Genomic DNA, 135170 nt, shown 5'->3' with positions numbered 1-135170 from the left:
GAGTTCACTCATAGTTTGGCTCTCTGTTTGTCTGTTATTGGTGTATAGGAATGCTTGTGATTTTTGCACATTGATTTTGTATCCTGAAACTTTGCTGAAGTTGCTTATCAGCTTAAGGGGATTTGGGGCTGAGATGATGGGGTTTTCTAAATATACAATCATGTCATCTGCAAACAGAGACAATTTGACTTCCTCTTTTCCTAACTGAATACCTTTATTTCTTTCTCTTGCCTGATTGCCCTGGCCAGAACTTCCTATGTTTAATAGGAGTGGTGAGAGAGGGCATCCTTGTCTTGTGCTGATTTTCAAAGGGAATGCTTCCAGTTTTTGCAAATTCAGTATATTATTGGCTGTGGGTTTGTCATAAATAGCACTTATTATTTTAAGATATGTTCCATCAACACCTAGTTTATTGAGAGCTTTTAGCATGAAGGGCTGTTGAATTTTGTCAAAGGTCTTTTCTGCATCTATTGAGATAATCGTGTAGTTTTTGTCATTGGTTCCATTTATGTGATGGATTACATTTATTGATTTGCATATGTTGAACCAGCCTTGCATCCCAGGGATGAAGCCAACTTTATCATGGTGGACAAGCTTTTTGATGTGCTGCTGGATTCAGTTTGCCAGTATTTTATTCAGGATTTCTGCATCGATGTTCATCAGGATATTGGCCTAAAATTTTCTTTTTTCATTGTGTCCCTGCCAGGTTTTTGTATCAAGATGATGCTGGCCTCATAAAGTGAGTTAGGGAGCATGCTCTCTTTTTCTATTGTTTGGAATAGTTTCAGAAGGAATGGTACTAGCTCCTTTTTGTACCCCTGGTAGAATTCGGCTGTGAATCTGTCTGGTCCTGGACTTTTTTTGGTTGGTAGGCTGTTAATTAATGCCTCAATTTCAGAACTTGTTATTGGTCTATTCAGGAATTTGACTTATTCCTGGTTTAGTCTTGGGAGGGTATATGTGTCCAGGAATTTATCCATTTCTTCTAGATTTTCTAGTTTATTTGCATAGAGGTGTTTATAGTATTGTCTGATGGTAATTTCTATTTCTGCGGGATTGGTGGTGATATCCCCTTTATCATTTTTTATTGCATCTATTTGATTCTTCTCTCTTTTCTTCTTTATTAGTCTGACTAGTGGTCTATTTTGTTGATCTTTTCAAAAAACCAGCTCCTGGATTCACTGATTTTTTGAAGGGTTTTTTGTGTCTCTATCTCCTTCAGTTCTGCTCTGATTTTATTTATGTCTTGTCTTCTGCTAGCTTTTGAATTGATTTGCTCTTGCTTCTCTAGTTCTTTTAATTGTGGTGTTAAGGTGTCAATTTTAGATATTTGCTGCTTTCTCTTGTGGGCATTTAGTGCTATAAATTTCCCTCTACACACTGCTTTAAATGTGTCCCAGAGATTCTGGTACGTTGTGTCTTTGTTCTCATTGGTTTCAAAGAACATCTTTATTTCTGCCTTCATTTTGTTATGTACCCAGTAGTGATTCAGGAGCAGTTTGCTCAGTTTCCATGTAGTTGTGCTGGTTTGAGTGAGTTTCTTAATCCTGAGTTCTAATTTGATTGCACTGTGGTCTGAGAGACTGTTTGTTATGATTTCCATTCTTTTGCATTTGCTGAGGAGTGTTTTACTTCCAATTATATGGTCAATTTTAGAATAAGTGCAATGTGGAGCTGAGAAGGCATATTCTGTTGATTTGGGGTGGACAGTTCTGTAGAAGTCTATTAGGTCCACTTGTTCCAGAGCTGAGTTCAAGTCCTGGATATTCTTGTTAATTTTCTGTCTCATTGATCTGTCTAATATTGACAGTGGAGTGTTAAAGTGTCCCACTATTATTGCATGGGAGTCTAAGTCTCTTTGTATGTGTTTAAGAACTTGCTTTATGAATCTGGGTGCTCCTGTATTGGGTGCATATATGTCTAGGATAGTTAGTTCTTCTTGTTGAATTGATCTCTTTACCATTATGTAATGCCCTTCTTTGTCTCTTTTGATCTTTGATGGCTTAAAGTCTGTTTTATCAGAGACTAGGATTGCAACCCCTGCCTTTTGTTGCTTTCTGCTTGCTTAGTAAATCTTCCTCCATTCCTTTATTTTGAGCCTGTGTGTATGAGATGTGTCTCCTGAATACAGCACACTGATGGGTCTTGACTCTTTATCCAATTTGCCAGTCTGTGTCTTTTAATTGGGGGCATTTAGCCCATTTACATTTAAGGTTAATATTGTTACGTGTGAATTTGATCCTGTCATTATGATACTAGCTGGTTATTTTGCTTGTTTGTTGATGCAGTTTTTTCATAGTGTCAATGGTCTTTACAATTTGGTGTGTTTTTGCAGTGGCTGGTACCAGTTGTTCCTTTCCATGTTTAGTGCTTCCTTCAGGAGCTCTTGTAAGGCAGGCCTGGTGGTGAAAAAATCTCTCAGCATTTGCTTGTCTGTAAAGGATTTTATTTCTCCTTTGCTTATGAAGCTTAGTTTGGCTGGATATGAAATTCTGGCTTGAAAATTCTTTTCTTTAGGAATGTTGAATATTGGCCCCCACTCTCTTCTGGCTTGTAGAGTTTCTGCCAAGAGATCCGGTGTTAGTCTGATGGGCTTCCTTTTGTGGGTAACTCAACCTTTCTCTCTGGCTGCCCTTAACATTTTTCCCTTCATTTCAACCTTGGTGAATCTGATGATTATGTGTCTTGGGGTTGCTCTTCTCAAGGAATACCTTTGTGGTGTTCTCTGTATTTCCTGAATTTGAATGTTGGCCTGTCTTTCTAGGTTGGGGAAGTTCTCCTGGATAATATCCTGCAGAGTGTTTTCCAACTTGGTTCCATTCTCCCCGTCACTTTCAGGTACACCAATCAAACATAGATTCAGTCTTTTCATGTATTCCTCTATTTCTTGGAGGCTTTGTTCATTTCTTTTCACTCTTTTTTCTCTAATCTTGTCTTCTTGCTTTATTTCATTGAGTTGATCTTCAATCTCTGATATCCTTTCTTCTGCTTGATTGATTTGGCTATTGATACTTGTGTATGCTTCATGAAGTTCTCGTGCTGTGTTTTTCAGCTCCATCAGGTCATTTATGTTCTTCTCTAAACTGGTTATTCTATTTAGCAATTCATCTAACCTTTTTTTCCAGGTTCTTAGCTTCCTTGCATTGGGTTAGAACATGCTCCTTTAGCTCAGAGGAGTTTGTTATTACCTGCCTTCTGAAGTCTACTTCTGTCAATTCGTCAAACTCATTCTCTGTCCAGTTTTGTTCCCTTGCTGGGGAGGAGTTATGATCCTTTGGAAGAGAAGAGGCATTTTGGCTTTGGGAGTTTTCAGCCTTTTTGCACTGGTTTCTCCCCATCTTTGTGGATTTATCTACCTTTGGTCTTTGATGTTGGTAATGTTGATACTATTCCTTTCTGTTTGTTAGTTTTCCTTCTAACAGTCAGGTCCCTCTGCTGCAGGTCTGCTGGAGTTTGCTGGAGGTCCACTCCAGACCCTGTTTTCCTGTGTATCACCAGTGGAGGCTCAGTTGGAAATGCATGAACCACCTGCCTTCTGTGTTGATCTCACTGGGTGCTGCAGGCCGGAGCTGTTCCTATTTGGACATCTTGCCAGCTTTCCTGTAATACTTTTATGAATGGGCATAGCCCTCTCTTCTCAAGGTCCCCAAATATCTTGAGGTTCCTGGTCCCATCAGAAAGTGACATTCTTTACTTCTTACCTCAAGGACAGCAACCTTGTAAAGGACCCTTGTAGACAAGACACTAGGCCAGTTGTTCTAAGGGGCTTTGTATTGGTGCTATAAAGTCAACCTCAATTCCTTAAAGTGATCTGGTTGTATCTGCCATTCGAGTTAAAGCCTTGGTAAAATAAAGTGTCTCCAATTGAATCCTGTTACCAAAAACAGATTCTTATTGAACTTATGCAAATAATTATATTGCCATAATTTAAGAATGCAATTCTGGCTTCTGAATTCTGGAGAAATCAGTTAGAGAGACAGATAAATGGCTCAAATTTTTGTTCACAATATAGTTTATCTAACGTATTGTAAGTTAAAAATAGCTGAAAAGAAAAAAATTCTCTTGACTTTGGAAAACAAAACATAAAGAGAATCAACAATGTTTCCAATGAAAGGGCCATGAATAAAATCTTTTCCATCTTTTATAAGGTCAGTCCCATGTAACTAAATCTTGTTCTGCTTGATTTCAAATAGCAATTCTCATTCAGCTTTTTGTGTTTTGCTGGATTTCAATCAGAAATTCTCACTCAGCTGTTTAGAGTCCTGGAAGATTTTCCTAGTCCAATGGTATGATCCAAAGTTATCAGAAACCATATTTAGGAGAACTTGTCAGAGTCCTTTGCATTAAAAGTAATTTAGATGATAGCTGATTGTAAAGGCTTTTTTTTTTTTTTTTTTTTGAGACATGGTCTGGCTCTGTCACTCAGGATGGAGTGCAGTGGCATGATCTTGGCTCAGGGCAATCTCTCCCTCCCAAACTCAAGCCATCCTCCTACCTCAGCCTCCCAAGTAGCTGGGACCATAGGCATGCACCACCATGCCTGGCTAATTTTTGTATTTTTGTAGAAACAGGGTTTTACCATGTTGCCCAGGCTGCTCTCAAACTTTTGAGTTCAAGCAATTCACCCACGTTGGCCTTGAAAAGTGCTGGGATTTTTACAAGCATGAGCCACCGTGCCCTGCACTACGTCCAGCACCGCACCCTCCACCAGGCCCAGCACCGTACCCTGCACGGCACCCAGCACCGCGCCCTGCACCGCATCCAGCACCGCGCCCTGCACGGCACCCAGCACTGCGCCCAGCACCGCGTCCTGCACGGCACCCAGCACCGCACCCTCCACCAGGCCCAGCACCACGCCCTGCACCACGTCCAGCACCACACCCTCCACCAGGCCCAGCACTGCACCCTGCACCATGTCCGGCACCACGCCCGGCCTATAAAGGGTTTTAGAGAAGAACTTTAAGCAATCACCATGGATGACAAAAACTTAGAATAGCCTTTGGTTAAAATCCAGTGGAAGTTCTCAACTGGCAACAAAATTTAGTTATTTCTATTATATGTAGCATTTTAAAATAACAGCCCAAATCATGACTGACGGCAACACATCAGATTCATCAGACTTCCACAAATTTTATATAATCTTTAGAATATTTATATTAATAATATATCTATACACATACAACTTTAGAAAAGATTTAACATCATCAAAATTATCACTGATACCATATTAGATTTTTATAAATTTATATAATGTTTAAAACATTTATATTAATAACATATCTATAAATGTAACCAAAAGAAGATTTAGGCCAGGCACAGTGGCTCACACCTGTAATCCCAGCACTTTGGGAGGCCACGTTGGACAGATCACCTGAGGTCAGGAGTTTGACACCAGCCTGGCCAACATGGTGAAACCTTGTCTCTAATAAAAATACAAAATTAGCCAGGCATGGTGGCACACGTCTGTAGTCCCAGCTACTTGGGAGGTTGAGGCAGGAGAATTGCTTGAACCTTGGGGCAGAGGTTGCAGTGAATTGAGATCACACCACTGCACTCCAGCCTGGGTGACAAAGCAAGATTCTGTCTCAGAGAAAAAAAAAAGAAGAAGTTGTTTTAGCATTACTTATTTTTTGGCAATGCTTCCCATACAATGTTATCAACTAAGTTTTAGCAAAGATGTCAAAAAATTAAAAACATTTGACCAAAACAGAATGACAGTTTATTTTTTTTATTTTATTATTTTTTGAGACAGGGTCTCACCCTGTTGCCCAGGCTGGAGTGCAGTGGTGCAATCATGGCTCACTGCAGCCTCAACCTCCCAGGCTCAGGTGATCCTCCACCTTAACCTCCCAAGTAGCCAGGACTACAGGCACATGCCACCACACCTACACACCTAGCTAGCTTTTGTACTTTTAGTAGAGATGGAGTTTTACCATTTTGCCCAGGCTGGACTTGAACTCCTGGGCTCAAGTGATCCACCCACCTTGGCCTCCCAAAGTGCTGGAATTACAGGCGTGAGCCGCTGCACACAGCCACATGTCATTTTTAAATGACAGTCATTCATTTAATTAGCATGACAACCAAAAGACATCAAAAGCAACATAGAAGGTTACATGGATGTGAAAACTGAAAACCCTCAGTTTTCCCAAGTAATTAAAAAACAATAAAGGCAACACATGGATTATCTTGATAAAACCTAAAATCTTTATTACAGGTCAGTCATTTAAAGGGTAAAAGCTCCTGTGGCATAATTGTGTCTTCTTATGGGAAGCCAATTTAAATCACTTGGAAGTCAAACCTGATGACAAGGGGACTTGAATTTAATTAGACATAGAAAGAGTGTGTCCAGGGTCAAGAGTGAGCATAATATTACAGAGGAATGTAAACAGGAAAACCAGAGCATAGAGCAGTGGGGATCCATAGCTCACAGTGATAGCATGGAAGTTTCCTTGTTACATGAAGTAATTCAGACATATTTAAAAGCCAAGAGTACAAAATTAGACCTGATGAAAAAGCGGAAGGAGTTATCATCCCAGCCAAACAGAAAAGCCAAGCCTTCTCTTCCTTCTCAAGAAGGAACAGAAGACAATGATGTAATCTGTGAGTCATGTGTAATATGAAAGTACAGGAAAAGTTGAACTTCTGATATACAAATCTGAAAAGTTTTTATAGTAACAGATTTCAGGATTAAAAGTCAATATTTATTACCTCATTAAGAGCGAATAAATACTTTAAGAAAACCTTGTTGTTTTAACCAAAATTTTTAGTTTTGTATCACTGTTTTTAATATTACAGCTAATTTAAATAAACTTTATAAACAATCTATCTGATCTCAATCAGTTTTGACCTCAAGGTAAGATTTATGTAAACTTTTAATAACCTTGTATAATTTTTTCCATCTTTTCCAACTTTTTATACACCTTTAGTTTTATCTATCTTTTTTATTCCTTCAATTTAAAATAATCCTTAAAAATCTCTAAGCGAATTTACTTTCTCTGAAACAAAAACCGGTATACATTTTGCATACAGAATTGTTTCTCTTGTATCTAGTAGTCTTAATCTCATATATCTACCACAATATTAATACTTAGTAACCCTTATTTTAATAAAAAACCTAGGAAGCAAGAAATCTTGAATTGTCATATAGCAGTATCTTACAGATGAGAATAATTTCATAATTTAGAAACATGTGTTCCTAAAACATTTTTTTTTAAGACAGAGTTTCACTCTTGTTTCCCAGGCTGGAGTGCAATGGTGCAATCTCGGCTCACTGCAACCTCCACCCCCCAGGTTCAAGCAATTCTCCTGCCTCAGCCTCCCAAGTAGCTGGGATTACAGGCACCTGCCACCACACCTGGCTAATTTTTTGTGTTTTTTAGTAGAGATGGAGTTTCTCCATGTTGGTCAGGCTGGTCTTGAACTCCTGGCCTTGGGTGATCCACCTGCCTCGGTCTCCCAAAGTGCTGGGATTACAGGCATGAGCCACCATGCCTGGGCTAAAACATAAGTTTTTACATTGGAAATAACCCAGATATTTAATGAGTATCTATTATTTAATTTAACATAACTAAAATTTCAAAAATAGGCTGGGCATGGTGGCTCACACCTGTAATCCCAACACTTTAGGAGGCCAAGGCAGGAGTATCATGAGACCAGCCTGAGCAAAATTGTGAGATGCTGACTCTACAAAAAAAAATAAAAATTAGCTGAGCACGGTGGTGCATGCCTGTAATTACAGCTACTTGGGAGGCTGAGGTAGGAGGATCCCTTGAGTGCAGGAGGTCAAAGTTGCAGTGAGCTGTGATCATACCACTGCACTTCAGCCTGGGTGACAGACAGAGACACCATCTCAAAAAAATTTCAAAAATACATTAAGATGTCTTGTATAGACATTTATCCATTTACATTTACTTATTTTTAACAGTTTATCTAGAGTATTTGTGAGAACTGAGGTATTAGACAAAGCTAGTCATCATTTCTAGGTTATTTTCTTGTTAACCATGTTATAGCCTGTGAATATCAGGTGTTCACGTAAGTGAGGACTTCAAAGTTAAATACATGGGTATTTTATCAATAACTCAGAAAATTCCATTATTTTTGTTCAACAAACCGTATTAAATTGGTCTTATGTATTTAAAAAATCACGAAAACAAATATTCTTTTTTCCTGTGTTTATAGCTTTATAACCTTCATGCCTAACCCTAGCACCTTAAAATATCTAGCAAATGTAAATATAAAACACAGTCAAAAATGTATGCTGACAATTCTGAAGACATTTCTATTTTTATTTTATCAATACTTTTTAAATTATTTGTATTTATAAAAGAACTCTTTCGTCTGGGCACAGTGGTTCATGCCTATATCCCAGCACTTTGAGAGGCTGAGGCAAAAGAATCACTTGAGCTAAGGAGTTTGAGACCAACCTGGGCAACACAGTGTGACCCAATCTCTACTAAGAATAACATAAAAAATCACCACGCATGGTGGTGCATGTCTATTGTCCCAGCTACTGGAGAGGATGAGGCAGGAGGATTGCTTGAGCCTGGGAGGTTGAGGTAACAGTGAGCTATGATCCCACTACTGCACTCCAGCCTGGGGAACAGAGTGAGACCTTAGAGAGAGACCTTGTCTCAAAAAGAGAAAAAAATAAAGAATTATTTCATTCTTTTGTTTTTCTTCAGCCAAGTAACCTTGAATTGGTAACACCACAGACAGTAAGTTTCATCTCAACATGAGTAGACAAGTCAGCAGATTCAAAGTAGGCAGGGAAAAAAAAATAGATAGGCAAAAGAACTGAGACTTGTTCATTTTAGGGTTTTTAAAAATAGAAACTATTTCAGTTCTGAATTTTCTTTCATGTAATTTGGCCATCAGGTTTAAAGTGTGCACTAGAGGCCAGGTGCAGTGGCTCATGCCTGTAATCCCAACACTTTGGGAGGCTGAGGCAGGTGGATCACTTGAGGCCAGGAGTTCAAGACCAGCCTGGCCAACATGACAAAAACCTGTCTCTACTGAAAATACAAAAATTAACTGGGTGTGGTGGTGTGCACCTTTAGTCCCAGCTACTCAGGAGTCTGAGGCAGGAGAATTGCTCAAACCTGGGAGGTGGAGGTTGTAGTGAGCTGAGATTGTACCACCGTACTCCAGCCTGGGCAACAGAGCAAGACTCTGTGTCAAAAAGAAAAAAATATATATATAAATATATATATAGGCTGGGCGCAGTGGCTCATGCCTGTAATCCCAGCAGTTTGTGAGGCCGAGGTGGGTGGATCACTTGAGGTCAGGAGTTCAAGACCAGCCTGGCCAACATGGTGAAACCTCATCTCTACTAAAACCACAAAAATTAGCCAGGCATGGTGGCACACACCTGTAATTGCAGCTACTCAGGAGGCTGAAACAGGAGAATCACTAGAACCTGGGAAGTGGAGGTTGCAGTCAGCCAAGATCACACCACTGCACTCCAGCCTGGACAACAGAGCAAGACTCTGTCTCAAAAAAATGTGTGTGTGTGTGTGTGTGTGTGTGTGTGTGTGTGTGTCTGTGTGACTAGAACGGTCTATAATATATAGCCAGCTCGAGTCCCAGAAAACCTAGCAAGCTTAAGTTTAGAGCTTCTCATTTTGGCCTTTTCAACATTAAATCCCCTTTAGTAAGCCCTTCCCCTCTAGGGAAGTACTTGCCGGAGCACTGCCTAAAGTTGGTTTTCTGATGCCCTGTTGTTTCTGTTCTGAATGGTTTATTTCTCATTATAAGAGCTCAGCAAAGCAGGCAGAGTTAAAAAGCAGACATGAAAACTTTTTAAAATCGTGGACTTCACTCCTACACTGAAATCAGGTCCCCAGAAAGACAGAAACACCATGGGACCACAGCAAAGGCAGGAGGAGGAGGGAGGGAGGGAGGTGGGCAGAACAACAAACAGGAGTTGGCTCTCAATTTTTCACATGTGCCATTTTCTTTAGGTTTTTCTAGTTTATGGAGTCTCTTTGTTCCAGTTGAGCACACAGATAAACTAGAGATCTCAAAAGGCTTTTGCTGAGACCATCAAAGCCTTTAGCCTCTGTTGGGCCAAATATTTTAGACCAAAAATACAGATAGACACACAAAAAGCCAGAACGAGACCAGATTGAGTATCTCAGTGGCTGCAGCCTTTATTCCCTTTATTCTTTAGGATTCGAACTCAAACCAGATTCAGGGTTCTAACCCAACCAGGATTCCCCCTGGGGTGAAACTGAAACCCACAGTCTAGACAAGGTTGGGGGTCTTTTTTTATCTTTTTTTTTTTTTTTTTTTGAGGTGGAGTTTCACTCTTGTTGCCCAGGCTGGAGTGCAATGGTGCAATATCACCTCACTGCAACCTCCACCTCTTGGGTTTAAGCACTCATCCTGCCTCAGCCTCCCAAGTAGCTGGGATCACAGGCACGTGCCACCACGCCCAGTTAATTTTGTATTTTTAGTAGAGACAGGGTTTCTCCATGTTGGTCAGGCTGGTCTCTAACTACCAACCTCAGGTGATCTGCCCGCCTAAGCCTCCCAAAGTGTTGGGATTATAGGCGTGAGCCACCGCGCCCAGCCTGCTTGTTCTTTTCATTTCATCCTGATGTCCAAACACAAGAGAGTAGCTGAGTTGGTGTTCACTAACAAGCACAGAAGCTTTGTTACATTTACAGTGTCATTCTTGGCAAAACCTGAAGTTTTGCCTCCTGGGTTCATGCCATTCTCCTGCCTCCGCCTCCCGAGTAGCTGGGACTATAGGCACCCGCCACCTTGCCCAGCTAATTTTTTGTATTTTTAGTAGAGATGGGGTTTCACTGTGTTAGCCAGGATGGTCTCGATCTCCTGACCTTGTGATCCACCCACCTTGGCCTCCCAGAGTGCTGGGATTACAGGCTTGAGCCACCGCACCCAGCCAGAAGCTCTGTAATTTCAATGATGATTGTGCTTTTAATCTCTTTCTCAGCATCTGGCTCATGATAAAGTTTCAAGTGTCTTGATGGTATCTAAATCAGCTGTTGATTTGGTCCTGGAGAAACACAAGCATAACCTCTATGCCAAGTTATTCTTTTACCTATTTCCCAACTTTTTGTTATTGGATCTCTCCACCAAACCAGTTGTTCTGCTTCTGTCTTTGCAGCTGGTTTCTGTAGATGCTGTTCAGCTGCTGATAACATCTGGCCTTTGGGCAGGCTCGAAAAATTGAAAGTTAATAATGCTAGATTCAATTGTGTCTGGGCTGTCCCATAATCCCTGTTTCCCTGCTTTTTTGTTTTTATTATCAGTTGTTCATCTGTATGAAATCATAACTGAGCATTTTCAATTAACTGTGTGGAATGAACCACATATGAAGAATCAGAAATCACATTAATAGGCATATCAAAAGCAGTCGATACCTCAATTACAGCTACAAGCTCCACTTTTTGAGCTGAAGTATAGGGCACCTGGAAAACTTTACCTTTTGATCCAGAATAAGAAGCTTTATCATTACTAGACCCATCTGTGAAACAATGAAAACACTTAGCAGGCTGCAGGTTGTTTACTTCAGGAATTGTAAATGCAAACCGTTCACAGTCTTGCTCAGCTAAAAGGGTAGTAAAGAAATAGTCTTTTAAATCTATGACTATTAAAGGCCAATTTTTTGGAATTATAGCAGGAGAAGGCAATCCTATGCTCCCATAGGTTGTGTAACTGAATTGATGGCTCTTAAGTCAGTTAACATTCTCCATTTACCTGATTTTTTCTTAATTATGAAAACTGGAGAATTCCAAGGGGAAAATATTGGAGTTACATGCCCATTTTCTAATCGTTCATTAACTAATTTCTCTAAAGCATCCAGTTTCTCTTTGCTTAGCAGCCACTATTCTATCCATATTGGCTTATCTGTTAACCATTGTAAAGGTATAGGTTCTGGAGGCTTAACAATGGCCACCATCAAAAGTGATATCCTAATCTTTGGCAGGAACTTTGTCTTTCCACTTGAAGCAGTTCTTTCAAACCTAGCAAATATTTTCCTAGTCCCATACCAGGGACATGCCCCCTTTCATGAATTATATGTCGACTTTGAGGGCTATATAATTATTCTGCAATTAGAACTTGTGCTCCCCATTGTTGTAATAAATCTCTCCCCCATAAATTTATAGGTACAGAAGTTATGATTGGTTGAATAGTCCCAGGTTGTCCATTGGGCCCTTCACAATGCAAAATATAACTACTTTGATATACTTCAGGGGCTTTACCAACTCCAACTATGTTAAATTGAGTGGGTTGAATTGGCCATGCAGACAGCCACTGCTGTAGAGAAATTATTGAAATGTCCTCCTATATCTACCAAACCTTTAAAGTTCTTTCCCTGAATAGTTATTTCACAGGTAGGACATTTATCAGTAATTTGATTTACCCAACAAGCCACTTTGCCTTGTTTATTTGTGCTTCCAAATCCTCCTGTTCATTTAATTTCACTTTTCCCCATTCCCACATATGGCACAATCAGGAGCTGTGCTATACGATCTCCTGGCTCTGCTTTCCAGGGAACAGAAGTAGATACAACAGTTTGAATTTCCCCATTGTGATCTGAATCAATGACTCCTGTATGTATTTGCACCCCTTTTAAACTTAAACTAGAACTTCCTAAAAGTAATCCTATCGTCCCTGCTGGCAAGGGTCCACAGACTCCTATTGGGACCTTTTGCAGGGGTTCCCCAGGCAGAAGGCTCACAGCTTTTGTGCAGCATAAATCTACTGCAGCACTACCAGCTGTGGCGGGGGACAGACATTGTACAGGTATGAGGGAATGGCCTGAGCTGGAAATGCCCCGGTTTGGAATGGGGCCCAGGACGGGCCCCTCATGGCATTTCCCGAAATCGGGTTCCCTTCTTTTTATCAAACTTAGAGTGACATTGGTTAGCCCAATGTTTTCCTTTTTTACATTTTGGACATATTTCAGGCTCATCAGTTTTCTTTTTTCCCCTATCTGGCAGCCTGACTCGCTGATTTTTTTCTACATTCTTTTTTAATATGAATAGTTTGTTTAAATTATTTGAGTAATTTAAAAGGAAAAGGTTCAAATGTAGCTATAATATTTCCCTGTTGATCTGGGGGGTGTGTATTCTAACAGGGAACTGCCAAGCCTCTAAATCACCCTCTCTTCTAGCTTGCTGAATTCTTGCCTGAATAGAACTAAGAGCGGTCGCTTGAGGCGCTGCTCGAACAGTCACTGGGGCAACTACTTTTCGCCCACCATCCTCTGGAAGAGAAAGATCTGGAGGGTCATTTTCTTCTAAATAATAATGAGGGGGTGCAGAAGGGTAGGGATGAACCTCTCCCTCCTTTGCCGCTTTAGCTTTAGCTGGCAAACAAACCTGGTCTCTAATCTCTTCTGTTACTTCACTATACTCTCCTTCCTCCTCCTCATCAGTGTGAAAAGGTTCCAAGGTGAAATGAACCAGACCCCACAGCTGTCCCATTGTTACCCTGATGCTTCTGAGCTCCCCTTCTTACTCACCACGGGGATGGCTTTAAGAGTACTCGGGTGTCCTCCAGCTAGTTCCACATTCTCCAACCATTGCCCCGGTGACCCTTTGACCTGGATTTGAGCCCCCACGATGGACGCCACTTGCAGAGACCAGCTTGGTCAGAAAGACCCTAACCCAGCGGCACTAGAGGAATTAAAGACACACACACAGAAATATAGAGGTGTGAAGTGGGAAATCAGGGGTCTCACAACCTTCAGAGCTGACAGCCCTGAACAGAGATTTACCCACATATTTATTAACAGCAAACCAGTCATTAGCATTGTTTCTATAGATATTCGATTAACTAAAAGTATCCCTTATGGGAAACAAAGGGATGGGCCGGAATAAAGAGGTGGGTCTGGCTAGTTATCTGCAGCAGGAGCATGCCCTTAAGGCACAGATTGCTCATGCTATTGTTTGTGGTTTGAGAATGTCTTTAAGCGGTTTTCCACCCTGGGCGGGCCAGGTGTTCCTTGAGCTCATTCCAGTAAACCCACAACCTCCCATAACGCGTGGGCATTATGGCCATTATGAACATGTCACAGTGCTGCAGAGATTTTGTTTATGGCCAGTTTTGGGGCCAGTTTATGGCCAGATTTTGGGGGGCCTGTTCCCAACAGTAACCAATATTAAGTCATTCTCATTTCAACATTTAAACTCTTCCAACTGAATGCATTAAAAAACAAAAGTCACACACCACTGTTCCCCTTATATGTACACAGCGGTCGACAAACATGTGACAGGTGGAGGTCCTGAGGCACCGCTGGGGGCTTGTGAGTGGATGGGCGTCTTCCAGAACGCACTCTGCCAGCACTCAGCAACATGAAGTGTTCATGTCCTGTGATGCAGCCTGCTCCAGGCCACTTCCAGGACTGTGAGGGAACAGCTGTAGGCACGCTCATTTCAGCTTTGCTTGAGATCCTGGGAGTTGGGGGCACCTTCCTTTTTTTTTTTTTTTTTTTTGAGATAGAGTCTCGCTCTGTCGCCCAAGCTGGAATGCAGTGGCTCAATCTCAGCTCACTGCAAGCTCCGCCTCCCAGGTTCATGCCATTCTCCTGCCTCAGCCTCCTGAGTAGCTGGGACTACAGGCATCCACCACCACGTCCGGCTAATTTTTTGTATTTTTAGTACAGATGGGGTTTCACCATGTTAGCCAGGATGGTCTCAATCTCCTGACCGCGCGATTCGCCCATCTCGGCCTCCCATGAAGTGCTGGATTACAGGCATGAGCCACCACACCCGGCTGGGGGCACCTTCTGGCCCACGATGAGGGAATAAGCAAACCAGAATGGGGGGTGCCTGCACGGAATACTCCTAAGTGCTCAGACATGGCGTCCACAGATGGATCCAAATCAGTGCTGGATGACGGGCACTCACCCCAGGTCTGCAGTCCAATAACACGGGCCTGAGCGGAAAGCACGTGGCATGGAGCCCCGTGGCAGATATGGGGACCAGCGGCCAATACATCAGCTCAGGTGTCTGAGGGGTTTCAGGGACATCAGAGAGAGTGGGGAACGAAAGGGGAAATCGCTTGGAGACCCAGGACGAGCCTGGCACGCCAGGATGCTGATTCTGAAAGGGCGATTAAGGAGATTCCATATTTTAAAAATCTGGATTTCTGGCTTCTGAAAAAAATCAGAAGATGTTTAGCACAACAGCGTCGCATTGTCAGCTGTACTCCTGCCCCACTGTTCCCCAGGGAGCCTGGCTCATCTTATGGCTCACAGAGGCCCACACTGTGGCCAGACAGGGCCACTGATGGCTCAGCACGTGCACCCCGGCTGCAGGGAGACGGGTACCAGCCCAGGAAGTGGGACACTGGCTGAAACAGGATGGGATGCAGGGATGGGGTGGGATAGGAGACCAAACCAGTGTGAGGAGTGAGGATAGAGGAGATGTTGGAGATAAAATCTGGGCAAGTGAGCAGGGGGCAGTCCTGCTGGCTGAGGCCAGAGATGCCAGCCCAAGGGCCCACTCAGACTCCTGCGCTGGCCCTTCCACACCATCCCAGGCCCAAGGCCTCCCACATACAGCGTCACACGCACAAACAGCACCTTCCTCATGGCAACAGGTGACCCTGCCCCTTCACAGACCTCCCTGCCCCCACAGTCACCCCACATTTTAAAGGGAACTTGAGTCCATCCTGATATGTAAACGTGATTGGTTAAATATCTATCATGGGGCAGAACAGACAAATCTCCAGTGTGGAATATTTCTAAATAACCCAAGCGGAGGCTCCACTCTCGAGGAGATCCAGCCTAACTCCCCACCTCTCCAACGCAGCTCATCGCAGCGACCTCCTTCTCAGGAGTGCAAAGTGCAGGTCAGTGGCGGAGTGAAGGCGGACCAGGGTTAACATCAGCAGTGATCACTTGACCTCTGCACACATGACTCTGGGTCTTTCTCCCCAAAAAAACCAGAACCTCAGTATAATCGTGAGGAAAATAGACAAATCCTAACTGGGGGACATTCTCCAAAATATCTGACTGGCCCTCCTCAAAACTGCCAAGGTCCTGGAAAAAGGAAAGTCTGAAAAACTCACAGTTTAGGAACCTAAAGAGACTTGACTACTAAATGGAATATATCCTGGGATCCTGGAAAAGAAAAGGACATTATGTAAAAACTAAGAAAATCTGAATAAAATGTGGCCTTTAGTTAATAAGAATCCATCAATATTTGGTGCATTAGTTGTAATAAGTAGTTGTAACAAGTGCCACGCTGATGTAAGACGTTAGTACTAGCGTAACTGGGTGCCAGGCGTTTGTAAACTCTGTTCCGTCTTCTCAATTGTTTTGTGAATCTAAAACCGTTCTTTAAAAAGAGTTTATTTAGTAAGCTGGGCATGGTGGCTCATACCTGCAATCCCAGCACTTGAGAAGGTCAAGACTGGTGGATCACTTGAGCTCAGGAGTTGGAGACCAGCCTAGGTAACATGGCAAAACCCCATCTCTACTAAAAATACAAAAATTAGCCAGGTGTGGTGGCGCACACCTGTAGTCGCAGCTACTTGGGAGGTTGAGGTGGGAGGATCGCTGGAGACTGGGAGGTGGAGGTGGTAGTGAGCCAAGATTGCACCACTGAACTCCAGCCCGGGCAACCAGAGTGAGACCCTGTGTCCAAAAAAAAAAAAAATAGTATATGTAAAGTGAAAACAGAGAGAGTACAAGAGAAGAGGGAAACCAGGGGCTCAGTGGAGGTGGGCAGGGGCTGGTCCATGTGCACACAGCACACCTGGTTGGCAGCCACCCAGGTGTCTCCTCAGGTGTTGGAACAGGTGTTTCTTCCACAGCCTTCAGTTTGCTCAGGTGGGCATGTGGCGATGGCAGACCCTTGGGCTGTGAGAAACTATGTTGCTGTTTTGTCCAAGTCTTCACAGACCAAAGACAGGGCTTTGCCCAGAGGAGGCCTCGAGAAGCCAGGCTGGAGTTTGTGGAGAGAGTGTGTGTCACTCACAGGACATACGACGCGTTTGCAACATGCGTTCTCAAAGTAGGAGCCACAGCAGTGTTCATTTTACTATTGCTGGGCCTGTAAATGGAGCGTTTTATCTTTTTCATCAGCTGGTTCACTGAACAAGTGTTTACAGAGCACCTGCTAGGCAAATCTATCGTGACAGAGACTCGGTGTGCCCCCAGGGAGCTCACAGTCTAGCGGTAAAGATGGTGCATAAACTCCCTGACACTCAGGGCCACAATGGCCACCCCACCTGCTCCTCCCTTTCCTAATGCCCACACAGAGCAGACACTCGAGGGCTGATTTTAGGAGTGCTGACTACATGCTTACCTACCTCCACGTAGGCATGTGTGTACACAAGCGTGTCCTGTTTTCACCTTTTCACAAAACGATGTCAAAAGTGAAACATTATGGAATACATTTCCAGTTATGCAAAATGTTTAAAATATGAATTTCTTCGGTTAACACAAATTAGGCATGAAATGTAGGCAACCCTGTTTACCAAGAAACATCAGGGTGCAGTGTGTCTCTGGGAGGTGCCCATGAGCACCTCATCTTGAGGCCAGTCTTCATGCTAGACCCTGGGTGGAGAGAGCAAGGCGGCTGGAGGTGGGTGTGGCGGGAGGTGACTTAGCGGCCCCAGGAGGGTGACTTCCCCTCCGGAGGTGCCATGCGACTGTACAGCTCGGGAGCACTGGGGGTCACCTACAGGAGGGGCAACTCCTGGGTATCTCCCAACAGAGCCCAAAACCTGGAAGTGGACAGAGCACCCCCAGCTCATCTCCTGGGTCCTCATCTCAGGGGAAGGACGGCCGTTCCGGCCGACACTGACCGATGCTCCAGCCCACACTGCCCTGCACTGCCTAGAAGGAGAACCTAGGTTGGGCTCCCGGACAGGAGAGAGGGGTGGGTTTGTGGGGCTAATTAATATTAATAATAGGCTGGGAGCGGTGGCTCATGCCGGTAATCCCAGCACTTTGGGAGGCCGAGGTGGGTGGATCACCTGAGCTCAGGAGTTCAAGACCAGCCTGGCCAACATGGTGAAACCCCGTCTCTACTAAAAATGCAAAAAACTAGCTGGGCGTGGTGGTGCCTGTAGTCCCAGCTACTCGGGAGGCTGAGATAGAATCACATGAACCCGGGAGGCGGAGCTTGCAGTGAGCCGAGATCGCGCCATTGCACCCAGCCTGGGCAACCAGAGTGAAATTCTGTCTCAAAAAAATAAAAATCGTAAAAATAATAATCCCCTCTCACCTGAGTTCTGGGAAGTCAATCCAGGTTCAAGATTCCTCCTTTGAAAGGTAGACTGGATTCGGATAAAGAGAGTGCCCATGCGTGTGGCGACAAGGGGGCCCGGGATGCAGGTCCGGTGCGAGGGGACGAGAGCGCCCGGGATGCAGGTCTGGCCTGAGGGGTGGGGGGGGCCCCGGGATGCGGGTCTGGCCTGAGGGGGTGAGGGGGGCCCGGGATGCGGGTCTGGCGTAAGGAGCTGCAGAGTTGCCCTGTGCTAGTCAGTGCCTCCGCCATAACCGAGCCCCACCGGCTGCGCGGCATCTTCAGCAAGTGTTTATTTGCTAATTCTGGGGGCTGGAGGTCCGCGGTCACGGTGTCCACAGACTGACTTCTCCAGAGGCCTCTCCTTGGCTGTGGACACCGTCTTCTCCCTAGATCCTCATCTCCTCTTCTTATAGATTGTATAGGGCCCGCCCCATGGTCCCATTTAACCTTAATCGCCTCATTAAAGACCCAATCTCCAAACAACCATATTCTGAGGTCCCGGAGGTTAGGGCTTCAGCACACGAATTTGGGGCGAGGGGACACACACTCTGAGTCCGCACCACCTCCCCACCACTGCGTGATGTGTGCTGCAGTTTAGCTTGTGTGACTGTGATCTTTTTCATCAACTGGTTCATTCAACAAGTGTTCAACGGGCCCTCTAAGGAAGTCATTAAGGTCAAATGAGGCCCTAAGAGTGGGGCCCTCATCTGACAGAATTAGTGTCCTTATAAAAGAGGCACCAGAGCACCCACTCCCTGTCTCCATCATGTGGGGACAGAGCAGGCGGCCGTCTGCAAGCCAGGCATGAGCTCTCGCCAGGAAAGGCCCAGCTCACACCTTCACCCTGGACTGCCGGCCTCTAGAACTGCGAGAAAATTAATTTCTGTTTCACCTACCCAGTCTGTGGTACAGTCATCTCTCAGTATCTGTGGGAGACTGGTTCCAGGACCCCCACAGATACCAAAATCCCAGTGGGCCGTCTGCATCCATGGAGGCAGCCCCAGCCTTGGAGACCGACTGTGTTTCCTTAGGGCAGCCCTAGGGGCAGCGGTGCAAGGAGAGCCACATTTACCACTGGCGCTGCACGGCCCTGAGGCTGGGCAAGGCTGTCCACCCCGCTGTCAGAACCCCAGCAGGGAAGGCGTCTAGAAGGCTGTCCTGGGAACCCTGCACAGAGGCCCAGCGGGCACAAGGTTGGGGCAGCTCTGTTCCCAGCAGGCCGAGCCCGGGCGGCTGGAGAGGGAGCTCTGGAAGGTCAGCGTAACGGCCGTGGGCCCCTGTGGACCCTGTGCCCAGCCCAGCATCCCGGGGAGCTCCCTCCAGGTGCTCATCCCACGAGGTTCCTGCTGCACTCAGAGTGGAGGATGGGAGGCCTGGGGCGGAAGGCCGGGGGTTTGGAGGGGCTGAGGGGGACAAGGATGCACAAGGGGCCAGTGCAGAGGACAGCGCGAGTCCCAGGGACCCGGGGTCCTGGTCTTCCTGGTCCTGCCGTTTTTATTAGAAGCGAGCCCTCCATCCCAGCGGGTGTAGAGCCCAGGACGCAGCAGAGGGTGGGGGGTGGGGGGGCGGCATCGGGGCAGGTGGCAACCCCTTGGACGCAGGCTCAGGACGCCAGGGTCAGGGCGTGAGTGCCGGGGCCCCCTCAAAGCCGCGGGGTCCAAAGAGGCCGCCGTCCCCGGCCCCTCCCCCTCCTCCTCCCCCTTCCCCCGCCCGGCCCCGCCCCCGCCCCCGCCCCTCCTCCTCCCCCTCAACCGCCCGGCCCCGCCCCCGCCCCGTCCTCCCCATCAACCGCCCGGCCCCGCCCCCTCCCCCCTCCTCCCCCGCCCGGCCCCGCCCCCGCCCCCCCTCCTCCCCCTCAACCGCCCGTCCCGCTTCCGCAGCGCCCGGCGCAGGCCCCGCCCCCTCCTCCTCCCCCTCAACCGCCCGGCCCCGCCCCCGCCCGGCCCCGCCCCCGCCCCGTCCTCCCCATCAACCGCCCGGCCCCGCCCCCTCCTCCTCCCCCTTCCCCCGAACGGCCCCGCCCCCGCCCCGCCTCCTCCCCCGCCCGGCCCCGCCCCCGCCCGGCCCGCTTCTGCAGCGCCCGGCGCAGGCCGCACTCCACCACCAGGGGGCGCTGCAGCTCCTCGCGCCGCCGCCTTCCGCGAACACAAAGACCCGCGCGGCCACGACGGCCGCGTGCCCGGAGCGCCGGGGTCTTTCCTGGACACCAAAGTCCAGAGCTCACGTTCCAAGAGGATCTGTCCGCGGAAATTCGGTTCTGAGCGTTGCCGGACTCCGCCGCGGGGAGGACGTGGAGGGGAGGCGGGGGAGGGTCGGGGGTGCCGGGGGCTTCGGGAAGGCTGCGGGGGAGGCTGTTGGGGACGTTCGTGGCGGGGGGAGGCTGTTGGGTCCCCTCCCCGCCCCACCGCGTCCCAGGGAACCCAGGGAGGGCACTCACTGCTGTCCCCGCCTGTGCCCGAAACCCCCGTTCACGTTCACCGAGAAAACAGACATAAACCCAGCCAGGCACATCCACTAGAATGGCTGTGATTTCAGAAAAGCAGAAGTGCTGCCGAGGAGATGGAGGCGTTGGACCCCCTCGCGCATTGTCGGGGTGGGTGCAGCCGCGGTGCAAAAGGACCTTCCTCAGAAAGTTGAGCACGGAATTCCCATAGGCCCGGAAATTCCCCTCCCGGGCGCTCCCCAGAGAGCTGAAGACTCAGGCGCATGCAGGCGGCGAATGCTCACAGCGAAGGGCGGCCCAGTTTGCGGCTGGAACATCACCCCCAGGCACTCGCTGCGACAGGGACGAGCCTGGGAAACGTGAAAATGTCCAGAACAGGGAATCCACAGATAAAGAAAAGACATCGTGGTTGCCAGAGCTCGCGGGAGGGGGCAACAGGAACCGACTGCTTAATGTGTATGGTTCCCCTTTAGGGGGAGGACGTGTTCTGGGCCGAGGTGGAGGTCAGGGTTGCAGGACAAGGTGAAAGCGCTAAATGTCACGAATTGTTTGCTTTAAGGTCATTAATTTTGTTATGTGAATTTCATCTCAATAGAATAAATAGGTCAAGCTGGCTGCAGGGCCCACCCCACCGCGGCCTGGAGCAGGGCCTATGGCTTCCTCTCCCTGCAGGCTCCTCCACCTCCGCCTTTCTCCCCACCTCTGCCCTCACCCAGGCTCCACCACGACCAGCTTCGTCCACCCCCCAGGAGACCATGAAGGCCCACGTCTGAAATTCTCACTAAGCCCACCCTCCCATCTCCCTGAACTATGGGTAGGACCCCTCTGGCCCCCAGCCCTGCCCTTGACCCGGCCCACCAAGCCCCCACCCAGATCCACACCACCAGGCACTCTTGCCCTTGGCCTGCTGCCAGGCTGGACCCGCTCCTTCTGGGCCTCCTGGAGCTTCAACCCCTGCCTCCACAGCAGACCTTGGCCTTTAGCATGCTCAGTCTCCTCAGTGGCAGCCCCAGGAGCAGCCCAGGGCCATCTTCTTGGGTCAAAGCCCCCCTCACTACCCACCCTCTTGCCAAGACTAGCTGTGTCCTGCAGCAGCCCAGCATGTGCCGTTGAGCTGGCCTTTTCTCAGGCCCAGTGCCCAAGGAGGAGCTGATTGCATAGGCTCAGAGGTTCCAGGAAGAGTGGGGACTCAGGAATATCTGCCCAGGTGTCTCCACTGTGTCCGCCAGGGCCTCCAGCTTTCCTAACCAGGACCCTGGCCTCTGGCCTTGGTTGGGTATTTCACCTTCTTCCATGTTTATTCCCTTGGGCTCTGTAACCCTCCTGCTGGAGGTGAGAGCATCCTGTGTGCAACCAGAGATGCCCTATGGCTTTCAGACCTGCCTGCTTTTCACCCTCAGCCCTTTCTCGCTCAGCAAAATTGTGGGGGTCCCTAGTCAGCAGCTCCCTGGGCAGCTCTCTGAGCAAGGTGGTCTCTGTGGTCATGAAGGACAGCCGGCTAGGACAGCACCGGAAACTCAGCTGCCTCTCCCCTTCAACTCAGCTGGCCCCCACCTGAAGTGCACAGGAGCTGGGAAGACAGTCTGGAGCCCGCCCCAGAGGGCAGCGCAGGAGGTGTGTCTGCAGCTGGTGTCCTGCCACCCCTGCAGGCAGCACACGTCCTGGGCACTCTCCTTAGCCACAGACGGAACAGCCAGTGCCAGAGTCTGCTGTCACTTCCCCTTTAAGCACACTCATTCACCACACCCGAGGCGGCCAGAAGTGCAGGGAGCATGGGCTGGGTGCACCTCCGCCGGTGAGAAGGCTGAGCCACCGCCGACCCGGAGCCCGGCTCCGAGGCCTCTGGTTTTCCCCTACCTCCCTAAGACTTTTCTGTCGCTCTCCGGCCATTGAAAGGCTTCTGTTCCTTAAAGCCCTGTTACACTCTCCTTTCCCAGGATGCAGCGAGCCAAGCCTGTACCACTGCACGTCAGCCTGGGTGACAGAGTGAGACCCTATCTTAAAAAAAAAAAAAAAAAAAAAATTGGCTGGACATGGTGGCTCACGCCTGTAATCCCAACACTTAGGGAAGCCAAAGTGGGCGGATCATTTGAGGTCAGGAGTTCAAGACCAGCCTGGCCAACATGGTGAAACCCCATCTCTCTACTAAAAATACAAAAATTAGCATGGCATGGTGGTGCATGCCCATAATCCCAGCTACTGGGGAGGCTGAGGTGAGAGAATCGCTTGAATCCAAGAGGTGGAGGTTGCAGTGAGCCGAGATCACACCATTGCACTCCAGCCTGGGCAACAGAGGGAGACTGTGTCTCAAAAAAAAAAAAAGTCTTCTTTCCATGATGAGAATGTCAAGCCCTGCAGCCTCTTGCACTGGCCAGAGCGGCTGGGGTCACTGTCTGTTTCCTTGCCCCCTCAAGGGACGAGGAGGAGAGGTGAGGCTGTGGCCACGCCTGATTTTACCTGCTGGAGTCCGTGTTCTCTGGGCTTAGGGAGCATCTGGAGCTGACTCTTCCTCCATGGGACCCTCCCTTTTTCAGGAAAACTTCCCCTCCGCGGGGATCCTGCAGGGCTAAGAAACACCCTCTTCACCTCCCTTCTGCCCGGTCCTTCTGACCAGCCGAGAGAGTGCAGACCCTCCCCGATCTGGGAGGAGGGCCCATCACCGGCTCCCTGCCCCCTGCTCGCCAAGCCCCCCTGGGACTTCCCAGGCTGCTCCTTCCACCTGAAGGGTCTCCCTCTGGCCAAGGCAAGGCTCACAGGTCCCCTGTCAGGATGGGGCCTTAGACACCCGGACTGACCCAGTGACAATCACCTTAATTCTCCACAGATAACTACCTATGAGTTTTCTTATTTATTCATTAGTGGATTTGTTCGTGATCAGCCCCACACCTGTTAGAATGGAAGCTGCAGGCAGCAGGAACCAGTGTGGCCAAGTCGGAGGGCAGCACAAGCCGGTCCTCCTCGTGGACAGCAGGTTCGTGGACAGCAGGTTCGTGGACAGCAGGTGTGGAGCAGGCCAGGCCCACAGGAGGGCAGGCGCCGGGAGGTGCGGATGGCCTCTTAGAACAGGGGTGCAGGCTGGTGGGGGCAGCAGCTGGAAGGGGAAAGTCACAGAGCCAGAAAGATAGGGTGTCCGCCACAGCCAATTCTTTGGAAGTTTCCCTGAAAAAGGGAAAAGAGACAAGGTATGGTTCAAAGGAAAGCAGGGCCTGGGAGAGGCCTGTGTGCAGTGTGTCTGCAAAGGGAGGAGGAGGCAAAGATACTGGAGGGGAAGAGGGAAAGGAGGAAGGGGGGGGTGACAGAGGGAGGGGAGAGGGAGGAGGGGTGGGGGAGGGGTTAGGGAAAGGGGGAGGAGATGGGACGGGGGAGGGAATGGGAACAGGTGGGAGGGGAGGAGGGGGTGAGGGGAGGAGACAGGAGAGAGGGGAGTAGGAGTGGGGGGGATGAGGGAAAGGTGGGGGGGAGGGGATGGGGGAGGGGAGGAGGGGACAGGAGGGAGGGGAGGGAATGAGGGGCGGGGGGAAGGGAGGGGGTTTGGCCCTGCAGCAGGTGGGATTCTGCTCAACCCATTTCCTGGGCCACGGGATCGATGAAGGGCACTGGATCAGGCCCCCCGGGGCGCACTGATGCTGGTAAATGCGGTGGTCATTTTTGGTGTCATCACGGCTGTCTCCGAGGCCAGGAGGAAGGACCGAGGGTGGGCCCGGCGCGGGTGGGGGTCCTGTGCAGGGGCGGCGTCCAGGGCGGCGGCGCGGCTGGGCTGGTCCTGGCGCTGGGACTCGCAGCTGCGCCCTCTGCCTGAGCAGAGACCGGGGACCCCACGCTCCGCGCCGGCACCCGGCCGCGCTGCGGAGAGGGAAGGGTTACGGCGGGGATGGGGGTGGGGGTTGGCGGGGGCGCGACTGACTGGCTCGGGATTGGCTCGGCGCGCGCAGGACCCGGGGGCAGCTGCGGGCCCAGACTTCCCGGACGCCCTGGCGCCTCTGCTGCCCACGGCGGCCCCGAGGCCACGCCCGCGGAGAGGGGGGCCCCCATCTCCTGTCAGCCGCAGTGACTGCGGGTGCCTGACGGCGCCGCCAGCCCGGGTGGCCCCTCCCGGCCCCAGCGGGGTCTCCCGGGGCTGCCTCTGTCGGTCCCGACCTGCCTGGTCCCTGGAGCTGGGGTGGGAGCCGTGCTTCGATCAATTGCTGGGGCGGGGGGACTGGTCGACCACACCTGAGGGCCTGGAACTTGTTTGCCACACCTGCGGAGCTTCGCGGCGGCAGCCGGAGGGGTCTTGGTTGAGCAATTAGCGGGGTGTCTGGTAACCAGCCAGGCCCCTCAGGCTCCCTCCCGGCAGGCCCTGAACAGACAGGCAGGGATGGACTCGCCCCCTGGGCACCCTGTGCCTGCCCTCAGCCTCCCCACTGAGGCCCAGGACTTTAGAGGTGGGCGTGCCCGCCAGGCTGCCAGGCCGTGCGTCCGTGGGCAGCTGAGCAGGCCACAGTGTGGAAGAGGCTCCAGAAGACCCAGCCCTGCCGCTGCACACGTGCGTGGCCAGCAGATAAAGTCTCCCTTGTTATTGCGGGCAGTGTAGCTGCACCTGCGGTGAGGCCAGCACTGCTGCAAAGATGTCAATTCACAGAGCTTGACTATGACCCAAAGAGCTTGACTATGACTTTGCACTGCTGCAAAGATGTCAATTCACAGAGCTTGACTATGACCCAAATTCACAGAGCTTGACTAGGGCTCCGGGAAAGGATGGTAGTGGTCTTCAGGGGAAACTCTCCTTTTCTTCTGTCTGGACACTGGAGCCACACACTCGCCTGTCCCCATCCTCCCACAGCATAGGGCCCCTGGGACCTCGGCCCTGGGCAGGATTTGGGGGACGGCCACGTCTCCCTGAGTGGGCTCTGCTCATGGTCCTCACAAGGCCCGGGACATGGATGAGACCAGGCCTGCGTCCTCTGCCTCCCCGCCCCACTGTAGCTGTGCCAGCCTCCCTGACAGGGGCTCCTCCGTCCACGGGCCCCTCCTGGGCCACCGTCCCGTTATAAAAAGGAGTCTCCTTCCAGCCTCCCTCTGGGGCGGGCAGGCAGCACGGCGATCACCTGCCCCCACTCCCTCATCTATCACCCTGAACTGTGTTCATGGTAAAATTACTCATCCTCAGCCGGTGATAAATGGCATCAGTCTAGAGCCAGCACGCGGCATGGGGTGGGGCTCCCCGCTCAGGGTTCCCAGGCCTGGGCCAGATAAACCTGGTGAGCTGTGCCTTTGTGCTCACGCACAGCTGGCAACGGCAAGTCAGTGGATTTGTACGTGTCTGATGTGTGCCCTTGGTAAAAGCACACGTGTGCACGATTCTGTGTGCATGTGCTTGTGGGGGCTGGGGGCTGAGGGAGGCCATCTGGGACATGGGGTCTGGATGTGGTGGCCAGGGTGGGCGCTAGGCAGGTGGCAGAGTGGAGAAGGTGTGTCGCCAGGAGAAGGGACCCAAGGAATCGGAAGAGCAGGGGGAGCCACTGAGTGGGGTGCAGGGAAGATGGGGTGTCTGGGAGCTCAGCCTGGTGCAGAGGGAGGGAAGCAGGCAGCTCCTGGGTGCACGGGTGGGGCATACTCTCTACAGATTCAATGCTGGATTTGTATAGTGTATAGATTTTCAATAGTTATTAAAAATCATCAAAAACAATCATGTTTACAATTTGTTGGGCAACCAGTATATGCTGGTCAACATCTAGAATTTATCAACAATTGTACAAGCCAAGTATTTTATCCCCATTTTTACAGAGGATAAAACCGAGAATAAGGAACTTTACATTGTCAATGATCAAACACCTAGTGCACCCATGGCCGTGCGTCCGCAGGACGAAGCAGCCTTTGGCAGCCCTGGAACTTAAGATGTCCAGAGATCAGCAGCTCTCAGCTCAGGCCCAGGCAGCTGGACAGCACCCAGCGCCTCCTCCAGGTCCTCCTGGGTCCCCTCCTTTCTTTCACTTTCAGCCCGGGAATCTCCGTGAAGTCCTAGCTGATAACTAAGGGGTTAATGAGTAATCGCAGTGATGAGCTCTGGAGGAGCCATGGCCCGGAGCAGCTGTGGGCTCCTTTGATTAAACCACAGAGGTCCAGAGGATCAGGCCTCAAACCTCCTCCACCACCTGCTCGCTGGCACCTGTGAAGGAGGTGGGACCAGCACACACCTCACAGTGGCTGCAGGGTCACCTGAGATGGTGATTGCAAAGTGCTGAGCCATCGGGACACATATTTCCAAGATCTCCTGAGTGCCGGCTGGCCCCTGGAGCAGAGGTGAGACCTCTGTGGGGCCTACAGTCCAGTTTTGAAGGCAGAGTTCCTGTGTAAGCCAGCAGGCCCAGTTCTGGAAAGGCCAGGATGTGGGTTCAGAAGCTCAAGGACAATGGACTCATTCTGACTGGAGGGATCCAGGAAGGCTTCATGGAGGAAGTGGCATTTGACACTGGCATCAAGGATGAACAGGATTAGACAGAGGGGACTGGTGTCTGCGTGAAGGAAGGCCAAAGCGCTGTTCTGGGGTGAGGGCGGTCAGCCCCTCCTGCGCCTCCTGAACTGTGCGGCTCAGGAGGCTTTGGCAGAAGGTGGCTCTGCACGCCCCAGGTGCAAGGTTGGAGCTTCCTTTCTGCACTCCCAAGCAGGAAGAAGGGCTGTGTGAACTGCTCACCACTGTCTTCCTGGGTTTGCAGCTCTGCCCCTGGCACAGAGACAGGCTCAGTGACAGCTGAAGGAATCAGAGAAATAATGAAATGTGTGTTCATCCTGCAGGCGGCTGAGCCTCGGGTTAACGGTTAACGTCAGGAAATGACAGATCCAACGCTCCTGCTTGGGGCAGTGTGGAGGCCAGCGGAGGAACTGCAGGAGCCTAAAGGAGATGGCACACAGGCCTGGCTCGGGAGAGCAGCCGTGAGACAAGGGGGCTCATGAAAGACGGCGAGGGTGTGGGAGGAGATGCCCCGGGCAGGGGCTTGGCGGTGTCTGGCACCAAACTTCCCAAAGCAGCTGCCTCTGTGGACTGTGCCTGGCAGGGAGGGAGCCACACCGGGAGTGACCCTAGACTCTGGCTCCCCAGGGGTGGCTGGAGGCAGTGTCTCCCACCCATGTGGGCCTCCGGCTTGGGGTCCCCAGGGCTCTGCCCTGCTGCTGGCTGCACTGAGAGAGGTGGCCTTCTGAACGGGCCCTGTCCCCGGGGAGCCTCTGGTAAAGAGATTCACCTGCACCCTCAAAACACACCATGCCCATTGGAGCCTCTGGGTGCAGGCTGCCCCTCAAACAGAGAAAACCACACGCTGTTTAAGACCCAAAACCATGGAGACAGCCCCTCATGCCCCCTTCTATCTCCCCTTCTGTCCAGGGCCCCCTGCCTGCTCTGGTCCACCCCGTCCTGACCCCCTCTGCCTGTTCATCTGAGGGCTGTGAGCCAAGGCCTGGGCCTGGCTGAGGGTCAGGGATCCTGGGACCTGCTTGAGACCATGCCCCATAAGCTCCTTCGGCCAGAAGGCCAGCCATGGAAACAGACCCCCACCCTGAGCCCGCAGTGTCAGCAACGCCCCGTCCTCACGGTGCTGGGCAGTGTCAGGCTGAGACCCGGGGCCACCTGCTCCAATGGCCACTCCAAGCAAGCCAGAGCCAGGGGCTGCCAGCCTGCCCGTGTGCACACGTTAGCAGACAGGTTTCCTGGTATGGCACACACGTGTAATGACCAAGGCTGCTGCCCCCAGCCCAGAGTGCACTTCCGGGTAATCCAGCACCTTGAGGCTTCACTGCTCTCCTGAGGGTTTTCTAAGATTAAATCTCCTTCACAATAACAGCCTCCTGTCACCTGGGCCCTGGTGATGAGGCCTTCGGAGAGGAAAGGACCCATCCAGGGCATTCACAGTGGGCGTGCTGTCCACCCTCCACCCCTGTCCTGGCCCCCGCAGTGGAGCTGCCACCTTGTGTAACAGGGGCTGCCTGAGGTCCTGGAGGAGGAAGAACCAGGTGGCCCACCTTCGGTGCACAGGGAGCAGCAGGCACCTGACGGCAGCCCCCACACCCCTCCCTGGGCTGAAGTTCAGGCTGTCTCATCCCTTGCCAGGAGCTCAGGGCTGAGCTAGGATGGCAGGGGATGGGTTGAGGGTCTGTTGTCCAGCAGGTTGCCCCGGCCCCACCCAGGCCACTCAGAAAACACCTGCGAGAGCCCCACAGGCATGCAGGGCACTGTCGTGAGCACACCAGTGGGGACAGACGTCCAGGCAGGAGGGAGCAGCCAGACCTCCATGCCACCAGGGTCACCAGGTAAGCAAGGCTGGGGAACAATGGAGGCGGAGCCCCGCGACTGCCCAGCTCACTGCCCCCAGTGTCCAGGCTGCGGTGCAGGCGTGGGGACCCAGGTGTGTTCAGGGGTCTCCTTCAGGGGAGGAGACCAAGCTGGGAGTCTGGGGAGGCCGAGGTGTGAGGTGACAGCAGGTGAAGAGTGAGCCACAGTCAGCATTTTCACGAGAAAGGAAACTACGAGGCCGGGCACCGTGGCTCATGCCTGTAATCCTGGCACTGTGGGAGGCTGAGGTGCAAGGATCACCTGAGGTCGGGAGTTCGAGACCAGCCTGACCAACATGGAGAAACCCCATTTCTACTAAAAAAAATACAAAATTAGCTGGGCGTGGTGGCGCATGCCTGTAATCCTAGCTATTCGGGAGGCTGAGGCAGGAGAATCACTTGAACCCAGGAGGCAGAGGTTATGGTGAGCCAAGATCGCACCACTGTACCCCAGCCTGGGCAACAAGAGTGAAACTCCGTCTCAAAAAAAAAGAAAAAGAAAAATAAAAAAAGAAAGGCAACTACAGAAGGCGAGGAAAGAACCACCTGAGATCACCAGAGGGAACCGTGGAAGGTCCGTGGTCCACCAGCCAGGCTGGGGCACCTCAGCCCCTGGGCAGAGCACCAAGCAGGGCCGTGCCCTGGTAAAGGAGGGCACAGTCAGCCCCAGACTACATGCTGCCTGGGTCCTCCCAGTAGGGCTTAAAAGCAAGACCCCAAAGGACCAAACAGCTTCCAAGTAACTTCCTGGAGTCCTGAGCAAAGTCAGCTTTGCTCAGCTTTGCTACAAAAATAGTCAGCACCCAGCAAAATTCACAATCCCTGTCACCCATTCAAAAATCACCAGGCATGTGAGGAAGCAGGAACATGCACCCAGAATAGAAGGAGCACCCATCAATGGAGCTGCCTCAGAAGCGACAGACGACCGGGCAAGTCCAAGGCACCGAGGCACCTGCCACCGCTGCGCCCGGCGCTCCCGAAGCCGGAAGGCAGGTGGGACATAGGTGGGGACGTTCTGAGCAAAAACGCATGCGGCCAAGCTGGGGTCGCCCGTGGGAAGAGGGCAAAACGCTTGCACGTGGGTAGGGCAGTCTCTGCAAGGGGCTGTGTGGGCTCCGGGACCAGATGCTGTGAGGGCCTCACCAGCTGCGAGGGGGCTGTCTCTGCCCCACCCCACATGCTCAATGCATGTTAATTTCATCTTGTTTCATTCTCATTCCCATTTTACAGGTTGAGGTTCAGAGAAGTCAGAAGCCTTCCCAAGGCTGCACAGCCAGAAGTGGGCACAGCGTCCTGGGGTGAGGCCTCACGCTCCCTGCACCACCTGCCCTCCAGCTCCAACCATCCTCACAAATTCAAGGCAAGGTTCTGGAACCCCCAGCCCTCCAGAAAGGGGAAGCTGAGCCCAGGAGGCACATCCGAGAGTTCGGGTCCGTGAGTTTACCCTGCGCTCCCGCTGATTCCTCCTGCATCCTCTGTCGGGATGTCTGGATTCCAGAGTCCCCACCCTGATTTTCCAACCTTGCCTCAGCCTTGGCTTCTCCCTTTTGGGGTGGGACAGGGAACCCCAGCAGCAGGCGTGTGAGGGCATGAGAGGGCGGGAGGTGCCTTATGCCTGCCCGCCAGACCAGGGCCCCAGCCCTGGACACATGGAGACAGCGTGAGCGCTGTTCCTGCTCCCACTCCCTCATCTGGGCAGGTGCTCCCAGGTACAGGTGCCGAGTCCCACCCAGAGGGGCCCTGCCACACCCAGAGGACTGACAAACCCAGACACAACTGTCTCTTCCCCCTGGTCAGGGTCTGGGCAAGGGTCCCTGTGGGCTGCTGTCCAAGCTGTGAGTGTCCATGCTGTGGGCTGCTGTTGTGAGTGTCTGTGCCGTGGGCCGCTGTCGCGACTGTCCCCGCCGTGGCCCGCTGTCGCAAGTGTCCGTGCCGTGGGCTGCTGTTGTGTCTGTGCCGTGGGCCGCTGTCGCGAGTGTCCGTGCCGTGGGCTGCTGTCGTGACTGTGCCGTGGGCCGCTGTCACGAGTGTCCATGCCGTGGGCCGCTGTCGCGAGTGTCCGTGCCGTGGGCCGCTGTCGCGAGTGTCCGTGCCGTGGCCCGCTGTCGTGAGTGTCCGTGCTGTGGCTCGGTATGTGAGGTTGCGTTTCCAACAGGGAATGATTTGGCTTTGGTTACCTGAGGGTCTGAGGACAGGCACTAAAGCCCCACCTTTCTGGCTTCCAGAGTTGCCAGCTCCAGCAGCAGCCTCCAGGCCTGAGCAGGCTCTGGGGCTCCCACACCTGGGGGGCCAGGGTGGGGGTGACAAAGGGCCCCAGGCGACCGCTGAGAGCCGGCCCTGAGCCGACCCGGGCGGGCAGCAGGCCCTGGCAGCATGAGCGATGGCAGGCCCAGCGATAAGAAACTAATAATTTATGCTTCCAGCTCCCGGGGCCGGCGCCGAGGGAAGGCTGGGCCACAGCCTCCTCCGCACTGAGCGGCCGCAGTCCTTTATTGCACGAATTATTAACGACCAGAGAATGAATGACTCTGTAATCAGATCAGGCTGCCAGCACTTTTCATTGCGTTTATTTGTATAAATTCTGAAGTCGGGGTCTGCCCTAAGCTCAGCAAGCCAGCCTCGTGCTGGCTGGGCGCCCAGGCCCCCACCCAGACGGAGCACCCGTCCCTCACCCTGCCCATGGGTTCCAGAGGACAGAGGGCTCAGGAAGGGGTGCAGGGAACTGCTCTGAGCCAGAAGCCGAGTTCATGGGCACCCAAAGCAGCCCTGGGCCAGGGTCAGAGCTCTGTCCTTGAACCTGCCTCAGGGAAGATTCCCAACTGTTCTGAGCCAGGGGCACCCAGGGCTTGGGAGCTGAAGGGGGGGTGGGTCTGAGACCAGGAGAAGGCTCCCCAGCCCTGAGGGAACCCTCATCACCCCCCTGCTCTCCTCGATCCAGGAACCGTCCCAGGGTTGCCCCAGGCCTCCTGGCTCTCCCGCTTCCATCCCGTAGGCTTCCCGGGAGCCCCAGGCTGGTCTCCCACCTGCCCCCTCCCTTTCTGGTCTTGCCTGGGCTGGGCCCAGGGGCTCTGGCTGTGGGTTTTCTGTGCAGCACCTCGCAGTGAGCCTGACGCTGGTCCTCTCCTGAGCCCCTGTTTAATCTTATTGACCTCTCGTTACCCTACAGCGCATAAATTCAGATTTGGAGATCTTATGTTCCATCATAAATTGGGCTGGCAGACTTCCGATCAACAAGATAAAGCTGTCTTCCGTGAGGCGGGTGTTTTATTAATCTTGGTCCCAGTGCTGCAGGTGTGGGCTGGGGAGTGCAGGAAGGAGGGGCCTCTGCTTGGGACCCTTCCTCCCTGGGCGAGGGGCTGAGTCCCTCCTGCTGCCCAGGCTGGGCCCCAGGTACCTGGCGAACAAAGGGACCCTGGAATTGCCACCTTTCCCCTGCACCTTGGGCTCCAAAGATGATTTCAGCCAATCCCTGCTGCCCAGCCTCGCCCACTCGCTTCTGGGGCCATCCCCGGGGTCACACAGGGCTGTGCAGCATGGCGGTCCTGTTCTCATTCAGCCACCTGCACGGCCACCTCAGTGTGATTCCTCAGCAGCCACACAGAAGACAGATGGTCCATAAGAGACTCAGAAACAGAGAAGCCTCACGCCAGGTCCACAGAGGCACCCACGCCCGCCAAAAGGATGCCACGCACTCACCCTGCCCTCTGGGGAGCACAGTGGGAGTCCAGGACACCGCCTTGGATGGGGTGAGGCTCCGTCTGTGACCTCAGAAAGTCAGTCTGGAGCTGGACTTGACATGGGAAACAGAATAAAACTGCCTGTCCACCTAAGCTTGCCGCCCTGAAAATCCCTGACATGACACAGAACTCAGTGCTGACAGAGGGCCTGCTGCCCCCAGTGACCCGGCCGGTGGGGTCTCAACCCACCCACTTCTTCTGGAGCAGCCGGTCACAGCTGTGGTCCTGCTGGGGCACACGGGGATGAGATCCTAAAATACATACCAACTGCACAGTGGAACCCTGCATATCCCATTTAGGTACAAGTTTCATTACCCGAAGAAACATGGGGAGGGACCCCAGAACAGCTCACGCGTGGGTACCCTCCGCTGTGTTAGCGTCCCGGCCCTCACACGGCGCCCAGGCCTCGTGGGGGCAAGGCCTTGTGCAGACATGGTAGGATCTGCGTGTGCACTGGGGCCTGTGCCTGGGCTGCTGCTCCCCGGCCACCAGCGTCAGGATCTCTAGGACCCCCATGAGTGGTCAGTGGAGCAGAGATGACACAGACGCCAGCGACGTGGGTCATTCTCCACCTGGGATGTGGGACCCCAGAGACCACTCCATGGGTCTGTATCTGCCTCTTCGTGCAGGAGCAGGTGTGACCCCTGCCTGCCCCAGCCATGAGGCTCTGTCACAGGGGACCTCTGTGGCACCCTGTGCTGCAGGCAAGGCCTTAGGACAGACACCACGCCACTGAGCGTGAGACTGTCTCCTGAGACTGACCTCCCCTTGCACTGGGCAACGTCTGCTGAAGACAAGGACGTCTTCGCTGGGCCAGGCCTGGAGTTCTCCCACGTTGTGAGCTTTCCTCTCTCTGATGAAGAGGATACCTGTGGTCAGACTCCTACAGAGCACCAGGGACAGGAAGGCAGGCAGCAGGGCTGCCCAGGGCTAGGAGGCTGAGCTGCCCTGGGCGAGCCCCGGAGCCCACCTGGAGCTGTACCCAGTCTGGCTGTGAGCAGGGCCCACCCTCCCCTGGACACAGTGGAAGACCCCCTGCGTGTGGTCTTCACTAACTGACCACCTATCTCGTGCCAGACTTGTGGGATTGCTGGTGAATTAACAAAAGCCCTGTTCTCAGGGGACTCCCATCCCAGCACATACACCGTCACATCTGGGGTCCAGCCTGGACCACCCCCCCCATGCAGTTGGAGAGGGTCTCAGAACCGGGTCTGAGAATAGCGACTTCCAGCCACCGCACCCTGCCCCTCCCCAGCTGGCCTGGGCTCCAGCTCCTTGCACCTGAAGCTGTCTGTGCAGGGCCCCTGGCTGGTGCCCCTCTCCTCTGAAGCCTGGCATCCTCATTGGGCCTGTTATGCGGGTTCTGGTCTCTCTGTGCCCACAGACCCGCCAAGCTCACCAGCTAGTCAATGTGCAGCCAGCACAGCAAGAGCCCGACCCGCTGGGGCCCTCAGAACAAGCGGCGTGGCCCGAGGCCTTCACACAGCATCTGTGCTGAGAGTGAGCTGATGTGGACGGCGGCACTGTGGCCATGGCAGAGGCACCATTCCTCCACCCTCACTCACGTAGGGATCTGCTCTTCTCTCGCACTGGGCCCTGCTGGCACATTCCAGATGTGGGGGACAGGGACTGGAGCCCAAGGCCTGCGTGCTGGGCCCTGGCTCTGCACTCGGCTCCCAGAGTCTCCGACCCAGTGTCAGAGAGGGTGCCGCAACAGTGCTTCGGGGGCTCCTGCCATGAGCGCTGAGGACCACCTAGGCCCACGTCCACCCAGCAGGTGGCAGCTGCATCCTCTGGTCCCCTCCACAACCCGGGCCAGGTCCAGGCTGCAGGCCGCAGTGTTGGCAGGGGGAGGAGAAGGTGAAATTGGCTGAGCCCATCCATTGGGACAGACCCTCCCGCTCCTTGGGGTTCTGGAGAACTCTATTCTTTCCCTTTGCTTAGCCTCAAGGTGCCGGGGCCTCTGGCTGCTGCACCATTTACAGAGGAATTGTCTGGGATGTGCCGGTCCTAGCACTCTCTCTCTCGCTGGTGTGCGTGTCAGCACACTAGTGACATGGCAGGTGAGGACCATGGCACCGCCCCTGCGATCTGGCAGTCAGAGCCCACCTGTGTGTCTGCAGGAGCATCCCTGATTACACACCACGGGAGGGCAGGGAAGGGTCCCCTGGGCCCCACCCCTTTGTTCTTTCAATGGTAAAGGTTCAGGTCGGTGGACAGACTGGACTTGGAAACACCTTCTTGTGTCCTTGAAACGATGTGGTGCACAGCCAGCTCACAGCACCCAAAGGCGCGGGCAAGTTGCAGTGCGGCAGCCCCTCCTGTCTGACCAGGAGCAGGTGCGTTCCTGAGGTCCTGGCCACTTCTGCAGGAGCATCTGAGGGAGCCCAGCTGATTTACCATGACCCCTGACCTCCCGGGTTAGCCTTTCCGTCCAGCAGCACCAGGACTGGACCCTGGCACTGGACAGGCCACCTTGGCTGAGGATCATGTGTGCCTGGGTCTGTGCGGTGCTGCTGCCCGCAGGCCCTGGGTCTGTGTTGCGCGCAGGCCTTGGAAAGCAGTGCACATCCTGTCTGCACCGGTGTCTGTGGTGAAGCCATCTTTGTCCATGTGGCCATGGGAGGGTCTGTCTGTGCTGTGTGTGTGTCGTGCGCGAGTCGGGAGCTGCTGCGCCACACACAGGCACGCAGGGTGTGGGCACACCTGTGCTTCTGAGCACGCGTGCCCTTGCCGGTGGCCAGGCACACACACAGCTGTGCATCCTTGGCCCGAGATCAGCTGTGCCACACCTGCAGGCTGCAGGATCTTTTCTGTATATCTCCCTCCACCACCAGAAGCAAGCTCAGGACTGAGGCTGACAGGCCGGCCTGAGCGCTGCTCACCTGCCCCTCCTGGCTGCACCTGTGGCCCTGGACTCGGCTTCCCCATCTCTCTCCTCCCCACGCCACCTCTGGGTCATCTCCGGCTGGGGCTGTACCACATCTGGACTCAATAAATGGTTGATTGATTGATGAGGGGATGGATGAGAAGGGCTTTAAGAGAAGTGCTGGGGAGCCTGGGCAGGCACTCCCGGATGGCGGAGGCGGCGTGCGGGCTGGGGCAGCAGCCCCTGGCGCCCCAACACTCCCAGGACGTCTGGGGTCACCGTCTGCTCCATGGCAGCCCCAGGGTTATTTATGACCTCCTCCCTCTGGTGGCGGGAGGCAGCGGCTCCAGCCTCAGCCCAGCGGCGGAGGGGCCCCAGCAGGGGGACCCGGAGCAGCGACAGAGGCACCAAGGCCCAGGCAGGCAGGGCTCGGTGGGCCGGAGGAGGAGCGGTGGAATCCACACCGCCAGGTCCCTGCCTCGCTCAGGATGATTCCAGCGCCAAAACTCCGTTCCTCTGGCCTCTGCCGCCAGCCTGAGGAGTGCAGGGGAGAGTGGGGCCCAGGTGTCCCAGACCAAGACAGGTATGTGAGTGGACATGGGACACAGGTGTGCGAGTGGAGGACACGGGACAGGTGTGAGCAAGTGGACACATCACAGATGTGCGAGCAGACACAAGACATGGGACACAGATGCGCAAGGGAACAAGGGACAGGTGTAAGCCAGTCGACATAGGTGAGTGGACACATTACACACGTGTGTGAGCAAACGCGGGACACGGGACACAGGTGTGTGAGTGAACACGGGACAGATGTGAACCAGTGGACAGGAGACATGGGTGTGAGCGAGTGGACACGGAACACAGATGTGCAAGTGGACACGAGATATAGGTGTGCGAGTGGACACAGAACAGGTGTGAACATGGACACAGACACAGGTGTGTGTGAGTGGACAGGACCAAGGAAGGGGCACAACCCCGCGGAAAAGGGTGATGCTGGGGGTGAGGAGCCTGGTCCAGTGGGAAAGTGGCCTCCGAACAGGTGCCTGCTTCTCAGGAAGACAAGGAGGTGGTGGGGAAGGCCTCCTCACCCAGCCCCTGGAGGGGCCTCCAGAACATCAGGGAGTGGACGGTGAAGATAGAGGGGTGCCTCCAGCTTTGGACCCAGTCAGGGTCTTTTCCGGAAGACACCATGGTCCTCCAGAGACAGGTGGAGCCAGATTGTGGGCTGGAAGTTAGGCTGGGGGGCCCGGGTAGGCCCCCACACCCAGCCAGAAACCCAGGGCCAGCCCCATGCCCCTCCTGAACCACACTGTGGGCCTGAGCGTGGTGAGACGCTGGTGAACAGGGAAGGGCTCTTGGAAGGGAAAGGAGGCCCCTCCACTGGCCCAGGTCAGAGGAGAGGCCTGGCCCAAGGGCCTCAGACCCAGAGAGGCGCTGCCATGCAGACCTGTGCCTCCCCAGCCTCCCTCCCCAAGTCACTGTGTGAGCATCAGGGAGTCAGGTGCAGGTGAACCTAGAACGAGGGTCAGGTGCAGGTGAACCTAGTAGCCCGCACACGGGCAGTACAGTGAAGGCTGCGGCCAGACAGTGGGCACTCAGGGCCAGTCCACATGGCCTCCAGCTGGCCCCAGGAGTGGACTTTCCACATGGCATCAGACCTGGGAGAAGACACAGACTTCAGGGGAGGAAGGCACAGGAACTCGCTGGCAGCCACACCTGGGGTCAGGGATGTGCTGGTGTCCTGGATGCAGACAGGTTGATAGGGCCAAGGGTGGCCACATAAGGAAGGATCACCCACACTCACACCCACACTCCCACCTGGTCCCTCAGACCCCAACAGACCAAGGAGCCCCACAGAACGGGGCCAGGATAGCTGGGGAGGCTTCTGGGCATGTTCCTTGTCTGAGCAGAGCACCGCTGGCCCAGACCTCACTCCGCGGGTTGGCTGTGGGACCAGCAGAAGCCTCTGGTGAGATTAAGGTGAGGGAGCCCAGCGTGGTCACCCAGGGTCAGGTTTATGCTCAAAGAGGCTGGTCTGGCAGGAGGTGGTGGTGGGCTGTTCCCTCCCAAAAGAAGGCACCTGTGCAAACAGGCCTGTGGCCCACTCACCCCTGGACCTCGTCAGGGAGATGCCCACAGGGACATGCCAGCTGCATCTCGGGGGCAGGGGCTGGGGTCAGAACAGGAGGCCCCTTTCTAGTGGATGCAACACAGCACAGCAGGGCAGGACAAGGCTGTCTCACCTGCTGTTACCAACGCCCCCAGGTTGTGTTTCTCTTCGGAACCCTCCAGATGCAATGCTGATCTGGGCAGGCAGGGAGGTGTGGGGTGACAGGAAGCTCACCAGGAACCAGGGACTGGGGCCCAGCCTGACCTGTCAGAAGGCACCAAGGTGGACGTGGTGTGGCCGGTCCTGCTTCACTAGCCTTGCTCCTAGTGGGAGGGCGTGCACCCTGCCAACCCGCTGTCTTCCACCCTCACCCTGACTCGGATCCACACCACCTTCCTGCTGGGAGGTGCGGGGTGACACGAAGCTCTTGCCCCACACCACGGCCCTGGCGCGGTCCTGGCGTGAGACATCCTGCATTTGAAACAGCTGTGTGACTTCAGGAGAGTTACTTGACCTTTCTGTCTCCGCGTCATCTGCAGAGGACTAAAAAGGAACTCAGTGGCTCGGGCGAACTCACTCCTGTGAAGTGCATAGGAAGGGGCACGAATGGGCGGGGAGGCGCTGCCCTGTTATTCACAGAACACTTTGCCCAGGCAACACACTACAAACCCACAACCTCGCTCCCTGCAGGTGCACTGGGACCACCCACGCCCTCCAGGACACCAACGCCCACCATCAGATTCGCCGTGCAAAGTCCCAGAGCCGCCGGCGCACGCTCACACCCCGGCGAGCAGCCCCCAGCTCCCTCCCTCCGAGAGGAGCCCCGTCCGCGACCAGCCCAGCCCATCCCCGTCCCGCGCGGAGTCCCGGATTCCAGCCGCTCGCAGTGACTCGGTACTCGGGATAGTGTCGGGGGCCGCAGCCGTGTCCCGCTGCCGCCGCCGGATGCCCCGAGTCGGCCGTCACGCACCCCCCGCGGGAGCCCGCGCCGCCCGCCGCGCCGGGGCCGTTTAAATGGGCCAAGTTGTGGCGGCGGCGGCGGCGGAGTCTCCCAAGTCCCCGCCGGGCGGGCGCGCGCCAGTGGACGCGGGTGCACGACTGACGCGGCCCGGGCGGCGGGGCGGGGGCTTGGGACCCCCGGGAGGGGCGGGGACTCCGCGACTCCTCGCCGGCGGGTGGGTCGGCGAGCCGGGCGTGGGACTGCCCCGGGCGCGGGCGCTGGTGGCCGGGGGGCGCGGGACTCCAGACGCCCCGCGGAGCCCCAGGGCCCCGGAACTGCGGCGCTCGGCGAGTTGATCGGGGATCGATAGCGGCTCCATGTCTCGGGCCGCCGAGGCCCCGCCGGCCGGCTGGGCAGTCCGAGGAGGCCTGGCGGGCGGCGCGGAGGCGGCGGCTGCGGGCGCCGGGGCGCAGTAGCGGACGGGGGTGGGCGCGCGGCCAGGCGCCTCCCCGGCCCCCGCGACCCAACTCCAGCCCGGGCCGGAATAAGTTGCTGCCGCCGGCGGAGAGCGGGGCTGCGGGGCCACCGGGGCGCCATGCCGGCGGTCAAGAAGGAGTTCCCGGGCCGCGAGGACCTGGCCCTGGCTCTGGCCACGTTCCACCCGACCCTGGCCGCGCTGCCGCTGCCGCCGCTGCCGGGCTACCTGGCGCCACTGCCCGCGGCGGCCGCCCTCCCCCCGGCCGCCTCGCTGCCCGCCTCGGCCGGCGGCTACGAGGCTCTGCTGGCCCCGCCGCTCCGTCCCCCGCGCGCCTACCTCAGCCTGCACGAGGCCGCCCCGCACCTCCACCTGCCCAGGGACCCGCTGGCCCTCGAGCGCTTCTCGGCCACCGCGGCCGCGGCCCCGGATTTCCAGCCGCTGTTGGACAACGGCGAGCCGTGCATCGAGGTGGAGTGCGGCGCCAACCGCGCGCTGCTCTACGTGCGCAAACTCTGCCAGGGCAGCAAGGGCCCGTCCATCCGCCACCGCGGCGAGTGGCTCACGCCCAACGAGTTCCAGTTCGTCAGCGGCCGCGAGACGGCCAAGGACTGGAAGCGCAGCATCCGCCACAAAGGTGCCGCCGCCCCTCCCTTCGCTGCCGGGACCCGCGGGCCCCGACCCCACCCCAACCCGACTCTTGACACCCGTGGGGGCGCGGGCCGCCGCCGTCCCTCCCTTCGCTTCCCGGGCACCCGCGGGCCCCGACCCCACCCCCTACCCGACTCGGACACCCGGGAGCCTCCGGCTCGGCCGAGGGGGCGCTGCTGCTCCAGGGCTGTGCGGGGACACCCCCGCCGCGCGCGGGGCCTCGGTGGACACGGGCAGATCGCCCCTCGCTGCACCTCCCCCCAGCTTGGGCCACAGCGCTTGGGGCTCGCGGGCCGCTCCCTCCGCTCGGAAGGTCTCTGCGAGGCTCCTGGGCCTTAAGGCCCGAAGGAAGTTTACGGGAACTCGAGAGAGCGGGCAGGAGGCGGGTTGGGAGGGCGCGGAGCCCCGGGTTCGGGTGCGAGCGCGCGGCGGGGGAGGCTGCGGGGCGGGGCGGGGGCGCGCGCGGAGCCCGAGCGGCGGCGCCAGGTCACGCAACCTGTTTTGGCGCCTGCGGGCGCCTGGCCCCAAGGGTGCGACGCGGGGGCGCCTGAGCCGGGACACAGGGTGCGAGGTGAGCGCCAGGCGCCGCGGGGAGTTAAAAAGTTCGAGACCTGAGCGGTGCGTGGCTCCGCGGTGGCCGCCTCTTCCTGCCGCGCAGGCCGAGGGTCCCGACGGCGCCGCTCACCGCTCCGGGACTCAGCCTTTCTGGGCCCGGCCTGCGGTTCCCTCGGGGCCGGGGAGAGGGTGGAGCGCGGGAGGAGGGGCGCCGGGTGGGGACGCCCAGGCCCTTCGTCGGGGGAGGGTGCTCCACCCGGGCTGGAGTTGCAGAGCCCAGCAGATCCCTGCGGCGTTCGCGAGGGTGGGGCGGGAAGCGGGCTGGGAAGTCGGGCCGAGGTGGGTGTGGGGGGTCGGGGTGTATTTCGCCCACGAGCCGGGAAGGGGGTGCTGGCCCTGCCGCCGACTGCGCCCAGAAGCGTGCCGCTCCCTCACAGGGTCTGCCTCGGCTCTGCTCGCAGGGAAAAGTCTGAAGACGCTTATGTCCAAGGGGATCCTGCAGGTGCATCCTCCGATCTGCGACTGCCCGGGCTGCCGAATATCCTCCCCGGTGGTGAGATGCGGGGCTCGGTTGGGGCTGGGAGTTACTCTCCCCTGCGGAGCTTGTCCCTGCGGTTTTCAGGATCCAGAGTCCTAACCTCACCCTTGCGGGTGTGCTGGAGGAAGCCTCCGAAGGGCAGGGGGAAGCGGCTTTACCTCGTGCTCTCCCAGCCCTTGTACCTGGACAGGGGGAGGAGTCTTCGGGCACCCGAGCCCCCTCCCCGTGTGGAGACAGGGGGGCCGCGCTTGTCTTAGAGCCTCCCCTTGGGTGCCTTGGAGCTGCTTCTCCTCGAGTCCTGGGTCAGGGTCTTCTCCCGGAGAGGAGTAATTCAACGTGGGCCTGGCACTGTGCCCTGTCACCGCTTGGGGGTCACCCTGTTCTCTGGCCCAGCTGGTGAGGTGTGATTCTGGGTACGACAGCATTTTGGGGAGCTACAGGCTTGGGTGTGAGTGACTTGTGTCTCTGGGTGCTGAAGGCCAGAGGGTGCAAGGACCTGGACGTCGAAGTGTGTCCTAGGGACACAGAGGCTAGCCAGCGGCAGAATCTTTGCAGTGTGGGCCTTTGGTGTCCAGGGAACTGGAGTTGGAGGCCGGTTCAAGGCCCCAACCCAGGGTAGACAGCTATGGACACTCTCACTGAGGGAGCAGGCAGGAGAGACGGGGATGCTGGGAGCTGCCTTCTGCTCAGGGAGGCACCTGCACCCCCCACCCAGTCTCCAGCCCCCTAGTTGGGCAGCGAGGGTTAGAGGATTGATCTGAAAAGGAAGAGTGCTTGTTGGAAAGGACCAATTTGGAGCCCATTAGGGCCCTGGCTGCTGGGGGTGGGGGCTGCAATTCCTGACACACTCAGGAGCCCCTTCTTCCAGGAAGGCATAGGAGAGGCAGAGGTGCAAAATGGGCCTGAGGGGCCCGGGTGCACCTCCCCTTGCCTGCTTTGGGCCTGAAGTAGGATGGGGGAGGGGATGCCCAGGGGCCTGTGAGCCATGAGTGCTGTGGGGAGTGGGGGGAGCTGGGAGGCTGCAGACACACCTGTGAAGACGGCTGGTCCCTCAGACACACAGCATGTTGGGTAGGGGAAGGGGACACAGCTGCACCTCACCCATGTGCCCACCTGACACACAATCCGACACGGACCTGCACGCACAGGCAGGCAGCTCACAGAGTTCCCAGGCAGGTATGCAGACAGCCCGCAGCCCCCTGCCTGCTGTCACAGACCTACCCGGGGCAAGAGGCCCAGTTCCCTCCTTTCAAGCAGCTGGTGCTGGAGAGGGCTCCTCTGGGCAGCCCGCTACCTAGCCTTGGGTCTCTGTTTGGATGGGAGCGGCCCCCTTGAGGGCTCCCCTAGGAGAGGGGAGCAGGCAGCCTGAGCCCAGCGTCAGTCTCTTCTGACATTGCTTCCATGGGCACGTCCTCCCCAACCCGCAGCCACAGCCAGGAGATGCCCCACGACCTGGGTCTCCCAGGTCCCTGCCCTGCGTAAGGGACGGCTCAGATCCAGGCCTGCCTCTGCCAGTCCCTCCCAGGCCTGCCCCACACCCTTCCCCTAGGAAGCAACTCCAGGGGCCCCTTCTTTCAAGCCCACATGTTTCTTACTCAGAGGTTGTGTCTCTTCTAAACCCCATGCCAGGTCCACAGGTGTGTGCACCTCATGGTCACTAATACTCCAGGACAGAATATGAGTGTGTATGTGCCTTGGGGACCTGCACAGGGGCCCTGCAGGCCAAGCACCTCCCAAGAGGAGGTACTGTCAGGGGCTGAGTTTTCAGATCTGTGTGCTGTGGCCGAGGTCTCTAGCGTGGAGGAGGTGTGTTCTGTCCTTGAGCAGGGTGCGTGACAGGGAAGCTGTCCTGGTCCTCAGCACCCCCATCAGCCACCCCAGACCTGCCCTCCAGGTGCCTTGGGGTGTGGCTGGGGTGCCGGTGTGTCCCCACGCCCGACTCTGTGCATCGCGGGGCTGAGGCTGGCATACAGCCTGGGCTCCATTCCCAGCCAGCCGGCCCTGGCCTCCTTCCAAGGGGCACTCTTCTGGTCCTTGCTTCCCTCTCTTCCCCATCCCACAGACGACAAGCAGAGAGAAAAGCATTGTGTCTTCTTCTCAAAAGAAGGGAGGTGGGAGGCCGGGTATGGTGGCTCATGCCTGTAATCCCAGCACTTTGGTAGGCCGAGGCGGGCGGATCACAAAGTCAGGAGATCAAGACCATCCTGGCTAACATGGTGAAACTCCTCTCTACTAAAAATACAAAAGATTAGCCGGGCATGGTGGTGGGCGCCTGTAGTCCCAGCTACTCGGGAGGGTGAGGCAGGAGAATGGTGTGAACCCGGGAGGTGGAGCTTGCAGTGAGCCAAGATTGCGCCACCACACTCCAGCCTGGGCGACAGAGTGAGACTCCGTCTCAAAAAAAAATAAAATAAAATAAAAAAGAAGGGAGGTGGGAGAGGAGAGGCTGTCAGAGCCTCTAAGCCCTGGTGCTTGGGCTGCAGAAGGGCAGAGCTAAGCGGGACTTCCCAGCAGAGCACACTCCGGATAGGCTGTAGCTGTTGAAGGGACCCCGAGCTCCAGCAGACACACGGAGGCCTGGGCACAGACAGGCATCGCACCTACGGCCTTGGCCGCACTCTGTGGTCATTGGTGTTGGGGACAGCCCAGGGCCAGGGCAGGGTCTTAGCAGGGGCCTCGGACCCCAGGCCCCACCCCCTGCCCAGCAGTGCTGTGTTTTCCCACTGAGCTGTCGTGGAGAGAACAGAGGGGACCCAGCGCAAGCCCAGTGGCCGGTGAGGGGAGACGTGGCTCTGGGACGGGGGCCTCCACCTGGGTGGGGGGATGCTCCAGCTTCCAGACCCTTGGGGAGGGGGCACTGCCCAAACTGAGCTGGCGCTGGGGCTGTGCATTTGAAGGTGATGGTGGTTCTAGGTCTGAGGAGGACACCCTCCTAACAGCCTCATCTCCAAGCTCCGGGCTGTGTTTTGGCAATGGGAAGGAGGAAGTCCGAGGAGACCCTGGTGACTGAATGGAGGAGGGAGTTAGTTAGACGCTCTCAAGGGCTCTGCCACCTTCCGGAGCCAGCGGCCCATTACTACATTTAAAAAAGCCTCCCACCCACTGGAAAATAATCAATAACTTTCCTTTTTCCCTGGGGGTGGCGGGACCTAAAAACACTGGAGGAGTCCAGAAGTACCTGGGGCTGGGCCGGCGCTGGTGTGCTGTGCAGGGTGCTGCGGGCACGTCTGCCGCGCGTGTGCGTGAGCTCGGGGCTCGGCTGTGCTCTGCAGGGACCACAGCAGGCATGTCTGTGCTCCCACCCGAGACACCCACAGCTCCACACACTCGTTCCGTGGGTGCAAGGGAGACGGAAGAAAGAAGCCCTGTGAGAAATGCAGGGCAGGGTTTGCTGAACAGAGGACCTGGGCTGGTGCGGGCTCCTCGTCTGGTGACCTGTGAGCCCGGGACCTGCAGTCTGCGAGGGTTCAGCTCAGACAGTTGCCGGTTGCCTTGCACCAGGCTGCAGCAGCCCCTGAGCTGGGCTGTGCGTGGCGCTGATGAAATAGAAAAGGGCATTCGCTTGTCAACGTTGGCATCGGTGGCGGGTGTGGTGGGGCAGAAGGGTCCCAAAATATGGGTGGGATTGGCAGGCAGATACACGGAGGTCACGTGTGCACTTGAGTGCACGTCCACTAGAACCAGCCCCAGGCTACAAGCAGATCCCAGGAGACACGCGGGGGCCCTAAGAAGGGAGCTGGGAGTGAGGGGCACACAAGCCCGGGACGGAGGCCTGTCGCACGTGGGGTGGCCCCGACCCAGGCCCTGGAGTTGGCCAAGACCCTCCAGCATCCTCAAGGGCTGGGCCAACCAGGCTGGTGTGGGGTGGAGCAGGGGAGGGCTGAGCCAGTGGGCGTCGTCTGTAGGGGGATGCCCAACTGAGGCCTCGTCTCGCAGCCCTCGTCTGGGTCTCTGGCCAGCTGTGGCTCCTGCTGGCCCCAGGCCCATCCCAGAGGCAGGTAGAGGGAGGATGGTTGCTCTGAGGGCACCTCCGCCATGCTTGGGGCTGGGCCTCACCTTCCTCTCCTCCCGCCCCACCAGAACCGGGGGCGGCTGGCAGACAAGAGGACAGTCGCCCTGCCTGCCGCCCGGAGCCTGAAGAAGGAGCGAACTCCCAGCTTCTCTGCCAGCGACGGTGACAGCGACGGGAGTGGCCCCACCTGTGGGCGGCGGCCAGGCTTGAAGCAGGAGGATGGTCCGCACATCCGTATCATGAAGAGAAGGTACTTGGACCAGGGCCGGACAGGAAGGCGCGAGGCTCAGATGGGGCTGCAGCTTCAGGCCTTCAGCTGCTCAGATGAGGGTGTCCACACCGGCCTGCCACACCTTCCCTCAGATGCTGGTCTTTTTGGGGTCCTGTGTGGGTCGCAGGCAGGAACTGTTTCCTCATCTGCTCCCCGTCTGGCATCCCCTCCCACCTCTGCTCTGTAGCGCTCACTGGCAGGAGGCAGGTTGGCAGCGGTTGGGACCCAGAGGTCTGCACCTTCCTGAGCCGATGCTCCAGCTACCCTTGCTGACCGGGTCCCAGTCTGGCCGGAGCAGCTCCAGCAACAAGGAGCTCCATTCAGGCTCATGACTGGCTGTGCAGAAGCAGCCTCGGCCCCCACCTGCTGTACAACACGAGGGCTCCTCTGAGTGCACGGCAACAAGCCAGAGGGAGAAGGGGCCTTGGTTCTGTTCTTCTTGACACGTGTCTGCTGAGGCCAGGAGCTGGCTTTGGCCCATGGGCCTGTCCTAGTAGGAGACCCCAGCACGTTGAGCCAGTAGTAGGTGGTGCTGGGCACGGCAGCCACCCTCATTCACTGCCCAGGGCTGTGGCCCAGCAGGGTGCTGACCCGAGACAGGTCTGCACACGCCCTGCTGTCCTGAGGCTGGAGTCAGGGGCCTCCAGAGCAACCTGGACCTTCTGCTTCCCTTTCTGCAGAGTCCACACCCACTGGGACGTGAACATCTCTTTCCGAGAGACGTCCTGCAGGTAGGAGCCGTGCTGTGCGTGCATAAGAGGGGGCCGTGACTCCCCTCCCTCCCTCCCACCCCTGCCTGTGCCCTGCTGTCTGCTGTCCGCTGTCTCAGCGTGAGCTGTTGCTGTGATGCTGGCTGAGCGTCTGCCAGGTTTGACGTGTGCTGCCAGGTTGTCCCCCAGCCCAGGAGGCAGACAGTGTTGCACCCAGTTGGGACTGAGAGACCCCAGACCCAGTCAGATGCAGCTCTCGGCAGCAGCTCAGGTGTGAGTTCTGGGCAGCCCGGCCCTGGAGTTAGAGTGCACTTTCTCCCATGTGAGACTGGCCATTTGAGCCCAAAATGAGGCTGTCACCTCCCCCTTCCCACCCTGCTAGAGACCCACCGGGAGGTGAGAATGCTGACGTGTGATTGGGGCCTTGAAGGATGTGTAGGAGCTCACTAAGGCGAGGGGATGTCTGCAGAGTGGAGGAACAGGGAAGGGCATGTAGGAGGGAGGAGGAGTGAACCTGGCAGCTCTGGCTCAGTTGGATGCTGAAGGGTCTTGGATGCTGGGCCTGTGGGCACCGTCCTCTAGGCAGGAGCCACCGAAAGTTCTTGAGCAGGGCAATGACCAGGTGTATGTTTGGAGAAGGTCCCTCTGGAGGCCCTCCTGGCAGACAGGGGATTGGATTCAGGCTGTGGAAGCAGGACGGTAGGGGGTGTGATTCCAGGATGTGGGAAGGAGATAAAAATGAAGAGCTCCGGGGAAGAGGTCGAGGGAGTTGGGGGACCCGAGTTCCTGGCTCCAGGGGGAAGCGGGTGGTCAGTCTGTGAACAGAGCCCAGCTGTGGACTCTGTCAATGGAGTCAGGTCTCACCCTGTGGCTTCCAGGGCAGCAAGGCAGGAAGGAGGCGTCCGCCGCAAGGCCAGCTTCCTGGGGCCACAGCCATGAGGGCCCGGGGGACCTGCGTGTCCTGGCTCCACGCCAGATGTGTTATTATTTATGTCTCTGAGAATGTCTGGATCTCAGAGCCGAATTACAATAAAAACATCTTTAAACTTATTTCCACCTCATTTTGGGGCTGCCAGCTCAACTGATCATTTTTATGAACTGTCATGAACATTGATGACATTTTATGAGCCTTTTACTTGGGACACTGCAGAATAAATTTGTCAGGGAGGCCTGTAGGGAAACCCAGCCGCGGTCCCCCCGACCCCGCTCCAGTAACTGCTCCTCCTGCCTGCAGCCCCCTCCTCCATCCGCCTGGCCTCAGGAATGCAGCGTCCCTCAGCAGCACTGACGGCGGGCAGCCTGGGGTGCCCTAGGAAGAGGCCAGGTCTTCCATCCTGCACAGGCCCTAGAAGGGGCTAGGATGAGTTTCTGAATCTCCCAAGGGCGAGATTTTGGTCAGAGGGGAGGGCGTGCTGGGGTCCCCGAAGGAGAAGGCGCAGCATGCCTGAGTGGACTGAAGCCTCCGCCTGTTGACCCTGGTGTCCAGTCAGAGCGGGTGGTGGTCCCTGAGCCCAGCGGCCACACGGGCTCCCAGGCCATGTCTGTGTTTCTTTTGGCCTGTCCCTGGGTCCTTCTACCTCTTCAGGCTCCCACAGAATACACTGCCAGGCCACCTCCATCTGTGTGTTCATTTGCTCCCGTCCATTGGTCTCCACCCATCTGTCCGTCTGTCCTTCCATCCCCTTCGCCCTGTCTGGCTGGCTCTGCAGTGACCACCTGCCTTTTGGAGCCAGCGGAGCCCCAGGCCGTCCTCCTCTGCCTCAGGAACCCGGGGTGGCAGATGCTCCTCGAGCCATTGTTTGCAGGCGGGGGCTCGGCCCCTCTCTCCTGGGCCCCTGAGCTGGTGGGAAAATGGGCAAGGGTTGGACTGTGTGGTCATCACTGAGGGGCAGTGGCGGGAGGCCCCTGCGGGGGGATCTGGGGTCACACCTGCCAGGCTCTGGCCTCCCCCTCCCCCTCTCCTTCCTGCGCCTCCTGCCCCAGCCCTGACTGCTTCTCCCAGCTTCCCCACCTCCTGACCTGCGGCCCGGCCCCACCACAGACCCTCAGGGGCTTCATCCCTTGTGCGAAGCAGGGTGCAGAGGGCATTCTCTGGTTCGATGACCATGCGCTGATGTGCCCGGGCCAGGTTCCTGCTTCTCCACTCTGGGACGTCCAGGGCATGTTTCTTTACATAAAACTGGCATAACTGGCTCACTGAGTGGCCAAGTGACCAGAACAGGTTTTCAGGGGCCGGGCCAGGCCAGGCTGTGTCAGAACCTCAGGAGCAAACTCCAAGGCAGACACCAGGGGCGGGGAGGGCAGGTGGCACCCTGTTCCCCACCAGGTGCCGCTGCCCAGCCACAGCCCCTCCACCCAGCTGTCAGGCCCTCCCTCACTTTCCTTCTGGGCGCCAGGCTCAGGGCTCACAGCCAGCCCCCAACCTCTAGAGTCTCCGGGAAGCTAGTTCTTCTCCTGCAGGCATCCCGGGGACACCAGAGGGGGGACCCCTGGGGAGAACTCCATGGCAGCTGTGGCTGCTGCCAGGGCAGCCCTCAACCCCCACCCCATGCTGAGGCCAGCAGTCCTCTCCTGACACCCCCGCATCGATTAGGATCATGGAAGGGATGAGACTCGCTGCCGATTAATCCCATAAAGTACTTACTCCCACCCAGCTGCCCTCCTGTGTGCCTGGGGGGGCTTCCTTTCCCACTGGGAGCTGGTGGGGGTGGGGGAGAACCGTCATCTAGGTCTCCTGGAAGGTTTAGAGCCCAGCCTGGGAGTCTTTGGTGCTGAAACAGATCTGCTTAGGGGCAGCCCTGGATTAGCCCAGCTCCAGCCAGCCCAGGTCAGGGGAGCCGGGGACTATTTAACGAGGTTTAGGGTTGGCTCCCAGGTCACTGCGCAGAGGCTCCACCAGCATCAGTGCAGCCAGGAGGCTGCTGCGTTACAGGTAGGCAGGGGCTGTGCTGCAGGAGGGCTGCTCAGGGAGGGGCGCCTGGACCCTGAGCCCCTTCTCTGCTGACCTGGGGAGAGGCTCACGGAACCGGGAAGGGGTGGAGGACTGTGTTCCACATAGTTCCTCCCATTGCTCTCTGGGACTCCGTGGATGTGGGATTCGGCTGAATTAGCAAGAAGAGGAGAAACGAAGGAAGAAAAGAGTTAAATGCATGTTGATTCCAAGCCCCCACCTGCCGGGGGGACAGCGGGAGGTTGGAGCACACAGCCCTGGTGCCTGGTGCGAGCTGCATGTGTCTGCCAGTGCTGTGTGTGCGTGGGGCGCATCTCATCAGCTGCAGGACTGTGGTCTGGGCCTCAGTTTCCTCGTGTGCAGAAATCGGGGGTCAGGGGATGGTTGCAAGTTTTCGCCGAAATTCCTGTCCAAGGGGCGGGCAGCTCACATGTGGCGCGTTCTCTCCTGGGGCCTGTCCTGCAGGACTGCCCCTAAGCAGATCAGCCTCTTCCCGGGCCGGGTCCCTCTGCCCGGTGGGCCCCTCGACCCCCTTTGAGGCAGGGAGTGAGGTAACTGTGCGATTCCCTGTGGAGGGTGTGAAGGCAGAGCCGGCCGGCTGCTCCACACAGACCCTCCCTGGAGCAGCCATGGGGTCCCAGGTCCCAGTGCCAGGTTCTGTGTCGCTTTGACTTGGGTGCTCCGTGGGTGTGCACATGCCGAGGCGTGGGCACAGCAACGCGGCACTCAGAGGTCATCCCCACGCTCACACGCAGAGCTAGGCACTCCCTGTGTCCAGGCTGGGCTCCAGCCTTGCAGCTGCCCACGGGGTCAGCTTTTCCCGGTCTCGTTCTGCAGCCAGGACGGCAACCTTCCCACCCTCATATCCAGCGTCCATCGCAGCCGCCACCTCGTTATGCCCGAGCATCAGAGCCGCTGTGAATTCCAGAGAGGCAGCCTGGAGATTGGCCTGCGACCCGCCGGTGAGGAGCACGGGGGGCCTGAGGGCGGGGTCGGGGCTGTGGGGCCAGAGGACAGTGGCGTCTCCACTCAGCACCAGCAGCCTTGGCAGGCAGCCAGAAAGGCAGGAGGAGCGGCCTGTCCCCCGGGGCTGCATGTGATGGTAATTGTGTTAATCCCAGCCAGCGGGGCAGACAGGAGGCAGAGGCGGTGGCTCCGCTGTGGCTGCCGCTGGGGTGGGCTTGGAGTAGCCGGGGCCCTGCCACCCCCTTTTCACAGGGCAGACGTAGGCGTGGCCTCAGAGGTTCAGAAATGCACACTCTGGAGGAACGCACTCACTCCCACAGCGCACGCCTGACTGGTCCTGCCTCCTAGGGCTCCTGGACGGAAGGGGTCCCCGGTCCCGCCTTCTAGGGCTCAGGGAGGGAAGGGGTTCCCGGTCCCACATTCTAGAGTTCCGGGAAGGATGGGGTTCCGGGAGGGAAGGAATCTGGCGCCTGAGGGAGGTGCTGCTGCCTGGTCACAGTTGTGGGGGGACAGGGGGGCCCTGGCACAGGACCTCAGAGGGAGGGGGCAGCTTGGGGACCCAGGCCTCCCTCGGAGGGCACTGCTGTAGAGAGGGGCACAGAGCCTCAGCCCCAGGGCAGGCCGTGAAAGGAGAGGGGGGTGCCCCAGACGCCCTGTGGACCCTGGGCAGGGGTGTTCCCAGCAGGGCCTGCATCTCTTGGGAAGGTGGGGTGGGGGAGGCCCACCCCCATCTGTGTCCCCCATCCACGGCCCCCATCCGCGTCCTCGTGCGCCTGGGAAGGCCCTTGTGGGGCTGGGTGGGGGCAGCTTCCGATGCCGCGTTGGAGACAGCTGAGAGGCGGTTGATAAAATCTAATTGCCCCATCGATCCAGCAGAGCTGAGGGAGCCCCACAATGATTGAGATATTCTGAGCCAGCAGGCCCTCCCCTGTGCCTTCACACAGGGAGACCTCCTCAGGTACACGCGTGTGCGTGTGCAGGCATGTGTGTGTCTGGGGTCCTGTGGGGTGCACGTGATGGGGGCTGCCCGGCAGCTCTCACCCATGGTGTCAGGACGTGTTCGTGCACTTTGGGCTCACAGGCTCTACAGGGCCTCGCATGGCCTGTGACCCGTGTCCAGGTCTCCCATATGCGCTCCGTGTCAGGGTCTGGCCCGCTCCCCGGAGCTTCCTCTTGGAGGAGGCATTCACCCTGGGGGGCGTTCACCTCTTCTCCCTTCCTGTGACCCCAGGAACCACACATCCATCCTATTCCCAGCCCGGGCCCTCCCGCTGAGCTGCACCTCCCTGGGCCCTGGGCTGTGAGGACTCAGAGCAGGTCCTGCATCTGCCTCTGTGAGACCCCTGGGGTCCATGAGTGAGGAGTGAGCATGGCCTCATCAGCCTTCCTGCAGTTTCGTTGCAGGCCCCCTTCCACATGCCCCTCCAACCCAGTCACCTCCCCCAGGCTATGAGGAGGCCTTAGCCCCCCACAGAACGGAGAGTGTAGTTTCCACCGTGTAAAATGGAAAACTGATTGCCAGGAGGTGAGATGCTTTGCTAACCCTGAGAGCATGTCCATGGTGGGCCAGGCGGCAGGTGTGGAAAAGAGCCAGGTTCCCCCAGCCTTGGCCCACCCCCTCCCAGCCCACTGAGCTCTGGCACGGGAAGCTGTGGGGGAGACGATGGCTCCTCAGGGGCCTGAGCAGTGGTGCCTGGATCCGTGTGTGGCCAGGTGCTCCCCGCCACCCGCCGGGCCCAGCCACCCGATCTGTCACTGAGATGGGGACCCTGGACCAGGCCGTGGGACTGACCCTCTCTCTGGGGCCTGGCCTGGCCTGACAGCAGCCGGGCCAGGATCAATAAGTTATTAGCACCGCTCTGTCAGCTGTAATGTGGGATTGATCGGTGTGGCCGCCACACTTCCCCAGCCTGATAAAAATGACAGATTAAGGGAATAAGAAAAAGGAATTAGGCCTGGAGCTGACGGCAGGGCTTGTTGGGGGAACGGGCTTGGGAGCCCCACTGCCTAGGCCTCATGGAGGTCTTGGGTCACAGGGGGGTGGCCTCTCACCCCACCCAGCTAGAGGCCTCAGGAGGATGGGGAGGGGCCAGAGTCGGAGGCACTGGCTGGCCCAGGAGACCCCCAGGGCGTGGAGTCAGGGGCTTCGGAGGAGCTTGGGGTGGGTCGGAGATGGGTACATGGATGGTGTGGTCTGGAATGGGTGTGGTTGGCAGGACCCAAGGGAGGACCTCAGGAGAGTGGGCTGGGCCTGGCCTGAGCCTCCCCTCTGCCACCTGCTGGGCTGTGTTTGGGTCTAGGGCTGGGCTGGCCTCGTGGCTGAGGAGGTGGGTGAGGCTACTGGGAGGTGCACCCCAGAAGCCCAGAGCCTGGCTGGGCTGGCGGACAAGGGCGTGACAGCCACGCCAGGGTGCTAGCTCAGGCAGGACTGGGCCAGAGAGGAGGACTTGGGCCTTCTGGGGACAGGGATGGGTATGACCAGGTAGGAGGCCTGGGAGTGGAGGCGCCTCGAGGCGGCCTGGGGGGCCCACAGCCCAGTGACTCACAGAGCAGGAAGAGGTCAGGTGTGAGGTCCTTCCCGACTTGTCTCACCCCATGCTGGCATGTGACCCTGCACAGCCCGCCCTCACCCCTGTCCAGGAGGGGAAAGTGGTGCCTGGTCAAACCAAAAGCTTTTTATTCTCCTCCAGGGGGATGAGAGGGGGGCTCGTTAACTTGCACAAAAGGCTAGGCTGGCGGGTGGGGCAGCTGGGTGCCTGCTGTGGATCTCTTCTGCACACACGCACCAGCACCAGGGCCAGTGTCAGAGCTCCCCTGTACCCCTGTCCCGCCACAGCCAGGCGTGATGTCCTCTGCGCTGAAGGCTGGGGCTGCCAGGGCTGGGCAAAGCCTGTACTCACCAGGACCAAGGGCCCCCTGAGAGATGGTGGGTGCGGTCCAGGCTGAGCTGGAGCAGGGGCTGGGTCCCCCTTCCATTCCTTGAGATGCAGGTGGGCACTCACTACCCTCCCGCAGGTGAGCTGTTGGGCAAGAGGCTGGGCCGCTCCCCCCATATCAGCAGTGACTGCTCTTCAGAGAAGAGGGCACGAAGCGAATCCCCTCAAGGTAGGAGCGTGGCTGGGACCAGGGACAGGTCACCAGGGGAGGGGGCCGTCCCTGAGGGTCCCCTGGACCTCGAGCAGGCGCTCTAGAGGGGCGTGGTCCTCGGCAGTGCCTGGAGAAACCTCTCACCCCGGGTCCTCCCCAGCAGAGGCGCTGCTGCTGCCGCCAGAGCTGGGTCCCAGCATGGCCCCGGAGGACCACTACCGCCGGCTTGTGTCAGCACTGAGCGAGGCCAGCACCTTTGAGGACCCTCAGCGCCTCTACCACCTGGGCCTCCCCAGCCACGGTGAGGACCCACCCTGGCATGATCCCCCCTCATCACCTCCACACCCACATGTGCTCGGCCATTCCTGTTGCTGAGGTTCTGATGACACCAAGGCCAGGCTGGATGCAGGTCCCTGGAGGACCCCCTCTGCCACACGTCCTGCCCCATGCCCCCTGGGGCGGGCCACACCTCCATTTCCCCCAGGTCCCCAGGGTCATGACTAACTCACATTTTATATATAGAGAAATGGAGTCTGGGGTGGACCCAGGTCAGGGTAGGCAGTGGGCGTTTCAGCAGCACCCCCTGAGGAGAGCAAGCTCCTGGACCCTGTGGTCTGTGAGTCGTCTCTGCAGCCAGGGGACGCTGACCTGCCAGACGCCTGCCCCAGAAGCCTGGGGAGGGGCAGTGAGCAGAAAGGCCGGGCTGGGTGCAGTGGGCACTTGGCCACCAGGACTCCCCAGGTGCTGAAAAGACCCCAGCTGGAGGGGCTGCCCCTTCCCCCGGGTCGGCCCTGACCTTGTCCATCCCACCTCAGGACGTTCTCCAGGGTCACTGCGGGATGCACTCGGACCCCCTGCCCGCTGCACTCAGCCTCCCAGGCCCTAACCGCCCACCTGGCAGGGGAGCTCGGCTTTTCGGGCTAGAGGTGGGTGGGGGCGCCGGGAAAGGAGGCAGGATTCCTCACACCAGGCACCGTCCCCCAGGGCACCTCAGGCACCAAGAGCCTGAATAATTCACCAAATGTTAATAATTTAAAAATCCTCCTTTTTAATTGCTTTCCCTGCTCTGCCTGGGGCCGCTCTGCTGGCCGCGCGGGGGAGGGGGCGCCGGCCGCCGGGGAGCACGCTGTCAATCAGGCCGCGCCGCCGCCCCCGCCCCCGCCCCGCCGCGGAGCCGGCTGTAAATAACCCCGGCCGGGAGCGCGGGGGCGCTGGGCCCCGCTGGGATCGATGCGGGCGGCCGCGCCGGCTGGGCTCTGCGGGCTGGCACCCGGCCGGGGGCGGGACCCACCTCCGCTTTCGGGTAATTAATTTATAAACAGAGGCGGCGGTGGAGCTGGCGGAGCTCGCACAGTGGGGGCTGCGGGGACTCGGGAGCCCCGGGCCTGGGCGGGAGGGAGAGGCCGAGAGACCTGGGACGCGGCGCCTTAGACGCGGGCGCTGCGTGCGCCTTGGGGCGAGTGTGGCCACGCGGGACAGTGACCCTGCGCAGCCGGGACTGGGCGACCCCTGTGCTAGTGTGGCGTGCGTGCACGGGCGTTGCCTCGCCTTTGTGACAAGCTTTGGCCAGCCGCGTCTACAATGCGGACCTCAGATTTTCTTGCCTCCCACCGAGGAGGGGGTCCCCTGGGCGGTCAGCCCCTGGCTGGATCTCCGGGACTCTCTCGCTGCCCCGCAGGCGCTGTGGCCTCGGGACCTCTGCACAGCCCCCTCCCCGCAAGGCTCAGCCGCCTCTCAGGCCAGAGGCCTCCAGGCACGCGGCTCCCCTTCGGGGAAGAGCTTTTCCCGACACTTCCCCGCCCAGCATCTTGTCTGCCGTCTCGGCCCTGTGGCCGCCCATCCTCCTGCCCTGTGCCCGAGACCAGCCCAGGGGCCAAACAGGGCCGAGTGGTGTGGTTAGTTCTCCACCTCAGTGTTCTACGCCAGGACGCGGGCTGGGGAGGGGGAGCGCATAGCCGGGGGGGTCACTGCTGTTGTCCCCCATCCAGATCTCCTGAGGGTCCGGCAGGAGGTGGCAGCTGCAGCTCTGAGGGGCCCCAGTGGCCTGGAAGCCCACCTGCCCTCCTCCACGGCAGGTCAGCGTCGGAAGCAGGGCCTGGCTCAGCACCGGGAGGGCGCCGCCCCAGCTGCCGCCCCGTCCTTCTCGGAGAGGTACTGGGGTGGCTGCCGTTCTCTGCTTGTTTCTGGGGTGCGGCCCACACCCCCACGCTCTCAGCCACCAGCACGCGCCCCGAGTGTGCCAAGCACTGTGTTCCGGTCTAGGTTCGGGTCCGGGCAGAGCGTTTCGGGGGTGACACCGATCTGGGCTGCAGTGTTGAGGGCGCCCCTGGGGTGCGTGAGGGAGGCTGAGGCCGATCAGGGGGTTCCCTGGAGAAGCCAGAGAAGGGGAGAGCTCCAAATCTTAAACTCCAAATCTGGAACCCCGGGGTCAGTCGGGAGGGGTCGGCCAGAGGACTCAGAGCTGGAGGCGGAGGGGGTCCTGGCTGGCGCTCAAATTTAGACGTCGGCGCCGGATCTGTTCCCGGCACAGACAAGGCCTCCGGCACAGACCCGGGTTTCCGGGTCCAGGAGACGGGGCGGGGCGGGGCGGGGCGGGGCGGGGGGCCTGGAGAAGGGAGGGGCCGCCTGAAGACCGAGTCCCCGCCCGGCCGCTGAGCCCGGCATCTGCAGCTGCCTCCACCGCCGCCCGGATTGCGGCTAATGACGCCCCCGCTTCCCCCGCCGCTCGGGTCCGCAGGGGAGGGGAGCAGGCGGGGCCGGCGCCCAGCGCAGTAATTACCGCTGCAGCCGCCGCCGCCCGCCGGGTCAGCGCCTCCGCGCCGCCGCCGAGATTAATTGGCGCCGCCGGCGGGGGCGGGGATGGCGCGCGACCTGGGGCCGTAACGAGCTGCGCATCGACCGCCCGCGGGGCCGGCAATTAGCGGAGGCGGCGGGGGAGGGGCGCCGGGGCCTTTACGGGAATGGGGGCGGGGGGGCGCCGCTCATTGCGCTGCCGTCCACAGGGAGCTGCCGCAGCCGCCCCCCTTGCTGTCGCCGCAGAATGCCCCTCACATCGCCCTGGGCCCCCATCTCAGGTCCCCCTTCCTGGGGGTGCCCTCGGCTCTGTGCCAGACCCCAGGTGAGGAGGCGGGTGCGCGTCCCCTGGGATCCCGCGTGGAGGCCCGTGGACCCGTCACTGCCCTTGTAGGAGCCGAGACGGACGGGGTGGGGGGCTGCAAAGGGCGGGCTCGGACCGCCTCGGACCCCCCGACCCCGCGTTGTCTCCCTCCCCACCAGGCTACGGCTTCCTGCCCCCCGCCCAGGCGGAGATGTTCGCGCGGCAGCAGGAGCTCCTGCGGAAGCAGAACCTGGCCCGGTAGGTGCGGGGAGGCGGGCGGGGCCGCGCGGCCCGGGAGGCGGCTGACCCGCGTCTGCCCCCGGCCCAGGCTGGAGCTGCCCGCCGACCTCCTGCGGCAGAAGGAGCTGGAGGGCGCGCGCCCGCAGCTGCTGGCGCCCGAGGCCGCCCTGCGCCCCAACGACGGCGCCGAGGAGCTGCAGCGGCGCGGGGCCCTGCTGGTGCTGAACCACGGCGCGGCGCCACTGCTGGCCCTGCCCCCCCAGGGGCCCCCGGGCTCCGGACCCCCCACCCCGTCCCGGGACTCGGCCCGGCGAGCCCCCCGGAAAGGGGGTCCCGGCTCTGCCTCGGCCCAGCCCAGCGAGTCCAAGGAGATGACGGGGGCTAGGCTCTGGGCACAAGATGGCTCGGAAGACGAGCCCCCCAAAGACTCGGACGGAGAGGATCCCGAGACGGCAGCTGCTGGGTGCAGGGGGCCCACTCCGGGCCAAGCTCCAGCTGGAGGGGCCGGCGCCGAGGGGAAGGGGCTTTTCCCAGGGTCCACACTGCCCCCTCCGCTGCCCCTGGGCTTCCCCTATGCCGTCAGCCCCTACTTCCACACAGGTGGGCACCCCCACACTCTAGATCCTTCCAGAGGGCACAGGACTGGCAGGCCGCCTGTGGAAGGGTCTTGGGGGGAGGAGGAGTCGTGGGGAGGAAAATCGCCCTTAGGCACCCATCCCACACCTGAGCAATTGGGGCACACGACGGTCAGGAGACGGGCGGGTATGGGAAAGCCAGCCAGAGCCCTAGTAACACGCCCCACAACTCAGCCGCGGTAGGGGGACTCTCCGTGGATGGGGAGGAGGCCCCAGCCCCTGAGGACGTCAGCAAGTGGACCGTGGATGATGTCTGCAGCTTCGTGGGAGGCCTGTCTGGCTGTGGAGAGTACACTCGGGTAAGGGGGGCCCCGGTCCCTGGGAGGGGCTGGAGGTGGCTGGCACTCACTACCTCCCTGGAAAGGATGGTGGGGTAGGGCCATTCCCCAACGCTCTCTCCCTCCCTAAAAGCAGTGCGCAGCAGGGACTGGACTGTGCACCCCAACTTTTTTTTGCCAGGTGTCTTCTGCCTGATACCGACTCAAACCCGACAGATGATTGTTTTTAAAAAACTTCCGTGAGCTGCACAAACAGCTCCTCTTGGCTCTGCTGGGCTGGAGGATGGAGCAGCACCCGGGTCCTGACCCTCCCTCCTCCCTCCCTCTTCCAGGTCTTCAGGGAGCAGGGGATCGACGGGGAGACCCTGCCACTGCTGACGGAGGAGCACCTGCTGAGCACCATGGGGCTGAAGCTGGGGCCCGCCCTCAAGATCAGGGCCCAGGTGAGCCGCTGGGGAGTGAGGTTAGGGTCTCCAGGCCACAGCTGTGCAGAAAGCTCTGGGTGGGTGTGCGCCAGCCCCCACCAGGCCATCTCTCTGCAGGTGGCCAGGCGCCTAGGCCGAGTTTTCTACGTGGCCAGCTTCCCCGTGGCTCTGCCACTGCAGCCACCAATCCTGCGGGCCCCGGAGCGAGAACTCGGCACAGGAGAGCAGCCCTTGTCCCCCACGACGGCCACGTCCCCCTATGGAGGGGGCCACGCCCTTGCCGGTCGAGCTTCACCCAAGCAGGAGAATGGGACCTTAGCTCTACTTCCAGGGGCCCCTGACCCTTCCCAGCCTCTGTGTTGAGGTTGCCGGGGGTAGGGGGTGTGGCCACACAAATCTCCAGGAGCTGCCACTCAATACAACGGCCCTGCCTCCCACAGCTTTATTTCTTTTGCTTTTGGATGCAAAACAAAAAATTTTAAAAGAAAATGTGATTTCAAAGGAAAGGAACAAATTTCCAAAGACTTGGGGGAGTGAATGCAGAGCCTGGTGCGAATGGACAAGGTCTGCAGACGGAGGGCAGAGGTGGTGGAAGGGGCCAGGGGCCTGCAGGCCTCCCCCTGGAACTGGGACTGGTCTCGGTCTGCTGACGTCAGGGTCAGCTCCCCCGCGGAGCTGACTTCAACAGCCCACAGCTGTGGGGCTTCAGCAGCCACGCCAGCCCAGCTCAGCCCTCGGTACGTTTGGTCTTTCATGCTGAAAAATAAATAGTAAAGCCTGCCCCGTGTCTACTGCCTCCCCCAACTGCACAGACGCCAGCCTCTAGGCCTGACTGCTGGAGAGGTGGAAACACTGGCCACCAGCCCAGCGGCCCCTACAGGCCCCCCAGATGGGCTGCTTCAGTCCTCCTCTGAGAGCTGCAGATCCTCCAGCTCATCCTCCGGCCCCTGGGCCAGCCGCTGCAGCTCCCCAGGGGCCAGCCCCGCCTCTCCGTCTGGGTGGCCATCTGTGGGGAGAGATGGAGGTTACATAAATTTTATCAGGAAGAAGCCAGCCTTGGAGGTTACTGATCAGTAATTAATCACGGCACTAATTAATTTATCCCTGCCACTGTTGCCAGCTGCCAGAGAACAGAGCATTTGGCCTGGCCTCCCCAGGGAGGGAAAAGCCTGGCCCGGAGCCCCCTGCCCCACGTGGCTCTGCCCTCCCGCCAGATGGGCTCACAGGGCCACACCCTCACCCCAAGACCATTCACCCTCCGAGTTGCTGCTGTCCTCCTCGCCCTCCTCCTCGTCCTCTTCATCCTCTTCCACCCCATGCCAAGTGCTCAGCGGCCTCAGTATCCCTGAGGAACAAGAAGCAGAGTCCCTATGACTCCCACCCCAGGGTCACCAGCAAAGTCACAGTGGGGCAGGAAGGTGGCCAGGCCCCCAACACCCTTCCCTCCACCAGACTTGCAGCAGGTAGAGAGGAGCCCTGGGGAGGAACTGCGAGGTCACAGGCCTGGGACAGGGTTACCAATCCCAGCAGGCCTTTACTTCGAGGGAAGGCGCTGGCACCAGAAGCCTGGCAACACTGAGGTTGGCCCCAGCCGGGCCAGACTGGTGAGCCCTGCAGGGTGGGTACAGGTGGCCCTCGTGGCTCTGGGAAGTCCAGCAGAGCCCTCCAGGCCCACTCTTCCCCTGGGAGCACCACGCACGCCCCACCTCTCTCCGAGAATCCCTCGGTGTCATCCTCTTCAGAGCTGTTCAGGTCAAAGAGGTCTTTAAATTGCTTCCTGTCCTCATCCTTCCTGTCAGCCACCTTCCTTCGTTTGATCTCAGGGAAGTTCAGGTCTTCCAGCTGCAAGGCCAAAGAGCCAGGGGCTCAGGTGAGAGAGGGCAGGGGCTGGTGGCCACAGCAGGGCCAGGCATCGCCAGACCCACCACCAGGGCCCCGTGTGGCCAATTTTTAGTCCCCTCTCTGTTCCCAAATCACAAAGCCATCCTCCAAGTTATCCATCCCGTGTCCAAGGTCAAAGGCAGAGCCCTTCCTGCTTCTCACCCGCCCCTGGTGCCCACATACTGGGTGACGAGGTCAGTCCAGCCACTCCACCTGCCCATCAGGCCTGAGGGGTGTGGCCTCCCCGACCCAGTGCAGCCTGGGGCTTCGCCTCCCTGGACACGCCTAGCTCTGGCCAGTTCTGCGACACCTGCCCCCTCTCCAAGCTGAATCATCCGGGCACGGCCCTGGCCGCCTGGCACTGTTTCCAAACCCTTGCCCTGGTCTCAAGTCATAGCAAACTAAATCTGAAACCCAGGAAGTTACACCACACCCCCAGGCCCCCTCGCCAAGCCGCACCCGCTCTTTGCCACTGATCTCCAGCTGGATCTCCCGGTCACGCAGCTTGCGCCAGTGGCTGTAGTACAAGGTCAGGGGAGTCCCCTCTTCCCGGGTCAGCTTCTCCCAGGCTTCCTGGGGGGTTGGGGGAGTTCAGGGTCATGCCTCACCCTGGGCAAACCCCCACATGTAGCTGGGGCTACACCCTGGCAGGTGGCACTACCCCCAGGGCCCACTAACCACTGCCTGCTGGTCAGAGACGCCGAAGGAAACCCTCTGGCGGCGGCTGCAGATGTGCGCCGAGTTCTCCTGAACCTTCCCAAGCAGCTGCTGCACCTGCCGGCAGTAGTTGGCCACCTTGCACTCCCGGAGGAACGACTTCAGCTGCGGAAGGGAGGGATCAGCCACTGAAGCCCAAGGCCGCTCCATGTGCACAGCTGGCCCAGGTCCCATGCAAAACCACGTGTGGTGGCCACGGGGATACCCCAGGAGGGGACATGGATCCCATCTCAGGGCTCAAGTGCATAGCTGTTGCAGCTGGGACGGCAGAGGCAGAATCAGCCCACCCTCTGGGCCAACCCCGCCCGCTGCTCACCTCTGGAAATAAAGTTTTATGCCAGGGGCGGTGGCTCACGCCTGTAATCCCAGCACTTTGGGAGGCTGAGGCGGGTGGATTACCTGAGGCCAGGAGTTCGAGACCAGCCTGGCCAACATGGCAAAACCCCGTCTCTACTAAAATACCAAAATTAGCCGGGTGTGGTGGTGGGCGCCTGTAAACCCAGCTCCTTGGGAGGCTGAGGCTGGAGAATCGCTTGAGCCCAGGAGGTGGAGGTTGCAGTGAGCCGAGATCGCGCCATTGCACTCCAGCCTGGGCAACACAGCGAGACTCCATCTCAAATAACACTACCACTAATAATAAAATACAGTCTCGCTGACGTGCAGCCACACGTGTCCATTGCATGGTTCTGCAGTTGCCTGGGAAGCTGGACATCCGTAGGAAACAATGTTTACCATTTGGCCCCTTACCAAAAACATTTTCTGACCCCTACCCCAGACCCCGACCCTGGGCCCTTGAGTCCAGAAGCAGAGATGCTCCAATGCCAGGTATCACCACCCAAGAGGACATGGGAGGAACAGAGGCTGTAGCCCCTGCTGTGAGTGCCCCCCGGAAAGGGGGTCCCGGCTCTGTGCATGTGACACGTGTGTGACTGAGTACACACCCATGCACACACCTGTATCTGGATAAGCCTCTGACCAGTTGTGGCTCATGTGAGCAGACCCCTCCTTCCCACACTGCACAGACCTATAGTCGGCATGTCTGATTCCAGCCACCAGGGCCAGACAGCAGGGGCCCCACCCCTCCCACTAGACACAGGCCTCCCTGAGGCTGGAAACATCAGGGCTGAGAGCAAACAGACCTCCTGTGGGGGCCCAGAAGGACCTTCTGAGGACAAGGAGAACCCCCTCCTCCACCCCACTCCTGCCTAAGGTGAGGCTGACGCGGGTTATTTAGCGGGGCAGGCTGGGCCTTCCTGTGAGGCTGACGTGGGGTATTTAGCGGGGCAGGCCGGGCCTTCCTGCCACCTGAGAAGCCACTCCACCCACTCCCCACACCCGGGATGGCCTGGGGAAGAGTGCGGTCAGGGTACCAGCCTGAACCAGGGTCGGCACGCTCAGTCCCAACCCCAAAGCGAAGATCAGCCTTGTGGTTCCCACCTGGGGAGGAGGCTGTTGTGCTCTCAGGGTCCTCAGCCCACTGCCCAGGCCTGCCCCCAAACCTCCTGAATAAGACACTCTGAGTCGGCCACGAGCCGGTGTGGGCAGGACACACACCTGCAGGACCACAGGCAGCACCAGCTCCGGGAAGCCGATGCAGTGTGCCTGGCTGTGCAGGTACTCCAGGGTGAGGTCGTACAGCTGCTCCACCAGGCCGTCCTGAAGAGCAGGGGAGAGGGCCGAGTGCGTTAGGGAGAGGCTGGGGCTGGGCACTCAGGCCCCTTTCCCTCAGGCTGTCAGGGCAGCGCCATCTCCCGGGCAGGGACTGCAAGGAAGGGGCCTGGGAGACCATGAAGGTCCATGCTTGAACTCGGAGGATGCCAGCCCCCTCTCATCCACCTCAGCACCCCCAACCCCACCCTGGGAACTGCCCAGGCCCCTCCCCAGGAGGCCAGCCTCACCCGGTACGCCTTCTCCTGCAGATTGACATTGGACAGCTTCAGGATCACGGAGAAGTTGATGGGCTTGGAGCTCATGCGCCCCGGCTTCCTGTTGAAGTCGACCTGCTGGAACATCTGCCCCAAGGGCCGTGTCAGGCTCTCTCAGCCCTGTGCCTGGTCACCCTGGCTGCACCCTGGTCCCCCTGGTCCCCCTGGTCCCCTCGGCCCCGTGCCTGGCTGCACCCTGGTCCCCCCGGCCCCACGCCTGGATGCACCCTGGTCCCCCTGGTCCCCTCGGCCCCACGCCTGGTCACCCTGGCTGCACCCTGGTCCCCCTGGTCCCCTTGGCCCCACGCCTGGCTGCACCCTGGTGCCCCTGGTCCCTTCGGCCCCGCACCTGGCTGGACCCTGATCACCCTGGTCCTCAGGCTTCAGCACAAGGAGACCCAGCCCGAGACCAGAAATGAGCAGCTAGGCATGGTCCCAGCCCCGTGGCCCCACACAGCCTGCTGTGTCCCCGAGTGGGGCTCTGATCAGCAGGGAAGGATCAGGAACACGGGCCCTCTCCCAAAATCCTGGGAAGCACTAAGGACCCGCGTCTGGAGACCTAGAGGTCCCTGCCACACAGAGTACCAGGACAGCCCCCATTCCCGACGACATGGCACTGAGGCCCATCCTGGCCCTCAGCACGGCAACGCCACATGGGGCTCCGTCCCAAGCAACCAGAGGATGCAGCAGCAACAGCAAAGACAGCAAAGAGTGCCGGACACAGGACGGGACAGATGGAGGTCACAGGAGGCCTGGAGGGCCCCTCCCACACCCTCCACAGAAGCCACAGGCCGTGCACCTCCATAGGACATGCCAGGAGGAGCAGAGGAGTCAGCCCGCCCTCTCAGTCTCGTGACCCCTCCCCAACCACCAGGACACCCCTCACACAGGAGCCCTCAGGCTGTGAACCAGAGAGATCCAGGGTACATGCTAGGGCACCAGAGGACAGAAGCAGGTTATGGGGGGCCCAAGGGTGGAGGCCCCAGCAAGAGAACCCACTCAGCAGGGGTGGCTGCCAGACAGCTGAGCTCAGGTCCAGATGGAAAAACGCCCTGGTACTGATGAACCTCTGGGAGGGCACTGCCCTTCTCTAGCCTGGGCCGAAGTATGGGCAGGCGACTGGCTTCCTGTCCAGGCACCAGGGAAGGGCAGGCACGGCCTACAGCTTAGGGCTTTGCTTTAGTCTTTAGGGTTTGCTTTTTCCGGAGAGGAGAGGCCTGCACCCCTGCGTGAGGAGCCTGCAGGATGCGGCTGCAGTGAACCAGGGCAGCGCACAAGTGAAGAAACAGACACTGCCAAGACAGTCAGAAAGCACGTAGCCAAGGAGATTGGGCAGGGGAAACAGACACAAAGCATGCCTGGAGCTGGGCAGCAGAGCTGGAGGCCCAAGGACACAGGGGCCAGGCCAAGGGCTGGGCAGTCAGAGACCACTGCTGGCTGCCATGGGAGTGAACGTGGCTTCCTAAAGATGTTCAGCATCTCTGCCTCGGTGGAAGGGGAATTAGAACGTGCCTGGGGCTTCCATACCTTCTGGACCCAGCAACCTGGGGACCCAACCCCAAGGACAGCTGTGACACGACTCTGGGCCTTCATGAGGCTGAGAACTCATTAGATAAACAGGGTGGAAATCGTGAATTCCTAAATTTACAGTGGGATGGGGCCTAACCCACCCACTGAATGTTGAAGCTTCGGACTCCACCCTTTCCCTACCTGAGCGGCATGTGCATGTGCAAAGATGCATGCACACAGGTGCACACATGCAGGCGCAAATGCATGCACACATGTGCACACACGCACAGACACACATGCAAACACATGCACACAGGTACACACATGCAGACAAATGTGCAAGCATACAGGTGCACACATGCACAGGCACACACAAGCAGACGTACATGCATGCACCCAGGTGCACAGGTACACGCACAGGCGCACACACACACAGTACACACATGCAGATACAAATGCATGCACACAAGTGCACACACACAGACGCCTGTGTATGCACACAGGTGCACACAGGTACACAGATAGACACACATGCATGCACACAGGTGCACACACGCAAAGATGCATGCACAGGTACACACATGCAGACGCAAATGCATGCACACAGGTGCGCACACACGTGCATGCATACAGGTGCACACACACAGGTACACACTGGTATACACAGACACGCATGCACAGGTGCACACACACAAAGGTACACGCAAAGGTACACACATGCATACACACAGGTGTACACATGCACAGATGCACACACCTGCAGGCACACAGGCATTCATGGATACACGTGCACACACACAGATGCACACATGGACTGATATGCACACACACACAGATTTGCAGACCCATGCACCCAGATGTACACACCCCCCCCATACAAATGCATACACATGCACACAACTGTCAGGGCAGGGCCTTTCAGAGTGTACAGTTCAGCAATCAGACTTGGGTTTTGGCCCAGCTCTCCTCCTGCCGACTCCAGTCTTGGGCAAGCACCTACAGGGTCAGGTCCTGGCATCCTCAAGCACAGCCCTAGCATCCTCAAGCACAGCCCTAGCAGCAGCTGTCTTCATCCCCAGTGGCCCCACGTTCCCCAACACTGCCCCCAGCACGCGGAGGAGAACCGTCCTCATGACACCCGTGACAAGGAGGAGGCCAGGGCTCCGGGAGGTCGCTGGACAACTCAGCACAGACGCCTTGAGCAGCAGATGCTCCCTACAGGAGCAGGCAGAGGTGCCACACACCCACCACAGCCTCACTCACCTCCAGAATGAAAGGCAGCACTGGGATGAAGGCCCCCGAGCTCCCCGAGAGCAGCGTCAGGGCACGGATGCAGTGCATTCGCAGTGGGTAGAAGCGGGCAGTGGGGATGAGCCTGGGGGTGGGAAGGCCGAGTGAGCAGAGGCCCCAGCTCTGGCAGCCCCTGCCCCTCCCGTTGCTGTCTTGGACCCCCTCCCCACTCACCGATATCAGATCTCTAAAGCAGGACAAGGCAAGTCTGAACCCCAGGGACCTGCACCCCTTGCCCAGCTATGGGGCTGCAGGTACCTTACCCAACTTTCAGCTTAATTTCATTTTAACACGGTGCCAGGGGTCATCTGTTCCTGCCTCCCTCCTCTCTGTTCCCGGCTTTCCTGCTTCTTCCCTTGGACTTCCCACCTCCCTTCCCAGCCTTGAGTTTCTAAGACTCAACCAGACAGATGCCCGCTCCTGGCCAGAGGCCACAGTACTGCTCCCACCTTTTCCTGCTGCAGCCCCTACCCTGCCAGGACCCTCCTAAGCGCTCACACCCAAAATGCAGTTCACTGCATCAGATGTGCTCCACCCAAGAACCCCACGTGATGAACCAAACTCACTGCAAACTGCACACAAGCCCCCAGAACACACGCTGGGTGGCACCCGAGGTGGCTAAACCACTGTTGGAGGAGCTCATGTCACAGGTGCCCACCAGCCCTAGCTCTCCAGAATCCAGAGCATCTCCCCGTAGCAGGTACAGGGACCCCAGCCCTTCCTCAGGACGGCCAAGACACAGACTCAGGCCCCAAGGCCCTGAACGCCAGAGGCACCGCCCACACAGTCCCAGCAAATTTGCTGCTTCTGACCTTCCCACACAACGCTGCCGACCCTACAACTCACTTGATACAGCCAATGATGACCTGGGCAAGGGGGTAGACCAAGGGCTGGAGGGCTTCGCTGGGGCCCGCAGTGCTCAGGACCCGGCACCACAGGAAGAGGCAGTGCACGTACTGCCAGTTGTACACAGACTGGTACGTTTCCTGGTCAGAGAGAACCACGTCAGCTACTGGCCAGGCTGACCGGTCAGGCTGATGCACATTCCTCCTGGGCCAGCACAGGAGCCATTTCCTCACCTTGCACACGGGGTCTCAACCCATCCACCCTTCCCCCACCTGCACGGACCAACCACACCAGGGTGCTGGGCTGTCTCCAGACAGGGGCTTCGGGGAGGCCCCAGGCCCTGCCTCGGGTCGGGCACCTGGGCTGCCCCACCCCATGCCCAGCATGAGCCTGGAAGGGCCCCACCACACACCTTCTTGCGGGTGGTCACGGCGTTGCGCAGGTGTATGGCGAGCTGGCGGATGTAGAGGAAGGCGTGCTGGTAGGCCACACCCGGCTCCAGGGCCAGCAGCTCCGTCAGGGTCCGCTGCATGAAACTGATGAAGGGGAGGGCGCCCGGCGAGGTGAACCTGCAGTTCCTCACATACGTGATGTACATTTGCTGCGGAGGGACCCGGGTCAGAGCCACCGGCGATCAGGGCCATGCACCTCCACCGCCCACTCCAGGGCCCCTGTGAACACCTGGGCCTTTCCCTCAGAGCTGGGCCTCGAGGAAGAACCGTAGCCCCTTGCACGGCCCCCACCCCCATGTGCCCACCAGCCTCGGGCCTGGGAGAAGCTGGGGCAGAAGCTCCTGCTGCACACTGGGCCTGTCTGGGGGCTGAGGGTCCCCACATGCAGGCCACCTACGGCTTGGGGACGGGCAGTAGGAATGTACCCTGGCCATGGCCTCAGGTCCCAACACCCAGTGTCCTCCTCCAGCCAGGGAGGCCCTCACCTGGGGAAGTTGTGTGAAGCAGGGTCCAGGTGGGGCCCTGAGAAGGCCGAGGGCTCTCTTCCCTGCCCAGCACCCCCAGGTGCTCTGTGAGACATTTGTGATCCAAGGGCCCAGGTCTGCTCAAGCTGCAGTGAGGGCCCAGTGAGGGGCACCAACCACAAAGGCAGCCCGCCCCGCCCTTAGGCTGAGATTTCCAATGCAGATGCTGAGGGACACAGACGCAGGGCCCACCACTACCTTGAGGACGGGGCCAAGGAAAGTGTCCTTCTTGTGCCGGCAGACTCTGCTGAGGACCAGGAAAGCCAGCACCCGCAGGGACTCCTCCCCAGTGCTCCATACAACCACCATTCTCTGCAGAAGGTCAAACGTCACTGCTGGCCCCCCAGCCTCCTCAGCAGGGATGCCCCAGGGCCAGCACAGCCCTCCCCAGCCAGGCAAAGGCTCCCATGGCCACCAGCTCTTCCCAAAGCACCTCGGGGGGAGCCGTGAGTTACGAGCTCAGTTACAGAAGTGGACAGAACAGGTGCACTGCTCCTCGTGAGAAGGGGACCACAAAAGTTTACCACGTCAGACACGCCGACATATGTGAGATCACGCTGGGAAGAAGACACCTCACCGTGGCTTTGCTCACGGACTGAGCCACGCTGCCCGGGCAGGTGGGGGCTGCCTGAGACAGAAACCCCAGGTGGGGGTGGGGGCCAGGTGCTTCTGTGGCCTCTCTAGCCAAGCGGAGCCAGTGGAGTGTGGGCACCACCTGTGCCCTGGCCAGGAGTGGGATGTGGTGGGGATAGCCGCGTGGCCCCCTGACCCCATGACAGACACAGGGAGGGGACTGGGCCACCCACCTTGAGCAGCATGCGGCACTGCTTGGGGAAGGTCAGGAAGCAGGGCACCAGCACGCTGATGTGCCGCAGCACGGCCGCCAACACCGTTGTCTCCGTCAGACAGGACACCAGCTGGGGGCAGGAGGGGACAGTGAAGCCCAAACCCATGTATTCTGGGATACAAAAAAGGACTGGACCACCGGATACAGCCAGGCCCCCGTGCCCTCCCCACCAGAACAGCACCTGTATGACCGAGCCCAGGTACGCCTTGATGTCCACACGGAGCTTCCCCCAGAGCGGGCTGCCGGACGGCTGCAGCATCCTGCAGAGAGACCACCCATCCCTGTCTGGGAGACCCCACGGCTCAGACGCCAGGCTGCTCAGCATGTTGGCGCGTGCCCTGGCCAGCACAACCTCCACGACCCTGCAGAGACCCCCCATCTCTCCTCTCAAAAAAGCTCAGGGCCCCTTACAGCTAGACAGACACGGGGGGCTTAGCAGGACCCCCTCAAGGGCATTAGCCCCTCCTTCAGTGGCCTTGAACTCCTGTCTGCCCTGCCCAGGGTTGGCCACCTCCCTAAGAGTCCCCAGAAGTCCCAGCCTCCAACTCCTTCTCTCAGACATAAACCTTTTCTAGATCCCCTTGATCACATCCCCACCGTGAGACCACACAAGGTCCCCAAGCCCAGCAGCTGGTACTCGGCACCTCTGGGGTCGGCGAGGCACCACCAGCTGCTGCAGACTGGTTTCCTTTGGCCCACATTTTCTGCACAAAGAAAAGAAAATCAGAGGGCAGGTGTGGAGACTCATGCCAGTATTCACTGCACTTTGGGAGGCCAAGGCAGGAAGATCAAACTCCAAGCCCAGGAGTTTGAGACCCACCTGAACAACACAGTGAGACCCCGTCTCTACAAAAACATACAAAATATTATCCAGGCCTGTGGTGGAGTCCCAGTTACTTGGGAGGCTAAGGTGGGAGAATCACTTGAATCCAGAAGGTACGTGTCGCAGTGAGCTATGATCACTGCATTCCAGCCTGGGCGACAGAGCAAGACCCTATCTCGTAAGGAAGAAAAAAACCCAAAAACCAAAACAAAACAAAACAAAACAAAACAAAACATTTACCAGAGCCCATGCAGTAGGCGCTCACTAAAATCTGCTGAAGCACGGGAAGGACAAAGGGCAGGGCCCCAGAAAGGCCCCCCGTCCTCGACCCTCCTCACACCTGTGCTGACACTGGCTGCTGGGCACCTGCAGCTGCCCACCCAGACCCAGGAGACAGCTCTGCTCCCCACAGCCTGACTCCCTCCGGTATAGCTGCTGCCTCGACAGGGGTCCCTGACCTGGTGTCTCAGGTTGCAGTGCTTGCTGCCTCCCAATCGCTGCCTGTCCCTCCACCCCCATCTGCCAGCTTCTCTGTCCCTTTCGGACAGCACTGTCTCCATGTGGACACGGCTCTGCTCTATCCGTCCAGCCCCGACCACCAGCAACAGTGCCCCTGTCTCCTGAGCCGCTGTCTCCTGCCCCCAAGGTGCTGATGGCATGACCTCTCCCTTAGATCTCCTTTCTTCCTTTGAAGATGTCCTGGGGCAGTTTCAACTCTAGGCCTCCACTGCCTCAAGGTCACATGGCTGCACGGCCCCGGAACCCCAAGGTGATCCATGCTCTATCAAATGCTTGGCTGTGGGTCTCTCTTCTCTGAAAAACTTCCACGGCCTTCTCTGCCCAATCTTCCTCCAAGGGGGAAGTTGAGGCCCTCAGGTTCTCAGCACTGATGAGGCCCCTGTCTACAGACACACACAGCTCCAGAAACAGGCCAGCCACAGTGCAGAGGTCAAGGAGCATGGACAGAACTTACAAGTCCTTACAAAGGGGAAGAGAGCAAGAACCCTAACCTGGGAAAATCTGAGAGCAAAGGCAGCTGCACACTCCACATCTTCTGAGACTCTGAGCAGACAACTTCCCTTTTCAGGAAGGAAAGAAGGTGGGGCTGCTCCAACTGGCCCCAAGTGCCCAGCCTCTCCCAATGGTCCCTCGTGCCCCGCTGCCTTCTCAGGGTCCCCGAGAAGAGGCTGGCTCTGTTGCCATGTCTCTGTCCTGGCCACAAGGCCTCTGGCTTCTCCTGTGTGTGGTCCCGACCCACCTTCCACCCCACCCCCCTTCACCCCCTCCCCTCTTACCTGCTGCTGTCCTTTGCCGCCTTTCCAAATAGCAGCTTCTGGAGACAGCCAATGAGGTCTCTGATGCAGAAGGTAACCAGAGCATTGAACACTGCAACGAAAAGGCCTGGATGTACTCACGGGACAGAGAACGCAACAAACAGCCTGGATGCCAGGCTCCCCCCAAGCTCACCAGCACTGTCCGTGACCTGGAATTTGTTGGCCTCAGCACTTTCCTGGTCCCCTTGGGTGGTGGCCACAGCTGCTCGGAACGCCTGTACCACTTCATGGAACAGCTTTGGAGTGAGGCGTTGCTGAAGGAGCAAGAGTACCAGGGGCGTCAGGGGAGCTGAGACTGCATTCGGCAGAGTGGAAACGGCAGCCCCAGAAAAAGGCACCCTCACCCTCACCCTCAGATATAGGGCAGAGGTTGGCGGGGAGGCACAGAGCCCCACACTGATAACAAAAATGGAAACAAAGTCTAGAATTTTCTGGGAAGGGGAGGGAGTCTGGCTCAGGAGCCCCAGGGAAAGGACTAGGATTTCCAGATCCTGGACTATGGCCACCTCCAGGTGGTATCTGGAGCTCTCCCTATCCTTGTCCCTGGAAAAAAACACTGTGAGAGGCTCAGAAGGACCCCAGCTCCACCAACCAACAAAGGCACAGTCCGTCCCACCCACAGCGGGGCTGACTTTGGGGAGTGGGGTGCCAACAGAGCCCCTGGAATCTACTCAAAGGTGAACACACAGTCCTGGGGCAACCAAGCAAGCAGGAGGAGCAACGTGTTGTCACTTGCGCTGAAGAGGGCTCCAGTGTCCCCTGCATGGAGAAGAGCCCCTCCCACCAGCATAGCCTCAGGCGCCTCAGGTGAGGCAAGGCCAGGTTTCTGCCTGGGCACCCGGCTGCCCGCCCCTCGCTGCTGCTCACCTTTGCTGCCTGCTTCCATCTCTCAACCATGGCGAGGGTCACAGGAACACAATTCTTCTTCCCCTTCAGCCCTCTGGGGACTCTGTCCCCATCTTCCCCCTCCTCCGCTCCATCCTCCTCACTGGCTTCCTGCACGGAAAAGCTGAGCTGAAGGAGAGTGTAGAGGCCACAAGTGCCCCCCTCCTGGTTTGGCCCACGCCCTCACCTCCAGCACATCTGGAAGGGAGTGGAACGGCTCCTCTTCCTCCTCGGAGCTGTCCGAGTCGCTGAAGTTTAGCAGGCTCTGGTCATTCTCCTGCAGGAACTTGTAGAACTCGGGGTCTCTGTCCTTCAGCCGAGAGAGCTGGTCTTTGTGCTCAGAGGCACGGCCTTTACGCCGGCTGAGAAGGCAGAAGTCAGCGACCCCAGTGGGAAGTGGAAGTAGAGGGGGCGGGGAGTGGCCTACAGGGTCAGTCTACTCCCTTCACAAGGGTTACCAACAAGCAAGACAGGAAGATTGCCAGGAAGTACGTTTTTGGCAGACCCATGTCTCCTACCCAACAGCCTCTACAACATACACTCAAACACACTACACAAGCCCCCCAGCCGCGGTCTTCCCCGGACTTGCTGTGCCTGCGCTAGGACCCCCCCCCCCCCGTCCCCCAACTGCGGTCTTCCGCGGACTCGCTGCGCCTGCGACGTGCTCTAGGACCCCCTCGCCCCAGCCGCGGTCTTCCCCGGATTCACTGCGCCTGCGCCGTGCTCTAGGCCACCCCCCCCCACCCCACCCACCCCCCAGCCGCGGGCCTGGACTTGCTGTGCCTGCGCCCTGCACTACACAGGACCCCCAGCCGCGGTCTTCCCTGGACTTGCTGTGCCTGCGCCCTGCACTACACAGGACCCCCAGCCGCGGTCTTCCCTGGACTTGCTGTGCCTGCGCCCTGCACTACACAGGACCCCCAGCCGCGGTCTTCCCTGGACTTGCTGTGCCTGCGCCCTGCACTACACAGGACCCCCAGCCGCGGTCTTCCCTGGACTTGCTGCGCCTGCGCCCTGCACTACTGTGCCTGATGGTGGCTTCACCCTTCCAGGGGCTCAGACTAAAGGCAAATCTCTGTCTCTAATACCCAGCACGCAACTTGTCATCAGATCTCATCAGCAACACCTTCAAAACCGTTCGTGCCTCCTCTCAAACCACCACATAGCTCAACTCTCAGTTAACATAAAAGTCTGTTTCCACCCTTGCCACCTACAAGGCACTCCACCGCTCAAACCCAGAAGTAACTCCCTGTTTTACGAGGCAATCTTATGACGGTCTACAGCACCTAGCTCTTCATCATCCTTCTGGGCTCATCTACCCCTACTCACCCCCTCACTCCTGCCTCTGCTGCCTGAAATCCCAAGACACGCTTCCCCTACTGTCTGTTGGCCTCCTTGCTCGAGGTCTTCATTCAGACAACATCTTCTCAAACAGCCACCTCCGCTTTTTTTTTTTTTTTTTCTGAGACGGAATCTCACTCTGTCGCCCAGACTGGAGTGCAGTGGCGCAATCTCCACTCACCGCAACCTCCGCCTCCCGGGTTCAAGCGATTCTGCTGCCTCAGCATAACGAGTAGCTGGGACTACAGGTGTGTGTCACCACACCAGGCTAATTTTTGTATTTTTTGGTTTCTTTCTTTTTCTTTTTGAGGTGGAGTCTCACTCTCTCACCCAGGCTGGAATGCAATGGTGCCATCTCAGCTCACTGCAACCTCCGCCTCCCAAGTTCAAGCGATTCTCCTGCCTCAGCCTCCCGAGTAGTTGGGATTATAGGTGCCCACCACGCCCGGCTAATGTTTATATTTTTAGTAGAGACGGGATTTCTCCGTGTTGGTCAGGCTGGTCTCGAATTCCTGACCTCAGGTGATCTGCCCGCCTCGGCCTCCCAAAGTGCTAGCATTACAGGCGTGAGCCACCGCGCCCAGCCTCCGCTCCTTCTAACAGAGCAACTCGGCTCCCCTGCAACCCTCTCTCCAGCCTCTCTGTCCTTCCTTTCCCTCCCCAGCACTTATCTCTCTTCTACTGAACTGCAGGTGGTGATTTCACCCAAGAACGTGAGAGTTCTCCTAGATCGGGAAGAGATTTTTGCAGAACTCGCCAACATACGCTCCCTCCCTAGGACAGGGTTTGGCACGGAACAGGAGCTCAGTTAAACATCAGATGAAAAAGTAAGTTAAGCTGAAAGGACTGGGGAGGTCGGCGATCCTTAGGCCTTGGCCCTGAGACCCCAGGCGAGGTCGGCAACATTGTGGCGGGGTGGGACAGGACGAGCAAGGAGGTTCTGCTCACGCATGTCCCCACTCACCTGGCCGAGGGGCTCCCGCCCGGTTCATCCGGATTCCGGGCAGCCTCGCGTGCCTCCCGCGTCTCCGCTTCTGGGGAGTTTTCGGACTCGGATTCGGACTCGGAGTCAAAGCCCGAAGCTAGGAACTCGTCCACCGTCAGCTCCGCCAGGCGCCTGCGGGTCACGCAGGAGTCACAGCTGCCCGCACGCCCAGCTCGCCCCAGCCCCGCTGAGAGGAGCAAGAAGAGCCCCCTTGGATACAGACACCCACCAGGAGGCCAAACCGGCCCTTGGACCCGCGGCTTACCTCTTGCGGTTCCGCGCAGCTGCCATGACACCAGCCCGCAGCGTGCGCCCCACTTCCGGCCCCAGAATGCCGCGCGGCTGAGCACTTCCGCCGCCTAGGCCCCGCCTCTTTCCCCGCCCCGCCGTGCCACGCCCAGCCGAGTGGCTCTACGGTTCTCCGACCGCAGCGCCGGCGGCCTCAGGGCGGGAGGGCGCGTTCGCGTGCTAAGTGCGGGCAGCCCCGGTGGGGCCCAGATGCGCCTCCCGCTCGGCGCCCGGCTCCGTAGGACGCAGCGATGCTGGTGTCCGCCCCGGGGAAGACAGACCAGGAGTCCCGCCGCGCCCGCAGCCCACCCGGCGCTCCGAGGGCACGCGCCTGCGAGGACGCCAGGCTGCGACGGCGGGGCTCCTATGCAAAGAGCTCCTACAAATCAACAATAAAAAGCAGAGAGTCCAGTAGACAACGCGAGGGGCGGTGGGAACCGCACTGATGTCGCCAGCTCGACAAAAGACGGGCGACCCGAGGGCCAGGCTGGCTTCGCCTCCGATCCGCGGAGACCGGGCCAGCGCCACGAACACCACGCAGGGCGCTCCCCGTCCATGGCCCTCCGGGTGCCGACGGCGGCTCTTCCCGGGGACGCCGCACGGGGCGAAGGCGGTGGGGAGGCGGGCGCCTGCCTTCCCGCTACCAGCCTGACACCCGGGCCCCCGGGCCTGGACAGCCAGACCCCGCGACAAGGGTGCCGCGGGGCGCAGTTGCGGTTCCCCCAGCCCTGGCGCTGAAGGGGCGTGTGAGGCGAACACGGGCGGATTGGCCTCGGGGTCCCATTCGGCTTCTTGGTGCCGCGGGGCCCCGGGGCTCCCCGGAGGAAAACAAGTTAGGGGGTCGGGGGAGCGGGGATGGCTTCAGGGGGAGGAAGAGGGCGAGGCCTAGGGGGGGCTTCTCGGAGGAGGAGGAAGGCGAGGCCTGGGGGGCTTCTCAGAGAAGGAAGACGATGAGGCCTAGGGGGGGCTTCTCGGAGGAGGAGGAAGGTGAGGCCTGGGGGGCTTCTCAGAGAAGGAAGACGATGAGGCCTAGGGGGGGCTTCTCGGAGGAGGAGGAAGGTGAGGCCTGGGGGGCTTCTCAGAGAAGGAGGATGATGAGGCCTATGGGGGCTTCTCGGAGGAGGAGGAGGGCGAGGCCTGGGGGGCTTCTCGGAGGAGGATGATCAGGCCTAGTGGGGCTTCTCGGAGGAGGAGGATGGTGGGGCCTGGGGGGCTTCTCAGAGAAGGAGGATGATGAGGCCTAGGGGGGCTTCTCGGAGGAGAAAGAGGGCGAGGCCTGGTGGGCTTCCCGGAGGAGGAGGAGGATGAGGCTTAGGGGGGCTTCTCGGAGGAGGAGGAGGGCGAGGCCTGGGGGGCTTCTCGGAGGAGGATGATCAGGCCTAGTGGGGCTTCTCGGAGGAGGAGGATGGTGGGGCCTGGGGGGCTTCTCAGAGAAGGAGGATGATGAGGCCTAGGGGGGCTTCTCGGAGGAGAAAGAGGGCGAGGCCTGGTGGGCTTCCCGGAGGAGGAGGATGGCGGGGCCCGGGAGGCTTCTCGGAGGAGGAGGCGGACCTGGGGCGCAGCGCTGGAAGGATCCGCGTCCAACGTCCAGTCCCCGAAGCCTCTCGGGAGGCGGGGCGGGCGGCGCCGAGAAACAGCGGCTGCGGGCGGGAGCGGCGGGAGTGAGCGACACTGAGCGGGCCGCCACCGCCGAGCAGCCCTCCGGCAGTCTCCGCGTCCGTTCGCCCGCGGGTCCTCCGCGAATCGGCGGTGGGTCCGGCAGCCGAATGCAGCCCCGCAGCGAGCGCCCGGCCGGCAGGACGCAGAGTCCGGAGCACGGCAGCCCGGGGCCTGGGCCCGAGGCGCCGCCGCCGCCGCCACCGCCGCAGCCGCCGGCGTGAGTGGGCGGGGGTCTGGGCGCGGGGGGCGGCCTCGGGACCTGCCCGTCCCCGCCCTCGCGTCCGCTCGCAGAAGGGGCGGGGGCCGCTTCCGAGGGCCGGGGGAGGTCGCGACTCAGGTGCGGAGCGGGGTCGGCCCGGAGTAGGTTCCCCACCCGCGCCCCGCGCGCCCAGGACGCGGCTCCCGCTGCGGTCCCGAGAGGGCGGCTAGGGACGCGGAGGAGCTGAGCTCGTGGGGGCGCCGGGGAGCGGGGCCGGACGCGGTGCTCAGTTCGCGGCTCTGACTACGCCCCGGGGGAGCAGGGGCGCAGCGGAGGCCTGGACACGGCGCGCTCCGGGGCGGGGGTCCTTGGCGGAGGTCAGGCGAGGGCTGGCTGGGTCCCCGCGGGCTGCCCGGGCCCCCCAGAGGCTCCAGGGCGGGCGGGCGGCTCCCGCGGGGCGAAGCCTGACCCGCCCGCCTCCTGCAGCCCCGAGGCAGAGCGCACGCGGCCTCGGCAGGCTCGGCCTGCAGCTCCCATGGAGGGAGCCGTGCAGCTGCTGAGCCGCGAGGGCCACAGCGTGGCCCACAACTCCAAGCGGCACTACCACGATGCCTTCGTGGCCATGAGCCGCATGCGCCAGCGCGGCCTCCTGTGCGACATCGTCCTGCACGTGGCCGCCAAGGAGATCCGTGCGCACAAAGTGGTGCTGGCCTCCTGCAGCCCGTACTTCCACGCCATGTTCACAAGCAAGTACCGGCCTGCGCGGCGCTGGGGGCTCCGTGGGTCCCTCGGGTCAGCCCGTCTAACCCGCTGTCCCCGCAGATGAGATGAGCGAGAGCCGCCAGACCCACGTGACGCTGCACGACATCGACCCTCAGGCCTTGGACCAGCTGGTGCAGTTTGCGTACACGGCTGAGATTGTGGTGGGCGAGGGCAACGTGCAGGTGAGGGCTCCCTCACCCGGATCCCGGTGAAGGCCTCGCACCCAGATCCCGCTGCCCCCCCCACCCTGTGCCTCCCTCACCTGCCTCTCGGTGCCCCGTAGACTCTGCTCCCAGCCGCCAGTCTCCTGCAGCTGAATGGCGTACGAGACGCCTGCTGCAAGTTCCTACTGAGTCAGCTCGATCCCTCCAACTGCCTGGGCATCCGGGGCTTTGCCGATGCGCACTCCTGCAGCGACCTGCTCAAGGCCGCCCACAGGTACGTGCTGCAGCACTTCGTGGACGTGGCCAAGACCGAGGAGTTTATGCTGCTGCCCCTGAAACAGGTAACAGCTGGCGGGCCCAGCCCTCGCCCCCCACCCCACCCCACCCCAGTCTTTGTCTTTGACTCCCAGCCCTATTTTGTTCCTGACACAGCCCTGTCCACAATCCTTAGTGCCTGCTGTGCGTCCATGAGACCTTCCTGGATCTAGGCCCCCCAGGAGTCGCCTCTGTGGCTCCTGACTCTGCTGGGCCCCTCCCAGTATGAACACTCAGCCCCCACCCCCTAATCCTCCCTCCTAGGCATCTTCAGGGCTCTCTGGGTCCACAGGACCCTCCCCAGATCTCAGGTCTGAGGACCCCCACCCCCAGGTGCTGGAACTGGTCTCTAGCGACAGCCTGAACGTGCCTTCGGAGGAGGAGGTCTACCGAGCCGTCCTGAGCTGGGTGAAACATGACGTGGACGCCCGCAGGCAGCATGTCCCACGGGTGAGGCGCGGCCGTGGGGGGCTCCCACAGCATCTAGGAGGGCGTGCAGGTGGCTGACGGCCTGGTGTGCCCTGACCTTCCCTGAGTTCAGGGACTCCGTGGGGGTGGTGCCCCCACCTGTCTAAAGAAGAATCCGTCACACAGGTGGTACGGGCATTGTGGGGGTTGTCTCAGCCCTGTCGCCCAGTGTGCCTGAGGGTCCCGCCTGACCTTGGTGTTCCCTGCACCCCAGCTCATGAAGTGTGTGCGGCTGCCCCTGCTGAGCCGCGACTTCCTGCTGGGTCACGTGGATGCTGAAAGCCTGGTGAGACACCACCCTGACTGCAAGGACCTCCTCATCGAGGCCCTGAAGTTCCACCTGCTGCCCGAGCAGAGGGGCGTCCTAGGCACCAGCCGCACGCGTCCCCGGCGCTGCGAGGGGGCCGGGCCTGTGCTTTTTGCTGTGGGTATGGCCGCCCACCCGTTTCCCTCCTGCCCTGTGCCTTCTGCTTCCCACCAGCACAAGCCCACTCCACCTGTGCCAGTCAGGTCCTGACCTGCCCCTCCGCCCCTCCATCCAGGGGCCTCTCCAGGAGCCCGGGGTGTGGCCCAGCAGTGGGATCCACTCACGAGTCCCGTCTCCACCTGCCCTCCCCAGGCGGCGGGAGCCTGTTTGCCATCCACGGAGACTGTGAGGCCTACGACACGCGCACCGACCGCTGGCACGTGGTGGCCTCCATGTCCACGCGCCGGGCCCGGGTGGGAGTGGCTGCGGTGGGGAACCGGCTCTATGCTGTGGGCGGGTAAGCCTGGAGGCTGGACTTGGGTCGGGTCTGGCATGTGCCCGCCAGGCCAGTCTTGACCTGCAGTGGGTTAATTCCGCTAGCTATGACGGGACCTCAGACCTGGCTACCGTGGAGTCCTACGACCCGGTGACTAACACGTGGCAGCCGGAGGTGTCCATGGGCACGAGGCGAAGCTGCCTGGGTGTGGCCGCCTTGCACGGACTCCTGTACTCGGCCGGTGGCTATGACGGGGCCTCCTGCCTGAACAGGTAGTTGGGGTTGGGGCCCCAGTGGCTTTGTACGGTCCGACTGCAAGAGGCGAGTTTGTGTCACCATCACGGAGGTCGTATTTGATGGGGTGTTAAAGGGGGTGATCCGCGAGGCCGTTTCACTCCAGGCCACGGCCACACTGGGCCTGAACTCCTGGCTTTGCTGCCCTAGTGCCCTTTCCTCTGTCGGGTCCTTACCCCCGGTCCAGAGGCTGGGCCCAGGTGGGTGTGCACCCAGGGTTGTTCAGGCAGCCAGGGTCCTGTGCCCACCGGCGGGCCCTGCCTGGTAGGACTTTGCGGTCTGAGTCTGTCTGACTCCTAGGGTAAGATTTCAGCCATTCTGCTGGGGAGGGCAGGTCCTGGGGCCGGGATGCCTTTCTGTCTCTGCTGAGCTGTGGCGGCGGTCCTGGTGCCCACAGTGCCGAACGCTATGATCCCCTGACCGGAACGTGGACGTCCGTCGCTGCCATGAGCACCCGGAGGCGCTATGTGCGAGTGGCCACGCTTGGTGGGTGATGGGGCCTGCCTGGGGGGCATCCCCACCTTCCCCCACCGTGGAGACCCCACTCCCAGCAGGAGTGCCACAGGTGTGTTGACTTCCGGCAGATGGGAACCTGTATGCTGTGGGCGGCTACGACAGCTCCTCACACCTGGCCACTGTGGAGAAGTATGAGCCCCAGGTGCATAGTGCACCCCTCCTGGCCACCCCCTCCCGTGCGCCGCGGGGCCCTCCTCCCTCTGGTTACCCACGTCCCACCCATTCCTGACACCCCACCCTGGAGTCGGGGCTCCGGCAGAGGAGGGATGCCAGTGGCAGGTCTGCGTCCAGCCCACGCCCTCGCCCCCAGGTGAACGTGTGGTCGCCCGTGGCGTCCATGCTGAGCCGCCGCAGCTCAGCCGGCGTGGCCGTGCTGGAGGGTGCCCTGTACGTGGCAGGGGGCAACGACGGCACCAGCTGCCTCAACTCGGTAGAGAGATACAGTCCAAAGGCTGGAGCCTGGGAGAGCGTGGCGCCAATGAATATCCGCAGGTCCGCAGTGGGGCTGCGGGGAGGGGGGCGCGGGTCCGCAGTGGGGATGTGCTGCGGAGAGGGAGGCGCGGGTCCGCAGTGGGGATGTGCTGCGGGGAGGGAGGCGCGGGTCCGTAGTGAGGCTGCGGGGAGGGGGGCGTGGGTCCGCAGTGGTGATGTGCTGTGGGTAGGGGGGCGCGGGTCCGCAGTGGGGCTGTGCCGCGGGAGGGGGGCGCGGGTCCGCAGTGGGGATGTGCTGTGGGAATGGAGTTCTCCCCACCTCAGCGGGCATGTCCCTCCCCCACCCCTTCTTGTGGTGCAGCCCCTCCCCCGGCATCCCTTCTTGCAGCCAGGGGCTCACCCCGCCTTCCCCCCAGGAGCACGCATGACCTGGTGGCCATGGATGGTTGGCTGTACGCCGTGGGGGGTAACGATGGTAGCTCCAGCCTCAATTCCATCGAGAAGTACAACCCGAGGACCAACAAGTGGGTGGCTGCATCCTGCATGTTCACGCGGCGCAGCAGTGTGGGTGTGGCGGTGCTGGAGCTGCTCAATTTCCCACCGCCATCCTCGCCCACGCTGTCCGTGTCCTCCACCAGCCTCTGACCCACCCACCACCAGAGGCCTGCAGCCTCCCACATGCCTTAAGGGGGCCGTGGCCCCCACCAGGGACGTCCTGCACCATCCGTTTACGTCTCTGCGTCCATTCTTTCATGTTTTTATTTAGTTGTTTATTTATTTAGTTATTTATCTTATTTATTGAGGGGTGAGCAGTGCCGCGGCCGCCCGTTTACACCTTTAGCGTCTGGCCCTCCTGCGTGTCCTCCCCTCCACTGCCTGCATGGGGGACAGCGGGGAGTGACCAGGCAGGGGCCTCGCCACCCCAGGGCCATTGCCTGCTCAGACCCTGCAGGCTGCGGAGCAAGAGGCCCTGGGTCTCTCCAAGCAGCTGCAGACCCCAGCTCGAATTTTGTACACAGCGGGGTCCCAGGAAGGGTGGGGAGCAGGTGTCCTTCCTGTCGTCGTCTGCCATGTGCCATCTTTCCTGGATCTTGTAGTGGGTGCACACGTGTGCACTGGGACCCCACACAGCAATACGAGCCCAACTTGAACAATAAACACATTTCTGGGGCTCCTCAGGCTGAGCATCTCTCTCTGGTTTGTGGGGCAGCTGCGCAACTTTGGGTCCTGTCTGGGGGTCCAGGGTGAGGGGTGTGGGGGGGGGTGGCCTGAGATGTGCAAGCATCTGGGAGCTGCAAGGCAGAGCTGCGCATCCAGGAAGGGTGGGGGCTGTGGAGTTCCTGTGGACCAGCGTCCCAGTGTGGGTGGGGTTTGCCTGGGCTGGGTACTGAGGCCAAGGTCCCCGCCACATCGTGGGCTCTGGGGGTAGGGCTGGGGAGGACAGCCTTGCCCCCGAGTACGCTGACTGTCCTGGCCATCTAGGGGGCATGTGGCCTTCCTGAGTCCCTTTAAGCCTTGGGGACCCTGACTTGGGTCTGTGGTGAGGGGGTCCAGGCAGGAGGGGAGACTGCGGTGGCTTTGGCCGCCGTCTCCCGTGCTGGAACTCCTGCCTCAGCCCTCCCTGCAGTCACCGGTGACTCAAGCCGGCCAGGGTTTAGATGGAAACAGGATGTGTGGGCATGTTGTTTGGGGGGGGCCTGGAAGGTCACCCCGGGTTCACCAAGCCAGAGCACAGGCAAGTGGGGTGCCCCTGCACACTGGAGGCCTTGTCTGGGCCAGAGGGGTGCTCCCCCCAAGGCTGGCCTCTCGAGTGAAGGACCCAGGGCAGAGACCTGCACGGCTCAGGTAGGGGCCAGGCCTCTTCCAGAAAGGCTCCACCCTCGCCCAGCCCTGGGTGCCGGGCGGGACGTCCCAGAGCCCCGCCTGCCCGCGGGAGGCGGGGGCAGGAGGCTGTGGACAGGGACCCAGACTTGCCGACCTGCACGACGCTGGCCATGGGGAACAGCCACTGTGTCCCTCAGGCCCCCAGGAGGCTCCGGGCCTCCTTCTCCAGAAAGCCCTCGCTGAAGGGAAACAGGTGAGCGGGGCGTGGGTGCGGCCACCTGGGCGCAGGGCTCCCCCACCCGCGCCGGGGCCAAGCCACGAGACCCCTTGCCTTGTCCCCAGACAGGACAGCGCGCGAATGCCGGCCGGCTTGCTGGGCCTGGAGGCTGCTCGAAGCGGGGACGCCACGGCCAACAAGCTCTTCCACTACATCCCCGGCACGGTGAGCGCGGCGCGCGCGGTGGCTGTGGTCTGGGAGCGTGGCTCTGCCCGCGCGTGTGTGCCGCGTGTCCGTGCAGCTCAGGGTCTTCCCCTCGCCCCCGGGGCATTCAGACCCCGGTAGGTGAGGAGCCGACGCTGACTGCCCCGCCCTGGGGAGCTCACCCGGCCGAAAGTCTGAGCGGAGAGCGAAACTGCGACGCAGGACTGAGTCAGTCGGGAGCGAGCCGGGCGGGGCGGGCCGCGGGCGGGGCCTCCCGGGATCTCCTCCCGCAGGGAACCAGCACACGTGTCTCTGTCGCTGCAATGGGGCTCGGGGTCGTGCTGGTAGTGTCACTTGAGAGTAAGGGGCCTCAGATGAGCAGTGAGCCAGCGGGTCACCTACACCGGCCTTTCTCCCTGGGTGTCCCGCGGGAAGCTGCTGCTGGGTATGGCCGCCTGGTCCACAGCAACCCCTCTGTGCACGTTCCCGCCTCCTCCCAGCCTGCCAAGGCCATGCAGCAAGGAGGTGTCTCCCAAGCACACACTAGGCCACTTCTCCGTGGAAGGAGCAGAAGACCACCCCCCCAGCCCCTGTGGGACTAAGGGTCTTCACAGGGTATATGCCCAGCCCCTTTCAGATGTGTCTGGTGCTGGGTTGAGGGAACAGGACGAGGAACCTGGGCTTCAGGGCAGACAGGAACCCCCACTGCACCCCCATCAGGCAGCCTGGATGGGTGGGCTCTGCTATGTGCAGGCCCTCGGAGCGTCTGGGGGAGAGGATGCCTGCCCTGCACTCCTGGGTCCAGCAGCTGGCATGGCCGTGCAGACCCCTTTGCCAACATGCCCCTGCCAGGCAGGAAGCTCGTGCCGTACCCTCTCCTGACCTCCAGAGTTTCAGGGCTCTCTGCAGACAGGTGCTGGTTTTTTAAACCACGCTGCCTCAGAGGAGTCGGCAGGGAGAGGGAGCCAGGCTGGGTTAGGGGTGGGATCCCTTTGGCTGCATCTCAGACGCCACTCCCTCTGTCCAGGCCCAGGACATGCAGTGTGACCCTGGGGGGTCCTGTGAGGTGTGATGGGTGGCCCTAGTGGTCCTCCTTTGCCACGACATGGTAGCCAGAGAGGCAACAACCTGCTGACCCTCAGGAAATGGGGCTGGGGGAGGAGCTCTGGGCCGGTCCTGGAGCCAGTGCTCCGCGGCCCTGTGCCTAGGCCCTGCACCCAATGCTGTGAGCTGGCTCTGCCACAGCTCCAAGCTGAGTCCTCCCCGGGGCCCCGAGGCTGAGCTGGGCTGCAGGGCCAGCTGTGTGGCCCTTCCTGGTCTGTGGCCTGTTTTTCATGGGTGCCAACCCGGCATCAGTTCCCACGCTGGGTGTGGGTACAGGAGGCCCCACCCAGAGGCAGAAGGCTGGGGAAGCCATGCGTCTGTCTGTTCACATTCCTGGGCCTGCTCAGGGGCAACTAAGCTTGGCCAGGGCACAGCAGCTCTGCAGGTAGCTCTCGCCAGCTCCTAGAGGGAGCAGGACACCTTCCCACTTGCCCCTGAGCCTGTGGATCACAGAGGTCTCCAGCCCCAGGTTCACACCCATCCCCTTTCTGACCTCTCTAACCTGGTGATCGAAGCCTGCATTTATAGAGGACTGTGTGTGCCAGGATTGGCTATATGTGGCGTGGATGTGGAGTCCCCTCCCCTCTCAGCACATGCAGTGATACCCACAGCACATCCCAGGCCCTGTCTTAGGCTCTGGGGACACAGCAGTGAACGGAATAGACAATCCCTGTTCTGCTAGTGCTCCCATTCCCACGGCAGAGACAGACGATGGGACAAATCAGTAGAAGATCCAGGGAGGAGGGTGGGGTCGGTGCTAAGGAGAAAAACAGAAGGGATGGGTCCTGGTGCTCCCATTCCCACAGCAGAGACAGACGATGGGACAAATCAATAGAAGATCCAGTGAGGAGGGTGGGGTCGGTGCTAAGGAGAAAAACAGAGGGGATGGGTGCAGAGGATCAGGGAACGCTGGAATTTTAGAAGGGCTTTCAGAAAAGGACTTCTTGGAGCAGGTAATGTCTGAGCAAAGCTGCAAAGCGGGTAAGGAGGGGGGTCAGGGCTGAGCGGTCCCCAAAGCAGGAACAGAACATGCAGCGGCCGGACAGCATGGGCCTGATGTGAGGAGACAGTGAGGCCAGGGCAGCCACGGAGACCCCTCGGGGGAGACCCCTCGGGGCACTGCCAGGATCCGGCTGTCCCCTGAGTGAGGCATGCGGAGCGGCCAACACACACTCAGAGGATCGACCCCAGAAATCTCCTCACATATTTCAGGCTGGGGGCTGGAAATGGGCGACGGTGAGGACATTGACACCGAGGAAATTGGCAAACGTTACAAATCAGGGCATCGGTGTGTTTCTGTGTCTGTTTTTTGTAGAACCAGGTGTTAAACGTTTACCATCCAATACTGGAGACGTGGGAGGGTTTTGAGTGTTACCCAAACACCCCCAAATTCTTCTAACAAGTCTTCAGAGGTTGAATAACCAAAGCCATGTTATGCAGCTTAGGAAAGAATGAAGATAGGTTTAATCCACTGAGTCCAGATCTCACCATCTCTACCACTAGACCAGGCAGCTCTGTGTGGGGAAGTGTGTCTGTGTGTGCATGTGTGTGTGCACAAGTGTGTATGCACATGTGTATATGTGCGTGTGTGTGCGCACACATCTGTGTGTAGGTGCACAGGTGTATGTGTATACGTGTGTGTTGGTGTATTTGTGTGTATGTGGAAATGTATGCATGTATGCAGTGTGTGCATGTATGTGTGTGCAAGTGTATGTGTGCATGTGTGTACGTGTATGTATAGGTGTGCATGTGTATGTGTGCACGTGTGTATGTGCACGTGTGTATGTGTATGCATGTGTATTTGGGTGTATTTGTGTGTGGATATGTATACATGTATGCACGTGTGTGCAGATCTGTGTATGTGTGCAAGTACATGTGTGTGCACGTGTGTATCCATGCATATGTGTGCATGTGTGTACATGTGTGTATAAGTGCACGTGTGTGTTCACGTGTGTATGCATCTGTGTCTGTATTGTGTGGCATGTATGTCTATTGTGTGTATGTGTGTATGCATATGTGGGTGTATGCGTGTGTACATGTGTAGGTGTGCGCATATACGGATGCATGCATGTTGCCCGTATGTGCACGTATCGGGTGTGTGTGCATGTACATGTACACGAATGTGCATGTATGCATATATGTATGCACGTGTGTGTAAATTCTGCCGTGACTGTTTTCCTGTGGAAAGGCTGAGTGTGCAGGTTCTGTGCCTGTGGGGGGCTGTTCTTCACATATGTGTTGGGTGGCTGTGCACAGGCAGACCATGCTGTAGTCCTGTAGCTGTGTGGGTGCGAGCGGAGGGGGTGGGGGGCTCAGGGGAGGCTCCCTCCCCTGAGGTCTGCTCCTCCTAGGACATCCTGGACCTGGAGAACCAGCGAGAAAACCTGGAGCAGCCATTCCTGAGTGTGTTCAAGAAGGGGCGGCGGAGGGTGCCTGTGAGGAACCTGGGAAAAGTTGTGCATTACGCCAAGGTCCAGCTGCGGTTCCAGCACAGCCAGGTGGGGGCCGGGCTGGGTGGGGCAGGCTCAGGGTGCAGCATCCCCATCAGCCTGGGGCTCCCCAGACTTTGCACTGACGACCCTGCTCCCTGTGCAGGATGTCAGCGACTGCTACCTGGAGCTATTCCCCGCTCACCTGTACTTCCAGGCCCACGGCTCTGAAGGACTCACATTTCAGGTGAGGCGGTGGGCAGTGGGGTGGGGCCATGGCCGCCCTTCCCTCCATGGATCCCTGAAGCTCCTCCTACCTTGTGCCTGGCAGGGGCTGTTACCACTGACGGAGCTGAGCGTCTGCCCACTCGAGGGGTCCCGAGAGCACGCCTTCCAGATCACAGGTGTTTGGGATGCTTCCCGGGCCCCCAGAGGCACTCCTGACCCAGGACTTGGAGAGGGGCCTGCCCTGTGGGCTGCGGAGCATGTGTGTGTATGTGTGTGCCCTCTCTGCCCTGCCCGCAGGCCCGCTGCCCGCACCCCTCCTGGTGCTCTGCCCCAGCCGGGCCGAGCTGGACCGCTGGCTTTACCACCTGGAGAAGCAGACGGCCCTCCTCGGGGGGCCACAGCGCTGCCACTCGGCACCCCCACAGGTCAGTGCCGGGGACCCAACGCCCCTCCCCACCCTGATCCTCGCAGCCTGCTCTGACCTCCTCCTCACAGGGGTCCTGCGGAGACGAGCTCCCCTGGACTCTGCAGCGCCGTCTAACCCGGCTGCGGACGGCGTCTGGGCACGAACCCGGCGGCAGTGCTGTCTGTGCCTCGAGGGTCAAGCTGCAGCACCTGCCCGCACAGGTGGGTGGGAGGTGCGTGGGGCTGTAGGGGAACGGGAGGGGTGCAGGGTGGTAGGCAGGACAGGGACCGGCCCCGGGTGCACAGCAGCTCAGTTCCCGCATCGTTTGACCCCACCCCCACTCAGGAGCAGTGGGAGCGGCTCTTGGTCCTGTACCCAACGTCCTTGGCCATTTTCTCTGAGGAGCTGGACGGGCTTTGCTTCAAGGTGGGCCCCTCCCCACTGCAGGCCCGCCCCAGGGAGGCACTTGTGTGGGGGTGGGAGGGGGCGGCCATGCAGGAGGAACCTGTATTTCGGGACTTGTTGAGACAGAGCGCAGGGCCCTGCCCACCCAGCCCACGGTCCTGGTCAGTCTGGTCTCTGCTGTGACATGGAGGAGCCCCTGCCCGCCCTGAGGTTCTCACCATGAGGTTCTTGACCGTCACCCTGGGGTGGGCAGCATGGGGCTGAGAGCCCCTCCCGGGGACTCCCTTGTGTGTGCCTGCCCGTGAGGGGTGTGTGTGCACACATGCGTGTGCCTGTGTCCTCCAGGGCGGGCTCCGGGAAGGGGGTGTGCACTCACGGTAACCTTCAGTCACTGAGGAACAAACACAGGGCCTTCCCCATGGTTCCCCTGGCCCAACTTCTTCTCTGGGGACCCCAGGAGGCCAGTCCTGTGGCTTTGTGTGTCTGCCCCTAGCCGGCGAAGGCCCCCACGCCAGGGTTGGCGGTAGCCCCAGGAGACATGGGACCCACTGGCCTCCCTCAGGCTGGCGGCCTCGGTGCCCAGCTCTCCAAGTACCCAGCCAAGCTCTGGAGGGCAAGAGGGTGGGATGAGGCCAGGCGGGGCTCCGGGGCTGCCCCCACAAAGGCCTGGCCCTCAATCTCCGCCCCGCAGGGGGAGCTCCCACTCCGTGCTGTCCACATCAACCTGGAGGAGAAGGAAAAGCAGATCCGCTCCTTCCTGATTGAAGGTGGGGCCCTGACCCCGGTTCTGCCTCCTGCCTGGCCAGGCCATGGTGGGGCAGGAGCCTGGGGGACGCCCGACTCTTTAGTGGGAGCGCTGAGGGGTGCAACCCACCCTGCCAGCCCCTCACAGCATCTGTATGCCAGGCCCCCTCATCAACACCATCCGCGTGGTGTGCGCCAGCTATGAGGACTACGGTCACTGGCTGCTGTGCCTTCGAGCCGTCACCCACAGGGAGGGGGCCCCGCCGCTGCCTGGTGCTGAGAGCTTCCCAGGGTCGCAGGTGAGGGGTCAGTAGGCCCCACAGCCCAGGTCCTGGGCAGTGGTAAAAAGGGGGCAGCAGACCAGGCATGGTGGCACACGCCTGTAATCCCAGCATTTTAGGAGGCTGAGGCGGGCGGATCATTTGAGGTCAGGAGTTCGAGATCAGCCTGACCGACATGGAGAAACTCTGTCTCTATTAAAAATACAAAAAAATTAGCCGGGCATGGCGGTGCATCCCTGTAACCCCAGCTACTCAGGAGGCTGAGGCAGGAGAATCGCTTGACCGGAAGGCGGAGGTTGCAGTGAGCCAAGATCGTGCCACTGCACTCCAGCCTGGGCGACAGAATAAGACTTCCTCCCAAAAAGATAAAAGGGGGGACAGCAGGGTGGGTCCAGGCAGGGGTGGGTGGGGAGGGGGTCCAGCCTTCACTCACCCCCACTCACTGCCCATCCAGGTTATGGGCAGTGGCCGGGGCTCATTCTCCTCAGGCGGACAGACCAGCTGGGACGCGCCCCCCTCCACCCGCACCAGCCACTCCCTGCCTGAGTCCTCAGTGCCATCCACCGTGGGCTGCTCCTCCCAGCACACACCGGTGAGCGCTTATGGGGTGGCAGACAAAAGTGGGGCAGAAGGCTGACGGGTAAGTGTGTGTTGGGGACCCTGGTTCCTTAGGGGAACTCAGACTGGAGGGAGCCCCTTGCAGCCTCAGAGAGTTGCACGGGAGAGGGGCCAAAGGGCTCTTTCTGGAAGGTTTGTAGTCCCCACAGGACCAGGCCAACTCTGACCGCACCAGCATTGGCCGACGGAGGACCGAGCTGAGACGCAGTGGCAGCAGCCGGTCACCCAGGAGCAAGGCCCGGGCAGAGGGCCGCGGGCCTGTCACCCCACTGCACCTGGACCTGACCCAGGTGGGCCCAGCACACCCACCCAGCCCCTGGCCTGGTTCCCACCATTCTGCACCACTGGCCTCTGTCTCTGGGCCCAGTTGTCCTGGAGCCACCCAGAGGCCTCTTGCACAGAGAAGGGGTGGCCTAGGCTGTTTCTAGCCGAGAAGCCCATCTCTCCCACCTCTGCCCTGCAGCTGAACAGGCTGAGCCTGGAGAGCAGCCCAGACTCCCCTGACCACACTTCGGAAACATCACACTCGCCCCTCTATGCCGACCCCTACACACCACCCGCCACCTCCCACCGCAGGGTCACAGATGTCCGGGGCCTGGAGGAGGTCAGGCCCCTGCTGGGTGACAGAAAGGGTGGGAGGTACCTGCAGCCTGAGGTTGGGGAGGTCTAGACCGTGCCTCTCACCCTGGGGTCTGGGGCTGCCCCAAGCCTGAGGTCTGTTCAGGCTCTGATGGGAGGTTGAGGTTCTGGGGGTCCCTGGATGCCACCCAGGCCCCAGCCCAGGCTCTCCCGGCAGTTCCTCAGTGCCATGCAGAGTGCACCCGGACCTGTGCCCTTGAGCCCACTCCCCTCGGTGCCTGTGTCTGTGCCTGCGTCTGACCCTCGCTCCAGCTCCTCCGGCCCCGCTGGCCCCCACTTGCTCTCCAAGAAGGGAGCCCTGCAGTCCAGAGCCACTCAGAGACACCGGGGCTCAGCCAAGGATGAGGGGCCGCAGCCCCCAGACTCCCGTCAGCTTGTGAGTAGCAGCCCCCACGCCAGTGTGCCCTGGGCTCGGGGCTGGCTGGGGGGCTGGTGTGGGGCCTCCTGGGACTCTGAGGGAGCAGGGAGAGAAACAGGAGGACGGGGGCAGATGGAGACCAGGGGGACCAGCAGAGAGGTGGGGAGATGGGACTGGGGAGGGAGAGCAGGGGGACGTGGGGGGCTGCACATCGACGGACCATTTCCAAGCTCCCTGCCTGGGGCTGTGCCCGGCTCTCAGACTTGCGGTTTGGGGTTCCAGATCTTCTCTGCCAGGGAAGGTTCGCCCGAACCCCGGCTGCCTCTGACAGGTGAGTGAGGGTCCTGCCTCCTGGGGTGAGTGCCTGTTGCCTCCCACAGGCTGACACATCTCTGCCTTCCCTACCAGATGGGCGGTCCCCCAGGAGGAGCCGGGACCCTGGCTACGACCACCTCTGGGACGAGACTTTGTCTTCCTCCCACCAGAAGTGCCCCCAGCTTGGAGGGCCTGAAGCCAGCGGGGGGCTTGTGCAGTGGATCTGATGGCCGCGGTGAGGTGGGTTCTCAGGACCACCCTCGCCAAGCTCCAGGGTACCTGCCCCTCTAACCCACTTCAAATTACAAGTCAGGGTCTGAACCCGGTGTGATGGGGGGAGTCTCCAGGGCCCTGAGTTCAGAGCCCGTCCCTCGGCTCCTGCTTCTTGGTGCCAGCAGCTGGGGCAGGGAAGGGCGGGAGGGGCCCCATCCAAAGGATGCCTTGGCCAGTGAGGCTGGGTCACAGGTCAGGGAGGTCCTGGCCGTCCACAGGGTCAGCCCTCAGCTCAGCCCGCCAGGAGACTCACTGGGAGTGGGAGGGCAGCACGGGCGTGAAGGTCAGAGGACAGAGAAAGGTCAGCAGGGTCAGAGTATGTGAGGTCAGAGGGCATGAGGGTCACAGGTCAGCAAGGCGTGAGGAGCACAAGCCAGGGTGTCCCGAGAAGGAGGGCGGGTGGGTCCTTGAATGGCCTGGTGTGCGCCACGGGGCAGCACGGGAGACGCTGACACCACCGGACGAGAAAGAAAAAAGAGAGAAGAGAGAGAAGAGAAGAGAAAAGAGAAGAGAAGAAAGAAGAGAACAGAGAAGAGAAGAGAAAAGAAGGAAAGAGAATGAGAAAAAGAAGAAAGAAAAAGAAAAGATAGAATTTTATTGGTGCTGCATCCACGTGTTCTCCGCTCAGCAGCCAGGGTCTCCCACAGTCTTGGGGACCCTGCACCTGCTGCCGCGGCAGGACCCCCACCCGGCACCCGGCCAGGCAGCCCCCTTCCTCTGCCACCTCGGGCCCCTCACCGACCTTCCCACCTCATCTCTGACTCCTCTTGGCTGTGGGTCCCCAGCTGCCCCACAGGAGCCCCCAGGACAACCCCAGGAGCCCAGCCCTCCATCTGATGCCGCCGAATTCTCCCTCTGCACCTGCACCCAGGGCTCCAGGGGAGGGGCTCGAGGCTCTGCCACAGACCCCCCACCCTGCAGGGGCTGCTGCACTGGGGAGGGGCAGGCAGAGCCTTCACTGTCTCAGGCCAGAGCCCCCAAAGGCCCTGGCCACAGTCCTTCGAGGATCAAGAGTGATGGGCCTTGGAGCCCTTGCCAGCCCAGCCCACCTGTGAGGAGGCTGCCCATCCCCTCTTTGAGGCCACCCTGTGTCCTCGCCCCTGCCTCCGCCCAGAGCTCCAGCCGGAGCCTCTTGCTGCTCAGACCCCTCCGAGGTCCAAGTCCTGTCCTGCCACTCAGCCCCCACTGCATCCCAGAAGAAACGCAGGGTGCGGTTACATTTGATTTCAGATAAACAATAACTTCTTAGTAAAATGACTCCCCACTATTGCATGTCTGAAATTCACCAAATGCCCTGTGTTCTCATCTGTGAATCTGGTCACCCTCCTACCCAGCCACCTGCCTGCCCTCCACCCACCCAGACTTTAGCACCTTCCCTCCCAGGCATGGGGAGTGGCCGTGGCCACTGGCTGGATCCTCAGGTGAGTCGGAGGCGAGCAGCACCAGGACACGCCCCCCTCCTGGACGCCGTAGAAGAGAAGGGTCAGAGGGCCTGGGCGAGGGCGGCACCTCCTCCTGCCCCGGGCGCCTGTGGTCGTCTCCTCATCCCGCATCTCCCTGGCCCGGGCCTGGCTCCTAGGAGCTTGGGCTGCGGCTGCGGCGCCCTTGCCCCACCTGCCGGCGGAAGTAGCGGATGGCAGAGATGGTGCCGATGTTGGCCAGCAAGACTGCAAGAGAAGCACAGGGTCTTCTGAGGGCCAGCCTGGCTGTCGGCACCGTCTGCCCACAAGACCGGTGCAGCCAGGGCCGCAGCTCAGCCTGGGGGGAGCAGGTCAGGGGTGAGCCCCGGGGCCCCCATGAACCCCTCGTCCTGCCAGCGTCCCTCGGTCTGGCTTCTAAGCGCAGCTCCCGCTGCCCCCAGGCACCCGAACCTGTCTTCCAGGCGTCTGGGGTATGCAGATCTGATGTCCTCACAGCCCAGGTGGCAAAGGCTACAAACACCAGGCACATGTCATTCTGGCTGAAGGCAAATGATGGGACAGGCCCCCGGAGCTCCCCTAGGACAGAAGCTCACCTTTAGCCCCATGGCTGCACTCAGAGATGGCCCTGCACACGCCCACCCCAGGAACCGTCTGCCCCCACCCCCACCAACCCTGGGAACCGCCTCCAACCCCCCCAACCCCGGGAACCGCCTGCTCCCCAACCCCCAACCCAGGGAACCTCCTCCCACCCCCCCAACCCCGGGAACTGCCTCCCATCCCCCCAAACCCGGGAACCGCCTCCCACCCCCCCAATCTCGGGAACCGCCTCCCACCCCCCCAACCCCGGGAACCGCCTCCCACCCCCCCAACCCCGGGAACCGCCTCCCACCCCGCCAACCCCGGGAACCGCCTCCCACCCCCCCAACCCCGGGAACCGCCTCCCACCCCCCCAACCCCGGGAACCGCCTCCCACCCCCCCAACCCCGGGAACCGCCTCCCACCCCCCACAACCCCGGGAACCGCCTCCCACCCCCCCAACCCCGGGAACCGCCTCCCACCCCCCCAACCCCGGGAACCACCTGCCCCCCCCACAACCCCGGGAACCGCCTCCCACCCCCCCAACCCCGGGAACCACCTGCCCCCCCCACAACCCCGGGAACCGCCTCCCACCCCCCCAACCCCGGGAACCGCCTCCCACCCCCACCAACCCCAGGAACCGCCTCCCACCCCCCCCAACCCCGGGAACCGCCTCCCACCCCCCCAACCCCGGGAATCACCTGCCCCCCAACAACCCTGGGAACCGCCTGCCCCACCCCCCCCAACCCCTGGAACCGCCTGCCCCACACAGGCCTGCCCTGCACACTCTTGGCCTGGGAACTGCCTGCCCCAGATACATCCATCATGGGACACATCTGTCCTAAGATACATTTGTGCTGGACATGTCTGCCCTGGACACGTCTTCCCGAGACCCCTCTGTCGTGGACACGTCTTCCCGGGAACCGCCTGCCTGGGAGGCGTCTGCTGGAGTCACATCTCCCCCGTGCTTCCTCTGCCTGAGACTTGGGTGACCTGGTTGAGTTGGGCCAGTTTGGGGGAAGCCGGTGGAGCCCCCGTTTTCTGGTCTGTAAAGCATCTCCCAGAGGAGATGAGTGTGAGATGTGCCTTGCAGAGTGCCTGACCCTGAAGGCAGCGAGGCCTGGGCGGGAACCCTGCCAGAGGCGGGCGGAGGGACACCACCGTCACATGGGCCCGAACACAGGGCAACGGCCGCGCAGAGCCAACCCCCTGAACAGCCCGGGTGCCTGACCTGGGCCGTCCCGTCTGGACTGTGTCCTGGGATGACTGGGGGCTGGTCCCCAGGCTCCCCTGCTAGCGGATGACCCGAGCCCGGCCTGCCTGTCCCCAGCGGCCCCCTCCCTGGCCAAGCTCCCTGGACAGTGTGTGCCTGGGACCTGGACGGGCTGTGGGATCCGAGAGCACGTACCTGCCCGTCTAAGAGCCAGGTGGAGCCGCTCTACCACGGCTGGCATGAGGGGGGTCCCAGGCCCCGCCCCCTGGGAGGCCGACCGGGGAGGCTCCAGGGCCTGCAGCGGGAGCGGGTCAGCCGGCCCCAGCACGCCCTCAAGCCTGTCCTCCCCGAAGAAGAAGTGTTCATAGACCTCAGGGATGGAGATGGGCACGGGGTCTCCAGGTAGGGGGGCCGGCACAGGATCAGCTCTCGGGAGCGGCTCCGGGGGCCCTCTCTGCCTCGACCTCTGGGCTCCACCGTCTGGGAAGAAGAACTCGCACATGTCTGGCCACTGGACGCCTGCCGGATCCTGACCGGCTGCTGCCGCCTCGTCGTCTTCGTCTTCCTCGATGGTGTCACAGAAGAAGAACTCGTAGGCCTCCGGGAGGTTCAGGGCAAAGCTGCTCCCGGGCCCGGCCCTCGTCACGGCAGAGGGAGGGGGGCGAGGCAGGTGCTTGAGGATCCGAGGGTGGTGGGTCCGGGGCCTGACGGCCACAGCATCCCAGGCTCCGGGCCCCCCGTGGCCCCCAGTTGCTGTCTGGGGGGCTGAGGGCCAGGCTGAGGCCTCTCCTGAGCCTGGCTTGTTGGGGCCGGGCCCAGCCACGGAGAAGCCAGGCCCAGCTACGGAGGAGCCAGGTCCAGCCACGGAGAAGCGCACTTTCTTCTTCCTGGGGACTTGGGTGAGACCCAGTGTGGGTGCCCCAGAGCAGCATCCAGGGGCCCCTGCTGAGGGCTCAGACACAACAACCTCCGTCTCCACCACATCAGGCCCAGCTCTGCAGGTGGGAGACCAGGCGGGGCCAGCGGCGTCAGCTCTGGGAACAGGTGTAGACACAAGCCCGCTGGACTCGGTCATCCTCAGCACAGCCTCCGAGACAGGTGGAGATGAAGCCACCTCTAGCTTAGCCACTGGGCCTGCTGTAGGCCAGGCCACATCTAGGCCATGTTTGGAGGCAGGTATGGACACAGCCATGTCAGGCTGCGGCTCGGAGGCAGGTGTGGACACAGCCATGTCCGTGTCCAGTTGTGGCTTGGAGATGGGTGTAGACAGAGCCACACTGGACTGAGGCTCAGAAGCTGGTGTGGACACAGCTGTGTCAGATTGCGGCTCGGAGGCAGGTGTAGACACAGCCATGTCCCTGTCAGGTTGCGGCTCGGAGGCAGGTGTAGACACAGCCATGTCCCTGTCAGGTTGTGGCTCGGAGACAGGTGTACACACAGCCATGTCCATGTCAGGTTGCGGCTCGGAGGCAGGTGTAGACACAGCCATGTCCCTGTCAGGTTGCGGCTCGGAGGCAGGTGTAGACACAGCCATGTCCATGTCAGGTTGCGGCTCAGAGGCGGGTGTACACACAGCCATGTCTGACTTAGCCCTTGAGACATCTGGGAGGGCTTCCCGGACAGTCGTGGACACTGTGTGCAGCTTGGCTCGGCGGGGGGTTCTGATTTGGTCTGTGCTTTGCTCAGTCACAGGGACAGGTGTAGACAGGCCCAAACCTGGCCCTGGTCTGTCTCCCTGCACAGGGGACCTGGGGCCAGGCTCAGGAGCTCCTGCAGGACCTGGCCCCAACTCCTCCTGCCCGGCTTTGGCCATCAGCTTTGCCATCTCAGGACTGGCCGCAGGGAGCAGCGGGGAGCCCATCCGGGCAGAAGCAGAGGCTCCTGCCTGCCCACCCCCCTTGGCACCCACAGCTCGCCTCTTCTTTCGACTGGGGCTCCGTGGTGGGGCTCCAGGGCTATCAGGGGGCCTCTGGGAGCCAGTGCTGTGGCCAGGGGACTCGGGACTCCCAGGGGGCTCACCAGGGGGCCGTGGGGCAGGGCCCTGCAGAAGCCTCTGCATCTGGTCTCCAGAAGACGCCGGACCAGGGCAGGATGAGCACTGGCCGGGAGGGCTGGCGCCGGGGTCGAGGGATGGTGGAGCTTCTGCCCGTGCGGACGTGCTGGGTGTCTGCTGACCGGTCCCCAGGGCCAGGACAGGCTCACACTGAGACCTGCTGACCGGCTGCTGTGTGGCCACATCCTCCTCCTCGCAGCCCCGCCAGCTCCGCCCTCCTGCAGCTGGCTGCCCAGTTGGGAGAGGTGGGGCCCTGGGGGGACTGCTGCCACTGCTGTCCCCTTGGTCAATGTCACTGGACAAGGGCTCGTCCCCAGAGGCCAGGCCGGCCTGCAGGAGGCCACACTCATCGGCGGTGGCTGAGAACTCGGCCCAGTCCTGGTCACTCAGCTGGACGCTGTACTGGAAATTTTCCATGTGGGGTCAGCAGAGGCACTGGAGGGCAGCAGAATGGGTCCGGTGGGGTCTCCGTGGGTTCAGGCCCCGGGCACCACCCTGCCCATGCTGACCCTGCCCCAGGAGACCTGGGAGCTCCCACCGCCTCGGGGCTCCATCTGTGCCCAGAAAGGAAGAGAACAGCGTCCGAGGGGAGGGCCGCACTTCCTTCAAACCTAGTGGTGACGATTTCCAAGTTAGAAGATCCCCAGCTCCCATGACCCTAGTTCCCAACGCACCCCAAATGATAGCTGTGTAATGATGCAGTGTTACATTCCTAGAATCAAAGATGATTTTCGACCAGTAAAGCTATAAAACCAGCCGTCCTCAGGTTTGAATGCTCATTTTCCCATCACACCTCAGCTGGGGCAGCCTCACCCCCTCCACCTTCTGCCAGAGCTGTCTTTACACGGCAAAGCACCTTTCAGGGTCCACCCAATGGGACCAGTGCCCTCGGGGGGTGGGCAGCCCTGGTCCATCCCAGTGCGCCCCAGCTGGCAGCTGGCCCCAGGAAAGGTTTACAGGGCCCAGCAGGTGCCCAGCCCTCGGTGATGACCTTCCAATCGCCTTCGCTGAGCTCACCAGGTGGTGCCGGCCAGAGCTGGCCCAAGTCAGCAGGGAGAGCCTGAGCAGGAGGTGCAGGGTGCGGTGGGTCTCTTGACCCAGCAGCCACCTCGGGCCGTCCTCGAGGTCTGCACCACGACCCAGGCCTGCCCGGCTGCCCAGGGTGCCTTCCTTTGCCTCATCTCGGAGAAGCAAGGAGACCCCAGCCGGCAGTCCGGTCTACCCCTAGAGGGGGCCGCCCTCGGCCTCAGGTCAGCCCCTCTGGACCAGGGAGTGGGAAGTCACTTTGGCGGGGACAGTCCTGAGACGGAGGCCAGGGCATGGTGGCTTCCCGCCCACTGACCTTCGCCCTCTTCTCTGGTCTCTTGAGAAGCCTCTGTGGGGGTTGCTGCCATTGGGACCCGTTGGGTCAGGAGCAAGCAGCTGACCATGTCCTACCTGGGTCCCGGCGGCCGAGCTGCGCGTCTGAGCTGCCCATCCCGGGGCAGCATGGTGCTAGGCTGGCTGCACAGGCTCCACCCCCTGTGCCAAAAATACCACGTCCCTGTGGTCACATGAGACTCGTGCCAGCCGTCAGGGTCCAGGCCACAAATAGATGGCATTTGAGGGCCCTCCAGCTACAGTACGTGAGGACGACTTCCTGGCACGGGGCCGGGCCGAGGTGGGGTCAGACACGGGCCGGAGGACGCTGACCAGCAGGCAGCACCGCTCAGTTCCCGTGCCTCCGCCACCCGCAGTGAAACCTCAGACCTGCCCTCCCTGCCACCCCTGGAATGTTCCTGGCCTGCTTCTGAGATGGCCTCTGTGTCCTGGCCAGGGCTTGTGCCTCCCTGTCCTGACCTCCGGGGCTCATGTGAGGGTGAGTGACCTGCGTAGCCACGCAGCCAGGGAGCGTCAGCGTCAGAGCCCCCACGCCCGGCTCCACTCAGCTGCACCCTCCAGGCCGTCCTGACCTTGGGGTTCATGGTGCCCATTCCCAGGCAGGTTCTGAGCCAGGGGACAAGAGGACAGGGCGAGGGACCCGACAATAAACACCCAATCAAACAGGCAGGTGAGCTCAGCTCCGATGGCAGCACGTCCTGAGAAAGAAGTAGGGAGAGGGGTGGCTGGAGGGGCCAGAGACCTCTCTAAGGAGGAGGCTTGGACCGAGAAGCTCCTGAGAGTCCAGGGCACGAGACTAGGAGACCGGGGCCTGCGCCGTGAGGGGTGGCAGTGAGAGCTGGGTGTGCAGAAAGTGCATGCCTGGTGCCACGCGATGCTTTTCCAGAAAGTAGCTGCCACGAGACCACAGGACAAGGCGTCCCGCCACCCAGGGCCAGCCTGACTTGAGCTTTCACAAGTGAAATCGCACCCTGCATCCCTTTTTCTGCGTCTGTGTCCTCGGGCCCACGCCGCGCTCTGGAGACAGCTGCCATGAGGGCTGCGGGCAACTGCCTGGGCGGGCGAGGTTGTCCCGCGTGAACGTGCCACGCGGCTGTGCCGTTTCCCGTGGGTTGTTTCCAGTTTGCAGCTACCACACACGGTGCGGCTGTGAATATCTGGGAACATTCCTTTCAGCAAACCTCTCGCATTTCCAGGACGCGTGGGGTCAGCGTCAGAAGGTGCCGCCCCGTTCCCCAGGTGGCTGCGTGGCCGTGCTCCAGGCTGGAGTTTCGCAGGAGCTGTGCATCTGCTTCTGTGCGGCGCCTCTCGGCTACAGCCGCCTCCCTGTGCCTCCTCCCTGTGGGTCTGTAGGAGTCGTTATGTATTCTGCACGAGCTCTTCATTGAACTCTTGTACTGGGGAATCTTCTCCCTCTCTGCCTCCTCTTTCCACCCTCGTAACGGTACCTTTGTTTGCTTGTTTGTTTGAGACGGAGTTTCACTTTTGTCGCCCAAGCTGATGGGCAATGGCAAAATCTCAACTCACTGCAGCCTCTGCCTCCCAGGTTGAAGAGATTCTCCTGCCTCAGCCTCCTAAGTAGCTGGGATTACAGGCACCTGCCACCACGCCCGGCTAGTTTTGTATTTTTAGTAGAGACCGGGTTTCTCCATGTTTCCCAGGCTGCTCTCAAACTCCTGACCTCAGGTGTGAGCCACCGCGCCCAGCCTATTCCTTCATTTAAAAAAAAACTTCATTGTGTCACCTTTCACGCTCGGCTCTGCCACACACTTGGCATTGAGTTTTGTGAGAGCTGGGAGGTGGGGGGCACGGGACTCCTGTCTTCACGTGGACGCTCAGCTGGCCCAGCACCACATCCCACGTGGCATCCAGGCCCCACGTGGACAATCACGAGGTGAGGAGGCTTTGGGGCTTGGGACAGGAGAGGCAGGGAGGCCGACAGCAAGGCTGTGGCCAGGGAGCTGTGCCAGGAGGTCTAGGGTGGCGGAGGGAGGGGCCCTACCCTGAGGCCTTTTCACGACAAGCTGTCACTGGAGTTGGCCTGAGGCTTCAGGGGAAGCCCTTCCCTGTATCCAGCCCAGTCATGACCCTTCCTGGTGGGAGGGCGGCTCTAGGATGAGGAGTCGTCAGGGACCCCTGCGCTTCAGGCAGCAGCACCCCTCAGTCCAGGAAGGAAGAATAACCCAGTTCTACGGTGGAGGCAGAGACCAGACCCGGGCCTGGGGGGCAAGTGGGGGTCGGGCAGGGTCCCCGGGAGGATGGGGACGTGCTGTGCCACCAGAGGGCACCGGGACACCACTGCGCAGCGGACGCAGTCGGCTCAGCGGCTGCTGCGCTGGTCGGGGGGCGCCAGGTCCTGCCCCTCCTGGGGAGGGCGGGGGGTGAGAAGGACGATTCTTGGGGGCGTTGCTAGGCTCCCTTTCCTGAAGCCGTGTGGCCCAGGTGAAAGTCCTGGACCTGGAGATAGTCGGGGAGCTGATTCCATGAGCAACCATCGCGGGCCGGGCGCAGCCTCAAACAATGTACACAGCTGCGCAATTATTTTTCTTTCTTTTTTCCTCCTTTTTTTTTTGAGATGGCGTTTCACTCTGTCGCCCACACTGGAGTGCAGTGGCGCAATCCCAGCTCACTGCAGCCTCCACCTCCCAGGCTCAAGTGATCCTCCAGCCTCAGCCTTCCGAGTAACCAGGATCACAGGCACCAGCGCCAAGCCGGGCCTCCTTTTCATTTTTTATAGCTTTATTGAAGTATAATTAACACGTAATACACTTCAAGTATTTATTTATTTAACTATCTATCATTTGAGACGGAGTCTCACTCTGTCACCCAGGCTGGATGGAATGCAGCGGCTCCATCTCGGCTCGCTATAATCTCCACCTCTGGGGTTCGCGCCATTCTCCTGCCTCAGCCTCCTGAGCAGCTGGGACCACAGGCGCCCACCACCATGTCCAGATAATTTTTGTATTTTTAGTAGAGATGGGGTTTCGCCATCTTGGTCAGGCTGGTCTCGAACTCCTGATCTCAACTGATCTGCCCGCCTTGGCCTCCCAAAGTGCTGGAATGACAGGCGTGAGCCGCTGCACTCAGCCTGCAAGTATTTAAAGTGTGCGCTTTGCTAGGTTTGGACACGTATACCCCTGGGAGCCACCACAAACGTCTCCAACACTCCCAAACGTTCCTTCGGCCCCTTGGTGATTCTTTCCCTCTCCACACTCAGGCAACCCCGAATCCGCTGTCCCTGCAGAGTAAGTTGCATTGGCTAGAATCTTCCGCTGGGCCCTTCTTTGTACAGGACAGAAGCGAACAACACGCCATTGGCTAGAATCTTCCGCTGGGCCCTTCTTTGTGTAGGACAGAAGAGTACAACACGCCTGTCCTCTGTGACAGCGTTTCTTAGAGATTCACCCACACTGTGGTATATGTCAATTGTTGCTTTTTATACAAAGTGTTCCATTGTTGGATACACTACAGTTTCTGTATCCATTCCTCTCTTGATGGACATTTGGGTTATTTCTAGTTTGGGGCTATCACAGATAAAACTGCTACGAACATTTGTGTACAAGTGTTTGTACTGTGAAAGAAAGTGAATCTTGGGACCACCCAAGTCACTGAGTCAAACGGAAAAGTCAAGCTGGCAACTGCTTAGGGCCCACCTGCCTCCCGCTCTATTCTTTAAAAAGACAGCTACTAAGATTTAAATAATAAAAAAGCTGCCTACCTCCCTCAGGATGTGTCCACAGGGAAATTCCTTGCAGACACAGAAGGGACAGAATTCAAAGTCGTTCCTCTGCTTGCTGAGATGAGTGAACATCTAATCAGAAACTCAAAAGAATGCGAACCTTTGTTTTATCACCTGTGACCTGGAAGCCTTCTCCCCTCTTCAAATTGTCTCGCCTCTTGGGACTGAACCAATGTACATCTTACACCTATTATTGAAGTCTCGTGTCTTCCTAAAATGTAGAAAACCCAGCTGTACCCCAACCACCTCGGGCACAGGTCGTCAGGACCTCCTGAGGCCGTGTCATGGGCACGTCCTTAACCTTTAACCTTAGCAAAATCAACTCTCTTTTTTTTTTTTTTTTTGAGACGGAGTCTTGCTCTGTCGCCCAGGCTGGAGTGCAGTGGCGCAATCTCCACTCACTGCAAGCTCCGCCTCCCGGGTTCATGCCATTCTCCTGCTTCAGCCTCCCCAGTAGCTGGGACCACAGGTGCCCGCCACCACGCCCGGCTAATTTTTTTGTATTTTTAGTAGAGACGGGGTTTCACCGTGTTAGCCGGGATGGTCTTGATATCTCCTGACCTCGCGATCCGCTCGCCTCGGCCTCCCAAAGTGCTGGGATTACAGGTGTGAGCCACCGTGCCCGTCCCAGCAAAATCAACTTTCTAAATGGATTCAGACCTGTCTCAGATACTTGGGGTTGACCGTGTGGACATGTGCTTTCATTTCTCTTGGGTACATACTCGGAACTGGAGTGGCTAGGTCATATGATAAGTATATGTTTAACTTTTTGAGAAACTGCCAGACCGTCTTCCAGTGTGGTTGTACAATTATTTATTCCCACTAGAGGTTCCAGGCTCTGTGTCCTTGCACACATTCAGCACGGGACAGCTTTGTAATTCAGTCATTCCAGTAGGCGCTCATTCTGGTTTTAATTTGCATTTCCTTAATGATGAACAACACTGGGCATCTTCTCACGTGTGCATTTGTTATCCATGTATCTTCTTTGGTAAAAAGACTGATCAAATATTTTGTCCATTTTATTTTATTTGAGACAGAGCCTCACTCTGTTGCCCAGGCTGGAGTGAAGTGGTGAGATCTTGGCTCACTGCAACTTCCAGCCCCCCGAGTTCAAGCAATTGTCCCACCTCAGCCTCCCGAGTAGCTGGGATTACAGGTGCCTGACACTACACCTGGCTAATTTTTGTATTTTTAGTAAGGACAGGGTTTCACCATGTTGGCCAGGCTGGTCTCAAACTCCTGACCTCAAGTGATCTGCCTGCCTTGGCCTCCAAAAGTGCTGGGATTACAGGTGTGACCCACTGTGATTAGCCTATTTTGTCCATTTTAAAAATTAGGTTGTGGCCTGGTGTGGTGGCTCACACCTGTAATCCCAGCAATTTGGGAGGCTGAGGCAGTCGGATTACTCAAGACCAGGAGTGTGAGACCTGCCAGGGCAACATGGCAAAACCCTGTCTCTACAAAAAATTAAATTAGAAATAAAAATTAGGTTGTTTTCTTATTTTTGAGTTTGCAGAATTCTTTCTTTCTTTTTTTTTTTTTTTTTTTTTTTGAGAGTTTGACTCTTGTCACCCAGGCTGGAGTGCACTGGCACGATCTCAGCTCACAGCAACCTCCACCTCCCAGGTTCAAGCAATTCTCCTGCCTCAGCCTCCTGAGTAGCTGGGATTACAGGTGCGTGCCACCACACCCTCCAGCTAATTTTTTGTATTTTTAATAGAAACAAGTTTCACCATGTTAGCCAGGCTGGTCTCAAACTCCTGACCTGAGGTGATCCACCCACCTCAGCCTCCCAAAGTGCTGGGATTACAGGCATGAGCCACTGCACCCGGCCCAGAATTCTTTACATATTCTGCATGTAAGTCTTTTATCAGATATGTGATTTATTTTCTTCCAGCCTGTGGTTTGTCTTTTCTTTTTTTTTTTTGAGACGGCATCTTGCTCTGTTGCCCAGGCTGGAGTGCAGTGGCATGATCTCAGCTCACTGCAACCTCTGCCTCCCGGGTTAAAGTGATTCTCCTACCTCAGCCTTCTGACTAGCTGAGACTACAGGCACCCACCACCACACCCGGATAATTTTTGTATTTTTAATAGAGACAGGGTTTCGCCACGTTGGCCAGGCTGGTCTCCAACTCCTGACCTCAGGTGATCCGCCCACCTCAGCCTCCCAAAGTGCTGGGATTACAGGCCTGAGCCACTGTGCCTAGCCTTTTCATGTTTTAACACTGTCTCTTGAAAAAGAGTTCATGCTTAACAATGAGGATACACAGAATTTTTTTAAAAAAGAGAAGTTCTTCCTTTTAATGAAGTCTAATTTGCCCATTTTTCTTGATGTGTTATTCTTTTGGTGTTGTATCTAAGAAATCGTTGCCTAAAGGTCACAAAGATTTTTAAAGTTTTCTCCAAAAAGTTTTATGGTTAGATTTTGCATTTAGGGCTATGATCTATTTTTAGTTAATTTGTGTATATGATGTGAGGTAAGAATCCATTAATTTATTTGCATATGGATATCCAATTGTTTTTGAACCACTGTTGAAAAGACTCTCCTGGCCAGGCACGGTGACTCAAGCCTGTAATCCCAGTACTTTGGGAGGCCGGGGTGGGTGGATCATGAGGTCAGGAGTTGGAGACCAGCCTGGCCAACATGGTGAAACCCTGTCTCTACTAAAAATACAAGAATTAGCCGGGCGTGGTGGCATGCGCCTGTAATCTCAGCTACTCAGGAGGCTGAGGCAGAAGAATTGCTTGAATCCAGGAGGCGGAGGTTGCAGTGAGCTGAGATCGCGCCATTGCACTCCAGCCTGGGTAGCAGAGGGAGACTCCATCTCAAAAAAAGAAAGAAAAAAAAAGAAAAAAGAAAAGACTCTCCTTTCTCTACTGAATTGTCTTTGTCAAAAGCAGCTGACCATCCATCCATGGGATGGCCCATTTCTGGAGTTCAGGGTTGATTGTTTCTGGAGTTCAGGGTTGACTGTTTCTGGAGTTCTGGGCTGATTGTTTCTGGAGTTCTGGGTTATTTCTGGAGTTTGGGGTTGATTGTTTCTGGAGTTCTGGGTTGATTGTTTCTGGAGTTCAGGGTTGATTTTTTCTGGAGTTCTGGGTTGATTGTTTCTGGAGTTCAGGGTTGATTTTTTCTGGAGTTCAGGGCTGATTTTTTCTGGAGTTCAGGGTTGATTGTTTCTGGAGTTCTGGGTTGATTGTTTCTGGAGTTTGGGGTTTTTTCTGGGGTTCAGCGTTGATTGTTTCTGGAGTTCTGGGTTGATTTTTTCTGGAGTTCTGGGTTGATTGTTTCTGGAGTTCTGGGTTGATTTTTTCTGGAGTTCAGGGTTGATTGTTTCTGGAATTCGGGGTTGATTGTTTCTGCAGTTCTGGGTTGACTGTGGAGTTCAGGGTTGATCGTTTTCTGAAGTTCGGGGTTGATTGTGTTTGGAATTCTGGGTAATTTCCTTGTCAATATATATTTTGCCAACATTTCCTCCCATATGTGATGTCTTTTCACTTTTTGATAATGCCATTTGAAACATAAGTTTTAAATTCTGATGATGTCTAATTTATCTATTTTTTTCTTTGGTCACTTATGCTTCTGGTATCTGTTTTAGTCTATTTTGTGCTGCCCTAATAGGATATCTGAGACTGGGTAATTTATAATGAACAGAAATTTATTTCTCACAGTTCTGGAGGCTGGGAAATCCAGATGAAGGTTCTGTCGTCTGATGAGCTCCTTCCTGCTGTGTCATCCCTGGACAAAGAAGACAGAGCGGGAGAGCAGGAGGGGCTGGACCCCCCTTCCATGAGGAACCTACTCCCATGATAACAGCGTTCATCTCTTCCTGAGGGCAGAGCCTCCATAAGCTAAACACCTCTTAAAGGTCCCACCTCCCAACACTTCCACATGGGGGATCAAGCTCCCAGCACATGAGCTTTTGGGGCCACATCCAAACTACAGCAGCATCCTACCTAAGAAGGTTTTTGCCCAAGGTCTTTCCAAACCCAAGATCATAACAATTTACTGCTACATTTTCTTCTAAAAGTTTTATAGTTTTAACTCTTATGTCTGTCATCCATTCTGTTTTGTTTTGTTTTGTTTTGTTCCTGTTTTTGTTTTTTTGAGACAGAGTCTCACTCTGTCACCCAGGCTGGAGTGAAATGGCATGATCTCGACTCACTGCAACTTCCGCCTCCCGGGTTCAAGCGATTCTCCTGCCTCACCCTTCCGAGTAGCTGGGATTACAGCCGCCCGCCACCATGCCCGGCTAACTTTTTGTATTTTTAGTAGAGATAGGATTTCACCATGTTGGCCAGGCTGGTCTCAAACTCCTGACCTCAAGTGATCTGCCCACCTCAGCCTCCCAAAGTGCTGGGATTACAGGCGTGAGCCACTGTACCCAGCCTTTTTTTTGTTTTCAGACAAAGTTTCGCTCTTGTCACCCAGGCTGGAGTGCAATGGCACAATCTCAGCTCACTGCAACCTCTGCCTCCCAGATTCAAGCAATTCTCCTGCCTCAGCCTCCCGAGTAGCTGGGACTACAGGCACCTGCCACCACGCTGGCTAATTTTTGTATTTGTAGTAGAGACGGGGTTTCACCATCCTGGCCAGGCTGGTCTCGAACTCCTGACCTCAGGCGATCTGGCGTGAGCCACCATGCCCGGCCTGTCATTCATTTTGAGTTCACTGTGTGTGTGATGTGAATAAGGCGAGCAGCTTCCCTCACATGGATGTGGATGTTCCGGTGTCTCAGCACCATTTGTTAAAGACGATTCTTTCCTCCATTGAATTGTCTTGGCACCCATATTGAAAATCAGTTGACTGTAGGCCGGGCACAGTGGCTCAAGCCTGTAGTCCCAACACTTTGGGACGCCAAGGCAGGAGGATCACTTGAGGTCAGGAGTTCGAGACCAGCCTGGCCAACATAGTGAAACCCTGTCTCTACTAAAAATACACAAATTAGCCAGGCGTGGTGGCACGTGCCTGTAATCCCAGCTACTTGGGAGGCTGAGGCAGGAGAATCGCTTGAGCCCGGGAAGCAGAGGTTGCGGTGACCCGAGATTGCGCCACTGCCCTCCCAAGACTCCATCTCAAAAAAACGAGTTTCATTTTTATATTGTTCGTTGCCAGTGTGAAGAAACACAATTGATTTTTGAAATATTGGTCCTGTGCCCTCCAAGAATTTTATACCTTGCTGTACCTGTTTATTAGTTCTAATAACTTTTTTAGTGGCTTCCTTCGGATTTTCTATATATGAGATCATGTCATCTGAAAAGTTTCACATCATTTTCTTTTTTTTTGAGACAAGGTCTCACTCTGTCACCCAGGATGGAATGCAGTGGTGTAATCTCTGCTCACTGCAACCTCTGCCTCCTGGGCCTAAGCAATCGTCCCACCTCAGCCTGCAGAGTAGCTGGGGCTGCAGGTGCACACCACTATGCCTGGCTGATTTTTGCATTTTTTTCCTTTTCTTGGTAGAGACAGGGTCTCACTATGTTGCTCAGGCTTGTCTTGAACTCTTGGGCTCAAGCGATCCTCCCGCCTTGGCCTCCCAAAGTGCTGGGACCACGTGAAGGTGTGAGCCACTGTGCCTGGCCCTGGATGCCTTTTATTTCATTTTTATTTTCTTTTTTCTTTTTTTTTTTTTTTTTGAGATGGAGTTTCATTCTTGTTGCCCAGGCTGGAGTGCAATGGCGCATTCTCAGCTCACTGCAACCTCCACCTCCCAGGTTCAAGTGATTCTCCTGCCTCAGCCTCCCGAGTAGCTGGGATTACAGGCGCCCACCACCATGGCAGACTAATTTTGTATTTTTAGTAGAGATGGGGTTTCTCCATGGTGGCCAGGCTGGTCTCGAACTCCCAACCTCAGGTGATCCTCCTGCCTCAGCCTCCCACAGTGCTGGGATTACAGGCGTGAGCTGCCGTGCCCGGCCTGCCTCAGCCTCCCACAGTGCTGGGATTACAGGTGTGAGCCACTGCGCCTGGCCTCTTTTATTTCATTTTCTTTCCTAATTGCTCTGGCAGGAACTTCCTAGAATGTCAGAAGTAAAAGGCAGGAGTGAGCATTGCTGTTTTATCACGGCATTTTGTCGACGTGATTATGATGCTCCGGGAGTCTCCGTCCAGGTTCTTGTGCTGAGAGGCTCCTTGGATCAGTGGGTTTATGGTTCCCGTCAAGCTTGGAAAAACTCCAGTCGTTATTTCTTCAGCTGTTTTACCTTCTTCCCCTCTTCTGGGACCAACTCCAATTAAACATATGTTAGGCCACTCAGCATTGTCTCACCGCTCACCATTCTATTTCTCTGTTTTTTAGTTTAGTTTTTTTTTTTTTTTTTTTTTTTTTTTTTTGAGACGGAGTCTTGCTCTGTCACCCAGGCTGGAGTGCAGTGGCGCGATCCCGGCTTACTGCAAGCTCCGCCTCCTGGATTCAGGCAATTCTCTGCCTCAGCCTCCCAAGTAGCTGAGATTACAGGTGCCTGCCACCACGACTGGCTAATTTATTTTTTTTTTTTGTATTTTTTGTAGAGACAGGGTTTCACCGTGTTGGCCAGGCTGGTCTTGAACTCCTGACCTCGTGATCCACCCACCCCGGCCTCCCAAAGTGCTGGGATTACAGGCGTGAGCCACCGTGCCCGGCCTCTCTGTTTTTTAAAATCTGTTTTATTTTAAATAGTTTTATTGTTATAGTTTTGAGTTGACTACTGTCTTCCTTTCCAGTGTCTAACCTGTTGGTACTTCCACCCAGTGTATTTCTCAAATCACACATCATAATTTTCATCTCTAGAAGTTCCCCGTTGGGATTTTCATACCTTCAAAGTCCCTAACACATTCGATATTTCCTCTAGCTTCCACTTTTCTAGTTTATTTCTGTTTTTGTTTAGAGATGAGATCTCGCTTTGTTGCCCAGGCTGGCCTTGGCATCTTGAGTAGCTGGGACTACAGGCACACACAGCCACGCCTGGAATAGCTTCCTGAATATCTGGAGTAAGTTGTAGCAAGGGCTTTCATATCCTTGTCTATGAATTCTATCATCTCTAACATTGCTAGAATCTTCCTGTCCATGTGGGGAGGGTCCCTGTGTCCATCGTCTGGGGAGGGTCCCTGTGTCTGTCACCTGGGGAGGGTCCCTGTGTCTGTCATCTGGGGAGGGTCCCTGTGTCCGTCATCTGGGGAGGGTCCCTGTGTCGACCATCTGGGGAGGGTCCCTGTGTCCGTCATCTGGGGAGGGTCCCTGTGTCCGTCATCTGGGGAGGGTCCCTGTGTCGACCATCTGGGGAGGGTCCCTGTGTCCGTCATCTGGGGAGGGTCCCTGTGTCTGTCATCTGGGGAGGGTCCCTGTGTCCGTCATCTGGGGAGGGTCCCTGTGTCCGTCATCTGGGGAGGGTCCCTGTGTCGACCATCTGGGGAGGGTCCCTGTGTCCATCATCTGGGGAGGGTCCCTGTGTCCGTCATCTGGGGAGGGTCCCTGTGTCGACCATCTGGGGAGGGTCCCTGTGTCCGTCATCTGGGGAGGGTCCCTGTGTCCGTCATCTGGGGAGGGTCCCTGTGTCGACCATCTGGGGAGGGTCCCTGTGTCCGTCATCTGGGGAGGGTCCCTGTGTCGACCATCTGGGGAGGGCCCCTGTGTCCGTCATCTGGGGAGGGCCCCTGTGTCCGTCATCTGGGGAGGGCCCCTGTGTCCGTCATCTGGGGAGGGCCCCTGTGTCCGTCATCTGGGGAGGGTCCCTGTGTCCGTCATCTGGGGAGGGTCCCTGTGTCGACCATCTGGGGAGGGTCCCTGTGTCCGTCATCTGGGGAGGGTCCCTGTGTCCGTCATCTGGGGAGGGTCCCTGTGTCCGTCATCTGGGGAGGGTCCCTGTGTCCGTCATCTGGGGAGGGTCCCTGTGTCCGTCATCTGGGGAGGGTCCCTGTGTCCGTCATCTGGGGAGGGTCCCTGTGTCCGTCATCTGGGGAGGGCCCCTGTGTCCGTCATCTGGGGAGCGTCCTTGCCTGAGTGCCAGGAAGGGGGGACACTCTCACTGTAACATCAGCTGAGATCCTTCATGCTTTCATTGCTGCCCCCACATGGAGATGGCATTTGCCCCAAGGATTTCTGTCAAGCAGGTGACAGCCTTCTGCCTGCAACCTGCTTGGTAACATTAAGCCCCTGGCTTGGTCAGGAAAAGTCCAGCCAAAATCTCACATAGTAGATTCATGGGCCATCTCCTGGAGTGCTGCTTTCACCCCTTCCCCAACAAACCAGCTTCCTGGGGACATGCTGATGGAGCTTCCTCTTTTCCTAAAGCCGAACTGGAGAAACAGAAGGTGCACAACGACATGATGTCTTGGTCCCCAGGCGTCTCCGCCGACAGCTCGCGCCTCCTCCCGGTGCATGTGAAGGAGGAAGTTTGGCCAGAGCCAGCAGAGCGCGTCCCTGACCGGGGCTGGGAGGGCCAAGACCAAGGGTGCCACTGGGCCTGGGGCTTAAGAGGCCATGGTTGGGGGGGATCGGCAGCTGGAGGGTCCTATGCTGGAGCACTGCCAGCCCTGCCATCTGGTGTCTTTGGCACACGCCACAGTCAGTGATATGGTTTGGATCTGTGTCCCCACCCAAATCTCATGCCGAACTCCCCACCCAAATCTCATGCCGAACTCCCCACCCAAATCTCATGCCGAACTCCCCACCCAAATCTCATGCCGAACTCCCCACCCAAATCTCATGCCGAACTCCCCACCCAAATCTCACGTGGAACTGTAATCCCCAGTGTTGGAGGTGGGGCCTGGTGGGAGGTATAGACCATGGGGGCGGGTTTCTCATGAATGGTTTAGCACCATCCCCCCGCCGTGGTACAGTCCTTGGGTTAGTAAGTGAGCTCGCAGAAGATCTGGTGTTTAAAAGTAGGTGGCGCCGCACCCCCCACCCCCACCCCGTCTAGCTCCTGCTCTGGCCATGTGACCTGCCTGCTCCCTCTTCTCCTTCTGCCAGGATTGGAAGTTTCCTGGGGTCTCCCCAAAAGCTGAGCAGGGCCAGACACGGTGGCTCACGCCTGTAATCCCAACACTTTGGGAGGCCGAGGTGGGTGGATTGCTTGAAGTCAGGAGTTCAAGACCAGCCTGAACAACATGGTGAAACCCCATTTCTACTAAAAATACAAAAATTAGCCTAGAGTGGTGGCGCATGCCTGTAATCCCAGCTACTCGGAAGGCTGAGGCAAGAGAATTGCTGAACCCAGGAGGCAGAAGTTGCAGTGAGCTGAGATCATGCCACTGCACTCCAGCCTGAGTAACAGAGCAAGACTGTCTAAAAAAAAAAAAAAAAGCTGAGCAGGTGCCAGCACCATGCTATCTGTGCAGCCTGCAGAAACACAAGCCAATTGAGCCTCTTTTCTGTCCCCCAGGCTGAAGTGCAGTGGCAAGATCTCTGCTCTCACTGCAGCCTCCGCCTCCTGGGATCAAGCAATTATCCTGCCTCAGCCTTCCAAGTAGCTGGGACTACAAGCACCGCCACCACACCCAGCTAATTTTTGTATTTTTAGTAGAAACGGGGTCTCACCATGGTGGCCAGGCTGGTCTTGCACTCCTGACCTCAGGTGATCCGCCCGCCTCAGCCTCCCAAAGTGCTGGGATCCCATGTGTGAGCCACTGTGCCCGGCCTACAGGCAACTGATTTTTCAACACAGGTGCCAAGACAATTCGATGGAGGAAAGAATGGTCTTTAACAAATCACACCACTGCACTCCAGCCTGGGCAACACAGCGAGACTCCATCTCAAAAAAAAAGCAACTGACAAATAGAAGAAGAGTGAGCTGTGGGACAACTTCAACTGATATACATGTAACTGGAGTCAGTCCCAGAAGAGGAAAGCTGCCCCAGCTCCGCCTGTCCCTACCCCCAGGGTCCCCCACACCCGTTGCCCTGTCCAGGTCAGAGTGAGCCCAATGGCTCAGATGCCACTGCCTTCCTCTGCTCACCACCTTCCTCTCTCCACGCTCCATGCTGAGCTTACAGGCTGACTGTAAGTTCATTCTCACATTGCTATAAAGAAACGCCTGAGAGTAGGCGGGGTGCGGTGACTCAAGCCTGTAATCCCAGCACTTTGGGAGGCCAAGACAGGCAGATCACTTGAGGTCAGAAGTTCTAGGCCAGCCTAGCTTCAACAAGGTGAAACCCCGTCTCTACTAAAAATACAAAAATTAGCCAGGCATGATGGTGGGTGCCTGTAATCCCAGCTACTCGGGAGTCTGAGGCAGAAGAATTGCTTGAACCCGGGAGACGGAGGTTGCAGTGAGCCGAGATTGTGCCACTGCACTCCAGCCTGGGTGACAGAGACTCTGTCTAAACAAAACAAAACCCAACCTAACAAAGAAAACCTTACTACAAAGCTACAGTCATCAAGAAGGCAGTGCGATTGATAATAGAACAAGGATAGATGTATAGATCGCTGGAAAAGAATTGAGGGTTCAGAAATAGGTCCTCACATTTACAGTCAACTGATTTTCTTTTCTTTTTTTTTCTGAGACAGGGTCTCACTCTCAGCCCGTCACCTTGGCAGGACACTACTGACTCTGCAGACCACTGGACCCTCAGGACACTGAGGCATGAATGCCAGGAGGGGCCAGTGGGACATCAGGGAGGCTGCCACCCCAGGGCCCTTGCCCTGGCTGCGTCCGAGGTGGGTACAGCCCTGGGGCTCCAGGGGGCAGTGGGGCAGCAGCCAGGCATGGTGAGGAGACAGTCCTGGAGCCAGGGGAGCCAGAGGAGGCTGGGACCCAGGTGAGCACAGGGACCTGGCAGGGCGAGCTTCGGCCTCACCTCTCACAAGCCCCGGCTCCAGGCAGCCCCAGCCCCACCCCCATCCCTAACTTCGCAGCGCCTGGCCTAGACTTCGGTCACCACAGGGACTGAGGTTCTCCGGATTTCAAAAGCCTGTGATCTGCGGTTATGTTGCCCCATTCCCCCCACAGCAGACAAGCCCAGACACACACAGCCCAGACATCCCAGAGGCAAAGGAATTCAGCAAACATTTATTGACCCGTGGTCCTCATCAAGGAGGCAGTGGGAGATGAACTGGAAGTGACCAGGGGCCGCCAGCCACACCCCCTCCACCGAGAAGACGACTTTCATCTATTATTCAGCAGAAAACCAAAAGCCAAGATAAAAATCGCTGGGGAGGGGCAGGGACGGGGGACTGGGCCAGACCCCAGCTGCTGAGCGGCCGCCACCTGAGGTGGGGAGGGGCAGAAAGGACCCCCACGGGAGGGGGCACCCCACGTCTGGGGCCACAGGACGCAGGGTGGGGAGGGCAGAAAGAACCCTCGCGTGCCTAAGCAGGTTCTGGTGGGTGTTCTGGCTGGGTGTAAGTAGAGGCTGGCTCCCCGAGGCCCGAGGGGGGCTCTGAGAAGGGGGCAGCCTGAGGGGGAGCCCAGGACAGCCCCTATGCTGCCCGTCCAGCCCGGCCCCTCAGGCTGTGTTTCCTGAGACCTCCCTAGTCTAACCCAAACCTCCCAGCTCTGTCATTCAAATGGATGGATTAGGTCCCTGTGGGTCCATTTCCCTGTTTTGGGTGCTGAGGACAGAGCTTCTTGACACTCAGCACTTGTCCTCTGGAGCCCCGTCCAGCTGGGCCCGGATGACGCACCACCGAGCCTGTGGCAGATGGGATGGACCACAAGTTAGGAGGAAAGTCGGGGGAGAAGTCAGCAGGGCAGGTGGTGTGGAGCACAAAGGAACCCAGACTGTGAAGGCACTGCCCAAGAACTGTGATTCCCCCAGAACCTGAGTGGTCCCTGGACAGCTATGCAGGGCCCTTTAGCCACAGTGGAGAGGACATTCAAGGCCAGAGCCTGGTGGAGAGATGCCCTGCCCTCTTAGGACCCACAGCCCGGGTGACTTTGTGGGGTGCCCCTCCTACCCCAAGCTCCTCCCCACACTCCCAGCTTCGCTGCCCCAGGCCCTCCTTCCCCTTCTGCACTGATGCCTTCTCTGAGCAGCTCCCCTCCCCCGGCCACTCTGACCTTCCAGCTGCCCCCAAGAAGACCGTCCCTTCCCGTGCTGAGGAGGCCTCCCTCACAGGGTCTCAAGCTCCCAAGGAGAAGGAGGCCTCCCTCACGGGGTGTCAAGCTCCCAAGGAGAAGGGCTACTTTGAGGCCCCCCTGGGACCAGGACCCCTGGGGTACGACTGCTGGTGGGACCAAGGGTGGGGCCCCCAGCCCAATGCTATCCCGCCCAGGGTCACTGGCCTGGCCCTCGGAGCTCAGGGAGGGGGCAGGGCAGCCAGAGGCCGGGGGTGGCCTGACTTGCCAGGCCTGGGAGGCTCCTACAAGCTGTGCACGGCTGTGTCCTGGAGGGCCCAGGGGGCTCCTGATGGAGACACAGACTGGAGCCTTGGAGGGCCAGCGCTGGTGGGACGGCTCACTCGCCTCCCGTGGGCCCCGGTGAACACAGCCCCAGTTGGGAAATGACCCTCGGTTCGGCTGAGAGAGAGACCCTCTGCCTCGGCTGAGTGCCTCGATCTGTGCCGGGCCACCCCCCCCCCCAACACAGGACCGGGATGGCGACCGCGGCGGTGGTTCAGGGGAACGCCCGGCGCTGCCTGGTAACTCGGTGGTGCTCGGGGCTATGAGGGAGGAGCCCCCAGTCCTCACCCACTGGGGAGGCGGAACCTCCCTTACCGGGGCAGGGGAGGCTGCGGGCAGGGCCGCCGCCCTCGTGAGCGACGTCCGTGGCCCCGGCACTCGGTGTCCACAGCCCAGCTCGGACCCGCGCGCGCTCCCGCCAGGCCCTCCCCGCACAGACGCCTGGGGGAGAGGTCTGCGGTGGGCACGGGCAGCTCTGCACCTAACAGAACCCAGCGGGCGTCTTCAGGGCCAAGGGCGGCCGCCCTCATCCCAGCGCGGCTCAGGACCGCAGCCTCCGCCTTCCGCGGTCCGGGGACTGGGAGTCGGGAAAGAGGCCTCTGAAAAGTAACTTGTCCGGCGATGCTGCGCGACCGCCTTCCAGCACGGGGAAGATTCTGGGCACTCAGGGACGTTCAGCTTCCCACCTGAGCCTCCGGGGGGACCCCTCACAGCCGCCACCGCAGAGCGAGGCAAACCCAACGCGGGGGCAGAGGGCGCGTGCGCGTGCGGGGCTGCAGGGATGCGGAGGGGAGGGCGCGGAGGGGAGGGGGAGGGGGGAGGGGAGGGCGCGGAGGGGAGGGGGAGGGGGGAGGGGAGGGCGCGGAGGAGAGGGGGGAGGGGAGGGCGCGGAGGGGAGGGGGGAGGGGAGGGCGCGGAGGGGGGGGAGGGCGCGGAGGGGAGGGGGAGAGGGGAGGGGAGCGGAGGGGAGGGGGAGAGGGGAGGGGAGCGGAGGGCGCGGAGTGGGGAGGGCGCGGAGGGGATGGGGGGAGGGCGCGGAGGAGGGGAGGGCGCGGAGGGGAGGGATCGCCCTCAGCCCTCGGTCCCGCCCCAGCCTGCCCCCCGGGCCCGCCCGACGCCCCCAGACACTTGCGGACCGCGGCCCTGGGAGGAGGGCGGGACCCCGGCGCGGCGTGGCTGCGGGGCGGTCCCAAAGTCAACTCTTCACCCAGACAAAAAAAGGAAAACTCGTGACGCGGACTCTGGAATAATAAATACGTATTCTCTGCTACAGTCTCGGCAAAGGCCGCGGCCCTAGAACGGGGCGCCGCCTCCGATGCAGTCCCAGGGCCACAGCCTCAGCGCAGCCACGGCCTCCAGGGCCCACCCGGGCCCTGCGGCCCCGCCCTGGGGGCGGCGGGCAGCGCCCCGGTCAGACCCGGCAGCAGCGGCGGCGCGAGCAGAGGGAAGGGGCCGCTGAGCGATGGCAGCAGCGGGCGGCCCGCGTAGACCTCGGGCGCTGGGGCCTCTGCGGGGGCAGCCGGGGACAGCGAGGCCGGGCGGCGGGAGGGTCCCAGCTGGCGCAGGCAGGCTGCCAGGTGGCCCAGCAGGCGGGAGCGCACGTCGGCCGGGACGCCCTCGCAGCCGGCCAGGAAGCGGTTCACCTCCGCCAGACATTCGTGGAAGCCGGCGCGGTACTTGCCCAGGACGGCGGGGTCGGCGCTGAGCGCGGCTGCGGGAGCGACACAGGAGGAGAGGTCGGTGCCGGGTCCCAGGGGTCCCGCGCCCTCCCCCCGCCTCCAAGCCGCCGCCGCCCGCGCCTCACCCGTCACCTGCACGCGACGCAGGCTCCGCAGGTGTCTCACCGTCATCTCCAGGATGTCCGCCTTCTCCAGCTTCGAGTGGCGGGAGCTCTGGGGGCGGGGATAGGCGGGAGGTCCAGGTCAGCTGCGCCCCAGACTCCGGGTCTCGGGCCTTCGCCCCCGACTTACCTCTTTTCTGAGGGCGTCCAGGATGAGGGTTTTGAGCTGAGCGAGGCTCTCGTTAATGCGCGCTCGGCGCCGCTTCTCCATGACCGGCTTGGAGGACTGCGGGTCGGGCACCGGCTGAGTCCCGCGTTCCTCCGTCCCTCCCGCCCCCCGGTCGCCCCCCTCACGCCCGGCCGGGACCCCACCTTGCGGTGCTCGGCCGCGCTCCGGGGCTTGTCTGGGGTCCGGCTGGCGCTGGCCGGCGCTCCTGCCATCGGCGAGGCGCTCGGTTTCCCCGGCGTGTCTGCGGCCATGGCGCGCCCCGCGCCTCCCCGTGCCGGGTGGAGCGCGCCGCCAGGGACCACGGGCGGGCTGGCGGGCGAGCGGCGAGCGCGCGACGATCCGAGCCCCTGGGGCGGGTCCCGGCTCCAGGCCCGCGCGCGCCTCAGGCCGTTCCCCTATATAAGGCCTCGCCGCCGCGGGGTGTGTGAACCCGGCTCCGCATTCTTTCCCACACTCGCTCCAGCCAATCGGCGGCCGCGCTCCTCCCCCGCCCGCTGTCAGTCACGCCTCGGCTCCGGGCGCGGCCTCTCCGCGGGCGACAAAGGCATGCGGGGCCCCCGCCCGCGCCCCCCTCCGACACCGCTGGGGACAGGACCGGGTGATCCCGCGCCCCCCGATGCAGCCAGGGCCGAGCAACGCGCCGGGAGGGGCCGCTGGGGGCGAACGGGTACCGGGATCCCCGGAGCTGGGCGGAGTCTCGGGGCTCACTCTCCCGCCCAGGGGGCCGGGAGCCGGGGCTGGACGGAGCTGGGGCTGGCCGCGCGGGAAGTCGGGAAGGAAATTTCCCCAGTGGCGCAGGGTCCGGCGGCGCCGAGGGGTGGGCGAGCCTCGGTCTCGAGCCTCTTGGCTTCCTCCGCCCGCCCCCCCTCCGGTCCCGGTGTGGGCCCTGCTCGGTCTCCGAGTTTGATCCGACACCGGCTCGGCCTCCGGGGGTCCCACCGTCAGGTGTGCGGCCTGGAGCACGGAGGGCTGGAGAAAGCCTTGGAAGCGACAGAGCTGGGGGAAGGTCGGCGGCCGGGTCGGCAAGCGGGAGGGCGGAGTCAGCGGACGGCGAAGGGGCGCACGGGTGACCCCACAGAGCACGGCCGGTGCTGGCACGGGCCGGGCAGGACCAAGAGGAGCAGAACGTGCGCGTGACGCGAGCGGGCTGGTGACGTCACCAGGCACCCGGGGCGATGACGCAAGCCTGCTGGGGTGACGTCATGTGGCCCGTGTCGCCACGTGCTTCCAGGTGACCGGCTGGCGAACTCAGCAGCAGCAAAGTGGGGCTCACAGAAAAATGAGGGGCCGCTGTTAATATAACTGCAAAGGGGCAGGATGCGTAAAACAGGGCTGTGGTTATTTTCGTGTTTGCTGTTTTTATTTCGAATGCCGCTGCGGGGCACGCTGGTCCTTTCCGCACTCGGGGTCCCTGGCGGCCTCACGCGTCCGTGCAGCGGAGGCTTCCTGAGCCCCCTGGAGAGCCGGGCCTGGGCCCGGGTGTGGAGACCCTCCCGGGCTTTTAATCCGGGCAGGAGGCACATGGCAGGCTCAGCAGTCACGCCGTTGTAAGAGAACCGAATTAGGTGGGTGGCCTGGGTGGACAAAAGTCTTCTTTCCAACGGGTGGTCCCAAAGGCTTCTGCGGGGTGGGGGGTCCTCAGGGGGGAGCCTCAAGGGAGGGCGTGGTATTCCCAGGGTGCGAGGGGGGCGCAGAGACGAGGGAAGTAGGGAGGGGGAGCTAGACCAGTGAGAACCGGGAGCTTCTGGTCGGGGAGGGGGTCGGGGAACCTTTTGGGGAGCTTTTCTGAGCCAGGGAGTCGGCTGATTGGCAGGTTCGCCCCTGCCCGGGCACCTGGACCCGGGGTTTCTGTTCGGAAGCCTCCCCTCCCCTCGGACCCCACGTCTAATCTGGCCCCAAGCAAAGTCCTGCGGCCCATGCGGGAAGGCGCCCTCTTCGCGGCGCTGACCCCGGCCCTCCGCGGTCCCCCTGAGGCGCCCCCCACACCCCGCCGCTTGCACAGGGGCGCGCGCCTCTGGGGGGCTGTGAGGCGGGAGCGGGGGTGGCGCCCTCTCCGCCGAGAGGCTATCCACGCTCCTCGCCGACTGGGGAAAGCCGCGGGGGCTGGGCGGGCGTCTCGGAGGTGGCCCCGCGAGCACTTAAGCCCCGGCTCTCCTGCCCCGACCCCTCTGCGGGCGCCTGGGCGCTGGAGAGGCTCGGACCGGCCCCGTAACCCAGGAGGTGGGGTGGATGGTGTCCCGGTCACGCGTCCCTCCCCGGACTGAGCGCTGGGCCAGGGCGGGAAAGCCCGCGAGCGCCCCCAGTGGCCGCAGTCGCCACCGCCTCCTGCTGGGGGTCATCCCAGGGGAGCTGCCGGCCTGAATCTCCCCAGCCCCTGGGCCCCGACTCGGGAAGGGATTTGGGAGGGCTGTGGGCCTTCCCCAGTCCCCCGACAGGCAGAGAGCTCAGGATAGAAGGAGGGGCCTGAGAATCGTTGTTCTTTTTTATTTTTATTTTTTTGTAGAGACAGGGATCTCCCTGTGTTGCCCAGGCTGGTCTCGAACTCCTGGCCTGAGACGATGCTCCTGCCTCGGCCTCCCAACGTGCTGGCACTACAGGCGTGAGCCTCCTCCTTGCCAAGCGTGGCCGGGGCTGATCTTTCCCTCACTGGTTGTTAGATGGGTTCGCTTCCCCTCCTTGTACCTGTTTCCTCGTCTGTAAAAGGGAGCTAACTTTTTTTTTTTTTTTTTTTTTTTTTTAAGGCAGCATCTCGCTCTGTTGCCCAGGCTGGAGTGCAGTGGCACCACAACCTTTGCCTCCCGGGTTCAAGCGATTCTCCTGCCTCAGCCTCCCAAGTAGCTGGGATTACAGGCATGCACCACCACGCCCGGCTAGTTTTTTGTATTTTTAGTAGAGACAGGGTTTCCCTATGTTGGCCAGGCTGGTCTTAATAGGAGATTCTACTTTTTTTTTTTTTCTTTTTTGAGACGGAGTTTCACTCTTGTCGCTCAGGCTGGAGTGCAGTGGCACGATCTGGGCTCACCACAACCTCTGCCTCCTGGATTCAAGCGATTCTCCTGCCTCAGCCTCTGGAGTAGCTGGGATTACAGGCATGTGCTGCCACACCTGGCTAATTTTTGTATTTTTAGTAGAGATGTGGTTTCTCCATGTTGGTCAGGCTGGTCTCAAACTCCCCACCTCAGGTGATCCGTGTGCCTCAGCCTCCCAAAGTGCTGGGATTACAGGTGTGAGCCACTGTGCCTGGCCAGGAGATTCTACTTTTAAAGCCACTGACGGTGTCCAACTCATAGTGAGCACCCACGCCCATCTGCCAGGGTTCCTGCCCCCGGGCAGCAGTTGGGGTCCTCACTGAGCAGAGGCAGGAGGGGCCCCCAGCACTTGCCTCTGCTCTTCTGGAGAGGAAGAGACCCCCCTCCGCCCCCCACCAGGGAGCCCACTCCAGGGTCTCCGGGGCCTGTGTTCCTCCCACCGTCTTTGCCACAGGACAGCACCCGTCTGTGTGTCTGTCTCTCTGGGTCTGTGCCCTTGGCCTCTGATGGTCCCCTCCCTGCCTCTCGAATCTGGCCTTGATTTGTGGTAGGGGCCTCAGGGTTCCCTTGCTCTGAGTGTGGGGGTGGATCCTGGGCTGCAGCCCGGGATGGTGCCGACACCCTGGTTGGGGGCAGGTTGCGTTTTTCAGAGACAGCCGTGACAGTATCTCCCATCCCCATACCTTGAAATGCCTTCTACCTGAGACTCTGTGACAGCCTCAGCCAGGAAGAATGGGGTGTTTGGCAGGACATGACTTCTGAGGCTGACTTGGAAGACGCCATGCGTACCTCACTGTCCTGGGACAGTCGCTCTTGGAACCCAGCTGCTGTGCTGGGAGGGAGCACGCCCCGGCCTCAAGGAGAGGCCCCGTGGAGGAATCGGCACCCGATTCCAGACTCCTGAGCAGCTTCCGGCCCAGGTCCCAGTGCGCCCTGTTCCAAGGCCGCCCGCACACAGGAGGGTGGTTGCTGAGCCTGCTGTTTTGGGGTGGTTTGTGGTGCGGCACTCAAGACTGGAATAGTGGAGGTGGGCTGGGGCCCTGACCCAGGGAGAGTGACCCTTCCCTCCTCACCGCTGCTCCCTCCTCACTGATCCCTTCCTCTCTCCCACAGAGACAGAGGCTCAGCGACTTCCCCTCCCCTCTTCCCCATCTAACCGGTGCTTCTTGGGAGCCACTGAAATCCAGCCGACCTCCTGGCCCTGAATGGGTCAAGCTCCAAATGGCGGGTGGCCCCAGGGCATCTGCACGGCCCCGTGTTAGCTAAGGGGGGTGAATGATGAGGACATTCATGTGCCAGTGGGGAGCCTGTGGGGGAAACCAGGGTGTCTTCTAGGCTGGACCTGGGGGGCTTAGCCTCGTGGGGGGTCTCCTCACATTGGGCCACTGTGGCCGCACTCCATGACCCCAGCCAGTGTCCCCAAAAGGCCTGCGAGGTGCTGGCCGTGACCTCCCCTCCCAACCTCTGACCCAGAGGTGGCGGCTGCCATCTCGCCACAGCCCTCAGCACCCCCTCACACACCCACTACTGACATCAGAGACCTGTAGCCACCCCCTGCCGGCGGTCCTCAGCGTGGTCCCCAACTCCTGCCCAAGGCAGCGGGCTGTGCACTCTGGCAGCTGGGGCCAAAGCCACCGAGGAACCAAGGCTGGGGTCGATGTGGGTTTCTCTCCCGGAGAGCTGAGTTGGGCACAGAGCTGTTCCTGGGTGTTTGCTGGGATTGTAGTGACAGAAGGCCAGGGCTGCAGGAATCCAGGCTGCAGGAGAGAGACCAGGACTCAGGCAGAAGCAGCAGCACCAGGCTGGTGCCACTGCCACCCCACCTGCATGCCTTCTCAGCCCCGGTGGGAGCTGTGTCTCCAAGCGGGATGGTGCTGGGGTCTCCCCACCCTGCCTGTCTGGGATGCCCTCTGAGCCCGTTCCTGCTCCCGGCAGGCGCTGCTTTTCTCTCTGCTGCACCAGGACGAGGTGGGTGCCCTTGTCCCTCCTCACTGGCACTCCCAGACTGCTTTCCTTTTCCACCAAAACCACCCCTGCTTTGTGACCAGACCTCACTGTGTTGAAGTCATCGACACCCCTTTCCTGCAGGAGGGGACACCTGCTCCCTGTCACTCTCCCGGCCATGCCTTCAAAATCCACACCAGCAATTCTCCAACTTTGACTTCCTCTCCTGCAGGGGTCCCGTCCCCTCCCCACTTACCCCACTGGGTCCTTTCTCCCAAATGCACCCCTCCACGGTCCAGCCTCTCCACTCTCTCTGCCCCCCTCCCAGCTTCCGCCTCTGCTGTCCGCCAGCCCTGAGATCTGCAGTCTTTGTGCACAGCCTGCATCTGCGGCTTCCTCGTCCCCTGTCTGTTCTCTCCTTATCAAGAGAAGCCTATCTGGCCGGCCATTGTGTCTACCCCTCACCCTCCCTCCTTCCTGTTCATGTGGGCAGACCACAGCCCGTGTGGAATCCCGACCTTCTTGGTGGCTTATGCACCACCTGCCTATCCCCGTAGCGGGGATCAGGGCGGTGCCAGCAGCTTCCTGGGGACTCTCACAGCCTGCGGCCCTGGGCCAAGGTCAGCTGGATGGGAAGGGCACAAGTGGAGCCATGCTGGACACCCGGGGCTGCTGTCCCTCAGCTGCCGGGCTCTGCCAGAGCCGTGCGGCCTGGAATCCTACCCACCCTCGGTCAGCTTCCTCCTAACACACGGCCGGCGTTCCAGGAGGGCAAAGTGGAAGCCTGGGGACTCTTGAGGCCAGGGTCCAGAACGCACGTAGTAAAATCTCCACCGCGCTCCATCGGCCAAAGCAAGTCACAGCAGCCAGATTCCAGAGGAGTCGAAGAACACACTGACCCCTCCTCCCCTCCACCGCCTGCCTCTGCCCTCCCCTCGCAGGAGCAGGGCTGCCTGATGAGCCCCCTGGGTTTATCTGCCCTGCCGGCCCTGGGAAGGCCGGGATGAAAGTGTCATTTAGTGGCAGGGACTTTAGGGAGCCTGGTATGGCCAAGCCCTAGCCCCCGCAGCAGTGCCCCCGCAGCAGTGCCCCCCGCAGCAGTGCCCCCAGGACAGCTGGGCCTGGGTCTCCAGTGGGTCGGAGTTTTCTGAAGCCAGCCGAGGGTCGACCTCACACCCGGTGACTGCCCCAGGCGGAGGGGCATGCGTGGCCCAGCGCAGGGGCCCTGCCCGTGGCTGTGTAGGGTCAGGTATCCGGCTCAGGGCTTCTGGGCCCCCTGCTCCCCAAAGGTGTGCAGCTCCCACGTCCCCTGCCAGGTCCTTTAGGTCTAAGAGGGTCCCTCTTGTCCAGTGCGCCAGGCTCCACGTACCCGCAACCCCTCCCCAGCTGGGTGCCTCCCCCTGGCTGGAACAGCAGCCCTCCCTGGTCATGGGCCTGCCCCTCCACTCTGTCCTCCCTGATGCAGCCAGAGGCATGCTTCTAACCTGCAGACCCCCTCCCTGGGGGCCAAGCCCACCAGACACCAGGCGACTCTAAGTGGCCCACTGGGCCTGCCGTGTGGAGTGGGACCCTCCGCTCCGTCCCAGGTCCTGCTGTCCCAGGAAGCCCTTACGGGGGCTGCAGCTGGGGGGTGACATGCCTGCCAAGTGGGTGGGGAGTCTCGGGCCCAGTAAGATGGGATCCAGCAGTGCGAGGCTGTGGCCCAGGTCAGGTGGTGGCAGCTCGGCCTTCCTGGTCCCAGGTGGAGAGACAGGGTGAGGCTCCTCCCCATGGGATCTGGAGGGGAGGGGCTGCCTGTGTAATCAGCCCAGCCTTGGACGTCAACAATCCATGTTTCTTAGGAAAGGCGGCCAACCCAGTGTCTCCGATGACATGTTTCCGGGTCGTCATCCACTGGCCACAGGGAATCACAGGCTCGGTGTGACTTTCTCAGACCGCCATGGTGCCCCTGTGGGGTTTCCCAGCCCATCCTGTCCCGTGGGGCAGGCGGAGGCCCAGCCGTGTCATCGGAGTGACCTTCAAGCTCTAACCAAAGTCCACGTGTCATCAGGAGCCATGAGTCAATCAGATGCCATCCAGGGCAGTGGCTGAGGAGTGGTGACTGGCCAGATGGGGAGGCGGGGAAAGGTCTGGATTTGAATGAGAGCGAAGGAGTGGGCTGCAGGCTGGTAGACTCCTCCAGATGGATGAGTCCAGACCCCTGCAACAGCCAACCTGAGCAAGGCTCAAGCCTCCCTGAGAGTCCAGGGCGCCAAGTCACCCTGCACCTGGCCCAGGCCTCGGACCCTGATGGGGCCCACCCACCTGAGATCACCCTGGCTCTTCGGGAAGGCAGGAAGCTTTGGCGTGATCCTCCACGGGTGAGGGTCACGTAGAGACGTGTAGAGACGCGACGAAGCACGAAGACCCGTGTTTGACGGGTTACCAGGTGCCTACATCAGAGCTCATTAAATTACACATTAAATAGATGCAGCTTGTGTGTGTCAATCACACCTAGTTCAAGTTGTAATAAATCAGACTCAGAGTTTTTACACTTGGGAGTGTTTTAGCAGATGCGCCTCAAGATTCTAAATTCAAATGCACACTGAATAAAACATTTAGGTTTATCGCCAGGCACGGTGGCTCACACCTGTAACCCCAGCCCTTTGGGAGGCCGGGGTGGGTGGATCACCTGAGGTCAGGAGTTGGAGACCAGCCTGGCCAACATGGTGAAACCCCGTCTCTACTAAAAATACAAAGATTAGCTGGGTGTGGTAGCACGCGCCTGTAGTCCCAGCTACTCAGGAGGCTGAGGCAGGAGAATCACTTGAATCCGGGAGGCAGAGGTTGCAATGAGCCGAGATCGCACCACTGCACTCCAGCCTGGCAACAGAGCGAGACTCCGTCTCAAACAAACCATTTAGGTTTATCATTTAAGGAGAAAGACTGGAAGATGTTATTGAATTTATTAAGAAATCAGAATGAGGCTGAGGAGGGAGGATCACTTGAGCCCAGGAGTTCAAGATCACCCTGGGTAAGTGGTTGCATCTAGTGAGACCCCATCGCTGTTTAAAAAAGAGAAAGGGGGGAAGAAATCAGAATGTTTGAGAACTTACCATTCAGCACATGTCTACATTTTACATTTAGTTTCATTAAACATACAAGGCAGGTGTAGCAGCGAACTAACGTTCTGGTGAGGGAGAAAGACCCTGGCAGCAGTTACTGGAGGACGGAGGACGGTGGGGATGTGTGGAGGGCGGAGGACGGCGGGGCTGTGTGGAGGACGGCGGGGCTGTGTGGAGGACGGCGGGGCTGTGTGGAGGACGGCGGGGCTGTGTGGAGGACGGCGGGGCTGTGTGGAGGGCGGCGGGGATGTGTGGAGGGCGGAGGACGGCGGAAGGCGTTGGGGATGTGTGGAGGATGGAGGAAGGCGTTGGGGATGTGTGGAGGATGGAGGAAGGCGTTGGGGATGTGTGGAGGATGGAGGGCCGAGGACGGGCTGGAGTGAGAGCGTGCCTGTGTACGCCAGGCATGGCCCAGAGGCCCAGGCTTTGGAGCCAAGAGCCTGGGATGGGGGGCAGTTGTAGGGTGACCGGAGGGGACACTGGGAGAGGCCAGAGGCCACGATGTGGGAACCGAGGCCCGGCTGGTTGCCCCGAGAGGTAAGGAGAGCTGTGGGAGGTTTTGTGCGGATCAGCCTGGCGACTGGGTGAAGAGCAGATTGTGGGGTCAGCATGGTAGCAGGACCACCTGGACGTGTCCACAGGAGCCCGCGTGAAAGGCTGCTGTGGTCTGGACCAGGGCACGCAGGTATAAGTGGTTACGACCAGTCTTGGGGCGATTTTTATTGTTGCCAGATAGTTAAAGGGCTTAAAAATAAAATCAAAGCTGGACACGGTGGCTCATGCCTGTCATCCCAGCTCTGTGGGAGGCCAATTGGGGAGGACCGCTTGAGCCAGATGGCTGCAGTGAACCACAATCACATCGCAGCACTCTAGCCGAGGTGACAGGGCAAGACCTTGTCTCAAAAAATAACTTTTTTTTTTTGAGGCTCGGTCTGTCACCCAGGCTGGAGTGCAATGACGTGATCTTGGCTCACTGCAGGCTCCACCTCCCAGGTTCACACCATTCTCCTGCCTCAGCCTCCCAAGTAGCTGGGACTACAGGTGCCCGCCACCACACCCAGCTAATTTTTTGTATTTTTAGATCTCCTGACCTCGTGATCTGCCTGCCTTGGCCGGCGGCGGTGGCTGACGCCTGTAATCCCAGCACTTTGGGAGGCCGAGGTGGGTGGTTCACGAGGTCAGGAGATCAAGACCATCCTGGCTAACACAGTCAAATCCCATCTCTACGAAAAATACAAAAATTAGCCGGGCGTGGTGGCGGGCACCTGTAGTCCCAGCTACTCGGGAGGCTGAGGCAGGAGAATGGCGTGAACCTGGGAGGTGGAGCTTGCAGTGAGCTGAGATCATGCCACTGCACTCCAGCCTGGACGACAGAGCGAGACTCCGTCTCAAAAAAAAAAAAACACACATATATCCATATATCCAACATTAGTGATCCTGTATAAAAAAAGGTTTAAGGAAGTTTAAGTTAGTTTGTAAGTGAGCCCAAATATTAACCAAAGGCTTCCTTGTAAGCAGCTGTTAAGATTTCCTACATCATAAGTAGAATATTGAAGTTTGTAACTAGAAGTTATATATTGTGTGACTATGTTATTGAATGCACACAAGTTTGAAATTAATTTACTATTGAGCTCAACCCTTTTTTAAAAAAATGAAAGGTCTCACATGTTTATTACTGAACCCAACCAACCAAAGCATTCATAACAGATTCAGAGAGAAAAAATAGATCCCCAGGCCAGGTGCAGTGGCTCACGCCTGTAATCCCAGCATTTTGGGAGGCAGAGGCAGGCAGATCACCTGAGGCTGGGAATTCGAGACCAGCCTGACCAACACGGAGAAACCCCATCTCTACTAAAAATGCAAAAAATTAGCCAGGCGTGGTGGCGGGTGCCTGTAGCCCCAGCTACTCGGGAGGCTGAGGCAGAAGAATGGCGTGAACCCAGAAGGCGGAGCTTGCAGTGAGCCAAGATCGCGCCACTGCACTCCAGCCTGGGCGACAGAGCGAGACTCCGTCTCAAAAAAAAAAAAAAAAAAGAAAGAAAATTAGCCGGGTGTGATGGTGCATGTCTGTAATCCCAGCTATTCGGGAGGCTGAGGCAGGAGAATCGCTTGAACCCGGGAGGTAGAGGTTATGGTGAACCAAGATCGCGCCACTGCACTCCAGCCTGGGCAACAAGAGCAAACTCTGTCTCAAAAAGAAAAAGAAAAGAAAAAAGAAAAAAATTACTCCTAATAAAACATGTTCAACTCTCCAGATCGTGGTGACATTTCCAGCTTGATATGGTAACGCGATTGAGACCTTCAGGTATGACCTTCAGCATAAATATGTGTGCCATCTCCCACGCAATTCTTACAGACCCAGCTCGGCTGTTCTCCAGTGTCTCCTTTGGGAGTTGTACCTGATTTTATTACCAGTTTTCATCTGAATCCACTGGGGAATGGGACGATTTTGCTTTTGCTTCTTGGCCAGGAATCGCTTAATTCTGAAAGTCTGGTGAGAAGACACGGCGAGAAGCGGGGTCCACCACAGATGATGGCGATGGCGGAGAAGGGAAGGGAAGGTAGGGGAGGGGGCTCAAGCTTTTATCGTTATGGGACCTCCTGTGTCTATTATGCTTTCTTCCATGATCTTTGTTAATATGTTAATGACATTGGTAATATGTTAATGACATTGGTAATATATCTACACCTGCTTCCTTTTACTTAATATTTGTGTGGTATGCTTCTTTCCATTGCTTGATGTTCAAACTTCCTGTGTCTTTATGTTTCAGATGATTCTTGTCTCTGGAAGCCACATAGAGCCAGTTGTTTGTTTTGTTCCTTTCTTTTTTTTTTTTTTTTTTTTTTTTTGAGACGGAGTTTCGTTCTTGTCCCCCAAGCTGGAGTGCAATGGCATGATCTCGGCTCACTGCAACCTCTGCCTCCCGGGTTCAAGCAATTCTCCTGCCTCAGGCTCCCGAGTAGCTGGGATTACAGGCACCTGCCACCAAGCCCCACTAATTTTTCGCATTTTTAGTAGAGACGGGGTTTCACTGTGTTGGCCAGGCTGGTCTTGAACTCCTGACCTCAGGTGATCCACCCAAAGTGCTGGGATTACAGGTGTGAGCCACCGCGCCTGGCGTTTTGTTTCATTTTATTTTTGAGACACGGTCTTGCTCTGTTGCCCAGGCTGGAGTGCAGTGTCGCAATCTCGGCTCACCGCATCCTCTGCCTCCCGGGTTCAAGCAATTCTTGTGCCTCAGCCTCCTGAGTAGCTGGGACTGCAGGCACAGGCACACACAACCATGCCTGGCTATTTTTTTTTTTTAGAGGTGGGGTCTCACTATGTTGCCCAGGCTGGTCTCAAACTCCCAGGCTCAAGCAATCCTCTAGGCTTTGCTTCCAAAGTGCTGAAATTACAGATGTGAGCCACCATGCCCTGCCTGATTTTTTTTGTTTTTGTTTTTTGTTTTTAACCAGCCTGACAATCTTGGTCATTTAGTCCACATGAATTTTGGGCTTTTGGCCTGGAGAACTATGAGAGAATACATTTCTGTGGTGTGAAGTTTAACACCCAGTTTGTGGTATATTGTTCAGCAACCCCAGGGAACTGAAGCAAGTGACTGTAGGTCTAGTCACCTTCCTCGGTGCCTGTGCCTTGGGTTGGTTCTGTCGAAGCAGGAAGACAACTGGCAGAGATGGGATAAAGTAACCAAAAGAAAAGGAAGATTCTAGCACCGTACGTCAGCATTAAGAAATCAGGAAATGGGCTGGGCACGGTGGCTCACGCCTGTAATCCCAACACTTTGGGAGGATGAGGTGGGCGGATCACGAGGTCAGGAGATCGAGACCATCCTGGGTAACACGGTGAAACCCTGTCTCTACTAAAAATACAAAAAATTAGCCAGGCGTGGTGGCGGGTGCCTGTAGTCCCAGCTACTCAGGAGGCTGAGGCAGGAGAATTGCTTGAGCCCTGGAGGCAGAGCTTGCAGTGAGCCGAGATCGCACCACTGCACTCCAGCCTGGGCAACACAGCAAGACTCCGTCTCAAAAAAAAGAAAAGAAAAGAAATCAGGAAACATATACCATGTTTAACAGGGCATCTAAAATGATAAAAATAAATAGAAAATCCTGGGTTTTTTTTTTTGTTTTGCTTGGGTTTGGTTTGGTTTGAGACAGGGTCTCACTCTGTCACCCAGGCTGGAGTGCAGTGGTGCGATCACAGCTCACTGCAACCTCCACCTCCAGGGTTCAAGCTATCCTCCCACCTCAGCCTCCAAAGTAGCTGGGACTACAGGTGTGCGCCACCACGCCTGGCCAATTTTTTTATGTATTGCAGGGACAAGGTTTCACCATGTTGCCCAGGCTGGTCTCAAACTCCTGGGCTCAAGCCATCTGCCTGCCTCGGCCTCCCAAAGTCCTGGGACTGTGGTGTTTGTTTGTTTGTTTGTTTGAGACAGAGTCTTGTTCTTGTCGCCCAGGCTGGAGTGCAGTGGCGCGACCTCAGCTCACTGCAACCTCCAACTCCAGGTCTCAAGCAATTCTCCTGCCTCAGCCTCCCGAGTAGCTGGGACTACAGGTGTGCGCCACCACACCTGGCTAATTTTTGTATTTTTAGTAGAGATGGGGTTTCACCATGTTGGCCAGGCTGGTCTTGAACTCGTGACCTCAAGTGATTTGCCCGCCTCATCTTCCCAAAGTGCTGGGATTACAGGCGTGAGCCACGACCCCGCCTCATCTTTGGTTTTTAGATGCTAACAATTTTGGTGACCCCTGAGATTTGCTGGGAGATGGGGAAGGGCCAGGATTCATATTCAGAATATGTTGATTTTTCACTCTTACACTTGTTTATTTAAAAATTATTTATTTATTTGAATCTTATTTAAATATTTTATTTATTTGTTTATTACTGAGTCTTAGCTGTCCTTCTCTTGTTATGTGCTGTGCGTAACAACGACAATTTGGGAACAACCTAAGTATTCAATGATGTGGGATTGGTTAACTAAATTAACTCTGTGCTGTAACAGGCTCATTATTCCATGGGAAACATGCAGTTGTTAAAACAGCCTGCACAGATGTGTCCACCAACACGGATAGATGCATGTTTTTGTTTTTTGGGTTTTTTTTTTTTTTTTTTTTTGAGACAGAGTCTCGCTCTCTCACCCAGGCTGGAGTGCGGTGATGCGATCTTGGCTCACTGCAACCTCTGCCTCCAGGGCTCAAGTGATTCTCCTGCCTTAGCCTCCCAAGTATCTGGGATTACAGGCGCCCACCACCACGCCCAGCTAATTTTTGTATTTTTAGTAGAGACGGGGTTTCACCATGTTGGCCAGGCTGGTCTCAAACTCCTGACCTCAGGTGATCCACCCACCTCGGTCTCTCAAAGTGCTGGGATTACAAGTGTGAGCCACCACGCCCGGCCCATGCCCAGCTAATTTTTCGCATTTTTCGCATTTTTAGTAGGGACGGAGTTTCACCATATTGGCCAGGCTGGTCTTGAACTCCTGACCTCAGGTGATCTGCCTGCCTCAGCCTCCCAAAGTGCTGGGATTACAGGCGTGAGCCACTGCACCTGGCCTTTTTTTTTTTTTTTTTTTTTTTTGTATTTTTAGTAGAGATGGGGTTTCGCCATGTAGGTCAGGCTGGTCTTGAACTCCTGATCTCAAATGATCCGCCCGCCTCAGCCTCCCAAAATGCTGGGATTACAGGCATGAGCCGCCTGGCCTGGTTAGATGTTTATGATACACTGTTGCATGAATGAAGCAGGTTACAAAATGGTGAAAGTATGGTGAGGCCTTTTCACCTTTGCTTTTTATTGATGTGAAATTCATATAACATAAAACTAACCATTTTAAAGAATGTAATCCCGTGGCGTTAGTTATTTACCACGTTGTCCAACCATCACCTCTGTGGAGTTCTGAAACATTATCACCCCCAAAGGGGCTTGTGGATCTGAAGCAATCACCCCCGACTCCCCCTCCCTGGCCCCCGGTAACGGGGTCGGCTTCCTGTGGCTGTGGCCCTGCCAGTTCTGGTCGTTTCCCCTGCAGTGAATGGAATCAACACTGTGGCCTTTGTGTCTGGCTCTTTCTACTTAGCATAGTGTTTTCAAGGTTCTTTCACATGAAGGAGTGCCTCAGTCCTTTTCATGGCTGCATAATATTCCGTTGTGTGGACATTCCACACTTTGTGTGTCCATCCATCACTGATGGACGTGCGCTCCATTTCCGCTACTTGTTTATTGTAAACTGTGCTGCCACGAACATTTGTATACAAGTATTTGAACACCTATTTTCAATTCTTTTGGACACATGCCTAGAAGTGGAACTGCTGGGTTACCGATAATTCTGTTTAACATTTTGAGCATCACAGTGGCCACACTGTTTTACATTCTCAACAGCAATGCATGTACCAGGATTCTAGCTTCTCTGTGTATACACCAATGCTTGTTACTGTCCTTTATGTTCATTTTATATTATTTTTTGAGACTGTCTTGCTCTGTTGCCCAGGTTGGAGTGCATTGGTGCAATCTTGGCTCACCACAATCTCTGCCTCCTGGGTTTAAGGGATTCTCCTGCCTCAGCCTCCCAAGTAGCTGGGATTACAGGCGTGTACCACCATGCCCAGCTAATTTTTGTATTTTTAGTAGAGACGGGGTTTCACCATGTTGGCCAGGCTGGTCTCAAACTCCTGACCTCAGGTGATCCACCCACCTCGGTCTCTCAAAGTGCTGGGATTACAGGTGTGAGCCACCACGCCCAGCCCATGCCCAGCTAATTTTTCGCATTTTTTGCATTTTTAGTAGGGACGGAGTTTCACCATATTGGCCAGGCTGGTCTTGAACTCCTGACCTCAGGTGATCTGCCTGCCTCAGCCTCCCAAAGTGCTGGGATTACAGGCGTGCACCATCACGCCCAGCTAATTTTTGTATTTTTAGTAGAGATGGGGTTTCTACTAAAAATGTTGGCCAGGCTGGTCTCAAACTCCTGACCTTAGGTGATCCGCCTGCCTCAGCCTCCCAAAGTGTTGGGATTACAGGCGTGAGCCACCGCACCCAGCCTGTCCTTTATTTTTATTATTACAGTCATACTAGTAGGAAATAGCATCTCACTGGGGTTTTGATTTGCATTTCCCCAATTAATAATGATGTTGAGCACCGCTTTACAGCCGTTTCTATGTCATTGGAGAAATGTCTATTGAAGTCTTTTGGCCATTTGAAAATTGAGTTGCCTTTTTTTTTATTTTTATTTTTTATTGAGTTGTAAGAGTTCTCTATATGTCCTGGATGCTATGCCCTCATCAGATAGATAATTTGCAAATATTTCTTCCCATTCTATGGATTGTCTTTTCATTTTCTCAATAGTGTCCCAGAGTTCATTTTTGTAGAAAATAAAAGATAGGTCTCTTTTATTAAAAAACAATTTGAGGCTCCGGGTGCAGTGGCTCACGCCTGTAATCCCAGCACTTTCAGAGGCCGAGGCAGGTGGATCACTTGAGCCCAGGAGTTTGAGATCAGCCTGGGCAACATGGCGAGACCCCATCTCTACTAAAAATACAAAAAATTAGCCGGGCCTGGTGGTGCACCCCTGTGGTCCCAGCTACGTGGGAGGCTGAGGTGAGAGGATCGCTTTAGCCTGGGAGGCAGAGGTTGCAATGAGATGAGATCGTGCCTCTGCACTCCAGCCTGGGCGACAGAGTGAGACCCTGTCTCAAAAACACAAAAACAACATAAAAACACCAATCTGAGCAAATACTGCCCTAAACCAAGTGTTGTTATCTCTGGGTAGTTTGGAGTTCTTGTTTGTCAATTAACCATGGGGATGTTTTCCAAGTTTACTAATTTTGCAAGTTGGTAAATGGAAAATGAAACCATTAGTCCACGAGTGCATCTTGTGAAGGATCCGGAATGCGCGATATTTAGGTGTTTCCAGGGTGTTGGGTGGGGGTGGGGATGCCGTCCGCGGTCCGGAGTCCCCGGCCCTGACGGTGCCTTTGCGACCCTGTCCACCCCCACTTCCGCTTTTCCCTATCTTTCGGTCATCCTGTTTTGTTTCTTCTGCTCACTCTGGGGCATGCCTCGGGAAAAGGAAACCGAAACTGAAGCCAAATTTGGCCACCGGCGCAGGCTCGCCGGCACGCCCCCTGACGTGTGCGGCTCAGGCTTATAAATAGGGCCGGGTGCTGCCTGCGGGAGCCGGCGGCTGAGAGGCAGCGAACTCATCGTTGCCAGTACAGGAGCTCGTGCCGTGGCCCACAGCCCACAGCCATGGTAAGGCAGATGTCACAGGTGGGGGGAGGTGGGCTCTGTGCCAGCCAATTTTCTTCTCCCTCCCCCAGCCAAGGTCTCCCAGGGGTGCAGGGAGAGTGGAGCTGCTCAGAGCTTGGCCAGGTTCTAAGTGTTCTCCTGAAAGCAGGTCACCCCTGAGATCCTCAGGGTGGGGCACAGAGGGGCACCCTAGCAGGTAAAGGGAGGCCACGGGATGGCTGTGGGCAGCTGGCCTTCTAGTAATGACCCCTCAGTGACTTCTGTGCCTGGGGTCCCTGCTGACAGGATGGAGAGGACAGACAGGAGGGAGCACTGTCCCTGGGCACAGGAGCTCACCCTGCAGCCAGTGCCTTGTGTGTGGTGGGCCTGGGACTGGTGCCGCAGTCTCTGAGCCTGTGTGATGCCTGCAGGGCTGGGACCTGAAGGTGAAGATGCTGGCGGGCAACGAGTTCCAGGTGTCCCTGAGCAACTCCATGTCGGTGTCAGAGCTGAAGGCGCAGATCACCCAGAAGATCGGCGTGCACGCCTTCCAGCAGCGTCTGGCTGTCCACCCAAGCGGCGCGGCGCTGCAGGACAGGGTCCCCCTTGCCAGCCAGGGCCTGGGCCCCGGCAGCACGGTCCTACTGGTGGTGGACAAATGCGATGAACCTCTGAGCATCCTGGTGAGGAATGACAAGGGCCGCAGCAGCACCTACGAGGTACAGCTGACGCAGACCGTGGCCCACCTGAAGCAGCAAGTGAGCCGGCAGGAGGGTGTGCAGGACAACCTGTTCTGGCTGACCTTCGAGGGGAAGCCCCTGGAGGACCAGCTCCCGCTGGGGGAGTACGGCCTCAAGCCCCTGAGCACGGTGTTCATGAATCTGCGCCTGCGGGGAGGCGGCACAGAGCCTGCTGGGCGGAGCTAAGGGCCTCCACCAGCATCCGAGCAGTATCAAGGGCTGGAAATAAAGGTTGTTGTAAAGAGAAATGGCTGCCTCTGTGTCTGTGCTTGCCTCTCCTCCAGCGTCCGCCTCAGACCCCTGGTGATGGGGCGGGAGAAGTCAGGAGGGACAACCCAGGGTCTATCCTGGTGACCAGGCCTGGGTTGCCAAGTGAAGGGATAAGGGTTTGCAGTTACAGCTTTGAGGGATCAAAATAGGGAGCCCCCCACCCCGAAACTGAAGTAAGACAGCTCTCCCCACCCTTTGGGAAATTAACTTCTAGGAAAGAAAAAGAGATGCAGTTGCTAGAGCCCATCCTGCCTGTCCTCCATCTGGGACAGCAGCGGCTTAGGCAGGGACTGGCCTGCTCAGATCAAAAGGGGAGGCTCCCAGTGGGCCCCTGGGAGCAGTAAGGGGTGAGTCCTTGGGGCCTGCCCGGTGGGCTGTGAGGCAGGCTCTCCATAGGAACTGGGGGCTGGGGGCCTCAGCCGTCCCTAGCCCAGCCTACACAGCTTGCTTCACCTGCCTGTGCTGGGCTAGGGAGGGGTAGAGACAGGTCCTGAGCACTCAAATCACCACTGGGGCCAGGTGCAGAAGACAGCCTGGGTGGCTAAGCACACCCCCTCAAGGCTGTGCATGAAGGAGGGGCCGTGGCCAGCAGTGGAGGGCACATGGAGTTGGGGCTGACACCATCCAGGAAGAAGAGCTTGTCCCAGGTGGGGGGCACCCAATTCAGTACAAGCTACAAGCTACACCCCTTCCCCCACCCATGCACCCTTCTCTGTCTCTCCTACGATGCGCCCTTCTCTGTCTCTCCTATTCCAATTTCCTAAATGAGTCTCCTAGAAGCCAGCTGTCGGCCGGGACGCAGCGAGGACGGGGCACAGAGGGACACGCAGAGTCCAGACTCTGGGCACTTGGGCCTCGGCTTTCAGAGCCCTCGGGAGGATCCGGCTGGAGACACAGAGTCCCCCCTGGTCTGTAGGGGTCCATATCCAGGTGGGGAGATCCCCGTCTGGCTGCACCAGGACCACTGTGTGCCCACATGTGCCCAGCAGGGGGTGTCCTGGCTCCAGCCTTGTGTCTGGGTCCCCACCTCACCCCGTGTCACAATGGGTGAGTGAAGCACTTAGCTAGGGGCCTTTCCTGAACCCCCAACAGGGGCAGGGCAGGGCAGGGCCTCCTTCGTGGCTTCTGGCCCAGAGATCTGTAACTAGCCTGGGGTGAGGGGGGCACCACAGGCCCAGTCCTTTTTATTATTATTTTTTTTGACACGGAGTCTCGCTTTGTCGCCCAAGCTGGAGTGCAGTGGCGCGATCTCTGCTCACTGCAAGCTCCACCTCCCAGGTTCACGCCATTCTCCTGCCTCAGCCTCCCGAGTAGCTGGGACTACAGGCGCCTGCCACCACGGCTAATTTTTTTTGTATTTTTAGTAGAGACGGAGTTTCACCGTGTTCGCCAGGATGGTCTCAATCTCCTGACCTCGTGATCCGCCCATCTCGGCCTCCCAAAGTGCTGGGATTACAGGCGTGAGCCACTGCACCTGTGCTTTTTTTTTTTTTTTTGAGATAGTCTCACTTTGTCGCTCAGGCTGGAGTGCAGTGGCACCATCTCAGTTCACTGCAACTTCCGCCTCCCGGGTTCAAGCGATTCTCCTGCCTCAGCCTCCCGAGTAGTTGGGATTAATGGTGCCTGCCACCATGCCCAGCTAACTTTTTTTTGTATTTTTAGTAGAGACAGTGTTTCACTGTATTGGCCAGGCTGGTCTCAAATTCCTGACCTCATGATCCACCCACTTCAGCCTTCCAAAGTGCTAGGGTTACAAGTGTGAGCCCCCGCACCCGGCCTAATTTTTGTATTTTTAGTAGAGATGGGGTTTCATCATGTTGGCCAGGCTGGTCTTGAACTCCTGGCCTCAAGTGGTCCGCTTGCCTCGGGCTCCCAAAATGCTGGGATTACAGGTGTGAACCACTGGGCCTGGCCGACCCAGTCCTTTTTTTAAAAAAATTACTTACTTTTACCAGGGTCATACTCTCAGGCAGGCTGGAGTGCAGTGGCACAATCACCGCTCACTGCAGCCTCCACCTCCCACACTCAAGCAATCCTCCCGCCTCAGCCTCCCGAGTAGCTGAGATTACAGGTGCGTGTCACCACGCCTGGCTAGTTTTTGTATTTGTTTTGTTTTTCTTTGAGATGGAGTTTCGCTCTGTGGCCCAGGCTGGAGTGCAGTGGTGTGATCTCGGCTCACTGCAAGCTCCGCCTCCTGAATTCAAGCAATTCTCCTGCCTCAGCCTCCTGAGTGGCTGGGATTACAGGTGCGTGTCACCCGGCGAATTTTTTTAGTAGAGGCAGAGTTTCACCATGTTGGTCAGGCTGGTCCCGAACTCCTGACCTTGTGCTCCGCCCCTTTTGGCTTTCCAAAGTGCTGGAATCACAAGCGTGAGTCACAGTGCCCTGCCTGTATTTATAGTAGAGATGGAGTTTCACCATGTTGGCCAGGCTGGTCTCGAACTCCTGACCTCAAGTGATCCACCCACCTCGGCCTCCCAAAGTGCTGGGATTACAGGCGTGAGCCACCACGCCCGGCCCGTCGGCTAATTTTTTTTTTTTTTTTTTTGAGACAGTCTCGCTGTCACCCAGGCTGGAGTGCAGTGGCACTGTGTCCGGAATTGGTGGGTTCTTGGTCTCACTGACTTCAAGAATGAAGCCGCGGACCCTCGTGGTGAGTGTTACAGCTCTTAAGTTGGCGCGTCTGCAGTTTGTTCCTTCTGATGTTCGGATGTGTTCGGAGTTTCTTCCTTCTGATGGGTTCGTGGTCTCGCTGGCCCAGGAGTGAAGCTGCAGACCTTCGCAGGGAGTGTTACAGCTCTTAAGGCAGCGCGTCTGGAGTTGTTCGTTCCTCCTGGTGGGCTTGTGGTCTCGCTGGCTTCAGGAGTGAAGCTGCAGACCTTCACGATGAGTGTTACAGCTCATAAAAGCAGTGTGGACCCAAAGAGTGAGCAGTAGCAAGATTTATTGCAAAGAGTGAAAGAACAAGGCTTCCATCAGTGTGGAAGGAGCCCTGAGCGGGTTGCCACTGCTGGCGCCGGCAGGCTGCTTTTATTTTCTTATCTGGCCCCACCCACATCCTGCTGATTGGTAGAGCTGAGTTGTCTGTTTTGATGGGGCGCTGATTGGTGCATTTACAATCCCTGAGCTAGACACAAAGGTTCTCCACGTCCCCACCAGATTAGTTAGATACAGAGTGTGGATTGGTGCATTCACAAACCCTGAGCTAGACACAGGGTGCTGATTGGTGTGTTTACACACCTTGAGCTAGATACAGAGTGCCGATTCGTGTATTTACAATCCGTGAGCTAGACACAAAGGTTCTCCAAGGCCCCACCAGAGTAGCTAGATACAGAGTGTGGATTGGTGCATTCACAGACCCTGAGCTAGACACAGGGTGCTGATTGGTGTGTTTACATACCTTGAGCTAGATACAGAGTGCCCATTGGTGTATTTACAATCCCTGAGCTAGACACAAAGGTTCTCCAAGGCCCCACCAGACTCAGGAGCCCAGCTGGCTTCACCCAGTGGATCCCGCACCGGGGCTGCAGGTGGAGCTGCCTGCCAGTCCCGCGCCCTACGCCCGCACTCCTCAGCCCTTGGGTGGTCGATGGGACTAGGCACCGTGGAGCAGGGGGCGGCGCTCATCGGGGAGGCTCGGGCCACACAGGAGCCCACGGAGGGGGTGGGAGGCTCAGGCATGGCAGGCTGCAGGCCCGAGCCCTGCCCCGCGGGAAGGCAGCTAAGGCCGGGCGAGAAATCGAGCACAGCGCCAGTGGGCTGGCACTGCTGGGGGACCCAGTACACCCTCCGCAGCCGCTGGCCCAGGTGCTAAGCCCCTCATTGCCTGGGGCCGGTAGGGCCGGCCGGCTGCTCCAAGTGCGGGGCCCGCCAAGCCCACGCCCACCCGGAACTCCAGCTGGCCCGCAAGTGCAGCGCGCTGCCCCGGTTCCCGCTCACGCCTCTCCCTCCACACCTCCCTGCAAGCTGAGGGAGCCGGCTCCCGCCTTGGCCAGCCCAGAAAGGGGCTCCCACAGTGCAGCGGTGAGCTGAAGGACTCAAGTGCCGCCAAAGTGGGAGCCCAGGCAGAGGAGGCGCCCAGAGCAAGCGAGGGCTCTGAGGACTGCCAGCACGCTGTCACCTCTCAGCACCATCTCAGCTCACTGCAACCTTCGCCTCCTGGGTTCAAGCGATCCTCCTGCCTCAGCCTCCCAAGTAGCTAGGACTACAGGTGTGCGCCACCACACCAGCCAGTTTTTGTATTTTTAGTGGAGACGGGGTTTCACCATGTTAGCCAGGCTGGTCTTGAACTCCTGACCTCCCGTGATCCACCTGCCTCGGCCTCCCAAAGTGCTGGGATTACATGCGTGAGCCACTGCGTCTGGCCCATCCAGC

At 58.5% G+C, this 135170-nt stretch overlaps 8 protein-coding genes and 3 long non-coding RNA genes across 29 annotated transcripts; 6 read left to right on the top strand and 5 right to left on the bottom strand.

Moving 5' to 3' along the window:
• The first annotated feature begins 27481 nt into the window (after window positions 1–27481).
• LOC134739081 (uncharacterized) lies at window positions 27482–36022 on the top strand. The gene is made up of 3 exons (XR_010125572.1): window positions 27482–28962; window positions 29831–29976; window positions 30214–36022. It is a non-coding gene; the product is annotated as an uncharacterized LOC134739081 (long non-coding RNA).
• LOC134739079 (uncharacterized) lies at window positions 31531–40581 on the bottom strand. 6 transcript variants are annotated; one of them, XR_010125566.1, is made up of 5 exons: window positions 40377–40581; window positions 38071–38170; window positions 37833–37963; window positions 37432–37534; window positions 31531–37330 (listed from the first exon to the last, which is right to left on the bottom strand). It is a non-coding gene; the product is annotated as an uncharacterized LOC134739079 (long non-coding RNA). The 6 variants fall into 6 exon arrangements; XR_010125568.1 differs by having other exon boundaries at window positions 31531–37963; window positions 38071–38242; XR_010125570.1 differs by having other exon boundaries at window positions 31531–37963; window positions 38071–38232.
• On the top strand, window positions 39235–58404 carry SAMD11 (sterile alpha motif domain containing 11). Of its 8 annotated transcripts, none has more exons than XM_054446300.2 (14): window positions 39235–39751; window positions 40782–40873; window positions 44939–45120; window positions 45822–45872; window positions 49639–49763; window positions 52783–52872; window positions 53018–53155; window positions 54843–55005; window positions 55857–55972; window positions 56131–56209; window positions 56280–56791; window positions 57001–57125; window positions 57437–57547; window positions 57647–58404. In XM_054446300.2, the coding sequence occupies exons 1-14, from the start codon at window positions 39235–39237 to the stop codon at window positions 57890–57892; spliced, it is 2547 nt and encodes an 848-aa protein (XP_054302275.1). In that variant the 3' UTR covers window positions 57893–58404. The 8 variants fall into 8 exon arrangements, with proteins under 8 accessions (XP_054302275.1, XP_054302264.1, XP_063517007.1 ...); XM_054446289.2 differs by having other exon boundaries at window positions 53015–53155; XM_063660937.1 differs by having other exon boundaries at window positions 40758–40873.
• On the bottom strand, window positions 57943–75058 carry NOC2L (NOC2 like nucleolar associated transcriptional repressor). 2 transcript variants are annotated; one of them, XM_054446328.2, is made up of 20 exons: window positions 74728–75058; window positions 73154–73555; window positions 72868–73020; window positions 70750–70924; window positions 70545–70673; window positions 69811–69931; window positions 69639–69729; window positions 67702–67780; window positions 67480–67590; window positions 66872–66985; window positions 66110–66298; window positions 65698–65837; window positions 64825–64936; window positions 62026–62139; window positions 61682–61783; window positions 60089–60232; window positions 59870–59983; window positions 59236–59371; window positions 58785–58874; window positions 57943–58535 (listed from the first exon to the last, which is right to left on the bottom strand). In XM_054446328.2, exons 2-20 carry the CDS (start codon window positions 73177–73179, stop codon window positions 58429–58431), a joined length of 2247 nt encoding a protein of 748 aa, XP_054302303.1. In that variant the 5' UTR covers window positions 73180–73555; window positions 74728–75058; the 3' UTR covers window positions 57943–58428. The 2 variants fall into 2 exon arrangements, with proteins under 2 accessions (XP_054302303.1, XP_054302294.1); XM_054446319.2 differs by lacking the exon at window positions 74728–75058 and having other exon boundaries at window positions 58770–58874; window positions 73154–73822.
• On the top strand, window positions 74919–79906 carry KLHL17 (kelch like family member 17). Of its 5 annotated transcripts, none has more exons than XM_054446341.2 (12): window positions 74919–75052; window positions 75521–75780; window positions 75857–75978; window positions 76080–76301; window positions 76609–76725; window positions 76958–77171; window positions 77363–77507; window positions 77591–77758; window positions 78178–78266; window positions 78365–78438; window positions 78607–78788; window positions 79145–79906. In XM_054446341.2, the coding sequence occupies exons 1-12, from the start codon at window positions 74943–74945 to the stop codon at window positions 79371–79373; spliced, it is 1932 nt and encodes a 643-aa protein (XP_054302316.1). In that variant the 5' UTR covers window positions 74919–74942; the 3' UTR covers window positions 79374–79906. The 5 variants fall into 5 exon arrangements, with proteins under 5 accessions (XP_054302316.1, XP_054302324.1, XP_054302339.1 ...); XM_054446349.2 differs by having other exon boundaries at window positions 79090–79906; XM_063660949.1 differs by lacking the exon at window positions 74919–75052 and adding an exon at window positions 75135–75172.
• A 324-nt stretch (window positions 79907–80230) lies between these two features.
• Window positions 80231–89962, top strand: PLEKHN1 (pleckstrin homology domain containing N1). Its single transcript, XM_054446253.2, has 16 exons — window positions 80231–80805; window positions 80895–80994; window positions 84429–84575; window positions 84673–84753; window positions 84838–84910; window positions 85032–85159; window positions 85230–85361; window positions 85486–85566; window positions 86237–86312; window positions 86452–86588; window positions 87025–87162; window positions 87338–87478; window positions 87652–87792; window positions 87985–88203; window positions 88468–88516; window positions 88594–89962. Exons 1-16 carry the CDS (start codon window positions 80723–80725, stop codon window positions 88725–88727), a joined length of 1860 nt encoding a protein of 619 aa, XP_054302228.1. The 5' UTR covers window positions 80231–80722; the 3' UTR covers window positions 88728–89962.
• A 386-nt stretch (window positions 89963–90348) lies between these two features.
• Window positions 90349–95092, bottom strand: PERM1 (PPARGC1 and ESRR induced regulator, muscle 1). Its single transcript, XM_054446231.2, has 3 exons — window positions 92179–95092; window positions 90645–90770; window positions 90349–90440 (listed from the first exon to the last, which is right to left on the bottom strand). The coding sequence occupies exons 1-3, from the start codon at window positions 94451–94453 to the stop codon at window positions 90349–90351; spliced, it is 2493 nt and encodes an 830-aa protein (XP_054302206.1). The 5' UTR covers window positions 94454–95092.
• A 17624-nt stretch (window positions 95093–112716) lies between these two features.
• HES4 (hes family bHLH transcription factor 4) lies at window positions 112717–114620 on the bottom strand. Of its 2 annotated transcripts, XM_054445922.2 has the most exons (4): window positions 113629–114620; window positions 113447–113542; window positions 113281–113368; window positions 112717–113187 (listed from the first exon to the last, which is right to left on the bottom strand). In XM_054445922.2, the coding sequence occupies exons 1-4, from the start codon at window positions 113734–113736 to the stop codon at window positions 112814–112816; spliced, it is 666 nt and encodes a 221-aa protein (XP_054301897.1). In that variant the 5' UTR covers window positions 113737–114620; the 3' UTR covers window positions 112717–112813. The 2 variants fall into 2 exon arrangements, with proteins under 2 accessions (XP_054301897.1, XP_054301903.1); XM_054445928.2 differs by lacking the exon at window positions 113447–113542 and having other exon boundaries at window positions 113629–113880.
• Window positions 113078–120989, top strand: LOC134739086 (uncharacterized). Its single transcript, XR_010125581.1, has 2 exons — window positions 113078–113212; window positions 120300–120989. It is a non-coding gene; the product is annotated as an uncharacterized LOC134739086 (long non-coding RNA).
• A 2923-nt stretch (window positions 120990–123912) lies between these two features.
• On the bottom strand, window positions 123913–124077 carry LOC129008940 (large ribosomal subunit protein eL39-like; the record flags this gene model as incomplete). The annotated part of the gene is made up of 1 exon (XM_054441494.1): window positions 123913–124077. A coding segment is annotated over one exon (165 nt), but the record flags the coding sequence as incomplete, so codon positions are not given.
• Window positions 124078–129292: 5215 nt separating this feature from the next.
• ISG15 (ISG15 ubiquitin like modifier) lies at window positions 129293–130774 on the top strand. The gene is made up of 2 exons (XM_054445912.1): window positions 129293–129810; window positions 130218–130774. Exons 1-2 carry the CDS (start codon window positions 129808–129810, stop codon window positions 130710–130712), a joined length of 498 nt encoding a protein of 165 aa, XP_054301887.1. The 5' UTR covers window positions 129293–129807; the 3' UTR covers window positions 130713–130774.
• Window positions 130775–135170: the final 4396 nt, after the last annotated feature.

The sequence above is a fragment of the Pongo pygmaeus genome, chromosome 1 (assembly GCF_028885625.2).
Source record: "Pongo pygmaeus isolate AG05252 chromosome 1, NHGRI_mPonPyg2-v2.0_pri, whole genome shotgun sequence".
Lineage (NCBI taxonomy): Eukaryota > Metazoa > Chordata > Mammalia > Primates > Hominidae > Pongo > Pongo pygmaeus.
Note: the sequence above shows the minus strand (reverse complement) of the source record. Positions and strands in the feature narration are given on the sequence as shown.

What these genes read in the sequence shown, in the direction of transcription:
- PERM1 (XM_054446231.2), bottom strand. Translation starts at nt 94,453, where the DNA reads ATGGAAAATTTCCAGTACAGCGTCCAGCTGAGTGACCAGGACTGGGCC. An exon ending in CCTGGCTCTTAGACGGGCAG is followed by an intron (nt 90,771 to 92,178) that starts GTACGTGCTCTC and finishes CTTCTGTCCTAG; the next exon opens with GGGAGCTCCGGGGGCCTGTC. An exon ending in CCCAGACGCCTGGAAGACAG is followed by an intron (nt 90,441 to 90,644) that starts GTTCGGGTGCCT and finishes CTTCTCTTGCAG; the next exon opens with TCTTGCTGGCCAACATCGGC.
- KLHL17 (XM_054446341.2), top strand. Translation starts at nt 74,943, where the DNA reads ATGCAGCCCCGCAGCGAGCGCCCGGCCGGCAGGACGCAGAGTCCGGAG. An exon ending in TGCTGCTGCCCCTGAAACAG is followed by an intron (nt 76,302 to 76,608) that starts GTAACAGCTGGC and finishes CCCCACCCCCAG; the next exon opens with GTGCTGGAACTGGTCTCTAG. An exon ending in TGGAGAAGTATGAGCCCCAG is followed by an intron (nt 78,439 to 78,606) that starts GTGCATAGTGCA and finishes CCTCGCCCCCAG; the next exon opens with GTGAACGTGTGGTCGCCCGT.
- NOC2L (XM_054446319.2), bottom strand. Translation starts at nt 73,179, where the DNA reads ATGGCAGCTGCGCGGAACCGCAAGAG. An exon ending in TCCTTGGCCCCGTCCTCAAG is followed by an intron (nt 66,299 to 66,871) that starts GTAGTGGTGGGC and finishes GTCCCTCCGCAG; the next exon opens with CAAATGTACATCACGTATGT. An exon ending in CGAGGGATTCTCGGAGAGAG is followed by an intron (nt 58,875 to 59,235) that starts GTGGGGCGTGCG and finishes CTTGTTCCTCAG; the next exon opens with GGATACTGAGGCCGCTGAGC.
- SAMD11 (XM_063660933.1), top strand. Translation starts at nt 39,235, where the DNA reads ATGCCGGCGGTCAAGAAGGAGTTCCCGGGCCGCGAGGACCTGGCCCTG. An exon ending in ATCCGTATCATGAAGAGAAG is followed by an intron (nt 45,121 to 45,821) that starts GTACTTGGACCA and finishes CCCTTTCTGCAG; the next exon opens with AGTCCACACCCACTGGGACG. An exon ending in GATTGGCCTGCGACCCGCCG is followed by an intron (nt 49,764 to 52,782) that starts GTGAGGAGCACG and finishes ACCCTCCCGCAG; the next exon opens with GTGAGCTGTTGGGCAAGAGG.
- HES4 (XM_054445922.2), bottom strand. Translation starts at nt 113,736, where the DNA reads ATGGCCGCAGACACGCCGGGGAAACCGAGCGCCTCGCCGATGGCAGGA. An exon ending in GCGCGGCCGAGCACCGCAAG is followed by an intron (nt 113,543 to 113,628) that starts GTGGGGTCCCGG and finishes CCCGACCCGCAG; the next exon opens with TCCTCCAAGCCGGTCATGGA. An exon ending in TGGACGCCCTCAGAAAAGAG is followed by an intron (nt 113,369 to 113,446) that starts GTAAGTCGGGGG and finishes CCCCGCCCCCAG; the next exon opens with AGCTCCCGCCACTCGAAGCT.
- PLEKHN1 (XM_054446253.2), top strand. Translation starts at nt 80,723, where the DNA reads ATGGGGAACAGCCACTGTGTCCCTCAGGCCCCCAGGAGGCTCCGGGCC. An exon ending in GCACGCCTTCCAGATCACAG is followed by an intron (nt 84,911 to 85,031) that starts GTGTTTGGGATG and finishes CCCTGCCCGCAG; the next exon opens with GCCCGCTGCCCGCACCCCTC. An exon ending in GCTCCTCCCAGCACACACCG is followed by an intron (nt 87,163 to 87,337) that starts GTGAGCGCTTAT and finishes TAGTCCCCACAG; the next exon opens with GACCAGGCCAACTCTGACCG.